Consider the following 144,179-nt stretch of genomic DNA (forward strand, 5'->3'; position numbering starts at 1 on the left):
CCCAGCTCCGAGAAACAACACTGTGGTGGGCAGGCCTCATTCCCCTACTGTAACGATTCGCTAAGTAGAGCGTGACTGAATGCTGAGGCTGTGACCGAGACCAATGAAGGAAGGTGCCATTTGCGCGACTCTGTGAAAGCACACTTTGCGGAAAAGCGGGAGGCGGTAACCATCTTGTTTCTCTGAGGTGGTAAGGTGCGTTGAAATCAGAGGCATCTGGAAGTCCGTGTGGACGTGTTCTCTACTCAGCTCTGGGAAAGAACGCAGTGGTAGAACCCATCATGCAACTTCCGTCATATTTCTTCTCTTTTTTTTTTCCTTTGGATATCTTTTATTACATTTAGTGTGGAAAGCAAAGTTTTTGCTTAAATATTTGGTAGGAAATTTATTGCTCATAACTCACCCTTGCAATTGCCCTCTGTTCATAGCCCATTTTCTTTTCTGCTAAAATACCTTGAGATTTCTGTTGAAAGTTTTCTTTTTGCTTTTATAACTTTACCATGTATATAAATACTCATAACCAATGCAATGTTTCTTTCCTTTTTTTTTTAAACATTAAAGAAATTTAAAAAAATTTACATTTAATTAAAGATTATTTTTTTTTACAAAGAGTTTATCGTCAAATTATTTTCCAGCTAAGACTCAGTGCTCATCCCTACAAGTGTCCTCCACCATGCCTATCCTCTCCTTCCCCCCACATCCTTCAGTCTTCAGTTTTTGTCAGCATTCAAGAGTCTCTCATGGTTTGCCTCTCTCCCTTTCCCCCACCATTTCCCCCATTTTTCTCCCCCTTGTTCCTCCGTCAATTTCCTCCTAATCCTCCTTTACGTGCAAACATATATTTGTCCTTCTCTGCCTGACTTATTTCGCTCAGGATAACACCCTCAAGGTCCATCCATGTTGCTACACATGGCCAGATTTCATTATTTCTCATTGCCATGTAGTATTCCATGGTATAGATAAACCGCATCTTCTTGATCCATTCATTTGTTAATGGACACTTAGGTTCTTTCCATGTTTTAGCTATTGTGGAGAGTGCTGCTATGAACATAGGGTTACATGTGCTCCTATGTATCAACATTTCTGTATCCCTTGGGTGAATTCCTGGCAGTGCTATTGCTGGGTCATAGGGGAGTTCTACTATTAGTTTCCTTAGGAACCTCCACACTGTTTTCCAGAGGGGCTGTACCAGTTTACATTCCCGCCAACAGTGTAGGAGGGTGCCCGTTTCTCCACATCCTCGCCAGCATCTAGCGTTCTCTGATTTGCTCATTTTAGCCACTCTGACTGGCATGAGGTGGTATCTCAGTGTGGTTTTGATTTGTATTTCCCTGATGAGGAGGGATGCAGAGCATCGTTTCATGTGTCTGTTGGCCATTTGGATGTCCTCTTTGGAGAAATGTCTGCTCATATCTTCTGCCCATTTCTTCACTGGGTTGTTCGTTTTTGGGCGTGTAGTTTGGTGAGTTCCTTATAGATTCTGGATATTAACCCTTTATCTGATATGTCATTTGCAACTATCTTTTCCCATTCCGTTGGTTGCCTATTAGTTTTCTTGGTTGTTTCCTTTGCTGTGCAGAAGCTTTTAATCTTGATGAGGTCCCAATCATTTATTTTTGCTCTTGATTCCCTTGCTTTTGGGGATGTGTCAAGTAAGAAGTTGCTGCGGTGGAGGTCAAGGAGGTTGTTTCTTGCTTTCTCCTCTAGGGTGCTGATGGTTTCCTGTCTCACGTTCAGGTCCTTTATCCATTTTGAGTTTATTTTTGTGCATGGTGTGAGAAAATGATCTAGTTTCATTCTTCTGCATGTTGCTGTCCAATTCTCCCAATACCCTCTGTCTTTTTTCCTTTGGATATTCTTTCCTGCTTTGTCAAAGATCAGTTGGTTGTATACTTTTGGGTCCACTTCTGAGTTCTCAATTCTGTTCCATTGGTCTATGTGTCTGTTTTTGTGCCAATACCATAATGTCTTGATGATGATAGCTTTGTAGTAGTGGCTAAAGTCTGGGATGGTGATACCTCCCGTTTTGGTTTTATTTTTCAGTATTCCTTTGGCTATTCGGGGTCTTTTGTGTTTCCATAAAAATTTTAGGATAGTTGTTCCAGTTTTGAGAAGTATGCTGGTGCAATTTTGATTGGAATTGCATTGAATGTGTAAAGTGCTTTAGGTAGTAATGACATCTTTTTATTTATTCTTCCTATCCATGAGCATGGGATAACTTCCGTCATATTTCACTAGGTAGAGAGTGACTGGAAAACAGATGCTGTAAGCAATCTGGTGGAAGTTGTGCCACCCTGTGAAAAAGCACTGTGTGCAATGCAGCGTTCAGTTACCGTACGGTTTCACTAAGTTGGTAGTGTTTGAAAACAGAGGCATGGGAGTATAAAGCAAGTGTCATATACTCAACTCTTGGAAAGAACACTGTAGGGAATCCATCATTCAACTGCCTCCCTCTTTGGCTACAATGAAGGAAGTGCCGTGTCCTCGACTCTGTGAAAACACACTTTGCGGAATGCAACATTTAGTTACCACGCTTTTACCTAAGTTAATCATGTTAGAAAACACACGCATGGATGCATAAGCTCAGTGGGGTATACTCACCTCCTAGAAACAACACTGTGGGGAACTCCTCATTCAACTACCTTCATTTTTCTCTAGGTAGATGGTGACTGAATACAGACGCTTACACCAAGCAAGGAGGTGCAGGGTTCTCGACTCTGTGGAAACAACACTGCACAAGAAAGTAGCATTCTGTTACCACGTTGTTGCACGGAGTTGGTAATGTTTGAAAAAAGAGGCATGGGAGTATAAAGCAAGTGCTACTTACTTAACTCTGTAAGGAACACTGTGGGGCTCCCTTAGAGAGATGGTGACTTAAAAAAGATGCTGAAACCAATGATGTAGTGCAGGGTGCTCGACCCTGTGAAACAACACTGTGCAACGCATCATTGAAGAGTTGGTCACCGTACTGTTTCAAGACGTTAGTAATGTTTTTAAATAGAGGCTTGGAAGTAAGTATACCTTCATTGTGTTAGCTTCAACTCTGAGAAACAACATGGCAGGGAACGCCTCTTTCCGCTACCATCCCTTTCCACTAGAGGAGTGTGACTGGGATACAGATGCTGAGACCAACGAAGGAGGTGCTGTTTTGCTCGACCCTGTGAAACCACCATTTATGAAATGGGTGCTTATGCATGCATGCATAAGCTCATTGTGATATACTCACATCCGACAAACAACACTGGGTACGCCTTATTCAACTACCTTTATTTCTCACCGTCTGTTGGCTCAGTAGGTCAAGCATCTGACTCTTTAGGCTCAGGTCATGATATCATAAAGCCGTCAGATGGAGCCCTGTGTCGGGCTCAGTCTTGGCAGTGTGGATCCTGATTGGGATTTTCTTTATCCCACTCTCTCTGCCTCTCCCCTGCTCGCACACTTTCTCTCAAAGCAAATAATCTTAAAAAATTGTAAGTACATTTATTTTGGGAGTGCATTATCTAGATTGAAGCCTTTGGTACCCATGAAGCAAGCAGCTTAGTACACATGAACTCTCTGAAGGAAGGGAATCAGAGAGAGTGAAAATAGTCAGTCTTCAGGCCTTGTAGCAGAGGGATTCAGATTTTGGTCCCTTATGCAAAAATACTGTCCAAGTGGACACGGTAAATGTGGATGGGAGTATGTTGTTCATGTCCATGGCTGTGGAAGAACCAGAATATTTTCTGGGCTGTTTCTTAAGTGGAAGAAAGAGGGTCTTAACTCTTCCAGTTACTCGTCTGACACTAAGTAAATCTCGGCCTCTGGGCCTCTATTTCTGCATCTTAAAACAATGGCAATGTTGGCATCTCCATTGTAAGAGCCAACATTGTGTAGTAGTTAAAATATGGATCTCTGACAGCCCAAGTTCAAGGCTTGGTTCTTCCATGTCTGAGTTGTGTAACCCGGAGCATGTTCACTTCTCTGCTATCGGTTTTCTCATTTGTAAAATTGAGCTAATAGCCGGTCTTCCATTAGGCAGTTGTTACACCCATGAAACAAACTCTGGCATGTAGTATGTACGTCATATGAGTATTTGTTAAGTAGAAATAGAATCTTCATTAGGGTTGTGTTGTTGGACATTTTGCACATATTCAACAACAAATGTATTATTACTGTTCTGTAGATACAGATTGATGTAATTGCCACACGTCTTTGTGAATAATGTCAGGTAGGTGAGCAAACAGATAAGCCTCGGGTCTTAGTGACAAGGGGTCTCCGTCAACACGATTATGGTGCCATGTGATATAGTCATATGATGAGGCAGAGCAGGAGTGGGGTCATTATTTTGTCATGTGGGACTCTTAAGCCTTCTAGAAGCCAAGCTCAGAAGTATGGATGCTGGAGCGAGCCTGTTGGAGCATCTAGATTTTAAAAAAAAGCCAATGTAACAAGGAACACAGTTTGCAGACAAGAACACAGGTTAGAGGGGTGGATATACTTTGCCCAAGGTGGAAAGGTGATTTCGTTTTACGCATCTTGATCGTTATGTTCTCCCACTGGATCCATGCTATGTGGGCAGTTTGCTCGGAGGTTTACACATATGAGGAAAACGGCAGACGTGCTGGGACCCCTCAGCACCACACAGGCCCACCCTCTATGTTGCTTTGTGTGTCTGTGCAGAGGAGAACGAGTTCATCTTGTACACCATGCGCAAGTCCATCCACCACTATGACCTGGCCTTGGGATCCACTGTGCAGCTGCCTCTCACTGGCTTGTGGGAAGCCATGGCCCTGGACTTTGATTATGAGCAAACGGCTTGTATTGGTCTGACCTGGCCTTGAACAGCATCCAGTTGCGTCAACCCTTGGTGTGCTCATGGGGGCTGTGCCTCGTGATCAGCCAAACCTGATAAGCCTCTTTCCCAATGGCCCATGTATACAAAACAGGTATTAGAGGGTTTAAGTGGTCACTCCTTTCAGGGCTGACTGATGAAAAATTTCAGTCTTCTCTTCGAGTATTTTCTCACCCTGCTTACCTCTGTCTTCATAGGAAGGACAGAGGGAGCCCAAGTATGCAGTCTTGCTTATAACAGAGGCCTCATTTTTCCAAGAAGATTTCAGGACCAGGAGTGTAGGATTATTAGCCACTTTCACACCAGCTGCCTCTTAAGTGTCCTTCTCCTGAAGCTATGATTCAGTACCACTTGACTTTTCCAAGGTCCACGTAGTTATCCACTTCAACTACTCTGAACACAGTCCAGAACCGGAAGTGTGCTGCAAAGATCTCTACACAGGCCAGATTGATAACCATACCCTCAGACCCATACATTTTAAAGGACAGCTATTTGATCTTTATTCATTGCCTATTTAATCTTTTTTATTTATTATTATTATTTTTTAATTTATTTTTGAGAGACAGAGACTGTGAGCAGGGGAGATGCAGAGAGAAAGAGGGAGACACAGAATCTGAAACAGGCTCCAAGCTCTGAGCTAGCTGTCAGCACAGAGCCCAACGTGGGGCTTAAACCCACCAACTAGGAGATCAAACCCTGAGCCGAAGTCGGACGCTTAAGCAACTGAGCCACCCAGGCGCCCCTGAATCCTTTTTTAGAAAAACAATTTTAACAGGTTTTATCAGGACTTCCAACCCAATTTTACAGTGCCCGGGTTTTTGAGGGGGTGGGCATAGGGGATGGGCACTGGCCGTGACTGGTGAGTGTAGCCATCCCAACAAGAACACCTTATGGCCAAGAGCCTCCCAAGGGTTGAGGAAAACCTCTGAAAGCTGACACAAGAACTCAAAACTAACAGCAATCTGGTTTCATTTATTTTAAAAGCTAACAGAATCTTGCTTCTCATTAATCTCCAACCTCGTTATTGTGATACCCGCACAGTTCAGTAACCAGCGTTCATAAGGATAATACAGGGTGATACAAATGATTACGCTGTGTTTAGCTATTCTGTTTGAAAGAGGAAGCTGTAATATATTTTAGAAAACTTTTATTGAAAACTGGCTTTGCTCACGTGGAAAGTTTACTCATTTAAAACATCGCATCCCTCGCCAGTCAAGTCGGTTACTACCCATGGGACCGAGTTGGCGCGAGGCCATCTGAGAATTTCACAGCCTTTGTTTGTTCTATCTTCAGCACCTCTGCTTGAATGGGAGGACAGGGAAAAAGATGATCATCAATTCCTGTCTGGAGACGGTAAAAGCCTTGGCTTTTGAACCCCTCAGCCAGTTACTGTACTGGGTAGATTTTGGCTTTAAGAAAATTGACGTATGTGTGTCCCATGTTGTCCATAATTAAGTGAGCAGGGACAATACCCGAGGCTGGAGCCATGTTTGACACTGAGGTGGGAGCCAGTGTGTCCGACTTGTCTGGAAATTCCTTGAGAATTCCAGAGAATGGATCAGCTGAGCCTCTGGAAAGGGAAGAACAGGGGGGATTGTTTCACAATTCTTGCTCTTTGCCATGAAGGTTCCCACGTGGAAATGCCTAAACCCATCAGACAGAGATTTCATTAAGCTGCCCTGAATGGTTCTGTTTTGGCTAGCAGCAGCCTATGGTAGTAACTGTAATGATAATCATAATAACACCATAGCATTATTATAGTGCTGTATTACCAATATTCTAGTATGATTGCAGTCGACTAGGGAAATAAAGATGGTGTCTCAATCACGATCACCACTGTTATTATTAAAGACAATGAGGACTTCCCATGTGCCAAGCCCCACTGAAGCCATTTTGCATGAATTATGTGATTTACTTCTCACAACAACCCTGTTAACAGCGAGTACTTTTTAAAAATGTTTTATTTATATTTGAGAGAGAGACAGACAGAGTATGAGTAGGGAGGGGCATAGAGAGAGAGAGAGACGAATCAGAAGCTGGTTCCAGGCTCCAGGTTCCAGGGTGCAAGCTATCAACAGAGTCCGATGCAAGGCTCGAACTTATGAGCAGTGAGATCATGACCTGAGCGGAAATCAGACACTTAACCCACGGAGCCACCCAGGCGCCCCAACAATGGGTACTCATCCCATTTTACCTGTCTGCCCCTTAGCTACCCAAGGCAATGCGAAGATCAGAAATGGCCTCTACAATACCAAAGTCACAATCAACTCCTGGACGTCCCTGCTGAGACCCGTCGTCCCCACCCCTTTTGGTACTGATGACATGGAGGCCTGGCGTGCTGGTGGCATGGGAAGTGCAGGAGAGGCAGGGAGGCCCAGAGAGTCGGGAGAAGTTGTGAGACGAAAGCCACAAAGCCGAGAGCCAGACCCGGGTTCAGTCTTTATTCTGGAAGCTGAGTGACTCAGGCGAGTTTCTTATCCACCAAAGTTTCAGTTTCTTCTTTGTAAGACAAAGTTTCATTTATCTACTCAGTGGTTTGACGAGTGCTGTTTCTCATGTGCTCATGTGTCAGGGATGGTTTGAAGTGGTGAAGAGACAGCAGTAGGTGAAATGCATGCATTACTGTCATGACAGAGATTAGATTTGAGTGGAGGCGGTGAACTAATTGAAGAAAGAAGTCTGTCAGTTTCGTCAGCGATGTGTCCTTCAGAGAAGGTCCGGGGGTGGGGAGCATGGCAGGATCGTGTGACTGCACGGTCAGGCAGCATGACACGAGGTGGAAGGGAAGGCCTTGAGGATGTGACACCTGAGCCAAGACCTGAGGACACGGTGATTGATGTCCACCCCACAGTGTGGCTGGGGAAAGTAAAGGAGAAGCTGCCCGGTGCCTGGTCCATAATGAGTAGTGTGTTGCTATTGCTGTTTCCCTCCTTTAATTGTGTGTGGTCAGCACTTTGCCAGGTGCTGGAAGGACACAGTGCAGCGTAAGCGCCCACACTCTCACAGTGTACAGCCCAGGTTCCTTTTGTGCAGAATGGTAAGGTGAGTTCCTGACAAGAAGTGCTCATGTTCATTGATCAAGGCAGGTCAGAGGAGTTAAGCCGAGGAGCTAGGCCTGGAGGTGAGATGTGAAGGAAGACACGTTTTGATTATGGACCAAAGGAGAGGCCAGAAGGGGATATGATGAGAGCAGATGAGGAGGAGGAGTATGTCAGGCTTGGAGACCCATGAGAAGGCCAGTCTCATCAAAGTTGTAGGAGCTGAAGTGGAAGAGAGAGAATATGAAAGAGAGAATGAACAGTCTGTGGAGACTCGTTTTTTTTTTGTTTGTTTGTTTTTCTTTTTTAACAGTATTTCAGGTACTTCTGTAACAGTTATTCAGTTTTTGAGAGGCAGAGAACAGGAGCTGGGGAGGGGCAGAGAAAGAGGGAGATGCAGACTCGAAAGCAGACTCCAGGCTTTGAGTTGTCAGCACAGAGCCCAATGAAGGGCTTGAATTCAGGAACCTCGAGATCATGACCTGAGCAGAAGTCAGATGCTTAACTGATTGGGCCACCCAGATGCCACTGTGGAGACTCTTAATTGTGAGGCGGGGATGTTGACAATTTGTTTTGTAGACAGTGTAGGAGCTACTGGTGGCTTTTGAGCCTGGAGGGACAGAGGTGGGTTACTTTGTGCAGATCGTCATGCCCCAGACCTGGGGCACAGACGACAGTGTGGGTCTTCTGTCAGACCACGTGAGAATTGTCCCGTGAGCCAGAGGAGTGAACAGCTCTTTCCCACCGGACATCAGGGTGGGTTTCCCAGAGGCACCTGCAGGGGAATCAGGCAGCAGAGGGTGTGTGTGTCTGTAGGTTGGTGGCTCGACAGGAAACTGACATAACCTTTCAAGGAACTCACGTCCACCTTGGACTTCCACCCACGGCTCCCACCCCCCTTTTCTTTGTCAGGTAGCTAATCCAGATGGTGACTTCTGACTCATGATTGTCAATTCTTCTGTGCTCGATTGGCTCAGGGCCCTGGTCCTCCTGCTCCAAGACAGGTAAGTGTGACCCCAGAGGAAGTTCGCATGTGTTGGTGCCTCAGCAGACAGATTCTCATGGAAATGCAAACTGCTGGACGCAAACTTGTGTCTGATGATGGTACTTGAAACAGTCTACTGAATTCTGAGTTTTGAAACCAGAGCTCAGTCATCCGGTCAGATAACTTCCCTCCATTTTAGTTCACAAGCATCAGCATCCCTGCACCCAGATGTCTCACATCTGTGGGGTATTTCTCCAACAAAAAGTATTATTGGAAGAAAGTCTGTCCATCAGACATAGTCAGGCCTGGTTGGATATCGTGAGGTTCGTTACCTGGAGTTTGAGGCATGATGCAAACATTTGATCCCTTTCATCTCTTTCCTGTGCCCCCGCACTCCCCAGCTTGGGTGGGTTTTCTTACTAACAATCATAAGCACCTGGGAAAAGCAAAGGTGCTTTTTGTTAATCTCTTAAGGAACATAGATAAAAGGAAATCTGGATTATTTTTTCAACCCTTCTGGTACTTACGATGGAGAATTAGATCTGCTTTTTAAGAAAATACATATATATAGGTGCTTGATTAAAAACATTACGAGAATGGAGTTTTATGAAATGAAAAATATTTGTTTCCTCCATTCTCACTCTTAACCTTTCTCGTTCACACTTCCTGGGGGTAACCATTATTAGTGGTTTCTTGTGTATCTTTCAGATTTATTTTTTACCCCTAAACAAGCATATGTCCTTAAAGCACATGTACACACTCACACGTCGAACAAAATCATAGGATATTTGCTGTTCTGGACGTTTTCAAAACACTTAATGTAGTTTGAAGGTGATGTTTTCATGTGAGCACTCGTAGATTTTTCAGGCTTCATAATACTCTTTTGTGTATACCACAATCTGTAACTTTCTCTGTAGATTAACATTTTGGTGTGTAGACACATATACCCACCTAAAATTGTGTGTGTATCTATACGCATATAATACACATATGTGTACATCTACATATATATACTTGCTGGTAAGAACAGTGTCATGATGAATATCTTTGTACGTTGTCGTGACATAATGTGATTATATCTGTAGATAAATTCCAGTAAAGGAATTGCTGGCTCAAGAAGTTAAGTGGTCTTAAGTAACACAATTACAGATTATAACAATAATATTGAGCTCACTGGCCTTCTGGTTGTCGATTAGCTCCTTGCATCTTTGGGGTAGAATCTGACCCCTCCTCTCTATCCCCAGGTCCTATTTGATGTGCGTTCTTTCCTGGTTTTTACTAGGGTGATATTCTGGACTGGCTGGGGGGAGCTGAAGCCTGGAATTTATCAAAGCAACACGGATGGTTCCGCCGTGCCGCATCTTGTGTCCAAAGATGTGAAGTGGCCTAATAGCATCTCTGTGGATGACCAGTGGATCTACTGGACAGATGTCTACCTGGACTGCATCTAGTGGATCATCTTTGATGACCATCAGCGTTCTGTCATCCTGGACAACCTCCCCCACCTCTTCGCCATCGCAGTCTTTAAGGTGGGGTTTCCTTTGCTCCCTGCTTGGGCCATCTGTTAGAGCTGGTGAAGAGTTGCTCTTGCTTTTGCAGAGATGCTGGTCTGACTTCTAGAAGACGGGCTCAGTCCCGAATTTGAGACCGTTTTCTTGAGCGGATGCGGAAGGATGCCAGAGTTGACAGGGGTCCAGGCTGCTCACTATTCTCATTTCAAAAGATTAAAGGTTGAGGTTGTTTCATGGAAAGATCCCCCATTTGCTGGTAGTTGGGGGTCAGTGTCCTCATCTCTTGAGAGGCTTGTCCCCCTTAAGCCCCAGTGGCTTCACATGAGCTCTGTACCACTTGTGTTGCCCATCGCTTGTGCTTTGAGTCTAGAAAACAGAAAAGGCAGCTCTTCCTGACATTGGGAAGCAGATTGTGAAATGAAAGCCTGGGCTGCACTCACCCCTGAAGACTTATCAGATAGTCTCCTTAGGGCTGCACCATCTGTGTGGCTCATTGGTGGTGAGGTTTGGATAAAACCACTGCCTGGCATTTCAATGGAATCTTGGTGAGGCTGGTCGTCCACCAGTGAATGTTAGGCATCCTCTGCCTGGGCAAACCTCTGTTCTCACGGAGGGTCCAGAATGGGAGACCCAAGGAGCTGCACTAATGAAGAGACTTTTCTCTTCCCGAATGAAATCTACTGGGACGATTGGTCACAGCTCAGCATCTACCAAACCTCCAAATACATCGGCTTTCAGATGGCCATTCGGGCGAACCAGCTCACGGGGCTGATGGACGTGAAGAATGTCTACAAAGGGAAGACAACTGATAAGGCCATATCCCCTGCTCCATCTCTCTCTCTCTTTTTTTTTTAAATATTTTTTATTTATTTCTAGGAGAGAGAGAGAGAGACCGCGTGAGCAGGGGAGGGTCAGAGACAGAGGGAGACACAGACTCTGAAACTGGCTCCAGGCTCTGAGCTGGCAGTCAGCACAGAGCCTGACGCAGGACTCGAACCCACGAACCTCGAGATCATGACCCAAGCGAAAGTCGGACGCTTAACCGACTAAGCCACCCAGGCGCCTCTCTCTCTCTGTCTTTCGTGGAGCTCTAGAAAGAGACTAAGCATGGGAAGTCTCTGCTCAGACAGGATCTGGCAGCCTGTGTCTTCATTGTCACGACAACATGCACATTATTTAATTTCTTCCTAATGACATCTTAATTTTTCTGCTAATGGTACACACACAGCTGGAAGACGGCATGTGTTTGCCAGCCTTGAGTGTGATCCTTGGTGGGTAATTAGACCCTCCTCCCCTGTCTGAGGCCCCTGACTGATGGGTGGTGTGGCTTCTGTTGTGGCTAGAGAGTCCCAGGCGTGCACTGAATTCCCGCCTGGCAGCCTTACAGGGCGCAGTGCTGGGGTGGGGGTGCAGACGCTTGCTGCCTCCTGACGGGAGTCCCATCTTGTTCTCTGGTTGTCCAGATGACCTGTTGTTCACTGAGAACCCTGTCTCCCTTGTGATGCTATAGGCATTATTATGTGATGTATTAATAAATGTGTCCTGCCAGCAACTCTTAAGCCCCATGAAGGAGGCATCGTGTCTCTCTTTTTTTTCCCTTCTGGCCTCCAAACTCTTGCACTGCATAGCACTTCATAGGGCTGAGTGTTTGTTGAAAGAGGCAGTAGCTGTCTTAAAGATTGTCCTTGGAGGCTTCAAGAGCTGCTCAGTGCCTGGGACCCGCTGGTCCTGGAGACAGAGGCTCTTCAACAGAAAGCTTCCTTCCTTCTTTCCTGCCCTTCCCTTCTGCCTGCCATCCCACACTGTTGGCTCTCCAGGAAAGAGAGCAGGGTACTTGGGGAAGAATAGTCCCTTTAAGAAGCACCCTATCTATCTCCGCGGAATTAAATAGCATCTCGGGTCTGCTGACTCTCTTTTATTGACAAACTGCTAGGTTTCCTCGTTTGAACTAGAATGTTGACATTGTGTGGTGGGTTCTGGCTGGCCCCGTGCTAAGAGAAGATTGTCAAGGGGAAATAATATGGTGACAGATAGAGCATTGTTATTTGGGGGAGACCAGTGGAGATAACATTGAGCACACCCTCAGAAAACTGAAAGAATGTTGGAAACATAAGTCTGTATTCTTTTTCTGTCTTTGCAACTGACCTGTGATGTGGGCGCGGGTGGTACTGTGATTCATGGATCACAGATTAGTGAACGGCATCTCAGATGTGAATTCGCTCTCTTGGAGGTCCCTGGCTGGCTTAGGAGCTGGGATTTCATTCCAGTTATGCCATAGAACAAAGGGGTCACTCTCTTCTTGGAGGCGGTGCCTGCCTGTTTTGAAACCGGGAGGGATGAGGGACTCAGGTTCTCAGCTCCAGGGGCTGAAACTTGGGGCCTTGGTCTGATGGAGGACCCCTACCCTTACTGATGGGCACTGCTGGCCAGCTGAGTGAGTTGTCTGTACCCTTCTGGATTAGCACTCGGTCCAGAAAGCAAGTCTTCCTTTCGACAAGCACTTGTAAGCGCATGTTGTAAGGACACGGCAGTGCTCAGACAAACCAGTGACCCTTGGGCTCCTCCCTCCCCGGTCTGGGTCGCTGGTCACTTGTTTCGTTCCATTTGATATCAGTCTCAACCAGGTCTTGAGGGGGAGGTGTTTGGTTAGGGGGTTGTGGTCCAAGCACATGTACAGGTGGTGTCCTGGGGCTGTGCACATACATCTGCGAGCCTTGCCTTAGGTGTGATATCCCCTTTGTGCCTCAACAAACCCCCTTCATTTAAACTGTCTAGGGTAATTCTGGGAATCTGGCTGGGGTCTGAGTGGAGGAGATGTATGCCAGTGGGCAGCACACAGACTGAGGCCTCAGGACCAGTTACTGCCTTCTCTTTGCTCCTTCCTCCGTTTGCCTTCGGGATTCCCTTTTCCTCCTTTGAGTGAGAAGGGTCCTTGCAGCCGACCTCCTGCCCACAGACACAGGGCCAGAGAAGCAAGTCCACGATCTCTCAGATGGGCTGGTTTAGGTTAAATGAGCCCTTTTGAAATGGTACCTGGCTGCCAGCACTGCCTGTATGCTGCAGGTGTCTCTTGGCCTTGAACTTGCTTGCTCTCACCTCTCTGCTTTTTGGGACCCTGTTTTGCACATTCGTGACCCCTGGTGCTAGTCAATCTTTATTATTTTTGCTGTTGGCTCCTAACACATGTAGGACTGTTTGTTAGCCGAGGATAAAATAATAAAGGAGATAATAACCTACATTTATTAAGGGTTTCCTGTATCAGCCCCACACTAATGTGCTTTGTGCTTTTTGAATGGCTTCAGTTAACCTTCCCCAAATCCTTGCGTACTAGTAACATTTTCAGTTTGTAGATAAGACTGTGAAAGTCAGATTCATGTTTCTATGTCATAAATATAGTTAAGTGGTAAGAATTTGCACTGTGGCCTAATTTGCTCCCAAGCTTGACTTCAACAAAACTGTTAGGCTCTGTTCCTTCTATCATCTGTTGCTGGAATAGCAGTGCCCTGGTATATGACAGTGATATGGAGGTACTAGATGTGTATTTTTTAATTTTTAAAATATTTATTTATTTTTGAGAGAGAGACAGAGTGTGAGTGGGGGAGTGTCAGAGAGAGAGGGAGACACAGATTCTGAAGCAGGCTCCAGGTTCTGAGATGTCAGGAAAGAGCCTGTTGTGGGGCTCAAACTCAAGAACTATGAGATCATGACCTGAGCTGAGGTCAGATACTTAACCAATTGAACCACCCAACTCCCCTGGAAGTACTAGATGTTGATTGATTCTTGTTTGTGATAAAAATTTTGTTGACTCACTTAGAACATTTGTCCATTTGAGTTATTTGGTTATAAACAAATACCTTTCTTGATGTATACCTGATAGATTTTTATGTAGTGGTACTGAAATTTATTCTTCATAAAGAGTGCTTTTTCCTTAAAGAGCTCACTTTACAAGGCTGTTGATTTTTCTGTTGATTTTGCAATGGATTAAAATACTTTGGGGTTAGTGGAATGCTCCTTCAGAGTCTCAATAAACTAAGGCTTTTAAATATCTGTAGGGAAGGCAAATACTCTCTGGGCTGGATTTGATTTTGAAAATTTTCAAACGTATAGAGATTTAAGCAAGATAATAGCATTTCAGTCTCCTAAACTGATTCTGGAAGAATTTTCTAAAGAGGAAATCTGATTATGTTCTGAATCTGCCCAATGAAGACATCATAGGGCTGTTTAGTCTTCAAAGAGGACATCTTTGGAGATGATGACTGCCTTTTGTCCACTTTTTACATCAGATCAAGAGTCTTCATACTGTCTACCTTGCCCCGGCAAGACTGTGGCCTCCTATGTAAAGAGTCCTTGGCTATGTTCTTGTAGAAATCTACTGAATACTCCTTTGATGGTGTCTGGGGTTGGCTCTGTAACACCCCATATGCTCTTGTCCAACTTACCTCTTGGGGTCAGTGACTCTGTCTGCTTGGTTTGGGGTTTGCCTCTGGAAACTGCCTCTCAGACTCTGTACATCTCTGTCTATAACCTCATTTTGGGGACACCTGAGTGGCTTAGTCGGTTAAGCGTCCGACTTTGGATCAGGTCATGATCTTGCGATTCATGAGTTCGAGCCCTGCCTCGGGCTCTGTGCTGACAGCTCAGAGCCTGAAGCCTGCTTCAGATCTGTGTCTTCTCTTTCTCTGCCCCTCCCCTGCTCACGCTCTTTCTCAAAAATGAATAAACGTTAAAAAAAATTTAGGGCCCAGTTTTGAGTTTGGTGCCTCTGGCTCTTACTTCCTTGGGTAGGAACGTGAGAAAATATTAGTCATGTTATTTTACAGACACAGCACATGTGACAACATCATCCTAACCTTGAGTATTTTTTAAATATTCTGTTACCGTTCCATTTCCTGCAACACTGAATGCTGTGTTGTCCTTTGAATACAAAGAGCATGTTCCAGATCCTTATGGAATTGTTTTTCATTAGCAGCAGCTCTGTGCTCCTCCCTGGAGCCTAGAACATTCACAGTTCAAAAAAGGAAGAGTCTCTGTTCACGGAACAGATCAGGGTGAAGGGGTCTCTGGCATTTGTGCTCTGGTTACCTGGTTTTTCTGTGGTGGAAACTCTACCTTCAGAGTTGGTTAAATGTTTGTAGAACTCTGTTAGGTGTTTTATCATATGGATTTTCCTCTGTGCACGTGTGTATTTCATGTATTTGACAATGCTCCATACTCTCTGGTCCTTAGCATCTAAACAGCACCGTTGATGTATGATTGTAACTTTTATTTTCATGTGCATGCCAGTTAAACATTGCTGGAGTGCCAGCACTTCCAAAGCTACTGAGCGTATCACCACCTGTATCAATACCAGTCATCATTAACAAAACTGTTTTCCAACCTACAGGTCAGTATAGACAATAACATAGCTTAAATCTTCCTGCATGGGAACAGATTACCTGGATGTGATTGTGCTGGGTTTCTCTGTTCATGAGATGGCACAACTGAAGTACTGTCATTAACTGAGTTTTATCAGAGCATTTATGTTTATTTTCCCCAAGTTCAGTGCTGAATAGTCACAGTCAAATGAATGCACTTGCATTTTGTAATTTATGTGACTTTTAAGGTTATCCAAGGTTTTTTCACGTTTCCAGCTTTTACCAAGTGGTGTATGCATCCTCTCCCCTCCTCCTAGAAGGATGTGGAAGGTAGAAAAATCCCTCTTCCATTACTGTTCATCCACAAAGTTTCTTTTTCCAGAATGCAGTGAAGGGTTTTATGGACTTTTATCTGGCACTCCCTGGGGGAAAGCTGAACCAGATATAAGACTGGAAATAAGGATAGGTCAACATTAACTAGTCCTTGTGTGGATTTGTTGCATGACAGGAAACACTGAGGCTAATGGGCACTATGGTTGGCTCTTCATTCAGTGTGCCGCTGCACTGGGGCACAGGGAAATTGAGAAGCAGAGACCCGGATGTTTGTCTGGGCCCTGTCATTCCTCAGGTGTATGTTCTCATTAAGGGTTTTGGGTCAGAGAAGGAGAAACCTACTCAAGCTAACTCAAGTAAAAAGCCCTAATGAAAGCATAAAGGGAGGTTGTAAGTAACCCAAAGGGAGGAAATAGAGGTGAGCCTCGTGGGGACAGGTGTGGGGAATGGTAAAGCTACCGCTTCTGTCTCTCTCTTTCCTTCTCCCCATGGGGCCCGGGTGTGGTCATTCCCCTCCCCTTTGTGACGGGGACAACGACTGCAGAGACTGGTCCGATGAAGCCAACTATACTGGTCAGTATCCCCTGCTCTCGCGGAAGGGCACTTGTCAGTAAGGGCGCTGGTTAGCCTCACAGTCTTCTGTGATTGTAGGCTCTAGGCTCTGAGAAATGAATGAACCTTAGACATCAGCCGGTTGGGTGCTTCTCAGAGAGCTGGGCTGTGAGCTTGTGTCGCCTGGCAGACCAACAGCCTGCTTTCTTCCCGGAGGAGGTCTAGCTGTGAAAAAAGTGTTAACTAAACAAGTATCCTGAGTGATAGTCCATTTACATTCTAGCTTACGCGTATTTCTTCTTGACCAGTAATACATAGGTGACAGACTGGCCCTTTGTCTGGGGACCATACGTTGGGTAACACTGAACTAGCTTGTGTTTTTGAATTTTTTAAAAATGTTTATTTTTGAGAGAGAGAGAGAGACAGACAGAGACAGAGCACAAGTAGGGGATGAACAGAGAGAGAGGGAGACACAGAATCTGAAGCAGGCTCCAGGCTCTGAGCTGTCAGCATAGAGCCCGACAGAGGGCTCAACCCCATGAACTGTGAGATCATGACCTGAGTCGAAGTCAGACAGTTAACCAACTGAGCCCCCAGACTCTCCCAGCTCAGGTTTTTGAACGGGGTGCATCAGAGAGCTTCCCAACAGTGAAAGCCTAAACTTTCACTTGCACCTGTTTTGGGTAAGATTTCATGAAAAAGAAAGTTGGAAACAGCGTGAGACTATGAGAAAAAGGCTAGGTGATATGAGATGGAGGTAGTGTTTTAATTCTTCTGTTGAGTAATGGGTTCTATCCTGGTCGTTACTTAATTTTTTATGAATGAATGAATGAATGTAAGGGGCCCATTTATGTTATGGTGGAGTGGAGGAAAGGAAAGAATTGGGGACATTGTGGAAGGGGAAAAGAAAAAACTGAGCTCACTACCTGATGAGTACATTTTCTCTGCAACTTCTGGAAATCATCACTCAGTTCTACCTTTAAATCCCTCCAGTGATGGGGCTAAGGTCGTTTCGTGTAACCATTTCGTGGTGAGGGTAGATCCGCTTCTAGGCTTTATTTTGCAATTCACTGTTACTGCGTTAACTTCTCATTCACGTGTGGTGGATCATTTCTTTTGTGGCAGGACTTCCAAGTCCCCTGTCTTAATCTCCCTCACCCCCACCCCCCATTCCCCACCAGTTCCTACACTGCTCGAGCATTCCTACCAATGTGTAAAAGCAAACAAAAAGAAGGCTATGTTAGCAGATTCCAAACGTAAATAGAAATGACTCTAGATGCTGGCGAGGATGTGGAGAAACGGGCACCCTCCTACACTGTTGGCGGGAATGTAAACTGGTGCAGCCCCCTGGAAAAGAATGTGGAGATTCCCTCAAAAATTAACAATAGAACTCCCCTATAACCCAGCAATAGCACTGCAAGGAATTTACCCAAGGGATACAGGAGTGCTGATGCATAGGAGCACATGTACCCCAATGTTCATAGCAGCACTCTCAACAATAGCCAAAATATGGAAAGAGCCTAAGTGTCCATCAACAGACGAATGGATCAAGAAGATGTGGTTTATCTATACAATGGAATACTACATGGCAATGAGAAAAAATGAAATCTGGCCATGTGTAGCAACATGGATGGACCTTGAAGGTGTTATGCTGAGCGAAATAAGTCAGGCAGAGAAGGACAAATACTATATGTTTGCACGTATAGGAGGATTAGGAGGAACTTCATGGAGGGCCATGCAGGATAAGAAGGGGAAAAATAGTGCGGGAGAGGGAGGGAGGCAAACCATGAGAGACTCCTGAATGCCTAGAGGGCAGATGGGGGAGGGGGAGGGAGGGGGGGGTGATGGGCATGGAGGAGGGCACTTGTGGGAATGAGCACTGGGTTTTATATGGAAACCAACTTGACAATAAACTATTTAAAAAAAAGAAAAAGAAATGACTGTGTCATTATGCTTTAGTTAGCTTTGGTTCCTGTAGGGCAGAAATGACCCTTGATGCCTTTGTATTCCCCCATTGCCCAGCACCTGGTAAGAGTACCTGTTCAGGGGACTTTTGTCAATTGGGTAATTTCCACAGCTGATTGTCTGCATTCATCTTAGTTTCGAGGTGACCTTATGTGGCCTTAAGGAGTACATGGCTCTCCCCAAATCCCCTATTATCTCACAGGATGATCTGTGATGGTATCAAATTCTGTCCCCTTGGAAACTTATCTTGAATTTGCCCTTTGTCCTTTCTTGTGTGATCTGTCAGTGTCTGAACCTCTGTTCTGGGTGGGGGTGGGAGGAGAACTTCAGGAAAATGCTTCTCTCCTTGGAAAACCAAGGTCCAGGAAGCAAGTGCCATGAACCTGGGAGCCACAAGAGCTGATTGGAAGCTTTGGGTTTGGGTGGGTGATTGTTTAATCAATTAGAAGGGTGAACTGGGGCCTTTTAGTTTGTAAATTGCAAAATGATTGAACATCTTGTTACCACAACCGAATTAGTCAATGTTGTGTTTCAGTGGCATATGCCGGTCCTCTGGGATGAGTTATCAACTCATTTCTCTGGATGGGCTCACCGTGGACTCCTGAGTTTTCTCTCTGATTTTTTTCTGGCAGGGCTATCTGGGGAAAATGTAGAGTGCTTGCACCTCACCTGCTTCCCTGTTCTCATGGCTCTTCTTCAAACCTATGTAAAGATGATTCTCCTTCCCTGTCATCTCCGAATCGATGGAAGTCAGCTGTGAGCTCATTAGGACATGTGGTATGTCACTTCACTTCCTGACCCAATAAATTAAGTCATCTGCAAAGCCAAGGAAAATAGAGCAGGGTCAACTGACTTCCTGTCGGCCTCAGCTTGCATGCAAGGTCTTTGCTTGTCTCCTCCTTGCTTTCTGCTTTCCATGGGGTTGAGTTTTCTTTATTCCCTTCTCCCTACCTCCATGAATGGAATTTTGAACTTAAACTTGATTTCTGTTCTTTTAGCTTTCATGCTTAGACGTCTTGTGTGTCTTCATAGTAACATCCACCTCTTCTGGATTCCAGTCTCTCCACACAGTCCCAAGACTAACAAGACTCAGTAAATACTTAGTATTCTAGTTTTAAATTTAAAAAAATCCTAATATCAGTCTTTGTTATTATCTGTTAATAACCATTTACCACTGCTGCTTGTATCTGATGCCACCCTTCCATAAACATCCTTCTCCATTTCTTGCAGCAGGAGTCTGTGAGTGGTAAACTGTTTTAAGCATTTGTTTATATAAACATGTCTTTATTTTGCTTTTCTCAATCCTGAATTCAGATGGATCTGGGTTTCTGGGTTTGTAGTAATTTTTCATAAGTATCTTGATGGAATCAGTCTGTTTCCTTCTGGTCTCTTCTGTATTGATTTGATTTCTCCTGTCAGGTAATCTGTTCAAACAGCAATCAGACACTCTTTTCTCTCTAGTTATCCATAGGTTCTTGTGGATTCATTTAATTTGTGGCTGGTATGCGACTTCCCCTGTCTAGGAAGGAATTATTTTTATTTGTCCTGCTCTTGAGATTTGTGTTTCTTCTAGGGTCTGAGGATTTGTTTTTCATCAATAATGGGGAATTACAGCAGTGATCTCAGCTCTATCTGCTACTTTCTCTGCTTTCATCTTCAGTGGTTACTATCAACCATTTGTTGGACTGTGCCCTTCTGTTGCTCGTGGTTCTTGTTTTTGTATCTGTTGTCTCTTTATGACTCTTTATGACTGTGCTACAGTCTCGGTAACTTCCTCAGATTTATCTTCCAGTTCATCAATTCTCTTTTCAGCTGAATCTAATGGTTGTTTCACACATTCACTGAGCTATCTTTATTTCTACAACCATATATTTACATTTTTAAAGTTTATTTATCTTTGAGAGAAAGTGAGCAAGGGAGGGGCAGAGAGAGAGAGGGAACAGAGGATCCAAATGGGGCTCTGCTGACACCAGAGAGCCTGATGTGGGGCTCAAACTCATGGTCCATGAGATCACGACCTGAGCCAAATTTGGATGCTTAACTGACTGAGCCACCCCTGGTCACCCCATGACTATATTTTTTATATCTAGAATTTCTATATGGTTATTTTCTTTATGCTTTATGTTATTACTTTTATGTCATTAATCATTGAAGTTACATTGATATTTGCATTTCTTTTCCTTCAGTCTCTTCCTAATAGTCGTACTGTATATTGACTCTGGTAGAGCATCTCTACCATATTAATCCATTCATCTCTTCTGCCCCACTTGTGTTTGGTTAATAATTTCAACCAGGCATTCCAGAGGATTCTGCTGAGTCACAGAACATCTGTCCAAGTCAGAGAGTAAGATGTAAGATAATGGCCTCTGTTAGAAACCAGAATCCTCTGATTTCATAGTCATTTACCCCATTACCCATCAATTCTTACAGTCACAGTAAATCCTGCCATGTAAAGGAATCCTGTTTTCCTCCCCCAATTCTTTCATCTGTATTGAAGTCCATATCTTCTATCCTTGTAATTAAAAAGGGGGGAGGGGATTAATTGACTATGTATTACGAGACACTCAGCATCAGAGAGCTAATCAGTCACTTAGAAGATGGGAAAATTCAGGGAAAGAGAATGTGTTAAGCATTCTATTCATACCTGACCACTTACATGAGACTGTACAAACTGATGAGTCTTCCTGAGCTCAGCTTCTGTGATAGATTTTGGAGATCTCAGACATATCTCCCTGAATGGTCATTCGGAAACCCCATTAGCACTCTGAAATTGCCTTCAATTAAAGTAAAATACATAAGCTGGATAAAATAACAATCAAAGCCGTATGGTAATGAGCTTAGGCAGCAGTATATCTTATGAAAGTGAGCAAGGCTTTGCTGAGGAGTATTTTCAAAGGCTGTCAGACTCGGAAAACCAATAGATCAAAAATATTCCAGGCAATGGCTGTTTACTGGGGCAAAAACTCACGTACCTTGTTACTCCTCTTACCAAATAAGTATATTTTAAAAAGATGTTTAATGGATGCTGAGTGCCAAAGTTTGGAAATACTCAAACTTCTGTCGATCTGTTTGCATGCTATCCTTGATCTTCAGAGAGGTAGGAAGACAGCAGATAATGAACCACCACTTGTTTTAAAGTGGTTTGAAAAATCGGGTTCTTCGTATTTCAGACTAATGCAAAAAATAGCCTCAAATTCAGGAGAAATCATAGAGAGAATCGGAAGCCAATTTTCCCAACCCGTGAGTAGCAATTGCTGACCACCTTGATTGAATAACTAACTATGTTATATACTCAGTAACCCACTTTTGTTTGTTTTGCCTCCTCTGTTGCAAAGACGCCCTGTCCACACAGGTAAACTAACAGAGAGCCCATCTATCTCGGCGGTATGATTTTGTCAGTGGTAAAAAGGGCCGGGCCTGGCTTTCATTCAGCAATGAGCAGGCACAATCAGCGCTCTAATTCAGTGGAGGAAGGAGAAATCTCATGGAAAAGGTGGTTAGTAGTGTTGGTTGGGTTCCAGACACTTATTCTGCATCTGAATTAGCCTTCGACCAGGGCTTTGAGAGGTTTCTAAAGGACTTTCAGAGGTTTCTAAAAGACTTTCAGGTGTCCTCCGCCCATGTATGCAACTAGGGTCATTCAGTTGTAACGATAGTTCTGTTTTACTTGCCTCTTTTTTAATCACTATCGTGGACACTATGTATTTTATTTTATTTTATTTTTTTTACAAATAGTTTATTGTCAAATTAGTTTCCACTGTATTTTATTTTTTTTTACAAAAAGTTTATTGTCAAATTAGTTTCCACATAACACTCAGTGCTCATCCCCACAAGTGTCCTCCTCCATGCCCATCCCTCCTCCCCCCCACATCCATCAGTCTTCAGTTTTTGTCAGCATTCAAGAGTCTCTCATGGTTTGCCTCTCTCCCTTTCCCGCACCATTTCCCCCCTTCTTCTGACCCACAGTCCTCCGTCAAGTTCCTCCTAATCCTCCTATACGTGCAAACATACGATATTTGTCCTCCTCTGCCTGACTTATTTCCCTCAGCATAACACCCTCAAGGTCCATCCATGTTGCTACACATGGCCAGATTTCATTGTTTCTCATTGCCATGTAGTATTCCATGGTATAGATAAACCACATCTTCTTGATCCATTTGTCTGTTGATGGGCACTGAGGCTCTTTCCATGTTTTAGCTATTGTGGAGAGTGCTGCTATGAACATTGGGGTACATGTGCTCTTATGCATCAGCATTTCTGTATCCCTTGGGTAAATTCCTAGCAGTGCTATTGCTGGGTCATAGGGGAGTTCTATTGTTAGTTTCCTGAGGAACCTCCACACTGTTTTCCAGAGGGGCTGTACCAGTTTACATTCCCACCAACAGTGTAGGAGGGTGCCCGTTTCTCCACATCCTCGCCAGCATCTAGAGTTCTCTGATTTGCTCATTTTAGCCACTCTGACTGGCGTGAGGTGGTATCTCAGTGTGGTTTTGATTTGTATTTCCCTGATGAGGAGGGATGCTGAGCATCGTTTCATGTGTCTGTTGGCCATCTGGATGTCCTCTTTGGAGAAGTGTCTGTTCATGTCTTCTGCCCATTTCTTCACTGGGTTGTTTGTTTTTCGGGCGTGTAGTTTGGTGAGTTCCTTATAGATTCTGGATATTAACCCTTTATCTGATATGTCATTTGCAACTATCTTTTCCCATTCCGTTGGTTGCCTATTAATTTTCTGGGTTGTTTCCTTGGCTGTGCAGAAGCTTTTAATCTTGATGAGGTCCCAACAGTTTATTTTTGCTCTTGATTCCCTTGCTTTTGGGGATGTGTCAAGTAAGAAGTTGCTGCGGTGGAGGTCAAGGAGGTTGTTTCCTGCTTTCTCCTCTAGGGTGTTGATAGTTTCCTGTCTCACGTTCAGGTCCTTTATCCATTTTGAGTTGATTTTTGTGCATGGTGTGAGAAAATGATCTAGTTTCATTCTTCTGCATGTTGCTGTCCAGTTCTCCCAACACCATCTGTTAAAAAGGCTGTCTTTTTTCCATTGGATATTCTTTCCTGCTTTGTCAAAGATCAGTTGGCTGTATACTTTTGGGTCCACTTCTGAGTTCTCAATTCTGTTCCATTGGTCTATGTGTCTGTTTTTGTGCCAATACCATACTGTCTTGAGGATGACAGCTTTGTAGTAGAGGCTGAAGTCTGGGATGGTGATACCTCCCGTTTTGGTTTTATTTTTCAGTATTACTTTGGCTATTCGGGGTCTTTTGTGGTTCCATACAAATTTTTGGATAGTTTGTTCTAGTTTTGAGAAGTATGCTGGTGCAATTTTGATTGGAATTGCATTGAATGTGTAGAGTGCTTTAGGTAGTAATGACATCTTAACTATATTTATTCTTCCTATCCATGAGCATGGAATGTTTTTCCATTTCTTTGTGTCTTCTTCAATTTCCTTCATAAGTTTTCTATAGTTTTCATCATACAGATCTCTTGTATCCTTGGTTAGGTTTATTCCGAGGTATTTTATGGTTTTTTGTGCAATTGTGAATGGGATCAGTTTCTTGATTTCTCTTTCTGTTGCTTCATTATTGGTGTATAAAAATGCAACCGATTTCTGTACGTTGATTTTGTACCCTGCAACTTGGCTGAATTCTTGGATCAGTTCTAGTAGGCTTCTGGTGGAGTCTGTCGGGTTTTCTATGTAGAGTATCATGTCATCTGCGAAGAGTGAAAGTTTGACTTCCTCTTTGCCAATTCTGATGCCTTTGATTTCCTTTTGTTGTCTGATGGCTGATGCTAGGACTTCCAGCACTATGTTAAACAACAGTGGTGAGAGTGGACATCCCTGTCGTGTTCCTGATCTCAGGGGGAAAGCTCTCAGTTTTTCCCCGTTGAGGATGATGTTAGCTGAAGGCTTCTCATAGATGGCTTTGATGATGTTTAAGTAGGTTCCTTCTATCCCAACTTTCTCGAGAGTCTTTATTAAGAAGGGATGCTGTATTTTGTCAAATGCTTTTTCTGCATCTATTGACAGGATCATATGGTTTTTATCTTTTCTTTTATTGATATGATGGATCACATTGATTGATTTGCGAATGTTGAACCAGCCCTGTAACCCAGGAATGAATCCCACTTGATCTTGGTGGATGATTCTTTTGATATGCTGCTGGATTCGATTTGCAAGGATCTTGTTGAGAATTTTTGCATCCGTATTCATCAAGGATATTGGCCTATAGTTCTCTTTTTTTGTTGGATCTCTGTCTGGCTTGGGAATCAGAGTGATGCTGGCTTCATAAAATGAGTCCGGGAGTTTTCCTTCGACTTCTATTTTTTGGAATAGCTTGAGAAGAATTGGGATTAATTCTGTTTTAAATGTCTGGTAGAATTCCCCAGGGAAACCATCAGGTCCAGGGCTCTTATTTGTTGGGAGATTTTTGATCACTGATTCGATTTCTTCACTCGTTATGGGTCTGTTCAGGTTTTCTATTTCTTCCCGTGTGAATTTTGGTAGTGAGTGTGTGTTTAGGAATTTGTCCATTTCTTCTAAGTTGTCCAATTTGTTGGCATATAATTTTTCATAGTATTCCCTGATAATTGCTTGTATTTCTGAGGGGTTGGTTGTAATAAGTCCATTTTCATTCATAATTTTGTCTATTTGGGTGCTCTCTCTTTTCTTTTTGATAAGCCTGGCTAGAGGTTTGTCAATTTTGTTTACTTTTTCAAAAAACCAACTCTTGGTTTCATTGATCTGTTCAATTGTTTCTTTGGTCTCTATGTTGTTTATTTCTGCTCTAATTTTTACTATTTCTCTTCTTCTACTGGGTTTAGGGCGTTCTTGTTGCTCTGCCTCTAGCTCCTTTAGGTGAGCTGTTAGATTTTGGACTTGTGCTTTTTCTAATCTCTTGAAATAGGCCTGGAGAGCAATGTACTTTCCTCTTAGGACTGCCTTGGCCGCATCCCATAGATTTTGAATTGTTGTGTTTTCATTTTCATTTGTTTCCATATATTTTTTAATTTCCTCTCTAATTGCCTGATTGGCCCATTCATTCTTTAGAAGGGTGTTCTTTAACCTCCATGTTTTTGGCGGTTTTCCAGACTTCTTCCTGTAATTGATTTCAAGTTTCAAAGCATTGTGATCTGACAGTGTGCATGGTATGATCTCTATTCTTTTATATTTATTGAGGGCTGCTTTATGTCCCAGTATGTGATCTATCTTGGAGAATGTGCCATGCGCACTTGAGAAGAAAGTAAATTCCCTGGCCTCAGGATGTAAAGTTCTAAATATATCCGTCAGATCCATCTGGTCCAATGTGTCTTTCAAGTCCATTATTTCTTTAGTGATTTTCTGTCTGGTTGACCTATCCATTGCTGTAAGCGGAGTATTAAAGTCCCCTGCTATTAGCACATTCTTATCTATAAGCTTGTTTCTGTTTGTGATTAATTGTTTTAGATATTTAGGTGCTCCCATATTCGGTGCGTAGACATTTATGATTGTTAGTTCTTCCTGATGGATGGACCCTGTAATTATTATGTAGTGCCCTTCTTCATCTCTTGTGATTGTCTTTAATTTAAAGTCCAGTTTGTCTGATATAAGTATCGCTACTCCGGCTTTCTTTTGATTTCCTGTAGCATGATATATATTTCTCCATCCCCTTACTTTTAATCTGAAGGTATCTTCCCGTCTAAAATGAGTTTCTTGTAGACAGCATATTGATGGATTTTGTTTTTTAATCCATTCTGCTACCCTATGTCTTTTGATTGGAGCATTCAGCCCATTTACATTCAGTGTTATTATTGAAATATGTGGGTTTAGAGTCTTTGTATCTTTTGTAGGGTTCATGTTTGTGGTGGTGTCTCTGGTATCTTTGTTCCTTGCAACCTTTCCTTCAGAGCATCCCCCTCAGGATTTCTTGTAGGGCTGGCTTCGTGGTGACAAATTCTTTCAATTTCTGTTTATTTGGAAAGGTTTTTATCTCTCCTTCTATTTTGAATGACAGGCTTGCTGGATAGAGGATTCTTGGCTGCATATTTTTACTGTTCATCACATTGAAGATTTCCTGCCATTCCTTTCTAGCCTGCCAAGTTTCAGTAGATAGGTCTGTCACCACTCTGATAGGTTTCCCTTTGTATGTTAGGGCCCTTTTCTCCCTAGCTGCTTTCAAAATTCTCTCTTTGTCCTTGTATTTGGCCATTTTCACTATGATATGTCGTGCAGAAGATCGATTCAGGTTACGTCTGAGGGGAGTCCTCTGAGCCTCTTGTACTTCCACATTTACTTCCTTCCCCAGGTCGGGGAAGTTCTCTGCTATAATTTGTTCCAGGACTCCTTCAGCACCTTTCCCTCTCTCTTCCTCTTCTGGGATTCCTATGATACGGATATTGTTGCGTTTGACCGTATCGCTGAGCTCTCGAATTCTTCTTTCCTGTTCCTGGATCAGTTTGTCTCTTTTTTGTCAGCTTCTTGTTTTTCTATAATGGTGTCTTCTAAATCACTTATTCTCCTTTCTGCCTCTTCAATCCGTGCGTTGGAGGCCTCTAATTTATTATGTATCTCATTTATCGCATTTTTTAATTCTTCATGTCTGTTTTTATTTTCCATTCTGTCTGTAACCATACTTTCTTTGATGTCCTGTATGTTTTTTTGAAGCTCAGCTATTAATTTTACCATTATTATTCTAAAATCTTGTTCAGTGATGCTGCTGATATCTGTTTTGAGCAGTTCATTAGCTGTTATTTCTTCTTGGAGTTTCTTCGGAGGAGAGCTCTTTCGTTTCATCATTTTTGTTAGCTTTCCAGCTCTTGTTGGTTTTAAAGACCTGTTATGCTCTCTGTATCTATGAGCGCTGCTGTATCCAAGAAGACTCTTTGATTGTCCAGGGCCTATCCTTTCAGAGAGTGTTTTTTGAATGGTATCTCTTGGTCTCTTGTTGGGACCTTGGTTATTTTATTTTCCTATTCGTAGTGATATTTGGGACTCTCCACCTTGTGTACTATGGCTTATTTCTTGAGGTAGCCCTAGAAAAAAAACCAGACAGGCAAACACACAGGGAGCAGCAGCACACAAACGCACAGGTTAATTCAACTAACATGCAAAGCAAGTGGGAAAACAAAAAAGTTAATAGAAAAGGTGGAGGAGGGAGGGCGAATAATAGGAAGTATAAAATACATAAAATGGTCAAAAAGGAGAAAAGAAAGGAAAAAAGAAGAAAACTGAGGGACAAAGAACGGTTTAAAGCATATAACCGGATTTCCCAGGTACATTTAAATAGCCGTGTGTATGCAGTGCTGGTTGAAGAGCAGAGAGGGAGAGAGAGAGAAGACAGAGCGGGGATGAGGCAAGATTGGAAATAAAATGAACAGGCAGAAGGGATAAGAAGCTTTTTTCAAGGAGGTAAAAGGTAAAATATGGTTGGATAAGTGAGAGAAGGACGCTGGTGTTATCCAGAGAAACTATATAGTCTAATCACTCCTGAGAGAAAGAGATGAAAATGTCGGTAGGTGTAGAATTTACATCTACAGAATGGACTCGTTGTGATTGTTTAAGCAAGCCAGCAACCAGAGTTAATCAGGTCAGTGTTCTGGGGAAAAAAGAAAGAAAAGAGAAAAGAAAAAAAAAGGGAGGAAGGCAGCTCTCAAGCAGGGATGGGAGTGGCGGGATCCCATGCCTCAGGCGGGAGTTCTGCCTCGGCGGTTGTGGGGAGGAGAGTGACGGTGCTCCAGTCCCTTCTTGAACCAAGCGCTGCACCTCGCTTTTTTGGGCGTATAAACTCCCCGTACCGGGGGTGCAGCCAAAGTTGGTTGCGCTCTTCAACCCAGGCCAGTCCCAATCTCCAAATCCCAGTCCGCGTGCCCCGCTGAAATTGCTTTATACACGTTTCCCAGGCAGTCCCCTCGGGGCAATTCCAGGCCTCCTGCCTGTCTCTGGGGATGGAGTCAGAATTGCTGCTTCCTTCTCTGGGTCGGGCTGGCGAGAATGGGCGGGGGCTTGCCTGCCAGGCTTACCAAGCCCGCTGGAGTGAGGAAAAACCAAGTCCCTCTATGGCTCGTCACCCGAAACACGAACTCACAGGCAAATTTCCCAGTTTTTAGCTCTTTGCCTTCCCTCTAGATTTTCAGCCAGCCAGGAGCGCGGACGCCCGGTGTCCGCGCGGCTCTTTCAGGGGCTCCAGCCGCCCGGGAGCTACAATGGTGGCAGGCGCGCTGCCACTCTGAAGTCCAGCCACCAGCAGCCAGCACAAAGAAGCAGTCTGTGCACTCAGCCCCCACTGGGACCAGTTGGCGCGAGGGGACCTGGAGTGCAGGTATTTGGCAAGTACGGTCTTTCTATGCCCCGAGTGGAGGTTTTCACCCCGAGCGGAGGTTTTTCTGTTTCGGATTCTCTCTTTTTCCCCTTAATCCCCACAGAAGGAGACTGCCTCCGACCCTGGAGTCTCCGATACCCGCCCGATTTTATCTTCCCCAGTTCGCACTCACGTTAGAAGGCTTTCTCAGTGGATTCTGCGTCCTTTTTCTCCCAATCTCTCAGGTTTTGTAAGGTTTCCAGTGGCTTCAGATCTTTTCTGTGTGATGTATGGGCGCGAGTGCAAGTACAGAGCTCCTTACTTCTCCGCCATCTTGCCCACCGACACTACGTATTATTGGCTGGTAGATGTTGCTCCTGACTGTCCAGAAAGCAAGACAGGTCTGGGAGGTCCTGGGACCTTTTCTTTGTAAGTCTGGATACATCTTTTGTGCTCTTTGGATCTGAGATTTCCCACATTTGAAATTAAGTGGTTGACTTAAAATTATAAAATGGCAGCCTTTCAGAGCTTACAGGGGTCCTTATGTGTCAGTGTAGATGAGGGGATTGAGGCCCCTGATACAGTGGCTGGACCAGGTCTAGGGCCAGTCTTCTGAGCACCTGCCACTTCTTGTCCCACAGAATTTGCATGAGTGAGTGGGTTTCTGTTAGAAGATGAAGTAGCAAGACAGAGCAGGGGCAGCAGAGGCTTTGGGCTCCTATAGCCCTGGCACCATTACTGAATTTTCTTTGTGAACGTGTTCGAGTTTCTTTATCTCTCGCAGGTTGTTTCTCACCTGTAGATGGGGAATAATCCTTATATCGTGGGTGGTCGTGAAAAAATGAATGATTTTTTTTGACGTGTACAACATTTACAAACCCACAGAGCCAAGCGGTCGCTTCATCAGGAGGCTGCCCTCCACCTTCAGGGTGGCCCCAGGTGCCTAGCTCCTGGCCAGGGAGGAACTCAGGCACTCCAATCCACACCTTATGACCCAGGATGGTGTCTCTTCAGTCTGACCCTTGGTGATTGGTTGGGGAGCAGCGGTGAGGGCGGCATTGACATTTTCTCTCTCCTCTTTTGCCGGCAGCCAGCTAACACACCTGAGAGGCTTCCAACTTCCAGTGTCACAACGGGCACTGTATCCCCCAGCAGTGGGCGTGTGATGACATGGATTGCCAGGACGTTCTGATGAGGACCCAGTGAAGTGCAGTAAATGTATTCCCTTGTTGTTTCCCCAGTGTCTGCTGTTCAGGAAAAGAGGCAACAGATGGGCCAGGGACCGCTGTGCCCACTCTGACAACCAAAGAAGCCTTCCAGGTTCTGTATGGTGTTGTGCAGGATGTGTAGGGGTGTGTGGTATGGTCTTCATTGTCAGGGAAGCCATTTTGCTTCATTGCTTTTCCATCACAACCTTGAAGGAAAGAAATGGAAACCAGTGAACCTACCCAGAGTGCTAACTACATAACTACAGTCACTAAAGACAGAAATGACAGTGTTCTGCCAGGACTCAGCCCACAGTTTCTCTGTAAATAGAGTGTTTGATGGCTAAGAGTTCTCTATTATGGTCCTCTGGTAAAATGGCTTACCATCCCTGAAGGTAGCATACACATAATTGATTTAGAAAAGAATTCTGAGGTTGTCAGTTACCTTCACAAAATAGCTAGCACACAAACACAATATAAAACATCCACTTTTCAACCAAATATTTTTAAGGTCCTCTTTCCTTATCCTTTCTCTTTAATGTCTGTCAGAAACAAATCCCCGTGTCTCTCCTTTGCTTGCAACTTTCTGCTCACAGAAGACTTCAACACTCCTTGGCCCCCATGTGTGTGTTTTTCACACCAAGCAATTCTTCCATACCAGCTGGTGTCCGTCAGTTGACTCATTCCTTACACTGTCTTCCTTGGGATCAAGTGAGATTTCACAGGGGAAGAGTGTGGTCCCCAGCACTGCCCCTGACTTCAGAGGTCAGTCACAAGCCTCAAACTGTCACCTGAACTTCTGTCTGACAGGCTGTAAATCCACGTTCACACGTCCACTTCCTTGGTTTCACTGATTTGCTAGAATGGCTCACAGAATTCAGGGAAGCGCATTTTTCCAGTTTATTTGAAAAAGATAGAATGAACGTCTTGATGGAAGGCATGTGTAGGGCAAGGTATTGGAAACGGATGTGGAGCTTTGGTGCCCTGTCCGAACCTGTCACTCCTCTAGCCTCTCTGTGCTCAGCAACCTGGTAGCTCTCTGAACCTGATACTTTCGGGATGTTGATGGAGGCTTTGTGGCATAGACCTATGTCTCTATCCCTTGGCCCTTCCTGGAGGATGGGGGATGGTGTTCAAAGTTACAAGCCTCTAATCATGGCATGGTTTTTCTGGTGACTAGCCCTCATCCTAAAGCTATACTGAGTCCATCCAGAGTTGCTCCATTAGAACAAAGAACACTCCTATCACCTAGAAAATTATAAGGGTTTAAGAGCTCTGTGCCACTAATTAGGGTCAGAGACCAATATACATATATATTATATATCTTGTTATTTTGCACTGTACATTCCAGATATTCATGGGATGGTCATTGTCTACACATCACATACTCTGTTCCTCTCATATCTCAATATTAAACAGAGGTGTTTGCTACTATCTGTATTTTTCTCCAGTTAGGGTTTTCATGGCAGATGCATATTCCCTTTGGATTTCTCAGACATAGTTTACTTAGTTGCTTCCTGGTTGGGCATGACTGTGCTTTTAATTTTACACGATCCTCCATAGTGAAATTATACCTTTCTTTGGAAATGAAGGTTTCATTCTTCTTGAAGGTACTTCTCAGGGTATGTTTTCTTGGTATGGAATTGTGGGGTCAAAAGTTCTGATGTATTTTCATGATTCTCATTAAGTGTTGCCATATTGCATTTCTGAGTGATTATGCCCAAAGCATCTTTATCAGGAACAGAGTGTAAGTTTCCCCAAGTCTCCCTTGACCTTACATTTTATCTCTTCTGTTGTTTCCACTAATGCAATGAATGGGAGTTTGTCTTGTGTAATTTTAATTTTATACTTAAAAAAAAGACTTTAATATAGGAGTGTGCCCGTTTCTCCACATTAAAGCCTTTTTTAAAAGTATAAAATTAAAATTACACAAAACAAACTCCCATTCATTGCATTAGTGAAAACAACTGAAGAGATAAAATGTAAGGTCAAGGGAGACTTGGGGAAACTTACACTCTGTTCCTGATAGAGATGGAAAACGGTGTAGAGGTTCCTCAAAAAATTAACAATACAACTCCCCTATGACCCAGAAATAACACTGCTAGGAATTTACCCAAGGGATACAGGAGTGTTGATGTGTAGGAACACATGTACCCCAATGTTCATAGCAGCACTCTCAACAGTAGCCAAAACATGGAAAGAGCCTAAGTGTCCATCAAAGGACGAATGGATCAAGAAGATGTGGTTTATCTATATGATGGAATACTACATGGCAATGAGAAAAGATGAAATATGGCCATGTGTGGCAACATGGATGGAACTTGAGGGTGTTATGCTGAACGAAATGAGTCAGGCAGAGAAGGACAAATACCATATGTTTGCATGTATAGGAGGATTAGGAGGAACTTAACGGAGGACCGTGGTGGAGAAGAAGGAGGGAAATAGTGAGGGAGAGGGAGAGAGGCAAACCATGAGAGACTCTTGCATACTGAGAACAAACTGAGGGCTGATGGGTGTGGGGGGGAGGGCAGTTGTGGGGATGAGCACTGGGTGTTATATGGAAACCAACTTGACAATAAAGTATTTGTAAAAAAAAAAAAAAGGCTTTAATAGTTAGTGACATTAAATATTTCCCTGACTCACGGTACTCACTCACTGTTTCTGTCTTTGATGTCCTTAGAATAACTTCCTAGGCAGAATGACTTTTAAGGGGATTAAAACACATTTTTCTTGCCTCACACACAACCCTCCCAGAGCTGTTCTTCTCAGAGCTGGGTTTGCAGTGGCCAGTGACTCATGTGCTAGAAGTTACGTTTAAGCCTAACGTCCAGCGGCACCCCTGTTTTCAGGAGAAAGGGTTACCTCATAACTCATACCTCATACCTCATACCTCATACCTCATAACTAATTCCAGTTAGTTAACATGCAATGTGGTCTTGTCTTCAGGAACAGAACCCAGCGATTCATCTCTTACATGTGACACCCAGTGCTCATCCCAACAAGTGCCCTCCTCAATGCCCATCCCCCTTTTAGCCCATCTCCCTGCCCACCTCCCCTCCAGCAACCCTCAGTTTGTTCTCTGGATTTAAGAATCTCTTATGGTTTGCCTTCCTCTCTGTTTCTTATTTTTCCTTATCTTCCCCTGTGTTCATCTGTCATGTTTCTTAAGTTCTACATATGAGTGAACAGATTCCACAACTTAATAGAGTCATTGTCCCTGTCAGGGTATCATCAGTAGTTAGGTCATTCTTTTTGTAAAGTGTCAGAAAGTCGGGTATTATTTGTAAGATAAAGAAGCCTGGATCAGAGAAGCAGGAGTTGGCATCCAGGAAGATGGGCTTCTCTTTGTGGAAATAGATCTTCTTTGCCGCCCACCGAATCTTGGTAGGGTTGTGCAGGCTGCACACTGGTGTAGGACCAGTGAATAACGGTGTGGCCCATCTCCCCAGAAAATCACACGGATTCCCCAAACTACTCCTGCTAATTCCAGTTCCAGTGTGAGAATGGCCACTGCATCCCCAACAGGTGGAAGTGTGACAGGGAGAATGACTCTGAGAACTGGTCTGATGAGGACTGTGGAGGAAAGTGTCTTGGGGCAGTGCCCTGACCAGGAATAGCCAGCACACCACCACCTTTCTGTATTTGGGGTGGGGGTGGGTAATAACTCTCCGAATTCTTTTCTATCCCCTCACTCTTTGAAATCCAGCGTGGCTGGCTTCTCCTGCTTCTGGGTATTTTGTAGGCCACAGAAAGCGCTCTGCAGCCAGGCCACTGCAGGTGTGGTCTGCAGACCAGCAGCGTCTCCATCTGCTTGGGGTTTATAAGAGGTGCAGTGTCTGACCCCACCCCAGGCTTCCTTTCTGAGTCAGCATCTGCATTTTATTTATTTATTTATTTATTTATTTATTTATTTATTTAAATAGTTTATTGTCAAGTTGGTTTCCATATAAAACCAGGTACTCATCCCCACAAGTGCCCTCCTACATGCCCATCACCGCCCTTTCCCTCCCCCCCCCCCCCTCTGCCCTCAGTTTGTTCTCAGCATTCAAGAGAGACTCAGCATTCAAGAGTCTCTCATGGTTTGCCTCCCTCCTTCTCCCCCACTATTTTTCCCCTTTCTTCTCCCCCAAGGTCCTCTGTTAAGTTCCTCCTAATCCTCCTATACATGCAAACATATGGTAGCTGTCCTTCTCTGCCTGACTTATTTTGCTCAGCATAACACCATCAAGATCCATCCATGTTGCTACACATAGCCAGATTTCATTCTTTCTCATTGCCATGTAGTATTCCATGGTATAGATAAACCACATCTTCTTGATCCATTCGTCCTTTGATGGACACTTAGGCTCTTTCCATGTTTTGGCTATTGCTGAGAGTGCTGTTATGAACATTGGGGTACATGTGTTTCTATGCATCAGCACTCCTGTATCCCTTGGGTAAATTCCTAGCAGTGCTATTGCTGGGTCATAGGGGAGTTCTATTGTTAATTTTTGGAGGCACCTCCACACTGTTTTCCAGAACGGCTGCACCAGTTTACATTCCCACCAACAGTGTAGGAGGGTGTCCATTTCTCCACATCTTCGCCAGCATCTAGAGTCCTCCGATTTGCTCATTTTAGCCACTCTGACTGGCATGAGGTGGTATCTCAGTGTGGTTTTGATTTGTATTTTCCTGATGAGGAGGGAAGCTGACGCACTGGATCAAACCACACCCATCCCAGCATCTGCATTTTAACAAGACCTCCAGATGACATGTGTGCCTCACCACCTCTGAGAGGCCTGGTGTACAACACATGCCTGATACCCTCCTCTCTGGTACTCTCAAATTCGAAAAAGATCTCGGGAGGTGCTGTAGTTGAGCGTTCACCAGAACAGTGTTTAGCCTCAGTGTGATGAGTTCTCTCAGCCTCCCTGTGAGGCCTGAGTCCCCTTCCCTCCATCTGCCTGCAAAAGCACTGAGTCTCTATTGAGCAAGAGCAAACTAATTAGAATATTAGCCCAGAGCAAACACAATAGGAGCTATGAATCTGCCCCAAAAAGGGAAATAGATTGCATCCTGTTCTGATGCCTCATTATAAATGATATTTAGGTCAGCTGCTCTTCAGAACTATCCCTGACGCTGGCCCCTCCCTAGGCCAGTGCAGAGAAAACTGAGACAGCCATACTAAGTGTGGGGCACATTGTGTTCTGAGACCACAGCTTCCTGTGACCCTCTGAGGTTCCTTGCTTGTGTTTTGCTGAGATTCACCCATTCTTCCCTCCCTGACTCCCGGGGCCCCCCACGTGTCTGCCCAGTTACTTCCGCTGAATCAGCGGGGCGTTCCGGATGGAAGCTGGATGTGCGACGTTATTGGGACTGTGCAGACGCCTCCGACGAGGAAGGCTGTCTTTCGCTAGGTGAGTGTAGGCCCCGCCCTCTCCCTGAGCACCTGTTTCTGCGGGGCAGACCCTGAGAGGGACGTCCTGGGCGCAGCGTCTCCTACTTTCCGGACCCTGTGCTTGGTGGCAGGCTGCTGCTCACCTCCAGAGCAGGGCGACCAGTGTAACTCTACCTGGAGTGTCTGTCTCCTCTCCTATAACAGCCTTTAGATTTTCCTGCGCAGAGGCCACCTCCCTTGCTCCCCATCCTGGTTGCGGGTGGGCCACCTTTGGGTCCTTTTCCATAGGAAATCACAACGGGAATTATAGGGGAAGTGTGTGTGTGTGTGTGTGTGTGTGTGTGTTACACTCCCAGAGGGGAGAGTCCGATTTTCCTGCCTGCGAGCTGGAGGCTCACCTCCTAAAGGAGGGTAAGCACTGCCATCTAGTGGCCGAACACAGAGAGGCACCTAAAGGTGTGGACAGTACCCATATTGCTGGAGGCAGGGTGGGGGGTAAACCCTGAGACCCCTGTCTAGTACATGCCCTTAACTGCAGGCGTGACAGAGGTGAGGGTGATGTGTTCTTCCCTCAACATGATGCTGTATCAAACTCGGTTTATGATGAGAGAAGAGACGGTTGTTGGCTGAAAGAGACCTTGATATGTCCTCAGTTCTTATCAAAGTATGGAAAGAAGACCACCTGTAAGGGACATCACTTGGGACATTTGTTTTAAAAAATACAGTATTAGATATTAGCCCTTTATCTGATATGTCATTTGCAATGAGAAAGAATGAAAGCTGGCCATGTTTAGCAACATGGATGGACCTTGAGGGTGTTATGCTGAGGGAAATAAGTCAGGCAGAGAAGGACAGCTACCATATGTTTGCACGTATAGGAGGATTAGGAGGAACTTAACGGAAGACCGCGGGGGAGAAGAAGGGGGGAAATAGTGGGCAACGGGGAGAGAGGCAAACCATGAGAGACTCTTGAATGCTGAGAACAAACCGAGGACTGATGGGTGTGGGGGTGGAGGAGGGAGATGGGCGTGGAGGAGGGCACTTGTGGGGATGAGTACTGGCTGTTACATGGAAACCAACTTGACAGTAAACTATTTGTAAAAAAAAATACAGAATTAGGATTTCTCTATGGAGCTCAGGAGCTCCCCAGGTAACCTTAGGGTCACTAAAGTTTGATATTCCTGCTTGGAACAAGTACACTGTTATTTTCGGTCTCAGGCTGAGCACCGTGGGGCTTTCACCGAGGACTGTGGTTGATATAATTAATCTCTTTTCCAGTCTCACGTTTGCCACTGTCCTTTTGATCCCTCACTACGATCTGTCATGTGCTGCTTCCAGGTCATTTCACGTGTGGCCGTCTTTCCTCTCCAAGTGACTCTGCGACCCTTGTGTTTTGAGATCGTGCTGTGTACCCCTTGGAATCCCCACAGACAAATGTGTCCTAAAAACGTTTCTCAAAACAAGCTGTAAAAAAAAAAATTCTTTTTTAAAAATCTCTGTCCTTGTCCCCCAAGACCCAGCCATCTGGTTAGTGTCTCGATTCTCCTTCTCTCAAAATTGTCTTTTGGTTATTGAAATTTGGATCAGGGTATTATCCGACTCTAGAAATTTCTGCTGAGTTCAGTGAGGAGATTCCCATTTGGATTTTCCATTCAGCTTCTGTGATTCTTTTTGTAGGTAAGTCATAGGTGCAGATTTAATTCAGGTTCTCTCAGGCTCTCAGATCTGGTTTCTTCATTGCGAGTCTCCTAACAGGTGTCTGGGTCTTGTATCTCTCCCCTTGTCAGTTTACTTTCAGAGAGGCCGCACAGTGATGCGTGATCTTGTCCTCCCAGCTTGGAACCTTCTGGCGGCCCCCTCATTGTCCAGGCAATAGTGCTGTGATGTGCGTTGACCTCACTTTCTAGCCTCATTTTTTACAGCTTTTCCTCATGCACACTGTTTTCACAGAGTGATTCTGGGGACAGGAGAGGCCCTTTGAAAGTCCAGTTAAAACCATGGAATAAACACAATATCTCAAAGTTAGTCATTGGTTTTTGTTGTTGTGTTGATTAGCTCAGGTTACGTGTGACGTTGGCTGATGCTTTTTTCCTCTCCATCACCGCTGAGGGTAACTCTCCCCAAGGTCCCCATTATTAGTGATTTCTGATATTTTGCTTGGAATAGTCCAGATCTCCCACTCCGGGCCCAGGGTCCTCCAGGCCCACTGCGTCCCTTCCTCCTGGTTCAGATCCACTGCTTCCTGGGTCTCGCATTTTGCTTTTCTCAGTTTTCTCCCTTGTGTTGTTGGAGCACACCCTCTGGTAGCTTTGCCAGGTGCGTAGGGTGGCACAGCGGCCAAGGACAGAGAGAGGATTGCCTTCAATGTGTATGTCTCCTGGGCTTGCTGCTTGGATTTGTGCCTGTTGCTCTTGATGCCTGGGCCACAGGTGTCTTGTGGGACATGGTTTCTCCATCCTAAAGACTTGTTTTACTTCTTTCATGTTGGGGCTCCTATTTTCTATATCCCAGATTTCTCCTCTCTCCTCCCTTTTCCAGTTTAATCCCACATTTTGGTAGAGCACATTTTCCAGAAGGTTCTCGAGAACGGGGGATGTATCACTGAGGTCTTGCTTATCTGAAAGTGTTTTTCTTCTGTCTTCAGATGTGGTGGACAGTTGTTGGTCTAGGTTTGGAATTTTAGGTTGTCGGTAATTCTCCTTAAGAATTTGGGAGGCAGTGTTCCATTGCCGTTGAGCCACTCTTGGGAAATCCAAAGCCATTTTGATTTTGAGCTGATTTATGTCACTTTTTAAAAAAATATTAATGTTGATTTATTTTTGAGAGACAGAGCATGAGCATGTAGGGGGGGTGGGGAGAGAGAGAATCCAAAGCAGGCTCTGGGCTCTGAGCTGTCAGTACAGAGTCTGACCCGGGGCTCGAACCCATGAGCTACGGATGATGGCCTAGGCCGAAGTCATACGCTCAACCGACTGAGCCACCCAGGAGCCCTGTATATATATTTTTAACATTCTGGAAGCTTGTAGGATATTCCCTTTGGCTCCAGTGTTTTGAGATTTCACAATGATGTGCATTGACGCAGGTCCCTTTCCATCCAGTGTGGTGGATGGACACTGATAGGCTCTTTAATTCTGGAAGTTGATGTATTTGCGTTCGGGGAGTTTTCCTTGAAATATTCCATTAATGGTATTTTCTTTTCTGTTTTCTCTTTCTTCTGGGATCTCGTGTCATTTATGCATTGGATCTACTAACATGGTCCTCTTTTCTATTTTTTTAAATTTCTTTCTCTCTCTCTCTCTCTCTCTCTCTCTCTCTCTCTCTCCTATTTTGTGGAAAATTCACTCTCTTGTTCAGCTCTCCTACTGAGTTTTCCATTTCAGTTACCATGATTTTAATTTTAAAAGATTTAAAATTTCTAGTACTATTCCTTTTTCATGACATCTTGCCCGTTTTCATGCAGACACCTGTATTCTTTCATTCTGAGCATATTAAGGATATTTATTTTTTGAAGTTTTCTTCTTATGAAACTTCTGTTTCCAAACTATCCTTAAAATTCGTATGGAACCACAAAAGATCCCGAATAGCCAAAGTAATACTGAAGAAGAAAACCAAAACGGGAGGCATCACCATCTCAGACTTTAGGCTCTTCTACAAAGCTGTGATCATCAAGACAGTACGGTATTGGCACAAAAACAGACATATAGATCAATGGAATAGAATTGAGAACTCAGAATTGGACCCAGAAGTATACAACCAACTACTCTTTGACAAAGCAGGAAAGAGTATCCAATGGAAAAAAGACAGCCTCTTTAACAGATGGTGCTGGGAGAACTGGACAGCAACATGCAGAAGAATGAAACTAGATCATTTTCTCACACCATGCACAAAAATAAACTCAAAATGGATAAAGGACCTGAATATGAGACAGGAAAGTATCAACACCTTAGAGGAGAAGGCAGGAAACAACCTCCTTGACCTCCACCGCAGCAACTTCTTACTTGACACATCCCCAAAAGCAAGGGAATCAAGAGCAAAAATAAATGATTGGGACCTCATCAAGATTAAAAGCTTCTGCACGGCAAAGGAAACAACCCACAAAACTAATAGGCAACCAACGGAATGGGAAAAGATAGTTGCAAATGACCTATCAGATAAAGGGTTAATATCCAAAATCTGTAAGGAACTCACCAAACTCCACGCCCGAAAAACAAACAACCCAGTGAAGAAATGGGCAGAAGATATGAACAGACACTTCTCCAAAGAGGACATCCAGATGGCCAACAGACACATGAGACGATGCTCAGCATCCGTCCTCATCAGGGAAATACAAATCAAAACCACACTGAGATACCACCTCACGCCAGTCAGAGTGGCTAAAATGAGCAAATCAGAGAACTCTAGATGCTGGCGAAGATGTGGAGAAATGGACACCCTCCTACACTGTTGGTGGGAATGTAAACTGGTGCAACCCCTCTGGAAAACAGTATGGAGGTTCCTCAAAAAATTAAAAATAGAACTCCCCTATGACTCATCAGTAGCACTGCTAGGAATTTACCCAAGGGATATAGGGTTGCTGATGCATAGGAGCACATGTACCCCAATGTTCATAACAGCACTCTCAACAATAGCCAAAACATGGAAAGAGCCTAAGTGTCCATCAAAGGACGAATGGATCAAGAAGATGTGGTTTATCTATACGACGGAATGCTACATGGCAATGAGGAAGAATGACATCTGGCCATGTGTAGCAACATGGATGGACCTTGAAGGTGTTATGCTGAGCAAAATAAGTCAGGCAGAGCAGGACAGCTACCATATGTTTGCACGTATAGGAGGATTAGGAGGAATTTCATGGAGGACCATGGGGGAGAAGAAGGGGAAAAATAGTTGGGGAGAAGGAGGGAGGCAAACCATGAGAGGCTCTTGAATGCCTAGAACAAACTGCAGGCAGATGATGTGGGGGGGAGGGAATGGGCGGTGATGGGCATGTAGGAGGGCACTTGTGGGGATAAGTACCTGGTTTTATATGGAAACCAACTTGACAATAAACTATTTTTAAAAACTCCAAATCCCTGTTTCCTCCAAATTTTCTTTTTCCTGGGGAGGAAGGAAGGGGATCTATATTGATTTCAGTCTTTCATGTCAGAGGTTTACACCAGATAATCCTGAGTTGTTTGCTTGTTTTAAGGCTGTGGATGAAAACACCGCTAGGAGACTCCCGGCACACAGGTAGACTCATAGCTTTGAGTTTCATGGTTCGGCTGTTTGTTTCTTGATCCGGGTTCCTTAAGGATTTGTCCCTGAGTCTGGTCAATTTCCCTAGAGAAGATTTTTACATTAATCTACTGCCTAGAGAATAAAGGTGTCACTGGCAGGGTTTATGAAGAAGGGGACCAGGGTCTTCGCATTCAGCAAGCTGTGGGTGTAACCCCTTTTCTTCAGTACAATATTCTTGCCCTTAGCTGGGCCTGTCTAACTAGCCCTTTTTACCCTTCACATTATAATGCTCCGGTCTTCCGTGAGACTGACGTATGGGATGATAGGTTAATGATGGGGCTAGTGGGAGCATGGGACATAGGGAATCTTCAGCCTCTTCCCTTATCATCTTTCTCCCTCTTCTCTCCCAGTTCAGAGATAAGACTTTCCAACATTTTGAAGATTTTGTGATGTTGATCTTCCAGGTAATTTGCTTCCTCCTCTAACAGTTCAGGGTGGCATTCAGCCTCCTCTGGTCTGTTGAGTCACTTACCACTATCTGTCGACACCCAGCTTCCAAAATTAGATGTCCACATCTGGTCCATCCGCCTTCCTTATTCAGAGCTCACCTTTGTCTCCAGGCCCCCATCATCATTTCTAAAGCACAGTCCTTTCCTTAATTTCCTACTACATCAAATTGGTTGCTCTTGCCGACTGGGTCCCTGAGTACTGAAAAGTGAATTAAAAAAAAACAAACCCTCTTCTTCCAGCAAATGTCGCTGCTGCCTCTACTCCCACTTAGCACGGGCACTGTGACCAGTTTGAATTCGAGTGCCGCGAACCAAAGAAGTGTATCCTCAACTGGAGGCTCTGTGATGGCCACCAGGATTGCCAGGACGGCCAGGACGAGGCCAACTGCCGTGAGTAGTCTCAGAGGGATTTGGTGCTGGGGAGGATTTCTGCAGAGCAGGAGACCCCGTTACTCGTGCGTCCTTTCTCATGATAACCTCGCGATTTGGGTATTGTCTCCCTTTTAGAAATGGCAAAATTAGCTTCAGAAAAGATCCCCCTGTCAGTACCAGGTGTTTATTTAAGTTTCTTCATTATTTGCGTATTTATGTATTTATTTAATTTTTTAAATGTTTATTTATTTTTGAGAGAGGGAGGACAGAGTGCAAGTGGGGGAGGAGCAGAGAGAGAGGAAGACACAGAATCCAAAGCTGGCTCTGCACTCTGAGCTGTCAGCACAGAGCCCGATGCAGGGCTCAAACCTGTGAACCGTGAGATCATGACCTGAGCTGAAGTCGGATGCTTAACATACTGAGCCACCCAGGCACCCCATTTATTTATTTATTTTTGGACAAAGCTGACCTTTTCATCATGCCACATTCGAAGCTCCTATAGGATGGAATATTCTGAAACAACAGAGGGATGCTAAATAGGGAATAGTGTAAAAATCAGATAGACCTCTGGGACAGTAAAAGAACAAGGCAGATTAATCCCACACTCCCCACAGATGATAGCATGCCGGGAGCCGAACCAGCCTCTCTGGATGGCAATCACGGCAAGGAAGTGACAATATTTGCAGCTGCTCCCATGAGAAATGAAAACTGGTATCTCCTTCTGCTACTATTGGCTCACGTTGGATATAAGCCTACTGGTATTGACCAGGCCTCACAATATTCCATATTAGACCCATATTCTGAATACGGATACCTCATAAGGAAAAACATATTCCTGCCTTTACAAAAGAGATTTTAGATGAAAGCTCTATGGGCGATTGTCAAAAGGCTCTTCCTATGGGCTTTGCAGATCCAAGACTTAGGGGGTTAAGAACACAAGAGTTACAATTGAGCCTAGCCCCGAGACAAAGAGCCCATTTTGGGGTTAAGAGCACTGCTAGGAATTTACCCAAGGGATACAGAAATGCTGAGGCATAGGAGCACATGTACCCCAATGTTCATAGCAGCACTCTCCACAATAGCTAAAACATGGAAAGAGCCTAAGTGTACATCAACAGATGAATGGATCAAGAAGATGTGGTTTATCTATACCATGGAATACTACATGGCAATGAGAAACAATGAAATCTGGCCATGTGTAGCAACATGGATGGACCTTGAGGGTGTTATGCTGAGCGAAATAAGTCAGGCAGAGAAGGACAAATATCATATGTGTGCACGTATAGGAGGACTAGGAGGAACTTAACAGAGGACCAACCGGGAGAAGAAGGGGGGAAATGGTGGGGGAAAGGGAGAGAGGCAAACCATGAGAGACTCTTGAATGCTGACAAAAACTGAGGACTGATGGATGTGGGGGGGAGGAGGGATGGGCATGGAGGAGGGCACTTGTGGGGATGAGCACTGGGTGTTATGTGGAAACTAATTTGACAATAAACTATTTGTAAAAAAAAATAAATAAAAATAAAATAAAATAAAATAAAATAAAATAAAATGTCAAAAAAAAAAGAGCAAAACACAGCTACTACATATATCTTTGCTAATCAGTGAAGCATGCAGTCCCTTCCTCAAGGCCTGCATTCCACAAACACCCTCCCTTACACTGGCAGCTGAGATGAGGGTAGATAAAATAGCTAAAACATAAACCCAGGTGCAAAGACTGACACATTTAGAGCCCCCATGTTAGTTTCCACAAATAGACCAACTCAGAAACATTTATCTTCTTGAGAGCCAGACAGAATAACTCCTAGCTTATCTATATACAATTTAACTTGTATGTTATGCTGTTTTTCACCATGAACATTCTGTTAATTGATCACAAAAGGCCTCCCATTGTAAGAAATTCCTTTCTATGACTTCATCTTGTTGCTGAACCTTTAAATAAAAATACAAAAACCGACAGGACAGAGATGCCTGCCTGGTGATCAGAAAGAATCTCGGGGCTCACTCTCTCTCTCTCTCACCGACACCGTCCATCCTTCAGGGACCTCTGGACCTGCTGGAGCCGGCGTGGCCTCCGGCAATAGCAGGACTGTTTCAGCCCAATAAACAACCACACAGTAAGGTGAACACTGAAAATAATTAACAGAGAAATGCGTGAGGACCTTCTTCCTGGGTAAGATTAATTCACTTATTGGTAATTTTTTAAAAGTTTATTTATTTTGAGATAAAGAGAGTGCTGGTGCATGTTGGGGAGTGGGGATGGGAGGGCATAGAGAGAGGGAGATAGAGAATTCCAAGCAGACTCTGAACTGTCGCACAGAGCCCAACACAGGACTCGATCCCATGAACGGTGAGATCATGACTGGAGCCAAAATTAAGAGTTGGACACTCAACCAGCTGAGCCACCCAGGCACCCCTAATCAGTATTCTTTAAATAAGTTTCTTTAACCTGTTCCAAATCAGGATTGTTCATAAGGATGGTGACTATTTAAGGCAAATACAAATGTGCTTCTTCTTCAATTTTCCTCAATCCATTAATCTGAGAACCCTATCAAAAAAGGAAATGAAGGGTGCTTGGGTGGCTCAGTCAGTTAAGCGTCTGACACTTGGTTTCAGCTCAGGTCATGATCTCATGGTGTGTGAGTTCGAGCCCCACATTAGGCTCTGCACTGGTGGTGAGGAAGCTGCTTGGGATTCTCTCTCTTTCCCTCTGTCTCTCCCCCTCCCCTGCTCATGCTCTCTGTCTCTCTCTCTCAAAATAAATAAACTTAAAAAAAAAAAAGGAAATGAGATTAGCACCGATGATTCTTCTCAGAATAGCTGGCCTCTGATGGCCACTGCATTCTGCTCTAAGTGCTTATTAATCATTTATTTAATTAACAATTGAGGAATCTTCAGAGATTAGTAACAACTGTATTCTCAGTTTCTAAAACCTACATTTTGCCACTTTAAAAATGTTGAGACCTGTTTCATAAAGAAACCTCAGACATCCACCAGCTTTACAATCAACTGTAGTTTGATTATATTTTACCACGTAGAATAATTCTGTGATGGGGATCTTCACATTTTCTAAAACCACGCCTTTCACGGGGTTTCTCCCTGACTTTTCTATATGAAATGACCCCTGCCCATCATTCTGTTATTATTCCTCTCTTTATGTTTCTTTGTAGTTTTTAATCAAGGTCTAAGATACCAGAGTTGTTGGCTGTTTTTCTTAATAGAAAGGACGCTCTACGAGACTAGGTCCTTTGTGTTACACATCATCAAAGTCTTAGCATCTTGAATAGTACCTGATTCATGGTAGGCCCTCCATGAATATTCACTGGATGGGTAGATGGTTGGGTGGATGGGTGGATGGATAGGTGGACAGATGGGTGGATGGATAGATGGATGGGTAGAGAGATGAATGAAGGGGTAGATGGTTGGGTGGGTAGATGGATAGATGGGTGTCTGGATGGGTGGGTGGGTGGCTGGCTGGCTGGATGATGAGTAGATGGTTGGTGAGTGGGTATGTGGATAATGGGTTGCTGGCTTCCTGGATGAGTAAATGGGTAAGTGGGTGGTTAGGTGGATGGATAGATGGGAGGATGAATTCCATCTGAGTTTCTTATATTGGTGGGTCTCAAACATTTTCTAGATGCTCTAATGCAGTTTTATTTGTAACCAGGCTCTCCTTACAACTTCCCCAAATCAAACCAGTTTCTGCTCAGCATATAACAGAGCTTGATAATACAATGATTTTCCAGGAGATGGAGGATTATGGTTTGTAAGAAGCCTCACATTTCCTTTCTCTCATTGCGAATTACTCTAGTAGAGAGCTCTTTTAAAAGTATAATTGCAGTCTATACTTCCACACCAGAGACAAGCAAAGTCTTTAATTCTTCCTTCACATGAGCACTCGCCATTGAGGATGGTTGTTACAACATTACACCCTGCCTCCACCCCTGGGTCTCTTCATCTCTAGCAACATTATCTCTCGATCCCGTATCCATTCCTATTGCCGTCCTTGTTCTCTGGTGGGAACATTATCCGGTTTTTTCTTCCTGCATCTCCAAGTGTGGTTTTCAGAGATGGATGCGGTGTTTCAGATAGAAAATGGCCTAGTTCTTGTCCTAGAACAGAAGCATCCAACTGTGGCCAGTTCTGGTGAATCATTGTGGAGCTTGTAAATACCTGCATACACGCTACATCATTTGACTTCAAAGCTCTTGCCCTTTCTGAAGACAGAGTCCAATTGTTACTGTCAAAGAGGCATTGTGTTGCCTGTGTGGGTGTTACCGCTCCTCATCCTGGAGGCGTAATTTTTAATTAAATTTTTTAGTGTTAATTAATTTATTTTTTTAACGTTTTATTTATTTCTAGGAGAGAGAGAGAGACAGCGTGAGCAGGGGAAGGTCAGAGAGAGAGGGAGTCACATACTGAAACAGGCTCCAGGCTCTGAGCTGGCAGTCAGCACAGAGCCCGACGCGGGGCTCGAACCCACGAACCGCGAGATCATGACCTAAGAGAAAGTCGGACGCTTAACCGACTAAGCCACCCAGGCGCCCCTTTGTGTTCATTTATTTTTGAGAGAGAGGGAGGAAGGGAGTGAGCCGGAGAAGAAACAGGGAGGGAGACACAGAATACGAAGCAGGCTGCAAGCTCTGAGCTGTCAGCACAAAGCCCAACGTGGAGCTCAAACCCACATACCATGTGATCGTGACCTGAGCCGAAGTTGGACAAATAACCTAATGAGCTGCCCAGGCGCCCCCAGAAGCATGTTTTGAATCAGAAGTTGACTTGTTCGGAGAATGCAGACCCCTTTTCCTAAACACGACAAACCATTACCACAACGTGGCCCTCCCTGTGTTGTTGCCACACATAGAACCTTGACTTACATGAGCATGGAGTTTATGTGTGAGGATGGCGAGGCCTGCATAGTGCTCTTGGAGCACTGCGATGGCTTCCTGGACTGCTCAGAGAAGAGTGACAAGAGGTGCTGTAGTGGTGAGTGCCACCACCCCTGGGGCCTTGGGCGGGACCTCAGCTCTCCCCTGCTCCACTCCAGCAGTCCTCCTTGGGAGCCTCTCCTCAGTCTGAAGAGGAGACTGCTTTTTGCCCAGTGTTGGAGCACCCAGTGAAGTGAGGCTTGTCCTGCCTCTGTTGGAGCTTGAACTCATCCCTATGAAGGATTTGTTTTCCATGTATGTCCCACCTCGTGTAGATGCACCATGCCTCCAGAGCCCGAGGCTTTGTGGTGGGGCGAACTCAGTCTTTGTGTGTGGAATGTTTTGGGAGAGTGTCCTGGTCCTTTTGGGCTGTCGTAACAGGACACCAAAGACCAAATGGCTTATAAACAATAGAAACTTCTCACAGCCCTGGAGGCGGGAAGCCAAGGTCAAAGCACCAGCAGATTCCATGTCTGGTGAGGGCTCATTTCCTGGATCACAGATGGTGGTCTTCTCTGTGTCCTCACACTGTGGGAGGGGTGAGGGAGCCTCTGGGGTGGCTTTGATGAGGACACTAATCTCATTCACGAGGACTCCATCCTTATGGACTAAACACCCCCCAAACATTTAACACCATAATGTTGGGGTTTCAACATATGAATTTTGAGGTCCCACAAACATTCAGTCTGTAGCAGTAATGGATCCTGCTATGACACTGTTCCCTGGACCTGTAGTTTTTTTTGTTGTTGTTGTTGAGAAACAGCTGATCTCACTGTAGACAAGGAGGTGAAATATCATGAAAATTTCATGACTGGATATTTAGAAGACTCTGGGGGAGGTTGTACAGGAAGGTTTAAACTCTTTTTCTGGAATGTCTTAAGATGATGACAGCGGTTTGTCCATCTAGATCATGGTAGGTGGGCCTAAAAATCAAAGGAACTCTTTGTTCCTTTGAAGTCCAAGGATTCCACATTCCATCCCCTTTTCTCCATCTCTCTAGATGATGAACTCACTGTATACGAAGTACAGAACCTTCAGTGGACAGCTGACTTCTCTGGGAATGTAACTTTGACCTGGATACAGCCCAAGAAAATGCCCTCTGCCTCTTGTGTCTATAATGTCTACTACAGGTGAGTCCCATCTTGGCTGTGGGAGAAGAAAACAGTGTCCTTAACTACCACCGGATCTTCTGTAAACTCATGTGGCATGCGCACCGTGGTTCCCCACTCGTTGGGGCAGGCACCCCACATCCCTACACTGTTCTCACGTGACGGCATCTTTATTACTTTGGCCAGAGTAATTGGAGAGGGCATATGGAAGACTGTGGAGACCCACAGCAATAAAACAAGCACGATATTGAAAGTCTTCAAGCCAGACACCACATATCAGGTTAAAGTCCAGGTCCAGTGTCTGAGCAAGGTGCACAACACCAATGACTTCATGACTCTGAGGACACCGGAAGAATGTGAATATTACAATTTATTTTTATGGCATGCACAAGAACTTAAATGGGGTTTTCAGAGTCCCTCAAGGATGCTCACCAGTGTGGGAACATAATTACATGTGCCTTTGTGGTGAAGGTTTATGGTCCCACCTGAGTGGTTGACTGTGTAGTCTCATTATGTTCTGTAACGTTTTTCTCCCTTAAGTTAATTTCAGATTGTGCCCAACATTGCCTCCTTTTGCATTTCTTATCTTGTTACTGTCCTTACCTTCCATCTCAGGTATTTACCAGTATTTGGGATTGTGATATCATCATTGCGAAAACATGAGGCATGTCAAAAGTATTGAGACTAAGTTTTAGAGAAATTTTACCGAAACTCACGTATCCTAGAGAATTCCCTGCACCTTCTCCTTCGACAGCAGCTGACACTGGGTGACTATGCACTTCTTCTTCATTTACCAATGCTAGTGCTTACACTTGGATTGTGGTTAGAGACATTGCTATGAACTCACGTTGATCTTAATGTCCGTGCAGATGGTCACACATGAAATAGATAGGTGTATCTGGGCCGGTTGGTGTACATGTGCTTATTTCCACGCTTTGTCAGCTAAGAAGGCCAAGACAGAGAGAGGAGTCTGCAGTAGCAGCAAGCGCACCTGTCACTAAGACCTAGGTTTCCGTGCCATTCTTCAAAAAAAGAAGACCAGGGCTCCTTAAAGAAATGGGTGATTCCAGCACTAGGGTTGGATGGCTATCAGATGAGCCTGCAGAAAGCAGGAAAGTGCATGTGTATATGACTTTGTTAGATCAACGTGTGTTCAGCAGAGCCCCGGGGTGCCAGATGGTCAGCAGAAGACGACAAAGAAGAATGGATCAGAGAGGTTTATCATTTGTAGGTTACTGAGGAAGAACACGTGGGCAGGAGGAATGCAGGGTGCAGGCAGAGAGAGTGGCAGGTCCTGGGCACATACCCTTTTTAGGATTTATGGGTGCAGTACATTGGGGTTCCTATGCTAAGGCCACATTGGTCAATTCAAGACAAAAAGGGGAGCAAAGTTTTGTGGAGCGCCTAAGGGGGAGGTCCAGGGAGGCGAGGGGGGACCATTGATCACACGGGCTGCTGGGAAGTCGTATCAGGAACTCAGATTTGATTGTGTCTCTGTAGGCTGCTTTCTGGGGCATGTGCTTGTGTGAGGGGCTAGCTTTGGTTTAAGATGCTGTCAGACTGCTTGGCCTAACAAAATGGAAGCTCAGGTAGCGGGATGGTGCCATGAAGGAAGACTTTTGCTAAATTTTTGACACCACAGAGCTATCTTTGAAATACCCCACTCATTCATTTTCTTCCCACAGATAATTAGCTGAGCACCTAGTACTGCTCAGGCGTTATGTTAGATATGGGAACTTCAGGAGAATGAGGCATAGTCCTGCCCTTGGAAGGCTTGCCGACCACTGGTAGTTGATGAATATTCATTGTATTGGCTTTCCGGGACTGCTGTAACAAAGTGATGTGGACTGGGTGGCTTACATGACGGAAATCTATCTTCCCACAGTTCTGGAGGCTGGGAGTCCAAGATCATGGTGCTTGCAGGGATTTTTCTTCTGAGGCCTCTCTCTCCTTGGTTTGTAGATAGTATTTTCTGCCTCTGTGTGTGTGTATGTACATGTGCGTGCATGTGTGTGTGTGTGTGTGTGTGTGTGTGTGTGTGTGAGGAATGGAGGGGCACCAGTTCAGCCCATAATATTCATTGTTTGTGGCTTATCCACATGGATAAGTTTGCCCAGAATGAAGTTTGCCCAGAAAGCTTTTTAAAAAATATTTTATCTACTTTTGAGAGAGAGATAGAGACAGCATGAGCAGGGGAGGGTCAGAGAGAGAGGGAGACACAGAATCTGAAGCAGGCTCCGGGCTATGAGCTAACTGTCAGCACAGAGCCCGATGTGGGGCTCGAACCCACAAACGTGAGATCATGACGTGAGCTGAAGTTGGACGCTTAACTGACTGAGCCACCCAGGTGCCCCTGCCCAGAAAGTTTTGTAGCCGGTTTTCCTGAATGGCTTCTCACTCGGCTCTTGAAGGCAGTCACAAAAGGGAAGATCCAGAAATGTCTTGGCGGTGCCCATGCTAAAGTAATGCAGAAGCCTGCTTTGAAAGTGATCCTATTCATTTGGGTACAGAATGTTAGAAAGTCTTGCTCCTCTGTGGCCAGGCCCATGGTGCTAGGGTTGTGTGAGAGAGGACTCAAGGCAGCAGGTGCTGTGCTTGGCAATTAGGATCTCAGTTTTGGATGTCTAACGCCTGCAGGTGACTCATTCCTGCAGCCCTGGTGAGCCGCACACCTACATCACACACGACGAAGCTGCAATCTGGTTTGTGCACAGCACACCTCGCATTCTGGAAGAGAGGAAAGGTCTGTCGATGAGAAGGCCAAGCTCACAGCCTTTGCCAGTGGCTTCTTCCCAACGCTGGCTCTAGATTCTTTCTAGTCTTTGTTTTCAATCTCAGGAAAGTTCCTCCCATTTACCAACATGCAGATGGGCTCTAACCCTGCGTTGCCTCTCTTCTAGTGCCAGACGCCCCTTGAAACCTGCAGCTGTCTCTCCACAGGGAAGAAGAAGGCGTGATTGTGGCCCACTGGATTCCTCCAGTCCACACGCATGGCCTCATTCAAGGGTACATTGTAAGCATCTGCACTTGCAACCATGTGACCAAGAGACTGTGAGTGCAGAAGCATGTTCTGTGCGACTAACGCTTGGATTAGGGATAGCCTGGTAAATAGCGGTCCGCCCATTAGAGCATTTTACCCCCCAACCCCCTCTCTCCTCCTGTCTCCTTGTCAGGTATCAGGAAGTCCCTGACCATCGGGTACCTAATAATTTTTTCTTCTCGCTTCAGGTGGAATACAGCAGGAGTGCTTCCAAGGTGTGGGCATCCCAGAGGGCTACTAGTAACTTCAGCGAAATAGAGAATTTACTGGTCAATGCCCTGTGCACCATCAGAGTGAGTGTTAGCACCCATTTCAGCCATCCAGGCAGCCTTAGAGTGTGAGAGCTACATGCTCACCTTTATGGACTTAGTACTTACTCTGCTAAATACCCAACCCCTTGCTCTGGGAGGCCATCATTTCTTTCAGCATCTTAAACTGGTGCCACAGAGAACTTGAAATCAGACTTCCCTCAGATAACCGAGAGTTTATGGTAAATGTAGCTTTCCTACTTCTCATCCAGATTTTCTGCTAGCATTCCAGTTCCCACACTTCTGCACTTAACCACCTTTCTGCTGATTCTCAGGTGCATGCTGCAGAGCTATGGTCTTGGAATTTATAAGCTGATGCTGCAGGGATCTTAAGCAATATATTACTAATACCTTTAGCAGAGAAGAGAGAGATTCTGTGCAGAACATGTTTGTTGGGACCCTTACGTGCACACACAGACTCCATGACCCTGATCGTTTTCTCATTATTGTTTTCCATATGTGTGTCTGTAAGGACCCATGCCTCCACACGCACACGTACCCCATTGTCCTTTAGAAGAACCTTGACATCCATCAGTCTACACAAATGCCATCAAGTCCTCACTGTCACAGCCCCCTTTGCCCAGGTTCCTCTCATTAGCCCTTGTTTCAGTTGCTGGGGCCTCTGAGTGTCGTGGGTCCCTCTGTGTAGAATGTTTGCCACCCTCGATGCCGCAGTCTCAGCCCCGTAGCTCACTTGGGACCCTTGCTGTATGGTGCGTTGCCTTTATTTTCTACTAATTCATGCTCTGATTTGAAAAGGTGGCTGCGGTGACTAGCTGTGGAGTTGGAAACTGGTGCGATTCTAAACCCATAACCACTGTCAAAGGAAAAGGTGAATGAGTCCAGGGTTTGCAGATATAGAGAAGAGAGAATCCCTTTGGAAATAACTTTCAGTATGACTGGGCAATGGAGATGCTAGATGGGAAATCTTCACACAACCTCCTTCTCCCCCATGAGCACCCATGTCCAGGTGTTTCCATACTACCTTAGATACAAAGTTTCTTCGGGTGACCGCTGAATGCCTTCCTCCTCCTCCTCTTGACCTGAGGGTTTGTAACCATGCAAACATACAAAGGGATTTCTGAATCCCTCATGTGCAGCTCTTATCCTCATACACCGTATCCAAAACCAAAAGACTTCTTCCTTCTCACGAAAGGTACAGGTGATTTTGTCTATTCCATTGATGGTGTCTTTAAGAACACCAGGCTGAACTTTGCGACTTCCCCAGTGGCGCTGACAAATGGTGTGGAAGTGGTGGTTCCTAGCACCAGAGCGGAGCCTAGAGATAGCTGACTGCCTGCCAAGGGCTGGTCACTCCAAGCACTCGCTGCCTTTACCCATTAGCCCATCTCACAGAACCCTTAGCACCCTCACAGCACCCATAGGAACAGATCAAGAACCAGAAAGTGAAGTCACTTCCCACACTGTCAGTAAAGGGTAGAGGGCTGGGATCCAACTCCAAAGCCTATGCCTTTCTCCACTGGGCTGCCCTGCCTCCCCTGGGCCGAGACACATACCCCTGCCATGCTGTCCCGGCTTGCACGTGTCCCTGCGAGCACAGCGCCCCAGCCTGGTTTCCTCCACCCTCATGTCCCTGGCGTTGGGGGCGAACCGATGAAAGTCGATGAAAGAATGAATTAAAGCAGTTAAACGGAGGCTCCTGGCATACCTAGGGAGACGGACTGTGGCTCGTGCTTCCCAGTAGGTTCCTGATCTTAGCCTTGGCACTCGCAGCTTTTGTTTCTGGACAGAAGTGTCTCATGGAATGCAATTGGGGGGTTTTACTTTAACCCAAGCCTGTGAGAAATAGGTTACGGGTTATGGAGACTTACTGTTTGGTTACCTTTAAAATTTGGGCTCATTGAGATCTGAGCAAGAGGAAGCCACACATACTGAAGCCAGCCACTTTGTAACAGGGTGCTTATGGGTAATTAGAAAAAGTGGACTGAGTTCACACCCCCCTGGGGTTTTTATTGTGTTGTCGTTTCCCTCTGCAAAACCGATTAGAGTATGTTGGCCGTACCTATTGAAAAGTAGGGACCCTGAAAGGTCAGCAATAGAACATGTACCTAGAATTCCCTAAACACAAATCACACCTGCTTTGGAAGGTGTCTTAAACTTCTTCTGTATGATTTTGATGGTGAGCCTTAGCTCATACAGGTTTTGTTTAGTTCAGGCACATGCAAGAGGCCACGGTGCACCGAGTCACAAAGCATATGTTGTGTTCTGACTGTGATACTGTGTTGTTGTGATGTAACCCACAGGACAGACACGGCAATGGCATCAGCCAGAAGCACCACCTTTATCTCTTGATGTCATAGATTAATAACATAATGTGTCTCATTGAGTGCATGAGATCGAGTATATTGTATACTACTTGGATACTAAGCACCATGTTTGTTTTACATGAATTGATCTGCCTTAAAACTTACCATTCCTTTAAGTATTCCTACGCTCATTTGGTAGCTAAGGAAACTGCGCTTCAGAAAGGATTGTGACCTATCCCCAGTCACTGAGATTATAATTCAGGTTGACTTTATAGCAGCACCCACACTATTTTGCTCCGAGTCGGCGGCCTGAAACCCCTAATATCCTTTCTTCTTCTTGCCCTTAATATCCTTTTTCCTTCTGCATGCCCACTGTCATTACATGATTGATCATCTGGAGGGACTCCTCCAGAATTTGGTACATCTTTTATCTTTTACTATGATATCTTATCCTCTCTGTCAAGTGTCTCTTGCCTTGCCTGTATAAGAGGCACACATCCTAAAAAGTCAAGTATATGAGTCCATGTATACGAGTCCAATATTAAAATATTGTCTTTTGATCATAGCGATCCCATTAAGCCCTTTGGATTATGGCTGGCAGAGCATGGTCCGCCATCTTGTGGACAGACCTTCTGAATGATAAGTGCCATATTCATCACTTGCACTGAGATGGGTCTTTTCTCTCTACCACTTTCTTTTCATGCCCTCTCCTTCCCTGCACCCAGTGCTCAGCTTGGGCTCTGTTTTTTTTTTGTTGTTGTTGTTGTTGTTGTTTTTTTTTGAGAATGCCCGTGATTTACTATCTCCTTCTTCTGTCCTAGGTGGGACTTTACTGGAAATGGAAAGAAAAGGCACATTGGTTGAGTTAACATTAGTATGAAGAGAAGTAAGTTGCCTCCAGTTATAGTTGTTAAGTGTCCAAAATGGGAATTTGAACTCAGGGTTGCCAGACTCCAGAGGCCACGTGGTTTCCATTTTGACACACATGCATTTACAACTAATGCCTTATGATCTGGCCTGCCCTCAACTTTTGAAGAGAACTTGAGGCCTCTAGGACTCCCTTAGTGCCAATAAATGTGGCGCTTTCTCTGATCCCAGCAGGTTTCAGAACCAGGCTGTGGCTAGGCTTTCAGGGGCATTTACATACTGGAACTTTTCTGCTGGACCTAACTGCCAGGAGGGCTGCCTTAGCCAAGAGAGTTATGTGTTTGCCAGGCAACTGTGGACCCAACCTCAGCTTCAGGACAACAGTGGTAAAAGAGACGAGTGGAAGCAGCCCAAGAACTGCTCTTTCTTTCCCAACTACAAAGATCTCTATATCTGTCGAGTTGAAAACTATTGAGTCCTGTGCCTTCCTCACTTTTCATCATGTGCTTTCTCTTTTTTAATTCCTCTTTGTTTTCAGTGATTCCACCACCAGAGATCAGCATTGACAGCTACAGTGAGAATTCTCTCAGCTTCACCCTGACCTTGGATGGTGACATCAACCTAACATTGGAATTTCAAAAGAGCAGTAGGTGGGGCTCTACTTTGTATGGAGCCGGTGATGCATGGGGCAGCAAGATGAAGGAAAACGAATGATTCGATCCAGTACAACCAAAATACCACCACTAGGTTGGTTCCTTCTCCCATGAAGAGCAATGTGAGTCTTCACACGTAATTGTTCTGCCTCAGCCCTGTGTCTTTCCCCCCACCTTTTTTTTTTTAAAAACATATAATTAAATGGTTCACAGCTATAGTGCAAATAAAGAGTTGGTGTTAACAGAATATCTATGCCCTGTAATTTTCAGCTTTACTGGATTTCCTAGTGCGAAGCACTAACGCAGAGGTTTCCACAGGGGAAGACAGAGTCGGATACCTTAGAAACATGCCCCTCATAGCCACCACCATGCGCCCTCCCCTTCTGGTGCCCCCCCTCTTGGTAGCTCTGCGAGGCCTGCCTGGGAAGCTGGCCCTGCCAAGCTTCTCTGCGTGCCTGTGGTTTTCCAAGTCATAGTGTTCTTTCTTGTCTGCTTTGCCTCATTTCCCTCCCTGTCCGTGAAGCCATGGTGGGACAGACAGCCTTCAGAGCCCCTTGTGCCATTTACTGGGCTACAGTTTGGTGGCACCTGCCCTTGGCTTCAGAGACCATTGATGTAAGAAATGGCCTTGACATAAATACGGTCTATGTTCCAGTTTTTGGTCATGAAAGCATTTTTATATTTTGCTGTTGTCCTGTGTTTAAAGATCTTTAGATCGAATCCCTTTATGAGCTCGGGACTTCAAAAAGGTAGGCTTTCCTGACATATGGGTAAATTTGCTCCTGTTAGACAATAAGAGCTCAAAGGGAGCCCCTTTTGTATCAACCTCTTGGCCTTGACCACAAGGATGGCCTGAGCTAAGAGTTATCCTTAATTACCATAACGTAATTATCTTTAAAGATTTTCCTTTTCTGCCTTTATGAGTTGGTTCTTGTCCTTTTATTCTGCATCAGTGTTCTTGATTTCATCAAGCCCATATTTTATATTCTACATAGTCTCATGTTTGTTTAAAAAAATTTTTTAACATTCATTTTTGAGAGACAGAGACAGAGCATGAGTGGGGGGAAGCAGAGAGAGAGGGAGACACAGGCTCTGAGCTGTCATCACAGAGCCGGACATGGGGCTCAAACTCACGAGCCAAGAGATCATGATCTGAGTCGAAGTTGTACACTTACTGACTGAGGCACCCAGGCACACCTGTTTTTAGAAGTAGGCACTGTATAACTATTCAGCGATTGCACACATGGAAGCAGCCTAAAGATCATAAGAACAACCTGTAAGAAAGGAGATACTGAAAGCAACAGTGGCCAAGTGGTGCATTTTGTGTTTGCTGTGCTCCCGGACCATGTACCGTTCTTGTAACCTGTTTCTTGGTTCTTGGCAGGTGAATAGCTATGTGGTGAACCTCTTCTGGGAATTTGATGCCCACAAACAAGAGAAGATCACTTTGAACTTCTGGGGGAGCATCTTATCACACAAAGGTAACACCTTGGAGCTAGTTGGTGTGTGAGCAGGGAGGAAGAAGGAGATTGATACTTCGTGGCAGCAGAGTTTGTGTGTGGGCCACCTGGAAAGTGGATTGCCATTGTGGGAGGGCCAAGGGAAGAGACTGTAAATGATCCCTGCCTCCGGGGAGGGGTGGGTCCACTTGGTGGCTTCTCAGCCCCCTTCTCTAGCTTATTGGCTCTTATGGAAGTTGGAGACTTCAAAGAGGAAAAACTGGAAAGAAGCTAGATTAACCATCTACTTATGATTCTTTAGCTACAAGAGAAAGTTCTGAGAGTGAGTTACCTGCCTTTCTTTTCTGGCATTGGTTCCCTATTGCTTTGCTAATGCGAGGTCCAGACGGCGTGGTGTATAGTTGGTATTCACGGCACGTTTATTGAATGAATGGACAAGGAAACTGGGCTAAGGGAGGAGGGAAGAAGTTACACCAGTCCCTCTTATATCTGTGCATCTACCATGTATAGGCATTTACCTAGGCATTCTTTATAACCTAGGCACTTTATGTAACTCCAGTAATAATTCTGTGGGATGTGCTCATTTTGTGGCTGAGAACCCAAGTTTCATAGTAATTCCCTCAGAAAGCTTCTGCTTCAGAACCTGCATCTTTCTAATCTCTGGGGCTGTGATCTCATTGTCTCAGTGTCACACCCATAGAAATCGGCAGGATCAGAAACAGTCATCGTCTTGTCCCTTGCCCGAAATATATTAGGGCTAGCTAGATGCAAGACACTGTGCCAAGTGCTCTTTTGTTTTTTTTAAGCACTTTTTTTTTTCTTTTTAATGTTTTTATCTATTTCTGAGAAAGAAAGAGAGACAGCATGAGCAGGGTAGGGTCAGAGAGAGAGAGGGAGACACAGAATCTGAAACAGGTTCCAGGCTCTGAGCTGGCTGTCAGCACAGAGACTGACGCGGGGCTCGAACCCACAAACTGTGAGATCATGGCCTGAACTGAAGTCAGACGCCTAACTGACTGAGCCACCCAGGCGCCCCAAGCACTTTCTTCTTTAATCCTTGCAATAGCAGCCACTCTAAGTGCAGTTGTTCTTTTCTGAAATAGACTTCATTTGAACACAGCTGACCTTGAACAGTCAGGGGTTAGAGGACACTGATCCAGTTGAAAATCTGCATATAAGTTTGGACTCCCCTAAAACTTAACTACTAACAGCCTGCTGTCTACCAGGAGTCTTGCCAATAACATGAACAGTCAATTAACACATATTTTGTTATGTGGCATGTATTATATACTGTGTTCTTACAATAGAGTAAGCTAGAAAAAAGTGTTCTTAAGAAAATCATAAGGAAAGGCCAGCATACACTTACAGTATCAGATTATAAAAACCGCATGTACATGTGGGCCCACGCAGGTTCAAACCTGTGTCCTAGACACAACTGTAGTTTTATATCCTGCCTTTTTCACTTAATATCAAGTTTTAAGAATTTTTAGTCACTTTAAATATTCTTGGACACAACTTAAAAAAAAATTTTAAATGTTTATTTATTTTTGAGAGAGAGAGAGAGAGAGTGAGCAGGGGAGGGGCAGAGAGAGAGGGAGACACAGAATCCGAAGCAGGCTACAGGCTCTGAGCCGTCAGCACAGAGCCCAATGTGGGGCTCGAACCCATGAACTGTGAGATCATGACCTGAGCTAAAGTCAGACCTCAATTGAATGAGCCACCCAGGGGCCCCTCAGATGGTCAGCTTTAAAGAGACTACCCAGAAGCTTTTAATCTTGTCCCAATACTTTATTTTTGCTTTTGATTCCCTTGCTTTTGGGGATGTGTCAAATAAGAAATTGCTGTGGTGGAGGTCAAGGAGGTTGTTTCCTGCTTTCTCCTCTAGGGTGTTGATGGTTTCCTGTCTCACGTTCGGGTCCTTTATCCATTTTGAGTTTATTTTTGTGTATGGTGTGAGAAAATGATCTAGTTTCATTCTTCTGCATGTTGCTGTCCAGTTCTCCCAGCACCATCTGTTTTTTTTTAATTGTTTCTTAATCTCTTTTGTTTATTAGAGATTTAGAACATGAAATGATAAAAAGACATTTAAATTGACAAGCAAAATTTTTAAAACTTTAAAACTTGGAATATTCATCACCAAGATAAAGTTTTTTCTATATAATTATTTTTTTTTAAAATTTTTAGCATTTTTAAAATTTATTTATTTATGTTTTTACAAATACTTTATTGTCAAGTTAGTTTCCATATAACACCCAGTGCTCATCCCCACAAGTGCCCTCCTCCATTCCCATCTCCCCCCTCTCCCCCACATCCATCAGCCCTCAGTTTGTTTCTCAGCATTCAAGAGTCTCTCATGGTTTGCCTCTCTCCCCCTCCCCCACTATTTCCCCCCTTCTTCTCCCTCATGGTCCTCCGTTAAGTTCCTCCTTATCCTCCTATACGTGCAAACATATGGTAACTGTCCTCTGCTTGACTTATTTTACTCAGCATAACACCCTCAAGGTCCATCCATGTTGCTACACATGGCCAGATATCATTGTTTCTCATTGCCATGTAGTATTCCATCGTATAGATAAACCACATCTTCTTGATCCATTCATCCGTGGATGGACACTTAGGCTCTTTCCATGTTTTAGCTATTGTGGAGAGTGTTGCTATGAACATTGGGGTACATGTGCTCCTATGCATCAGCACTCCTGTATCCCTTGGGTAAATTCCTAGCAGCAGCACCATCTGTTAAAGAGGCTGTCTTTTTTCCACTGGACTCTTACCTGCTTTGCCAAAGATTAGTTGGCTGTATACTTTTCAGTCCAATTCTGAGTTCTCAATTCTATTCCATTGGTTTATGTGTCCGTTTCTGTGCCAATACCATACTATCTTGATGATCACAGCTTTGTAGTAGAGGCTAAAGTCTGGGATGGTGATGCCTCCCATTTTGGTTTTCTTTTTCAATATTACTTTGGCTATTTGGGGTCTTTTGTGGTTCCATACAAATTTTAAGATAGTGAAATAAGTCAGGCAGAGAAGGACACCTACCATATTTTGCATTTATAGGAGGATTAGGAGGAACTTAACGGAGGACTGTGGGGGAGAAGAAGGGGGGAATAGTGGGGGAGAGGGAGAGACTCTTGAATGCTGAGAACAAACTGAGGACTGATGGGTGTGGGGGGGAGGGAGAGGTGATGGGCACTTGTGGGGTTGAGCACTGGGTGTTGTTGGAAACCAACTTGACAATAAACTATTTATGAAAAAAAAATAAAAGTAAAAAAATAAAGAGAGTACCCAGCGCCCCGTGCAAGTGTGTTATTTGTAGGAGTCATCAGTAAATAACTCTGGGATGAATTCGTAAAACAATGAAAATCCTATAGCAATTGAGTCTCACTTGAATTGAGAGATTACCATAAAAAAAAAATCGGGTATCAGGGCGTCTGGCTGGCTCAGTCCGAACAGCCTGTGACTGTTGATCTAAGGGTCATGAGTTAAAGCCCTACACTGGGTAGAGATTAAAAAAAAAAGACAACACCTTAAAAAATAGGGTGTTGTATTGCAAGGTAAAAATTCTTTTTTCAATTAAATTTTTAATTTTAATTCCAGTATTGTTAACATCCAGTGTTATATTAGTTTCAGGTGTACCACTTAGTGATTCATCAATTCTATACATTACTCAGTGCTCATCATGATGAGTGTGTTCTTTAATTCCCATCATCTAGTTCACCCAGCACCCCCACCCCCACCCCGCCTCTCCTCTGATGTCAGTGTGTTCTCTGTAGTTAAGAGTCTATTTCTTGGCTTGTCAAGACACAAATTCTTGACTGACGCCTCCAGCTCCCTCCCAACATCTTCCTGTCCCTGATTTTAGTTACCAATTTGACTGCTCATATGTCTTATGAGATTTCTGCCTGGGCCAAGACTGATTTAGGGGATAGTCCTCTGGCATTCGAGCATGTCATGACCAAAGGACTCCACCCACCTACTCCTAGCCTCAAAGCCAAGGCCATCAATCAGACTGGCCCCAAGAAAGTGGTAAGTTAGCCAGATTGACCATTGCAGAGTCAGTATGGACTGTTCCCTGATGCTAGGCTATCAGGTAGCCCGAGCGAGGGCTTTCTCCTCTGTTATTGCTTCCTCCTTTCTCATCCAGATAGAAACTGCCCTCTTGGTCAGTTCTGGATTACCTTCTAGAGGCACCCATCATCCCAACCCCAGCACTTGAGAAAAAATGTGCATGCTCTTTCCTGTGGAAGAGACTGTGAGTTTGAAGAAGGGGCCATGTTCCTGTAATGGCTGACTCATCTTGGCTCATGGGTGTGGTGACGTCAGCAGGACTAACAGACCCCTCCAAATCTTCCCCACCTATGTGACCCCCCACCCATAGGTTGCCTTCTTGGGCTGCTTCTGCCACATGTGCCTGCCCTCCCCCCTTCATCCCACTGTCCCTACTGCACGTTGTATAGGTCTTTTTTTGGTCATTATTTATATATTTTGACTCACTATGATCAGATTTGTGCTTCCTTTTTGAAGCTGGTTTTTATTTCCTGTAACACCTCAATGTGCTTTTCCTTTGCTTTTAGATGGGCCTTCCCAAGGTTCTTGTCACATTTTCACTCCCTCTTGGCTCTGCACCTTGGCTTATGCTCTTTCTCCTCCTGGAGTCCTTCTGTCCTTCTGGTCTGCAATCGTCCCAATGGCTTCTACCTGATCTCTTTCTCTTATTAACTCCCAAGAAATTTATAGTTGGTGCCATTCAGACTACTGTTTCATTAGATACTTCTTTATCTTCGTTATGTTTTCCATGTGTTATTTATCTCCCTAGTTTGTAGGTTCCTTGAAGAGAAGGGTTTCTGAGTTTTCCAAATGGAGAAGCGCATAGAACTAAATGAATAAGCGAGACTTAGCGAGTCCTCACAGTGACTGGTGAGGATGAAAGCCTGTGTCTTGTCTTCTGATACCATCTCCAGTGTGCATTTGGAGCGGGACTGAGCAATGGGGAACGAACCAAGGTTTGCACGTAATCGTAATCATAAGGTCAGCCTTGAAGAAAGAAGTAAGGCATCCCAAGAACATTTTATTCTTCTTCTATCACATAATCCTTTCATCAGCCCCTGGGGTCAGTGTTCTCAGTTTACCAGTGAAGACACTAAGGCCCAGAGGGGTCAAGTGGCTCACCAGAATTGAAACTGGAGGAAACCGTAAACCAGGTTGAGCTCAGGGCTGGCTCATGTGACAGCCTCTGCCCTTTTGTTGCTCCAGATCCTGATTCTGAGGCAAGACAGAGATGAGATGCCCAGAGCCAGGCCCAGAACCCCCGTTTCCTTCGAAGTAGACCCTTCTCACAAAGGGCCTTTCTTGCTTATATGCCCAGCCAGGGGCATGGTCACCTTGTCACACCCAAGCATGTTTGCAGAGTAGGGCCTAGTGCACGGCACCCTGGAACATTCCTTGACCTCAGGGTCTCTAATTACATGTGGATTCAGAGAAGTAGCCTGTTCTGCTGGTCCTTGCTCGTCATAGCCTGCAGAGGGTGAGGGGACCCATGAAATCACCTGTAGGAAGCTCTCTGCTTCTTCCCGACTTCAGTCCACTGAGGACTGGAGTTCATCACTCACCGTTGTTCTCTCCACCATGGGAACTGCCACAACTGCTGTCCGTCTCTGGGGTCCTCTTGCACCCTGGCCTCCTTGGCTCCTGGGGCCCTCTCTTGGCCCTTGGCCAGAGCCACTCCACCTCACCCCACTCCCAGCAGCCCCTGGGCCTCTCCATGGAAACCAGGCCAGCTTCTGAGCCTGGAGGCCCCCAACCCTGCCCCATCTTGTGCTTTGAGCACCCTCATTTTCCTATTCCTACTCCATTTGCTTTGCCTCTGACACCCTCGAGCCCCCTAATTCTTTCTTTCCTCACCTCCTGCCAGTTTATCATCTCCTTATGGCTTCCCGTCCCCTTCCCTATATGGTTTCCCCTCTCTGGCTGTGACTACTGAGCAGTTGGAGAAAATGCATAGCTGTGGGGTCCTTGGAAGACCCCATGCACGTTCCTGAGCCGTGCCCTCCGGTTCCCCCACCTCTTTGTACTTGTAGAGCCTTCTTCAAGTTCCTGTCCTACCTGCCCAGGCAGGCTTTCATGCCACCTGAGAGAGAAAGCCTCCTCAGCACTCTACTGCCCCTTCCCTGCTATAAACCTGCCAGCAGCCCTCCCCTCCCCCGCAAGCCCATCAAATCCCCCATCCCTGCTTTAAACTCCCAGTTTTCCACCCATATCAGCAGGGTTTCAGAATGGCCACATATCACAGGGCAGAAAGTGAAGGTGGAATCCTTCTGCTGCCCTGGGTTTGAACAGCAGCAGCAAGGTTTGATCTGGGACCCAAGGTGCCCGTGGCATCCATCTTCAAGGTCACCTCAAGGTCTGGGAGGTCTGGAGCCACACCATCATGTGTTCCAGGCAGGAGGAGGGCTGGAGGGAGAGCTCCTCCCCCTATTTTAATGAGCCGTCACTCGGGTCCCACGTGACACCCCTGCTTAAAGCTCATTGGCCAGAACTTTGCCACGTGGCTTCCCAGCTTCCGGGGAGGTGGGAAGTGTAAATTTTCTCCGAGGTGGCAATTCTCACCAAGAACCAGGATCCTAAGGAGGAAAGGAAGAGTTGGTGGGTTCTGGGCACCTCCCCATGTCCTCCCTGCTGCCTCCCCTCCTCCCCTTCTCTCCACAAATGCCCTCGCTTCCTTCCCATCCTTACTTCTGCTCAGCTCCCCTTCTCTGTCAGTGCTTTTCAGGTGCCCCCTGCTCTCTGAGACCCATCCCCCTTCTCCGTGGCTTCTCGTGGAGTCTTTCCCTGTAGCATCCCCTGTTGTGTACGTGAACTTGTCATTTATAATTGTGCCTGTTTTTCTTCTTTGCTCTCCCTTCCTCCAAAAACGAGGAGGACAGAGAGCATATGCCGTGTGGGTTCCATATGTGTCCCAGCGCACCTTCTTTGTACATGCTGATGAAATACATGCTGAATGAAGACCTCTCTCTTCTGAGCTCCCCTGAAGCGGTTCCCAGGTGCATAGATGAGGGATTTCAAGAGAATGAAGTCCCCGGCTGCTCAGCTGATGCCCTCTTCATCCTGTTTACAGGTTTACGGCATTTTCTATTCTACGTCCTTCCTTGACCTCTATAGCAATCTGAAGAGCTTGAGTACTTCACTCCACAACAAAACAGTCATTGTCAGTAGGGACGAGCAGTATCTGTTTCTGGTAAGTTTTCCCATACCAGGGAGTCCAGAGAACATCCCTTTTTTTCATGGATGGCTTAAAGCCTGGGTGCCTAGCTCAGACCTGGACCTTGGGAGCTGGTCGCATGACTCTGGGATCTGAGTGTGTGAGGACAGTGTACTGCGGAAGCATCAAGTTCCTGCTTGACCAGAATGAATGACCCCTTAACCAGTTTCCCTGGCATGGGATGGCTAATTTGGCAAATGGTTCACAGGAATAGATACACACCGCTTTTGTCAGATTCCACTTCTAAGAACATAGCCCACACATACATGTGCTACATGTGTGCCAAGATCTGTGGACAAAGGTGTTTGGTACACTATTGCTTGTGATAACAGAAGATTTGAAACAACTGGCTGGCAAGATTGGGTAAGAATATTGTGGCTGATCTTTGCAATGAAATACAAGGCAGCCCTTCAAAAGAAACAGAGCTCTGTACAGAGGGGGAAACATCTCTATGCTATATAATTAAGGGAAAGAAGTGAAGAGCCTAACAATATGTGTAATATTTTCTCATTTCTGTAAAAAAATAATTGAGAAAAACAGGCTACGTACATGTACATGCACATAGAAGTGTGTATCTGTAGGCACACACATGAAGATCTGTGTTTATGTATGCACAGGACACTTCTGGAAGGAAGCACAGAAAACTGTTACCAGTGATACTTCTAGGGAAATGGATTAGAGATCTGGGTTAGGTGGGAGTTATTTTACATTTTGTATCTTCTTTTGCAATGATTGAATCTTCATTGCATACATGTATCACTGTTTTGTTGCGGGGGGGGATGGCTTAGCACAGACTGCCTGCGTCCACGTGGTATTGTTTCAGGTGTGTATGGTGGTGCCCTACTTACAGTCGGCCTCTGACTACTTCATGGTAAGGATGATTCCTGACAATAGGCTCCCACCTCGTTACCTGCATGTGGTTCACACCGGCAAAACCTCAGCCATCATCAAGTGGGAGTCCTCATATGATTCTCTGGACCAGGACTTGGTGAGTGGGCCGGGCATCCGACCAGCTATGCATACTCTTGGCACGGTGTGGGAGCACAGAAGGGGTCCTGTAGTGGGGCAGGAAATAGACCTGGTGGTGGGAGCTCAGCAGGGTGTCTCACCCCCATTTCTGTCTGGCCACAGCTGGGGTCCTTGTAGGTGCCTCCATGTATGCATGATTTCCAGCTGCCACATTGGTTTGTCCCTCTTTCTTCTCTGACTTCTCCCCTTCCTTTCCTTGACCCTCTGAAGCAGGGTTGGCAAACAAATGCCTGTAGGCCAAATCTAGGCCATCGCCTTCTTTTGTATATGCAGTTTATTAGAGGTGAACTGTCACCATTCGTGTACATCTCACCTATGTTACACGTGGCAAAATTGAATGGTTATGGTAGAGTCCTGTTTGGCCTTCAAACCCTAAAGGTTTTGTATCTGAGTCTTTACCAAAAAGGTTTGATGGCCCCTGGTCTAAAAGAAGAGGCATTAATGCTGGAAAACAACTTCTGTTTTCCTTTGCTCCAAGCTGCCCTCTTCTTCCTAGGGGTAGGTGGTGTTATTTTATTTTTAAATGTTTTCTTAAATGCTGTGTTTAAAATATTTTAAATGTTTATTATTTTTGGCAGAGACAGAGAGAAAGAGACAGAACACGAATGGGGGAGGGGCAGAGAGAAAGGGAACCACAGAATCCGAAGCAAGCTCCAAGGCTCCGAGCTGTCAGCACAGAGACTGATGTGGGGCTCCAACTCACAAACTGTGAGATCATGAACCAAGTCGAAGTTGGACACTCAACTGACCGAGCGCCCTGAGGTGGGTGGTTTTAGATCCTTGGTAGCTAAGGCTCTCCTTGACTTGCAGCCTCTTCTTGGTGATAGTGTCTCCTGCGCCTACCACTTGCCCCCGTATTTTCCTCTTGCATTCATATGTGTGAGAAGCACGCTAGGGGCGAGAACAAGCAGAGCTTTCTGTCCTTTCATTATCTCCTCTGACAATGTCTTGAAACTATCATAGCTAGGGAGACACACTGAACACTGAGTTTGGATTTTTCTTGCCTGTTCCAACTTCTTGGCTGATGCCACAATAAATGTGGCAGCCCTAGGACTGTGTTTTGGGTCAGGTTGATAATTCTGTGCACAGTTCTGGGAATGAATACTTGTTCCAGATTTGGACCTGGCCACCCCAAAGGCTTTCCAAAGATCTGAGTCAGACTGTGGAGCTCAAAACATTGTTGCTATGGGTCGCAGCCACTGATGCACTTAGGTGATGTCATTCACCGACGAATTACAAAAAGCCAAAAATGCCAAGTTTCTGATTACCATTAAGGTCTGTTCTTGTTCTAGTTATATGCTGTTGCAGTTAAAGATCTAATAAGGAAGAGCGACAGAAGCTACAAAATAAAATCCCGCAACTGTGGAATCACCTTTAACAAGTTGGAACCTGGAGGAAAATACCACGTCATTGTCCAGCTGGGGAACATGAGCAAAGATTCCAGCATAAAAATCACCACAGGTAAACAGGAGAGAGATCAGGAGGCTTCTCGCACAGCGAGGTAGTCATAGGGCTGCCAGGAAGCCTGTAGGTGCAGAATGTCTGTCAGGAACTGCGTGCACAGATGCTCCCTTCAGTGTCCACACCTGGTGGGCAGGGCAGTGTTCCAGTGCCGGGACTACAGTGGGGTGGGCTGGTGGGGCAGCTGTCATTCTCCACATCCTGGGTCTCTTTCACACTCCTTCACAGACTGAAACCAGAGCGGAAGTCCAGGAAGGCTCTGAGACTGTAGTCTGTCCCACCCCTTCCCTTTCTCCCCCACCTCATTTGTTTTTGGCCATCTGAGGGCCACTCAGCAGGTGCTACCCAAATTCCTTGGCTCAAGGTATTATAACAGCAACAAAAGAGATGCCACTTAAAGAGTGTCTGCCGTGTGCTAGGCTCTGTGTGTTTCCTGTCTTCCTTAACCTCACCTTTCAAGTTAGCATTATTTCACCTCCCTCCAACAGATGAGAGAGAACAATGGTTCCAATATATAGCCACCAACCGCATCGTGTTATATCTTTAATTTTCAGTTTCATTATCCACATCTGATGCCTTAAAAACCATAACAGAAAATGACCATGTTCTCCTGTTTTGCAAAAGTCTAGCTTTGAAGGAAAAGCATTTCAGTGAAAGCAAGGTGAGTTCCTCCCTCCTTCTCAATGACTTTGGGGGTCTAACTGTGATGCAGCTTTAGAGCTGAGGTCATTACCAGCATACTGGCATCAATGGGAGGGAGAGAAGGAATAGGGCAAGGGGGTGAACTTGAGAACGGAATGGCCATGTTCTGTGGGCTTGCTAATTACTGAGAGATTTATACTGCCCATTAAAGAAGAGACACCCTACACTAAGCACCTTTCATTCCTGAACTCGTTTCTTCCTGCAAGTCGGGGGAAGTGGCTGGAGCCTCCCTGGGCCTTCTGACAGTCTGAGAGCATGGCCATGGCCTCAGTGCCTGGGACTGAGCTACATCCGCACCCTGGCATTGCGATTTCTTTCCCGTGATGTCAGAGGGACCAAGAAGTACCTGCAGATAGTCCATTGATCTATGGAAAAGACTTCTTTGGTTTTGTTTTGTCATTGGCAGACCCATGACTATATTTGCAACAGGAAATGGGAGGGCAGAGGAGGGCCCAAAGATGGACAGGTTCTTAAGTGGACCTGATTTGTCCCCATTGTCAGCAAAGCATGAACTACAGAGACACACGATAAATCCACCGTGGCTCTTTTGGGCACTGGGGTTATAAATGGTCACTCCCTAATGCCAGTAGCAAAGCTAGATTAAAATTTAAAAATCCGTGCAACTCTACCAGACCTGAAGTATAAATGGTTAATATACTCAGATATAAAGACAGCTTTCAAAGCTGTTCAAAATAGTAATATTCTGATTTTTGAAAAGGTACCAGTAACAGAGTAAAAATTCCAGCAGTAAGAGGCACGTGACAAAAAGAATCAACCTCACTAGTGATCTGAACACCAAATATCAGACACTTTCACATTAAATTGGCTAAGTTTTGGGGGGAAGGGCATTACCAGATGAAGCCATAGATGGGGAGATTAGCATGCTGGGAATATGAATTGGTTCAGCCTTTCTGTAAGGCACTTTGGTAATAATGTGTCAGAAATAAAAGCATCCGCAGCCTTTGACCCAGCAGTTCTTTCAGTATTTTATTCTCAGGCAACAATGTGCATAAAGAATTTATGTACAAGGCTGTTCAGGGCACTTTTATTTCTGGTAGCAAGAAAGAGGAAACAACTTTAACGTCAAAAAGAAGAGGATGTGTAATAGTTAATTAAATTAAAGACTGATATGTGTATCATTTACATGTTTTCCTTGATACCTTTATGTATGTTGCAAACGTTCTATAGCAAATGCATATTAGATAGAAGTAATCAATTCCGGTTTCTAAAGAAGAATGGAGGGACAGGATTCCAGGTGGGTGGTATTGGGAAGCCTAGTTTGGCAGCCAATTGTCCACCTCGTGGTGGAAGCCCAGCTTTTAGGTTGAGGTCAGTACTTGGCTCCCAGTGAGGGCTCTGGCACAAGCACATAGCACATCCTTCTTCTCTCCCTCATGCTTAGAGTTAAGAGAACAGGCAGGTCAATGGATTGGGACCAAGTGAGTATGCAGTGGGGCCTAATATGTGGATAGAGCTAAGAGAGTAGGGCTTTTTTTGGTGCTGGTGGGGTGGGAGTTGGTAGCTTTCATACTGGAATATTTGGAGATTATCAGAGAAGTCTGGGGGTCATTTCTGACCCCAGCTCAACATTGAGGTGCTTTCTAGTCAAGGCCAAGTTGGTCTGCAGCCACCATCAGCCCAGAGGAGAGGAGCTAGAAAGTAAGGAGCTGGGGAGTGAGCTGTGAGCTGACAGTGGAGAGTTCCCACCCACCGTTCTCCCTAGAAATGTCCTGACTTTTCCAGCCCCACTTCTGGGGGCCACCACAACCTGGATTTATTATTAGTCCAATCCCATTGCAGCAAACTATTGCTGAATTGTCTGGATCCTTTGTTGCCATTCATATTGCTTGAGATGAGTGGACTCTTGACCAGAACTTTGAATGTGTACCAAAATATTTATTAAAATGGGCTTTTATTAGAGCTGTACTTTTCACCTCCACTTTGTAGCATATAAGTGAGTATGGTAGTTATGTGAGACATTTGGGACAGGAAAATTACCATTTTCTGAATCCAGTATCTCAGTGGTAATGTAAAAAGATCTAGTAAGAAACCCAAAGTGCTTTAGCATCTATAAAAACCTGCAATAAGGAGCTCACATAAAGTTGGAACCGGTAATAGGAGCTGTCAGATTCCTTATTCAACTTCCCAAACAATCTCTTGTGTCTTTGTTTTCATGGTTATGAGATACACATGTTTGATAGTGCCATGAATATCTCAGCTTACCTTGGGAATACCACTGACAATTTCTTTAAAATTTCCAACCTGAAATTGAGTCATAATTACACTTTCACTGTGCAAGCAAGATGCCTTTTTGGCAGTCAGATCTGTGGGGAGCCTGCTGTCCTGCTGTATGATGAATTGGGGTCTGGTAAGTCACTCCTGTAGGAGTTTCATCTTCAGTTCTGGGGAAATAGACAAAGGATGTGGTACAGTCTGATGAATGTGTGTGTCTTTCTCAAGTACATTTAAAACATTCCTTCAGTTCAAAAGAGTCATTTCTGCATCTGTGGAATCACGCACTGATTTATTTAACAAATACCTCCTGAGCCAGGCATGGCGTAAGGAGCTGGGGTTACTGAGTGACTAAATTCTGAGTGTAGAGCCTACAAGAGGGAATAAGATAGCAGTAGGTTGTGTTTAAAAAGGAGATTCTGTTCAGGAAATTCTAGGTTAGTATGAGTTTTGTTACTCATTGTTTGCAGGACTTCTCAGAGCCTCCAGTATGCTAACGTTCCCTGTGATTCCTCAAAGTCAGTAGATAATCTCCTTCCCATAGAGTAACAGATTGTATAGCCTTGCCCTTCATCGTAGCCATCAGTCCAGATCAGAACCTGAATTTGGCCAGTATCTTGTATTATAAACACTCCCAGATATCAGTGCTGGGTCATGCTGAGGGTGGGGGGCAGGAGAGGAGCCCTTCACTTACCCAGAAATTCTGCTTGTGTCATAGTAGCCTGGCCAGCACGTCAACGCACGTTTTGCCACTGGTCTTATTAGTACCATTTACTCCCAGCTGGGAGCTCACCAATGAGCAAGACAAAATCCTGTGTTGGAGTCATTGTGTGTTCTGTCACGTTGTGTGTCCTAGGCACCTCCCTGAAAGAGGAAGACCTTGCAGCCCGTGTCCCTTTGGAGAATCCAAGCACATGAGAGGTTCTGAGAAGGTCTCACAGGAAACAAACAACAGAAGTCTTGTTAACTTAGTGTTTCCGAAATAGTGTTTCCTTTTTAAGCAAAACCAATTAGCAACTGTGAAATAGACTTGGGGGGAGAATTGCTGCCTTTATAAAACCAGAATTGTCCAGCAGAATCTCTCAGGGAGGCCTCGGTGAGTCTCCGTCTTACCCCACAGAAGCCGGATGGGCAGCTAGGGGCTCGTACATTCCTCTTTCCTCTGCCACTGGTTCCTCTTACATGTTCCAGGCATGAGCAGCCCCCTAATTTACCACGTCACAGGTGGGGTGACGTTGGGCCGTGTGAAGGAAGATTTTGCTGCAGCTTTTCCCAGTAGGTCAATAATGAAAGAATTTGAAGACCTGGATATTGAGTTCTTATTTTAAGCTTGCAAGAAGTGGCTGTTCTCTGGCCCATCTCATTGGGATGAATGCCTGAGTGGCTTCAGAGCCTTCCCTGTGAGGCATAGGCCTGTCCCCCAGCACCTTGCCCCCAAGCAGGGAGCAGCCTCAATCCTGATGAGGCTCCTAGAGGACGGGGAAGGTCCACTTTGCTTCCTTAGCTAAAACTGGCTCCCAAGTTCCATTTTCCTGCCTCAGGCTCCGACTTTCCCTGGGAATTAAAGAAAAAAAATTTTTAATGTTTATTTATTTTTGAGAGACAGAGAAAGAGAATGAGCAGGGGAGGGGCAGAGAGAGAGGGAGACATAGAATCCGAAGCAGGCTCCAGGCTCCGAGCTATCAGCACAGAACCCGACTTGGGGCTTGAACCCACAAAATCTCAGGTGAGATCATGACCTGAGACAAAGTTGGACGCTTAGCCAACTGAGCCACCCAAGCGCCCCTCCCCAGGGATTTTTAAGACCGGCCCTAACCCAGCAGGGGGATGGCTTTGCCCTACGGCCCTATTGGTACAAATATCTCCATGCATCAGCACAAAGCGAGAATTTGTTTAAGGCAGTGGGAAGTGGGCATCATTGTTAGCTCACAGACACCTGAATGGCTTTGCAGAGTACATTTTTAAAATGTTAAATGTATATGGAAGGGTTCTCTCTCTCTCTTTTATTTAAGTAAGCAAAAAACCTCATAAAACTTCATGAGCTGTTAAGTTAGTGTTGCAGTAAAGGGATCTCATTTGTATCACTCAATGGAGTTTCAGGTAATTGCAGTTCAAAATGGGTTTGGTGCCAAGTAGGGGGAAATAATTACAATCTCATTAATTAGTGGTCTGATTTCACATCCTCTTATGGAAAGCAAACAAGCAGTCTTAAGTAATAATGCTAATGAAATCAACGTCGATACCCCAACAGAGGTCTCCCTTCCAAGAGATTATCTAAATAAACAACAAGGCAGTGATTAGAAGTCTCATGTAATTGACGTATTTGCCTGCATGAGGCCCGTGGTCTCTATGCTTGTGGCAAGGCTGGGGACGCAACTGGGTGTCCTGTGCAGGAGCAGGCCACATCAGGCCGGTGTTTTGGGTGGCCATTGGCAAGCTCCTCATTTTTCGTCGGGGGTGGGGTGGGGTGATGAGGTGCCCGGCCAGCTCCGCTGCCTTTACAGAGGAGGGTCACGTGCGGCTGTCTTCCGCCAGCCGGGGTACGGATGCATCCGCGGCTCGGGCTGCTAGGTCTCTGGACGTGGCCGCTGTCGTGATGCCCATCCTGTTCCTGATACTGCTGAGCCTGGCCGTTGGCTTTGCCATCCTGTACATGAAGTATTGGAGGCTGCAGAGCAGCCAACAGCCACTACAGCTCCCGGCTGGGCTTGGCCATCTTCTCCGGGGAAGACCTGGGTAAGTGGGGTGGGGTGCCTTGGCTCTTCCTCTGGTGCAGACCCCCTCAACTTGACACCTGAGTGATTCTTCATCAGCCAGTGATCCTATGGCTCTAGGTTAAACCAGCCAGAGCCCTTTGCTTTGGACTTGCTCCTGAACTAAAATGCTAGCCTTCTCTTCAGTGGAGAGGTTGTGTGGAACACTGGGGTGGGGGTGGGGGGCGCTGGCCTTGTACAGGAAGGATGGATGGGCCCTGGGCTTTCAAAACCCCCAGAGTATCAGCAGATTTTCAGGAATTTCCAACCACTCTCATCCTTCACGGGCCCAGAGGTCTGACATCTTTGAAGAGCCTAGTAAAGATAAGAAGTCACACCTTCCCAACTGACTTCTGTCCAGAGAAGCCTTTTCCGTCTGACTATGTCTCTTTCTGATCGCTAGGGACACTTCACCAGTCATTCTGCTTTTATGCATCCATAAACACGGTATGGAGAAAAGAAAGAAAATCCGCTTTAATAATGTCTACATGCTTGGGGCGCCTGGGTGGCTCAGTCGGTTAAGTGTCCAACTCTTCAGCTCAGGTCATGATCTCAAGGTTCATGGGTTCGAGCCCCGAGTGGGTTCGAGCCCCACGTCAGGCTCTGTGCTGATGGCTGGCTCAGAGCCTGGAGCCTGTCTTCGGATTCTGTATCTCCCATTCTCTGACCCTCCCCTGCTCACACTGTCTCTCTCTGACTCTCAAAAATAAATAAAAAACATAAAAAACATAAAAACATAAAATGTCTACATGCTCTAATTACAAAATGCTAGTAGAACTAGTAGACCACTTAATATAATAAGTTAGGTGTCTTTTGGGGTCTTCCCCAAACTCAGACTATGGACTGATTTTTCATACCTATTTTTCCCCCCTGTAAACCAGTTGTATTTTTTTGTTGTTGTTGTTTATGAAAGTATTCGTATATTCCCTAATCACTGATCATTTGAGGTTAGCTTTGTGCCCTCCTCAGTTTCCTGCCTTGCTTAGTACAAGTATTTGGTCTGCTTTCCATGAATGGGGTGGGTTCTTTGCTTCTGTTATAGGCAGAAAAAAGAGTTAATGGTACCACACATTTATCACTGAAAGTGGATCGCAAGGTAGTTGTACAGGATTGTACTGGGGGCCACAAGGCCCAGTAGTCTGGGAAGCTGTCCTCAAGTAGCTTCAACCCCTCTGACATCCCTTTCCTTGGAGCAGTGTGGGTTCAGAGAAGAAAACAGATAAAGTTCACTGTGTTATTGTAGGATGTGGATACTTCAAATTAGGGAACGTACATCACCCATTGGACTTTTGGGTAGGTACTAAGAGTCTCCTCCCTGAAAGATATACTTTCTTTACTTGGTTAAGTTCAAGGTACCACTAAAATAAGCTTGGTCACCATGGATGGGGAGAAGGTGACCCAAGAGCATCAGGGGCTCTGAGTTGGGTTTTGGCTTTGACCACTGTGCTTGGAGGGTTGTGGCACCAATTTCTCAGGCTGGGGGCCCGCAATGGTGTTGGGGGCGGTTGGGACGGAGGGGCGGGTGCTGAGGCTGGAGCTGGGAGCAAGTGCTCAGAGACTCAAGGACCGACTTGGTTTTGCCTTTTGGGGAAGACGATGAAGATGCTCCTATGATAACTGGCTTTTCAGACGACATCCCCATGGTGATAGCCTGAAAGGGCTTTCCCTCACTAGAAACCAAATGGTGTAAATATTTTATTTGATAAAGATAGTCGATGGCTTATTTTAAAAAGATTCACTTTGAGTTACAATATGTTATTTTTATATAGGCCAAAAACAAAAACAAAAAAAAAAGGAAAGAAAGGAATGGATACACTTTGTAGTAATCAACTGTGAACTTCCAACCAGGTTGATTTTATATTTTATTTTACTTTATTTTATTTTATTTTATTTTATTTTATTTTATTTTATCTTTTATAAATAGTTTATTGTCAAGTTGGTTTCCATACAACACCCAGTGCTTATCCCCACAAGTGCCCTCCTCCATGCCCATCAACCCCCTCCCCCCGACACCCATCAGTCCTCAGTTTGTTCTCAGCATTCAAGAGTCTCTCATGGTTTGCCTCCCTCCCTCTCCCCCATTATTCCCCCCTTCTTCTCCCCCACAATCTTCCATTAAGTTCCTCCTAATCCTCCTATACGTGCAAACATATGGTAGCTGTCCTTCTCTGCCTGACTTATTTCACTCAGCATAACACCCTCAAGGTCCATCCATGTTTGTACACATGGCCAGAGTTCATTCTTTCTCATTGTCATGTAGTATTCCATCGTATAGATAAACCACATCTTCTTGATCCATTCGTCTGTTGATGGACACTTAGGCCCTTTCCATGTTTTTGCTATTGTTGAAAGTGCTGCTATGAACATTGGGGTACATGTGCTCCTATGCATCAGCACTCCCATATACCTTTGGGTAAATTCCTAGCAGTGCTATTGCTGGGTCATAGGGGAGTCGTATTTTTAATTTTTTGAGGAATCTCCACACTGTTTTACAGAGGGGCTGCACCAGTTTATATTCCCACCAACAGTGTAGGAGGGTGCCCATTTCTCCACATCCTTGCCAGCATCTAGAGTCCTCTGATTTGCTCATTTTAGCCACTCTGACTGGCAGGATTCCCGCGGGACACACTGGATCAAACCATGCCCATCCCTGCTAGAGAGCTGCTCTCTTCATTTTTTTAAAATTTATTTTATTTTATGTATTTATTTATTTACCGGAGCCAGGGCAAGACCAACATGGATGCACTGCCGTGATTAATTCTGGTCACTAGCTTGCTTAAACAGTCACATTTAATCCATTCTCTAGATGTCAATTCTACACCTACCTCCATTTTCATCTCTTTCTCTCTGAAGTACTCAGACTATACAGTTTCTTTGGATAACACCATCATCATTTCTTTCGCCTCTTCTCCAACCATATTCCACTCTTTTGCTCTTTGAAAAAAGCTTCTTATTCCTTCTGCCTGCTCATTTCATTTCCAATTTTGCCTCATCCCCGCCCTGTCATTTCTCTCTTTCTCTATGCTCTTCAACCAGCACTGCACACGGCTGGCTATTTATTTGTAGCTGGGAAATCTGGTTATATGCTTTAAACTGTTCTTTGTCTATTGGGTTTCTTCTTTTTTCCTTTTCTTTTCTTCTTTTTTCCTTTTTTATGTATTTTAATTTTTTATTATTCACTTTCCCTCCTCCCTCTTTTCTCTTTTGTTTTCCCTTTCTGTCTGCATGTTTGCTGGATTTGTCTGTGCGTTTGTATGCCTTTGTTCCTTGTGTGTTTGTCTGTTTTCTTTTCCAAGGCTACCTCAAGAAACAAGCCAAAGTACACATTGTGGAGAGTCCCAAATACCCAAATAAAATAACCAAGGTCTCAACAAGAGAGACCAAGAGATACCATTCAAAGAACACTTTCTGAATGGATAGGCCCTGGACAGTCAAAGAGCCTTCTTGGTACAGCAGTGCTCACAGGTGCAGAGTGCATAACAAGCTTTTAAAACTAACAAGAGTTAGAAAGCTAACCAAAATGATGAAACGAAAGAGCTCTCCTCCAAAGAAATTCCAAGAAGAATGTCAAGAAGAATTGACAGCTAAAGAACTACTCAAAACAGATATAAGCAACATAACAAAAATTTAGAACAATAATCATAAAATTAATCGCTGGGCCCAACCAGGTTGATTTTAGTAACCAAATTGCTTTACTTTCACATTCATGTAGTCTTATGGGGCCGTGCTTGCTGGGCATGCTTTTAAGTCTGTGGGATCATTTTGATTCCATAAACTGGCCATTCTTTTTCTTTTTCTAAGACACAGAAACGTATTTAATAATAACTTCAAGAGAGGGCAACGGGTGGGACCCTTCCCTCCTCCTTGAACGTGTGCTCAAATTTTAAACTTCATTCAGATTTAGTTTACATGAAAGTGTGTATATTATAGCTGTGGGTTCTTTCCTGTTATTTTGTTAATTTATTGGGACTCCATATAAGGCAAGGCTTTAGCGGTCATCTGATGGCACTGCACATTAGGAACCCCTTGGCCATAGGGTCGAGGGGTGGGAAACAGCATCTGTTTTGTCGCCATTCGGGAAACAATCCATTTTTAGTCCATTGTGTGTCACATGGTGGTATTTGGCAGGAGACCACACCGAGTCACTGCTACATTTCAGTTACACAGACAGCGGTCTCTTCTCGCACGTTACTTGGGAGAATCTCACTGTATGTGCCCCGGGACACAGTGTAGCCTTCACCACCACAAAATGGTGACACTGCTTTATTGCACACCGATGTCATGGTCCTTGCAAAAAATTAACTCGGGTCATGGGAGAACACTGAGGTCTGTGCCATGATAGATACACTGGCAGATAGAGCACCTGCTTTGTTCTCTTTGGCTTGTTGTTTTATTTCACCACTGAAGAATCTCGAATGTAAAAATTTGTATTTGTGTTGAGGTGGCCATTTACTGTCTTTAAAAATCTACATTGATATATGCAGTTATTTTGAATTGGGTCAGTGCCTTCTCTCTCTCTCTTTTTCTTTTTTTCCTTTCCTTCCACCTCCTGCCCCATACCTCTGCCCAGTTTAAAGAGTGCTGTTCGCTCTTACAGAGATACAAGAGACCCATGAATCAGAGACTGTTCTATCCAGTTTATAGCTGGAACAACACTAGAGTTTATTCTCTCTGTAAAACAAACTGAGCTTTTTCCTTCCTTCCTTCCTTCTACCTTTAAATGCCACCCTAGTATTCAGCTCATGGCCACTTGATAGGTACGTGTTATCCATTGTGGACTGATGCCACCCTTTAGACCTAGCATCATAGGCACCAATGTCCAATGTTGCTGTGTATGGACCTAAATGCAGAACTTCTCAGCCGAGAAGCAGTGAGCTCTGGGGATAGTCCAAAGTCATGTTTCTGGATGTGTGTCCTTAATATGTGAACTTTGTAAAAAACCTCATTGCTTCTGAGATGCTGCCCACCACCTTCTCACAAGTACTTGCTTTCTTTTCACCCAAAGTATCATTCTTGGGTGATACGATAGCTTTCTTCTAGCTAGTGACTGGAAAACGAAGAGGCAATTCCATTTTTTAGTGTAAAAAATTTTAATTTATATATGTATATACCTAATTTATATATGTATAAAAACTGTAGACAGGTAGTATGCCATGTGGTTAAGGCTCCATTTTATTTTAGCAAGTGGTGGTCATGATGAACCTCCTTCCATATTTTCCCCTTTCTTTCTCTCTCCTTTTGTTACCTTTTTAAAGAATGGAATTTCTTTGGCTTTACCTTGTGTCGTCTTCAGGTTTTGTTCAGAACTCCAAGCCCTCCCCCCACCTCTTTAGTAAAGCTCTTTACATAGCTGAAAGATGAACAGTCTGGTGGAAGGCAAGTCATTTAACTGAACCACTAGAAAGTATTTTCTTCTCTTTTGGCCAACTTTTGGACGCCATTTGTGAAAGCTGACCTGAAAGGTGCTGAGACTTTATTTTCAGTCTTTCTGGACGCAAACCTTTTACAGAGCCTGGGTCTTCACTTGGCAACTTGAGATACTTCTGAGCATTCATTTCTTGTTCCCAGTGCCTCCCAATGCTTAGTGCACAGTACTGTATAGACTGGCCAATACCTCTCTCCTCGGAAAATGCCACTGTGCTGTTTGAGAAAAAACAGCCTTTTAGGGCTGGTGTGTTTTATATAAACAGAAGAGCTAAGTTTCTGAAGACTAAGCCAGGTAGATGCAGTTATGTGCAAATTGTATATTTTTATGGGCTTTTGAAGTACCCAGTCTTCCTTCCCTCTGTGGAGCTTCGTGGGGTTTTGGTATATGTCTGCTGCATGCAGGAGTCCAGAGGTTGGAGTGACCATAGGAGGTGAGAACGGAAACTGTGTGTAGCCTTTGAATGTGACCAGATAATCTTCACTGTGACCAGTTGGAGCCCCTGGTTGGTTGTGCAGAAGGGGCTTTGGACCTTGTTGGAGATGCCATCTCAAAAGTTCACACTGCACAGGGAAAAAGTATGGTTCTTTCCCAGCACACGTTTAGAATGTCAGCAGCCCACCTCCACGTGGACCACAATGCACCATTGGGAAACCACTGAAATTTGGCGGCAAGGGCACTGTGTACAGAGTTTTCTCTGGAAGCCGGTTTTGCCCCTATGTGTATTGAATGCCTCTTGTGCCTGCTGAGACACAGGTCTGTGCAGATGAAATGACAAAGAGTAGAATTCTGCAGAGGAGTCTGGGGAGAAGCCATGTCTATGCAGACATTTCCAGAGGTGAAGAGTTCCAGTGACTCCTGGTGGCTCCAGCATACTGGATACGAGGTTATGATGCTGGGTAATGGGTTGAAACTTTGGACCTTGGGAACAGAGGTTCCTGGGTTCCGTTCTGGTAGACTCTCTAGGGATATTTGGGTGGGACAAGTGTGGGACAGAGCTGGATGCCTCCTCCTATCCATCCTCCTGGCCTACTAGATGAAGCCATGCTTCAGCCCTTTAAGGAATGTCACCCTTCTCAAATAATAGCCATTTGGGGGGAGCCGGGGAGAGCACTGGTATGGCGAGGCTCTTCTAGATAGACACCCACTTCCCCTGGAGAATCTTATCTTCAGACATCCACCCAGTGGTCACTCCGTCTTGTAAGATGATAGTCCCAGTACTTCCTTAAGGGCATCAGCCTCATCTTCGTAGGTTTGGGTGGTTGCTTTCCTACTAAGGGGGTCATGGTGAATCCCTGAGAAGATTCTTCTCTTCCTTCGGCGAGTTGGGAGATCCCCTTGCTCAAGGAGTCTGGGAGATGAGTCACTCAAATACCATCTTCATACTAATTTTCAGAATTGACCCTCAGGCCCTGTGCAGAATCTTCACTTCGTTGGGATCGTATCTTGACACTCTTAGTGTGTTATTTTTATTAACTGGAGTGTGTGCTACCTGCCTTTCAGGTACAACTTTTATGTAACAAAAGCCAGTGCATTAAGTTTATATAGACTATTTTCTATGCAAGACTGAGATACGGAATAGATAGCAAAAGGTATGTGTAGTCGGGTACACAGACAATGAGCACTTTCTCAGGGTGGGAACCACCATCAAACGTGGGTTGAGGGAGGATAGATTGTGTATGTGTTTCTGCTCACTAATTTTGAGCAGCCATATTAGGAATTAAGTCCTCAGAGCCAAGTAACCCAAGAATGGTATTCGTTTCATGTATAATAATGAAAATGGAATAAGCACAAGTGCTAAAGGACCATTGTTCTCAGACAGTCCATGTCATTTCTCCTTTAAAGACTCTTGTGATGAATTATTAGAAACTTTAGGCAAAATTGAAAGTATAGGCAGCAAAATAAAGGCCTCCTCTACCCTTATTTAAAGTGAAACACTGTATACTTATTTCTCTCCAGAGTGAAATTAGGCATTTATGATTTCCATTGCCTTGATACGTTTCCAAATCACCAATTCATGCTGAAGATTTTACTATATTGTTGCACAGTTTTACGATAATTTTTTATCTCTATGTCAACTTTTTTCACTGAATAAAAATTTAACTGGGTCAAAGAGACACCTATATGAAAATTCACTCTCTACACGTGTCTTAAGTCATTCTTTTGAGGGCAATAAAGATGGTCTGTACAGTGTCCGAACACCTTTTGATTTGCCTGGTTTAGAAGGATGTGTATTTCATAGATGAGAGAACACTAAGGCCTAGAATAATTTTGGTGTTAACGAGGTGGTTTCACGTGGTGGATCCTTGAAGAACACCATGCCTTTGTGTTGGCCGAGGAGAGGGGAGATGTCAAGGCAGCTGTTTTTGCAGTAAATAGAATTATTCCTCAGGGTCAGTGGCTCCATTAAAGATGTCACTGCATTTGCTGAGACACCATTGGAAGAAAGCACAGCAGTGTGATGGGCTGTGTGTCCAAGAGCACTTTGAGGAGGTTCCCATGGTCAGTGGGGTCAAGTGAAGGATGCTGCCCGCCCCTCTGATGGGTAAATGAATGGCAGATGGACCCACCAGTCAGGACTGGAGAATGTGGAATGGGAGAGGAGGAGAGCCAGTTTCTAATTCAACAGATCTGCTAGTTTGCTGTTTTTGTTTAAATATTGAACCAGAATAGAACCTCGAAGGACTATCCCCCTGTTTTGTAGAAGAGGAAGAAGAGGCTCAGAGAGGTTAAGTGATTGGCTTATGGGAAACCTGAGCATGAATGGCAAAACTAGCCTCAGTGCCAGGAAATGCCTATTAGGTGTTGTTATTTTGGAGTCTGAAGGGCCACCTCAGTGTAGCCCCCAGATTCCAACTTCATCTGTCAACTATGTCCCATTCTGCAGTTCCCAGCAAATTAAAAATGGAAAGACCCTGATAAGACAGATAGCCTGACTATAAAAGAAAAACTAAGAAAGAACCTTACAGTTAGACTACCCTAACATCTCTACCAAGGAACTCTCAACAACTTGAGTCCATTTGCCAAAAAGCCCTATAGACCCTATCGGGACAGTACTATACATTAAATAGCTCTCTGGATTAGCATTATAATAGTGCCTTTCCACTGAGCCCCTGTGCTTTGCCCATCACTGTGCTAAACTCTAGAAACAGCTTTTTGCAATTTTAAAAGTGATCCTGTGATTTAGATACGAATTTTTGTTTTAAAAGATGAGTTAAATTAGTTTTCAGAGAGGGGAAGTAACTTCGAGATCTCCTAGGTAGTAAGTGGTGACAGAGTCAAGATTTGAATCTAGATTTCTTCCATTCTTAAATTTGTCTTTTTACTCACATGCTACTTTATCCTTTTGGTTTCAGTATCAGAAGTCTAGAATAGTAATACTATGTGGTTAGGGAATTTAAGGGCACAGATAATACACTTTTAAAGGATTTCCCCCCCCGAAAGATTATGAATGACATTTGGCGACATGAAGAAAAATACTTAAATTTTTTTGCAAAATCATGTATATGGAATACAATATTCCTTAAGATGCTAGATCAGTGAAACCTTTTTTTTTTTAAAAAAAATTGGAAAATGTTTTTGTAAAAATCCTGCACTTAGGAACACAGAGAATTCTTTTCCTTTGTGACAACCCAGTTAGATATTATCAGATTCTCATGCATCTTTGGAAGAGAATGTTTAATGCACTTCTTATTCACTGTTATTTACGGACACAGCGAGGCACCCCATTGCAACACCTTCCAGTGCGGTGATAATCGGGCTAGCACAAGACCATTGTGGCCCCAGCAAAAAGAGGTAGCTGCTATTCTTTTCATCCAGTCCTAACTGGCTTTGATAACAGTGCCCCATTAAATTTTTTTTTAAAGATTCTGTGTAGGGTAATTGGAGCCTGCAATAATTTACAGAAGAACAATGATGTTAATGATTTAAAAAATGCTAATGTTACCATTGTTAAAACTGCAACCTTATTTAATGCCAAAATGACAACTGGTAATGTTTACGAATACTTGTATGAAAACAATGACATTTCATACTTAAAACTTGGCATCAGCAAACTTTGGGGGAGGAAAAAAAGGCTGGGATTTAAATGTAAATCAGCCTTTTATGAAACTTGTCCATTGGTTGTAGGCCAGTTGGTAAAGCCATCGGCATCCATTGAATGAAGATATCTCATAATTAAAATTTATTTTCCAGTCTCACACTAGCAGAAGCAGAACTATTACCCAGGGATTGAACAGTCTGGATGTGTGTGCGTGTGGGTTTTATGGAATTCTTCATAGACAGGAGATGAAAAGTGCAGGAACGTTAAGTTCTTGATTTCATAAACACACCTTATTCTGAATCCCAAAGAGCTTGATTGCTCCCAAGAATTAGCACTAGTCAAAGAAGAAATTGTATCCCAGTTTGCACATTGCAGTGATTCAGGTGAATGTGCTTAAGACCTTGAATTCAATGCTCCCAAAGGTGGTTCCAAATACATTGTAGCAACAGTGGGGCTTGACAACGAGTGTTAGTAGCAAATATGGAATTGCTCTCTAGTGAGCATTGTTCTGGGTGGGGGTGGCGGGGGGGATTCTTATACATTAACTCATTTAAACCTCACATTAACCTTTTAAGGAGGTTATTATTCTCATGTTCTAAATACGGAAACTGATGCACAGAAAGATGGAATTTGCCCAAGTTCACAACAGCTAGTCAGGAGCAGAAATGGATTTGAACCCAAGTAGCCTGGCTCCAGATTCTGTGCTTTTACTTATTTCACACAGCCACTCCAAGTGACCCTTGGATAGCCCCGTTTGGATGTTTACAGTTGAATTTATTTCAACCAGCTAGTTTACGTTTTTAAGTAACACTCTGGGGATTATAATTTTTTAATGTTTATTTTTTATTTTTTAGTGTTTTTTTTTTATTTCTAGGAGAGAGAGACAGCGTGAGCAGGGGAGGGTCAGAGAGAGAGGGAGTCACAGACTCCGAAATAGCCTCCAGGCTCTGAGCTGGCAGTCAGCACAGAGCCCGACGCGGGGCTCGAACCCACGAACCGCGAGATCATGACCTAAGCGAAAGTCGGACGCTTAACCGACTAAGCCACCCAGGCACCCCTTTAGTGTTTATTTTTGAAAGAAAGAGAGACAGAGTGAAAGAGGGGGAGGGGCAGAGAGAGAAGGAGACAGAGAATCCAAAGCAGGCTCCAGGCTCTGAGCTGTCAGCACAGAGCCCCACCGGTCTCGGACTCACAGATTGTGAGATCATGACCTGAGCCGGAGTCAGATGCTTAACAGACTGAGCCACCCAGGCGCCCCTTTATTTCGAGATTATAAAAGGAATCTGTACCCACTATAAAAATTAGGGGAAAAAGGCATCCCTTGAGAAGAAAATGAAGTTTTCCAATAAGCCCAGCGATGACCACTGTTAGCAGTTGGTGTGTGTCCTTTTATCACTTTGTTCTACATGATCAATTGCATCTGGTTACAATTCTATTGTCATAAATGTGACCGAGTTTATGTAAGGGACTTTACCAAACTGCTGCTACTTCTATTAGGTCCTGCTTTGAACCACAAAGGCAAAAGTGAATTCGGATCTCAGAAGCAGAGTGATATCCTTTCCCCTTTTGTCCCTTTAGAATAACCAATTTTTCCTAAAACTATTTTTTAAAAACTTATTTATTTTGAGAGAAAGAGCAGTGGAGGGGCAGAGAGAGAGAGAGAGAGAGAGAGAGAGAGAATCCCAAGCAGCCTCCACACTGTCAACACAGAGCCCGATCTGGGCCTTGATCCCGCCAACCATGAGATCAAGACCTGAGCCAAGATCAAGCGTCCGATGCTTAATCGAAGCCACCCAGGTCCCCTGTCCCTGAACCAGTTTTGATATAGACTCACTCCGAAGACATGTGGAACAAGACAATTGTTACTTCATTATCTCTGGCTCACTAAGGTTTCCCCATTCACTGTTTAGCTTCCAAACAGCCATCCATGCCTCCCACCAAGGAAACTAGCATAAACTGACACAGGAGGGCATAAGACAGAGGCAGAAGCAGAAGATGGTTTGCAAACATGGTTGTAACACTAAGCATGTTTGGTACAGAATGATCTGGCTAGCCGTGAGGGATGTGTCTCGATTCTAAGAAAGAGAAGGGAGTGCTCTAAAGATTGCTAGAGCCTAAGTGATTTGCCCGCGTCTGCATGACCAGTACAGGGAAGGAAAAGAGGGAATTGGGAAGAGCCTTGGAGGTATTTAGTGTTGGATAGTGAACTTTTTCTCTAAGGGAAGGTGTCAAATGGCAATACGGTTTTTCTAAGTGTTAAACTGCAGCATACAGAGATGGCAAAGCTAGATGGAAAAAAAAAAAAAAAGGTGGATCATATGTGAAGAGATGCAAACGTCCCCTACTGGGATCCCCTAGTGGGATCTGCCGTCTCTAGAATAGAGAGGTCTTGAGCAGGAGGAAGAGAGAATTCTGATCATTGGGACAGTTCCTGAAGAAATTAAAGGCTAATGTCAGATCTCAGTCTCCAGGCTGGCAAGATTCAAACCCTCCTGGTTAGTGAGACACCTACTTGATTCATGGATCCCAGAGCAATGTTCGTTCCAGAAGTACTTATTGAGCCCATCCTCTGTCTGAGGTCTGGTATTAGCCATTGGAAGAACAGATAGGATTCTTGCCCTCTGGCACCACATACAATAGACCCTCCATGTGGCGAGGCCATCCTGAGTCTTGTGCAGATGATCTCAGTGTTTTAGATGAGAGGACACTGAAGCGGAGAATGTCATGTGACTTGCTTAAGCATTGGGTTCATCAGTGGGCTAATCAGCCTTACCTAAAAGTCTGAAGTCAAGCCTGTGCTTGAGCATCTCACAATTACACAGGGGCAGGCAAGAGGCTCCATTTTGATCCTGAACCTAAGTCTGAGGCTCCAATTTAGCTTCCAAAAGAAACTTTACTGGTGGTAGAAGAGTGGGTTATGGGATGCTTACCTGGATTGTATTAATAATGTGGTATGTTGTTTCCTTTTGGCTATCACTTTTCACATGTGGTCTTCCTTAAGTGGAAGATGGTATGAATGAAAGAATCCAGAACCCAAATACCATTCTATAACATAGCACTGTTCTTTTCTTCTTCTATACTCAAGAAATGAAGGCTGGGGCACCTGGGTGGCTCAATCAGTTGAGCGTCTGACTTTGGCTCAGGTCACAATCTCACGGTTTTTGGGCTCTGTGCTGACAGCTTGGAGCCTGGAGCTTGCTTCCAATTCTGTGTCTTCCCTCTCAGTCTGCCCCTCCCCCACTTGCGTTCTGTTTCTCTCTCTAAAAAACAAACATTAAAAATTAAAAAAAAAGAAGCAGCAAAGGCTGATTGTAATAGTGTCAGCAAAAACGTATGAAAAGTAGTCAATCTTTTTATTTATGAAACACACAAAGAATAAAGTTTTGAATAGCCCACCTTTTAAAAGTTTCCCAGGGCTTCTTAACTCCCTTCTGTTAGCACAGATAATGGAGTGCAGATCCATCTATCCTCACCACTTTGTCCTGAAATCTGCAATTCATACAAATTGATCCTGAAAATTAGCCTCTAAAACATAAATGAACAAGTTGCGCTTTCCTCTTTGGTTTGATCTTACCCTGGCCTCATCTTTTAGCCCTGGAAACGTTGGTGAAATCAGCTGCATCCTAACACCCAGGTGGCCTGTTGTGAACATAGCATAATTCCCCACAGGACCCCTGGAGAGTCGTGATAGAGTCCTTACCGAAATGTTTGTGTTTATCAACTTCAGGAACTGGGGGCCCAGCAGGATAGAGAGTGAGAAATAGATCCTTGGGTCCAGGCTAGCCACTTGCCATGTGCCATTCTTAATGTACAGGGTAGATGTTTTCTGTTGATCTTCAGGTAGGGCTATGTGAGGAAATGATAGGTACACATGATATGGCTTATTGCTAAGATGAATCACATTACAGGATTCATTAGAGAATTAATTTTCTGTTTGCAGAGATCTGTAGCCATTGGAACGCTTAGAAAAGAAATCTATTTTCCCTTCTTAACTTGGTAAAAAGTCCTATAACTTCTATCATGGATGACAAAATTAAGTTCTCTAAAATTAAAAGCCATATCGTCTACTTTTCTGTCACTCACATTCACAACACTGCTATGATTATTTTGGAAAAGGTTATTCGGTGGGCAGATGGATAAGTGGATAATGTCTCTCATTTACTGAGGACCAATTATGTACGAGACACTACTGTTTTGTTTAATATTAAAACTCCTTGAAGCAAATATAATCTCCTCTCATTTTACATAGAAGAAAATAAAGCCCATTTTTTTAGCAGAGGTCTGTTTGACCCAGTTAGCCACTGGTTGATGGATGGTCCGATGTGTGAAATCAATGCTGAGGTTTTTTTTTAATTTTAATTTTTGGTTTATTTTTAATATATAGAGAGACAGCATGAGCAGGGGAGGGGCAGAGCGGGGAGCAGAATCTGAAGCAGGCTCTAGACTCCGAGCTGTCAGCACAGAGCCCGATATGGGGCTCAAACCCACAAACTGTGAGATCATGATCTGAGCTGAAGTCGGACACTTAACCTACTGTGCCACTCAGGCGCCCCCAATGCTGGGTTTTTGAGCACTTCCTGTATTCAGATTCCCAGTGTTTCCAGCTGGGAGGGAAACTGGAAGGAAAAGACAAAACAACTGTGTCTTAGGGGAGACCCCCAGACATGGATGAAAGAGTGGGTCCAGAGATTTATGTGACTTCCCTATATCCTCACTGAAAATGAGAGAGAGAGAGAGAGAGAGAGAGAGAAATTGATTGGCTATATGTTGCCCATGTGACCTTTAATATTCCTTGGAGCTAAACAAGTTGATGATACATTGAACACATTAGAGTATGGATGTATTCCCAAGATGTAGCAAACTTTCTGAATAAGGATTGGACTGAAGCACTCTTTTGGAGTCTCTTTCTTCAAAGGCATTCTAAGTTCAAGTGGGTTTACTCTTCACACAAAGGTATATTCAGGCCGGAAGTGGCTGTGGGATTCCCCCCACGGGCGAGGATGCACAGAACATGAACTCTGCATTTCGGGGACACAAGTCAACCTCTTCCTGGAAGAGGGAGGCCTGGAGCGGGGAGCTCCAGAGTGAGGCCTGGTGATCTCACTGTAAAGCAGGTGGACTGTTGTGAAGTAAAACCTTCATCATTCATCATCCTGGATCCTGGTGACACTTGGGGCAGCTGGGGTCGGGGGAGAAGGGGCAGAAAATACAGAATCTTCAAGATCGGGACTCCTCATTCGTTGTATTTCCACAGAACCTTGAACATTCCTTGACACTTAGTAAATCTGTTGGGGGAGTGAAGGCATGAGTTAACCTGTTCTTGAAGAATGAATCTGCAAGTATGACGTGCAGCGGTGAATGGCCTGAATCCCACATGGCCGTGGTTTGAAAGTTCGTTTGCTCTCGGGGCGCCTGGGTGGCTTAGTCGGTTAAGCGCCCGACTTTCGCTTAGGTCATGATCTCGCAGTTCGTGGGTTCGAGCCCCGCGTCGGGCTCTGTGTTGACTGCCAGCTCAGAGCCTGGAGCCTGTTTCAGTCTGTGACTCCCTCTCTCTCTGACCCTCCCCTGCTCACGCTGTCTCTCTCTCTCTCCTAGAAATAAATAAAATATTAAAAAAAAAAGAAAGTTCGTTTGCTCTCATGCAGAAGTCCCATTGAAGCTTCAGCCATGAAAGATCTGAGGTTTTCCTGTCTTTCTGCTCTGCCATCCTTTCCCTGTTTTTCTCCCTTTGGGCCTCCTCATGGCCCGCAGTCTACACTGGCTTCTCTTCTCACCATCATATCCAAGGTTCGGGCATCAAGAAAGAGGAAGAGGGGAGGGCATGAAAGAACCTCACAGGTGCACTGGCTCCTTTAAAAACTTTTTTTTAAAACACTTGTTTATATTTGAGAGACAGAGCATGAGCCGGGGAGGGGCAGAGAGAGAGGGAGACAGAATCCAAAGCAGGATCCAGGCTCTGAGCTGTCATCACAAAGCCGGATGCACTCAAGCCCACGAACCATGAGATCATGATCTGAGCTGAATGAAGTAAGATGCTCAACGGACTGAGCCACCCAGATGTCCCTGCATTGGCTCCTTTTAAAGAGCTTTCTCAGAATCTCCACCTAACAAGTATGGTCATGGTTCCTTTCTGCAAAGGGAAAGGTAGTTTATTTGTCCTTGGCTTGTCGCCATTCCAATGACAGAGGGCTTTTGTTGGAAGGAAGAAGGCGAGAATGGATATTGGCCACACAGGGGCCTTTGCCACACAGAGTCTTTGGTACATAAAAGCAAAACAAATGACAAATTAGAAAGCAACACCAGTCTGCTGGGGGGTGGGGTGTGGGTGGAGGGGCAGGTCATATAGGTCCTGCCTCTGAGGGAGAGCCCGTGGGCTGAGGTAGCTTCCTACTTCTGCAATTCTGGCTATGGGACCATGGACACAAAAATCTCTCCAGTGCCTTAGTTTCCTTATCCATAAAATGGAATCATGCCAGGGCACCTGGGTGGCTCAGTCAGTTAAGCACTGACTCCTGGTTTGGGCTCAGGTCATGATCTCACAGTTTGTGGGTTCGAGCCCCACATCAAACTCTGCACTGATGGCACAGAGTCTGCTTGGGATCCTCTCTCTCCCCCTCTCTGCTCCTCCCCATCTTTCTCTTTCTCTCTTTCTAAAAAAATAAATATATAAACATGATTTTAAAAACTTTATTTAAAAAAATGGAGTAATTCTAAAGCTGATACCACACAGTGTTGGGAGGCCCGAGGGAAAAAGATAATGTACGTGCTTTTGAATTGGAAGGTATGTACGAATATACCTTCCATAGGCATTCAGAGAAAGGAGACTGTGCTCAGAGAATGGTCACTGTAGTCCAGACTCACTTCCCTGTGCCTGATTTCACTCCCTCAACACTGCTTGTGCCACACATTTCATTATTGAGTCTTCCTTCTTTCCTCAGTTGTCTCCTCTAGGAAAGTTGTCCTCCTCAGTAAGGTTGTAAGGGATTTCCCTGAGCTTAGAGATCACTGGGTCGCACTATTCACAGAGAACTCAATGCCACCTTGTGAAAAGAGGGGCCTGGGGAGGAGAGCGAAGTTCCGAATGACATCGTCATTTTCAGCCTGTAAAAACCTCATGGCTGCCTGGCTCTTAACCACGATAGGAAAGTCAGGGTACAAAACAGTGGTGGGAAGGATTGGTGAATTCTCTTTTGGACATGTTGAGTTTGAAGGGTTAGTGGCACATGCAAGTGGAGACGGCCAGTTGATAGCTCGCTTCTTTTTTATTTAGCAAACATTTATTGAGTGACCACTGTGTTCCAGGCAGACTCTAGGTGCTGGGGATATTGGAGTGCAGAAATCAAACAAAACCCATCTTCGGAGAGCTACACAAGTAGAAGAGGAATAAAATAAACAATGAATACAAGAGATTACTAAATGACACAGTATATTTGAAGGTAATAGCGCCGGAGTGGGAGGAATGGAACTTGGAAAGAAGCATTGGACATTTGGAAGGGAAGTTTGGGCAACTTTTGGAGCTTGGAGACAGTGGGGCTGGAGATTTTTGCTGAAGGTTTACATCTAGAATGATAGTAGTTAGAGAGATGGATGGAGGTCTCTGCAAAAAAATACGTCAGGAGTGAGAAGAGATCTCAAAGTAATTCCCATATTTCAGGAATCCCCCAAAGTCGGGGAGCCTGGGACAGGCCACGAGGCTGGGTGGAAACAAGAAGCACACACATTCCAAGGAGCACAGAGGTTGGAGGAGGAAGCCTTTGGTCCAGCCAAAAAACCACAAGGGGGAACCTACGACCGATGTCAGCCAAGCACTTCCTGGTCACCAGGAAGCCTTTCATGCAGAATTTCAGCTCTTTCTTTGTACAGAATCACATGGAGTCAAGGCTTTGGGCTCTGGGATCACAGCCTGAGTTCAAGTCTGGACTGGGGAACTGGCGATCCAGGGTGTATCTTAACCTCTTTTTGCACCGGAAGTTCCTCTCCTGTAAATAAGGATCCTTTAGCACCTACCTCATAGGGATGCTATGAGGTTTAAATTAGGTAATTGGGGGCATTAGATAATGCATGTCAAATGCCATGACTAAGAACATTACCTAGGAGACCATCCCCTTCTGGCCTTCCCACAACTGCTGTAGAAGAGACCTCATTCTGCTCCTTCCAGCATCTGGCTATGGCATGCTATGGTCTCTGGTTAGGGTGGGTCTGGGGAAGGGATCGCTGGCCCCATTGGCAGGGATGGAGAGCAGCCCTCCTTACTCCACATGTACTCAGCAGCCCCCACACTAAGCACGGGTAACCTGAGACAAAGGAAGCACCAGCCTACTCACGATATGCAGGCTAGAGGGCACCGGCTCTGCCAGGACCTGTGACCAGGGTGGATGCGCATAAAACATAGAAGTGTTGAAACAAGCCTTATGTTCGGGGAAGTCCAGTAAGGCATCAGGGCAGAGTTGGCATTAGACCTGGGCCACGTGGAATGGGTAGCAGTATGCCTAGTGGGGAAAAGAGGGAGGGCAGGTGTATGGACCGTGGTCTGTGGCAGGATGTATCTTTGGTGTGGTTGCTGTTGGTCATATGCTGGGGGTGTTGGGGAGAGGGTCAGAAAGACTGAAGGGTTCCTGATCTCAGTGGGAAAGCTCTCAGTTTTTCCCCGTTGAGTATGATGTTAGCTGAGGGCTTCTCATAGATGGCTTTTATGTCCACTCTCACCTCTGTTGTTTAACATAGTGCTGGAAGTCCTAGCATCAGCCATCAGACAACAAAAGGAAATAAAAGGCATCTGAATTGGTAAAGAAGAAGTCAAAGTTTCACCTTTCGCAGACGACATGATACTCTACATAGAAAACCCGACAGACTCCACCAGAAGCCTACTAGAACTGATCCAAGAATTCAGCAAAGTTGCATTGATTACAAAATCAATGTACAGAAATCGGTTGCATTTTTATACACCAATAATGAAGCAACAGAAAGAGAAATCAAGAAACTGATCCCATTCACAATTGCACAAAAAACCATAAAGTACCTAGGGATAAACCTAACCAAGGATACAAGAGATCTGTATGATGAAAACTATAGAAAACTTATGAAGGAAATTGAAGAAGACACAAAGAAATAGAAAAACATTCCATGCTCATGGACTGGAAGAATAAATACAGTTAAAATTTCATTACTACCCAAAGCAATCTACACATTCAATGCAATTCCAATCAAAATTGCACCAGCATACGTCTCAAAATTAGAACAAACTATCCTAAATTTGCATGGGACCACAAAAGACACTGAATAGCCAAAGTAATACTGAAGAATAAAACCAAAACAGGAGGTATCACCATCCCAGACTTTAGCCTCTACTACAAAGCTGTGATCATCAAGACAGTACAGTATTGGCACAAAAACAGACACACAGACCAATGGAATAGAATTGAGAACTCAGAAGTGGACCCAAAAGTATACAGCCAACTAATCTTTGACAAAGCAGGAAAGAATATCCAATGGAAAAAAGACAGCCTCTTTAACAGATGGTGCTGGGAGAACTGGACAGCAACATGCAGAAGAATGAAGCTAGATCATTTTCTCACACCATACACAAAAATAAACTCAAAATGGATAAAGGACCTGAACGTGAGACAGGAAACCATCCAAATCCTAGAGGAGAAAGCAACAACCTCCTTGACCTCCACTGCAGCAACTTCTTACTTGACACATCCCCAAAAGCAAGGGAATCAAAAGCAAAAATAAACCATTGGAACCTCATAAAGATTAAAAGCATCTGCACAGCAAAGGAAACAATCCATAAAGCTAATAGGCAACCGACGGAATGGGAAAAGATAGTTGCAAATGACATATCAGATAAAGAGTTAATATCCAGAATCTATAAGGAACTCACCAAACTTCACACCCGAAAAACAAACAGCCCAGTGAAGAAATGGGCAGAAGATATGAACAGACACTTCTCCAAAGAGGACATCCAGATGGCCAATAGACACACGAAACGATGCTCAGCATCCCTCCTCATCAGGGAAATACAAATGAAAACCACACTGAGATACCACCTCATGCCAGTCAGAGTGGCTAAAATGAGCAAATCAGAGGACTCTAGATGCTGGCGAGGATGTGGAGAAATGGACACCCTCCTACACTGTTGGCGGGAATGTAAACTGGTGCAACCCCTCTGGAAAACAGTATGGAGGTTCCTCAAAAAATTAACAATAGAACTCCCCTATGATCCAGCACTGCTAGAAATTTACCCAAGGGATACAGGAGTGCTGATGCATAGGGGCACATGTACCCCAATGTTCATAGCAGCACTCTCAACAATAGCCAAAACATGGAAAGAGCCTAAGTGTCCATCAACGGACGAATGGATCAAGAAGATGTGGTTTATCTATACGATGGAATACTACATGGCAATGAGAAAGAGTGAAATCTGGCCGTGTGTAGCAACATGGACAGACCTTGAGGATGTTATTCTGAGTGAAATAAGTCAGGCAGAGAAGGACAGCTACCATATGTTTGCACGTATAGGAGGATTAGGAGGAACTTAACAGAGGACTGAGGGGGAGAAGAGGGGAAATAGTGGGGGAGGGGGAGAGAGACAAACCATGAGAGACTCTTGAATGCTGAGAACAAACTGAAGGCTGATGGGTGTGTGGGGGGGAGGGGGGTGATGGGCATAGAGGAAGGCACTTGTGGGGATGAGCACTGGGTGTTATATGGAAACCAACTTGACAATAAACTATTTGTGAAAACACATGCATGAAAGAAAAAAAAGAAAGAAAGACTAAAGGGGCTTGTGGGAGAAGGTGTCCCTTCCCTCTTCTTTATGCTCTTTCCCCAGTGCTTCTGGGGAACAAAGAACATTCCAATGGCTGAGAACTCTGTATCTGGTTCCTTTATCAGAAGAAACTGAGGCACATCTGCCAGACATGACATGCTAACGTGTGGCACACAGCTTCTTTGGGAAAACCTTTTTGTGGCATCTTCTAGAACACCAGCAGCATCCTCCAAGTCCAGAGGGAAGCATGTCATGCTCACTGAGTTCTAGAAGCAGCGCTGAGCTCAGAGTCTCTTGACCTTGAACGGAGCCTTCAGATCTCACCGCCGCGTGTTCTGACCTCCATTGGCCTTCTCTGCATCTTATGGTCCAAATACTTATGAGCTTTTCTGAGATGGAAATGTGGGAGGGGTGGGCTGAGCAGTGCAGATCAAGTACAAATATACCATGTTTTATGCACAGACACATTCTGGAAATTTGTGTGTCAATCTGTTTTTTTTTGTTGTTGTTGTTTTTTTACAAATTCAATAAAACCTTGAAGACATGAGAGGGAATTTTCATTTAATGGAGTTCAAACCTGCCCCTTTTTATCAATCAGGGGTCCTTTTGTGATGCAAATAACGTCCCCCTTCCATGAGCAGAGATTTGCTCTTGGCTTTCTTTAAACAAGACACACCCCTGGGGGGCAAAACGTGGGGCTCATGGGCAGCATTTTAGATGTAGCCCAGCGTCCTCCCCTGCGTTTATATTGTTTGTTGTTTGGTCTTTGTTTACATCAGGTCTTATTTTGGCCACTGGAGGGCCCTCCAGATAGAGAATAACTGGAAAATCCCAAATGTGCTCCCAGAGCCCAGACTTCAGCTCACACCCAGATTTTTGAGCATGCAGCATTTTTTTTTTTGCAAATCGGATTTAACTGGGGAGAGTAGCAATAGCATTGATGTCCCTTTTATTTAGGAATTTAAGCATAAAAGAAACCTCTATTTAAAAGAGCAGCTTTTGGATTATAGTCTATTTAGAGCTGAAAAGGAGGTGCTAATCTTGTGTGTGGAGAGTGATCTTGCAGAATTCAGCACAGCTCAGAAGAGCAGTGCTTTGGACAAAGGTTACTTCTCTGCTTGGAGAGAATCACACTAACATATACAGAGTGGAGTGGGGCAAGGGAATTTCTTCTTACAATGAGGGAAAGTGAGTGGGGATAAGACTGGAAGAACAGAGTGGAAGATTGACATCTTACACCTACTAGAGCACAAAGTCACTACTGTTGATGTCCACGCCACCTCTTTTCTCATGCAGTTAGGGTTTTTTTCCCTACCTTATTGTTTGAGTCCAGTTCAGAGATTTTATTTTGCTGAATGTTGACAAGTGACTCTAACTTCTGAGTTCAACGATGTCGACGCAGCATGAAAAATTCTACATCCAGCCCCCAGTGGATCAAAACACGGACCTGTTGTAAAAAAAGAAAAAACAGGTAGAAATGAGAAAAAGGCCCAGGGAAAGAGTCCAGAAAAGACATATGGGTCAGTGACCAGATTTCCTCAGTTTATAAAATAAAGAAAATTCATCAAACTCTCCAGGGCAGATCAATATCAGGCTGGAGTAAAATGAAGTCTCCTGTTCTAATCTGTTAGGACTTGAACAAGACCTGAGATTGATTGTATTGGTTTGCATGATTCCCCTGACCTAGTAATCTTCCAGCACCTTGAGCAGGACAGTGCAGGTGACCTGCGGACTTGGAGGCAGCTTTGAAGATAACATCCTAACAATGGAAGAACTTGAGTCTTGTCAAAACCGATGTGGGCACTGGGGGGACAGCTAGTCTATGACAAAACCCATAAGGTCTGAGCTGGGTCTCATATTATTTGTCCAACTGTAGAATGGGAATACATCTTTTCTCTACTGACTCATCCTTCAGATGATAGTCGGATTCTCAGACCCACCCAGAGGACAACTCTTGCTATACTTATTTGGGGGTAAAACAAAACAACAGAAAGGACTGGGCTCTCATAAAGAACCCCAGTTTCCCTTTGAACTTGGGAGTTTCTGGGTTAGGTGGGCAAAACTGAGTGGACAGATTGACTACAGTTCAAATTAGACTTCTCCAAGAACCTCAAAAATGGGCACAGAGAGCTGAGGTTGTGCTCCGCAGATAAGCGTAAAGGGAGGTAAAGGGACTCGAGGAAATCTGCCAGCTTGGACCTTTTCATGTGACCAAAGTTCTTTCTCCTTTAGATCAACCCCTCCCAGCCTCTGAGTTTGGGGAAGCACTGTTCCTGAGGGTCTATCTCAAAATTTTGCTTCTGACCAGGGAGTCAAGTACAGGACCCACCCAATTCTGACTGTGGCTAACAGGATGCAGTTTGGATGGCCCCTTAGTGGTGGTCTCTGGCAATGAGCTCCCTGAAAACTACAGAGAAGGACTGAATTGGAAGGCCTTGGGAGACGGGGACTAAGGCTGAAGCGGGCTGACTGAAAGCAGCTATTTAGGGGACTAGACTATAGAAGGGGTAGCTGGGAGAATCATAATTGCCCCCAAACACCGAGCAAGGGCCACAGCAGTGTCTGGAATCCTTTCTCTGTCTCTGAGCTCACAGCTGTCATTGTGCCCAGAACTCACTTGACATTCAACATACATTTTCCTCTGACATATTTGTATTGGTTTTTCTCTTTTTAACTGTATGACAAATAGTTGCGCTGGGCACCTAGCAGGCAGGCAGTAAATATTTGCTGAGCATTGCAAGAATGCCGTGGCTTGGCTGTCAGTATAGCTCTTCTATTCAGAATCCATCCCCAGCGCGCCATTCATAGGAGGCTGGGTGGATCTCATGTTAAAGGGTTGGCCAAGCCCTGTCTGACCAGAGTGGTCTCTGTGAATATTGGAACATTCTCAGACATACTGAGTAAAAAGCCATCGGAGCAGGAAAGAGGGACGGCTGGGGGAAGTGCAGCTGGGAGTTTTCTTAGAGACGAGGTGCGGTTTCTTTGTTCCGGTAGATTTCAGCCAGAAGGAACGGCAAATTTTACTGTCTGCAAACCACCAACAAGCTACTCCCTCCGCCTTTACCTCGTCCTTCCCAACCTGGGAATTCATTTGCTGCTTCTCTCTCCCCCTCCTCTATCCCAGAGCAGTCCCCAGGGACGAAGCTCTTTGTCGTGAGTACCCGAGACAATAGGGAACTGCACAAGCCCCAGGGCAAAATCAGGACCGTCCTCCGTCGAGAGTGATCGCGGGGGCAGAGACACCCCCCAACACCTGTTGCTCTCCCCCTTTCCCAGGGTGAGGGGCAACCTGCATTGTGCTCGGGATGCACGCGTTTCTGCACCAGGCTCAGCAGGTGGCGCCAGTGAGCAGAGCCGGTCCCTTCCCTCCACCGCCCCTCCCCGGGGCCAGAGTCTCGCTGGTCTAAAGCGAAAACAGATGTTTTCATCATTTCTGGATCAGGCATGTGACTTGCAGTTCAGCAGTGTGCCGACATAACCCAGCGTCGTGCGTTCTCTCCGTTGCCCGCAAAATCAAAATTCTTACTTCAACGAGCCTTCCTCCTAAGTGAGCCACTGACACATGATCTGTTTCCTCCAAGGGGCACATGTTTAATGAAGCCGCAACTGCAACCGGCTTTGTAGCCGGCTCTGTAATTGGGAGATTGTCTTTTTTTTTTTTTTCCCTTCCAGAGAAAAGCCAAGGCAGACAGACTTAGCTATCTTAACACCGAGGGCTGCGGAGAGGCGCTGGCTTTTTAAAATAGCCCTGGTCTGGCGTCTGTGTGGGAGCCCCTTCATCCTGAACAAAACAGGAAGGCCTAGCCGGCTCATCCTATTCCCTGCGCCCACAGCAGGTGGCAGCATTGGCCCGGGCTGGCCTCTGCTGCTGGCCAGCCCCAAAGCAGGGCCCTTTTACTTTAGGTGGCCTCAAAATTATTAGTTCCAGATGAGTTCTTGCAATTGTAATATTTGGTTTAACCCAATCTGCCCAATTGCGTCAGCACAAGTTCAAATACAGCCGTCTGAAGTCTAACCAGACATCGGAGGCATGTTTCAGGGAGGTGTCAACATTCCATACCCTTTGAAAGAATTAAAAAAAAAAAAAAAAAGAGTTGGATTTATAAAAAAAAAAAAAAAAAAAGGAGAAAACGAAACGAAAGAAGGGTGAACCTGCATGGGGTTGGGGTGCCCGAGAGGGAGCAAACAGGGGAAATTCAGGGAAGGTGTAACAATAGAACTTTGTGGTCTGGAGCCCTGCTAGAGTGGAACTGGATTTATTTGTTGAACTAGGAAGGGACCTCTGAGCTCTTTGAACGTTAGAGCAAATAAGCAAAACTGATGGGCATTTGGTTTTCTAAGAGAAGAGCCCCTCAAGTCACGTAGCTGCTATTGTCAGACACAACACACACACTATCTCTTGGCTGTTGGGCCTGGCTGCTCAGGAAGAGGGCAGGCCTATTTTAACACAGCTTTGAGGGGGTACTCCCGAGGAGTCTCTATGCTTAGGATGCACACCAGGTTTCCTAAAGACACCAGCCTAAGGCCCCCGGGGACCCAGTTAGAATACAGAGGCTCTCCTTAAGGCTCCTGGCCAGTGGACCTGCTGGAATCCTCAAGTGCCTTATAAAGGGCCCCGCTGCAGTGAGGCACTGCCACACCCTGCTGCTCACACTGGGGAGGCTGGGGACCCACTCTCGTGGTCTCAGGCTTTTCAGATGTGTCACTTGGGGCTAAAGACTCTCTGAGCTCTGTGGCAGGGTAGCAAAATAAGCAGAGGCAGTCCAGGAATCCGCTCCAATGACCAGATGAGAAAGGACATCTTGCCTCCTCTAGCCGAGATGGAAGAATCTGGTGTGAGAAGACAGTGTCTGCGATGCAGGACTCCCTCTCCCTGCTTGCACCCCACTTTGGAACCTGTGCTCAAATTCTTCCAGCTCCTCTCTCAAGGTTGCAGGAGGCTGCTTGCCTGCCAGCAACAGGGAACCTGGCCATTTCCCTGCAGGTCCCTGGTTCGACACGGTACTGATCAAAAGCCGGCACCCGCCTGGCAGATGCTTCTACTCCTGTGTGTGGGGAGCTAGTAGCTGGCGCTGGCCACAGGCAGGCAGGCAGCCTGGCCTGATGGGCCATTTTGTGGGATGTGGTTGGGTCCTCTTGCCCCTCCTTCTCCCTCCAGCGGCCACCCCACTGCCTGGATTACACATGGGAAGGGTGGTGGGGCCTCTACACACCTGGCTAGGCACCTCCAGAATGTTTAGGGATCCAGGCCTCCTGATGTTCTCCTTTCAGCTACATGTGTAGCTGAAAAATACACATGTCCCCACAGATTGCTGGGGGAGATGCTGAGCGTCTGTGGTAGGAGGGCACCTGGATCATAGGTGACGCTCACTTTGGAGAGATAAGCAGATAAGCGCGCACAATACTTACCATGGGCTCCTTGTGCCAGGAATAGTTAAGTGGTTCCAATATTCCTTCTCACCACCACACTAACTTCATTCGCTTTCCAGGATCAGCTTTTCAGATCCTGTTATCTAGATAGGCTACTTAAGAATCTCCTGGCCCCTACTCCAGAGCTGTTGAAATCAGAATGGAAATGAGGTGAGGTCTGGGCATTATAATTTTATACCACCATTTCCCCCAACCAGATGATTATAATGGACGTCCAGAAGTTAAAAAAAACTCACTGCAATTCTATTCCAACTTCCCTTGTTTTACAGATGAGGGTCCTAAGAGTTAAGGGAGTTCAGCCAACATCACACAAGTTCAAGTCCAAGCCTGGGGTTTCTGTATAAGATCTCTGGCTCCTCAGTGATGATTGAGCTTTTCCTCAGTCTTCAAACCATCAATGATTGAGCCAAGCCACGTCTTTTAGGCACTCTTCCTTGTTCAGTGTGGCGTCCCCAGCAACCACACACCTGTGTTGTTATTGCCTCTGAGAAATCTGGAAAGAACAAATACTTCCTGAGGAATTTTCAGGTTTTCTTTTTTTCTGGTTTAAGTAAATGCTTATACTCCATTAGAAATGAGAGCCAGCCCTCACCGATCTCCCTCATTCATCATGTCCGTTTCCAAAGGGATTCACACCTGTAAGTGCCTCTTGTGGTGATAACTGGCCCGAAATGATCTGGTTTTATGGGTGAGGCAAGCGGGTCCTATTAATGTTCAATGACACATCTGGATAAAATGGTAGTGGCAAGGTAAGCATGGGCATCCTGCCTCTTAGCCCCAGGGTCCATGCCTTCCTCTTGCCACCCTTTCTGGGACTACACAAAGTACTGTTTGCTTTTCGGTCTTTCCTCACTGGAGGGAACAAGCACCCTCCAAAGGAACTCCATCCTGCCCAGACAAGAAACAGTCACTGGCTCCTCCCTGTGAGATAGGGTTTCTGAGAATAGGTTTGCCTTGAGTACTTTGAGATCTTCAATGCTTGAAGGTTGAGAGAATTGCCGTAACGTCATTGGGAACAAGAGAGACAAAGAATCCAGACATTGTCATGGTGACCAAGTAAGGTTGAAAGGAAGCTTCAGCTTCTCTTCCAGCTCTGACATTCCACGAGGCAACCAGTCCCTCCTCCCTGGGACCTTCCCATCATCCATCAGATATGAGAGACCAGATCCTCTTCTCTCTCTAGGTCAGTTATCCTTGAACCATTTCCCTAGTGGCCTAAGGACAAGCATCCATTATTAAAGTGGAACTCTGGAGATGGGGAGTTGCAGAAAAATAGTGCCTCAGGTCCCTTACCCAGGGCCTGATGATTTCACAAAGGACACTTGCCATGAGTCCCTCCAGTAGAATTCTGTCCCTTCCTGGAGGAACTGCCTAGGGATCTTCCATCACTAGGGTCTGTTTGTCCCTCTACCCATTTCTTTCATCACTCAACATTTATTAAGTACAAACTATGTAAAAAAAAAAGATGAGTAAGAAGTGCTCATATTCAGGAGTAGCTCTTTCAGATGAAGAGAGACTAAAGAAGCATTATAATTACTGTGTGTGAATCTTGACTGGATCCTAGATCCAAGGGGAAAAAAAGCTATAAAAGACACTTTGAGACAATTAGTGAAATCTACATGTAGACCACATAATGGGACTACTGATAATTTTTTAGATGTGATCATGATATTGTGGTTTTATAGAGAAAGTCCAATTCACTAGAGGCATGCTGAAGTATTTGAGGATGATCGTCACGTTGCAACTTACCTTGAAATGATTCGGGAAAAACAACAACATCATCGCCAGTATGTTAAAATGTTCACAATCAATGAATTGAGGCTGGAGTGTATTGGTGTTCATTGATTAGTTATTCAACTTTTCTGTAGATAGAACATTTCCAAGATAAGAAAGCAAGACAAAAAAGAAGTTTCTCTGTCCTCAAGGGGTTTACCCTTTACTTATCACTTCCTGTTTGCCAAAGTGTGAACACATGTGAATCAGTGTGTTCAGTTAAAGGCAGAGCAGAAAAGATGGCCAGTGGAGGTATAAGTAATACATTTTGGAAGCTCAGAATAAATACTGGCTCATTTTCCCTAGGGTGTTGGTGGTGGTGAGGGATGTCTTCCCAGGTGGAGCAATGTTTGACGTAGGTATACAGATGTGTACAGTGTCCAGGGAAAGGGCAAGGCAGAGGATTTCAGGCTGAGGAGACAATAGAAGCAAAGTACAAGCCTGAGGTTGTTTGGGGAGCAAGGATTAGTCCAGTATGACTGGAAGATAGTAGGCAGGTGAAGGGATATACTAGAATTTAAATGTTGGTTGATGTCTGATGATGGGTAGCCTTGAATGTCCCTGCTCCCAATCCTCCTACCCACTCCTACCCTCTCCCTCTGAAAGATAGAAGATGAGTCTCCAGTTACTTTCATACTGCAAGACCAGGCTCCTACAAGAGATTCTTGTAGGAAAGCAAAGTTTCATGCTGAATCAAATAGCAGCTTAAATCCCAGGTAGGGAAACTAACATCCCATGTAGGAAACAAATTCAAACTATGGCTTTCTTGAAGTGAGATAAACCAAATATATACTTGATTCTATGTCCACAGCTGTCTTCTGTAAAACCATCACCACTCAGCTATCTCATGATTTTTCTATTTCATGGATGCGAGACATAAAAGAAACTTCCATGCTGTTCCACCATTTTGGCTCCTCTCCTAATTTATGATTTTTCTATAGCAAAGGCCGGATTCTTTAAAACCAGCATACATGATTCCTCTCTAAAATTTTCCCCAACCTCTGCAGATAGAGTTAGGTGCTCTGGACTTTTCCATTCCCATTCTTGAAACTCACTCACACTCATTGCCCATGTTGTGAGGAGCATGTAAGGCCAATCTTGACAATAGCCAGTTCTGACTACTTTCTCTAGAATTAACCCAATGCCCCTTCTTCTTACCCTTTTTGGATTTTCAGTCCTTGGGCTCCATAGTTCAGTTCTCTGTACTTGCCTCAGGCTCTACTTGCTAGGGTATCAACCAATGTTCTCAGAGTTCTTTGGTTTTTTCATATTGGCTTGATTTGCTGGCTCCTGGAGTCTGGGGTGCAAGAAAGTGGACTGGCTTCTGGCCAGGTCATTCCAGAGACCTACCTCAGCTGGACTGGTATCAGCAAGGCTTCACCAGCACAGAAAATAAAAGCAAACCTCCTCCGTGTTCTCAGAGCAAATCTGCATACCTCTGCTGTGTATAGTACTTATCATAGTGTGCTGCGAGCATTTTCTTTGTCCATTTCCCCTCTAGATCATGAGTTCCTGAAGGGCAAGTACTTTGTCTGAGTTGGCTTTGAGTCTACATGACTTAGCACGCTCCCTGGTACTTAGCAGGTGCTCCATAAATGCTTATTGAAAAATGAGTGGGCAGAAAGAAAAGTATCTTTCATTATTCAGGTGTCTGCACCATTAGTTCCTTATTTCAGTGCCTAATTGAGAATTGACTATTTGTGGAGAAACCAACAGCTGTAAACAGGTCACAGAAAGTCTACCTTATTGAAGCTTCATCTCTGTGTTTATTTGTATTAGTGTGAATTTTAAATGGGGCTCCCTAAGACAGTGAGAGTCTCTGGTGGGAAGCTGTTTATTGGATGCTTATAAAAGAGATCAACTCTGCCTTTGAAATCACAGTGGGATTTCAAAATGTATCAACACAGAGCTTGGGAATGGAGTTGAGTCATAAACCATAATAATCAGACTTCGCTCCTATGTGTGGCCCTTTTCACTAGCAAATCCAGCAAATACACAGCAAATGCTAATTAAATTGCAAGATTGCTAGAGTGGTGTTCCTGTCCAGTCGGTACTGGGAAGTGCATTCTTATCACATCCATAGGGGCAAGGCCATGTCACCATCACCACAGTCTCACATGTCAGCAAACTGTGTGCAGAGAGGCAACGGCACCAACTTCAGAACACAGTGCAGTTTCCACGAAGAGTCCAGGCCAGGAACCATGGGGTCTGTTCTGATCACTAAATAACTATCCTTAGTCCATATAACAGATGGTGGGTAATTGTGTTGGCTTGTGTGTTTTGTCCTGGCAGTGTTTCCTTGATTACTGTTTGCAAAATATTCTCTCCATCCCTGTCCCCACCCCCACCCCTTTACCCCTTCTCTCTGAAGGAAAGGAGATGAGTTTCCAGTTATTTTCATATTGCAGGACCAAGCTGGCCAAGAATCTCTTGTAGGCAATAAAAGTTTCATGCTGAATCAAATAGCAGCTTAATCCCATTTAGGGAAACTTGGAGTGGCTTTGGTGACTGATTCCACTGATGATGAAAGGACACCAGGGAATCTGGCTGGGCTCAGGGACTCGGCCCTATGATAGAGAGGGATTCTCACCTCTGGGTTCCATCTCCTTAAACCAGAAGCACAAGAATCCTCCCCTGACAAATGACTAAGCCTATGACCAAAGAATCACATGTCACACCCTCTTCTGAGTGCTATTCATAGAACCATTTTGGCTCATCTGAATTCAGTGAAATACAGTGATTATTTATTGAGCAACTCTCATGAATAAGACACTGTACCAGGTGCCACAGGGGCATGGTATCGTATGTTAGACACAGATCCTTCTACTCAAGGTTTTCTGGGTCTACATCCCATCTCTCCTCTAATTCTTGTAGGACCACAGACCTGCTTTCATCCACAGATTCTATTAGATAAATTGGCATAGGGGAGGGAGATCCCGGAAAGTAGGAGCGTGGGTAGGGTGAGAGAGATTATATTCAGTGGAGTGTCTTTAATGAAAGTTATGCAAAAGAAAAATAGTCTGGTTGTAAATTCAATTCACCAAAATGCATTCCCTTTGAAACCTTATGTCTAAATTCTCTGGCTTCAGACAGAGCCATCCTTCCGTCTACCATTGAGAGGACAGATAACAAGAAGGCTATAAATGGTCCATTTTCATTATTTTGGTACATTTCTCTTCCCTCAACTCTGGTGCCACAGGTCCACAGCCATCAGAATGGAGAGTTGAAACTGTGGGCAGTGGGTAAAGTGTGAAACTGGGTAAAGCCCCACTGAAAGAGAGCCGGGCAAGGAGAGTTTTCAAAGTTGCTGAAAGAAATTCTAGCTAAGTTTTATCTATGAGCTCTTAGGCACCCTTAGCTGACAGGAAGTGCTAAGTCTGAAATTAATTTTGCTTAAGTTTTCCAGGGTTCTTTCCTTCAGGAGCCTTTGCTTGCGTCACTGTGACTCTAGAAGTTCCTGTGTTTTGTGTTGTAATGTAGAGGCTTCGCAAAAGCCACTTTTCCCACTATTAACTCTGCCATCCATTATCCCCCCAATTTAAGTTGTATTTATTAAATATCTATTAGGGGTCTAAGCACTGCAGTCTTTGCTAGTGGTAAGAGGGATCAACTCCATCCTCAAAATACTGGTTGCATCACTTACTTTTCATCTGTAGAAAGAATAACAGCTGTTTCAATGGGAGGTTTTAAGAATTAAGTAAGATAATGCATTTGAGAGTGTTACCTAAGCTCTTCACTACTGCAATGATGATAGCCATTACTGTTATAGGCACCCTCAAAAAGCTTACAGTCGTGCTAGAAGGCCATGACACACACCTGTGAAACACACTTAGCACATGACTTAAAACCTCTAAATCTCAGTGCTTTCTGTCAGGACCCCAATGCTCCAGTGTGTCCCCTATAAGCACCCCAATGCTTTAGTACCCCAATAAGTTTCCCAGTGCCCCAGTGTTCTCTGTAAGTATGCAATACCCCGGTACCCTGGGAAAGCACCCAATGCCCTCTGTAAGTACCCCAATGCCCAGTGTCCCCTACAAGCACCCAAATGTACAGTGCCCCCTGTGAGTACCCTCATGTCCCAGTGCCCTCTGTAAATACCCCAGTGCCCAGTGCCCTCTATAAGTACCCTAATTCCCAGTGTCCCGAGTACCCCATTGCTCCAATGTGCCATGTAAGTTCCCCAATGTCCCAGGGTCTTCTGCAGTACCCCAATGCCCAGTGCTAAGTGGTTTGACCTAACTCATATTCCTTCTCCCAAAATAAAAATGGGGCAATAAAGAAGGCTGCCTGGCACCTTTCAATGATTTAATAGTTTTTGAATAGTGCCAAATGATCTTTCCTGCCAACGCAGCCATACAAAGGTATTGCTTGAGTACTGTTTCCACCACTTTTCACCTCCCAACGGCGGCTCCATCGAACCTCTGGGCAATCAATCCTTCTGCTCTAGCTGGGCTGGGTTGCTTTGTTTTTCAACAAACCTTTCTTGCCCTACTTCACCTCTGTATCTTTGCTAATGATGGACCCCAAAGCTACAACTGGCTTCTCCTTTCACTGTGTTATTGACTCACTTTCTCTGTACGTTTTGTCTAAATCTTTGTGTCCCCATGGCAACCAGCACAGGGCCTACACATGGTATGTGTTCAATAAATATTTATTGGATGAGTGGTTAATTTTGTTCTCCACACTATATTCGAAAAGATTTAATAAAGGGATTAGCTGCAGGAGGCACTGTGCCAGGTGTCCTACTGAGATAATTACATGAAGGATTCCTGTCCCTAAGTAGCTTAACATCTAAAACTGTTAAACAGTTATAAACACTAATTTATAGCAGCCAATGACTTGGTTCCTTAACCTGGAACTTATTGACAACTGCCTCTCTTTATGGAACTTCTGCAATTATATGGGGAAAGGTTGCCTATGTGCATATTGTGAGGACAGGGTTCCTCAGCCACTACGAGAGTCAGAGCAGAAGCTGTGGTAAGAAGCAGAAAATTCTTGATTTTATTCTGGATTTGTTGATGCACTAGATGAAGAAGATTAGAGTCAGGGCAGAAGCCAAAATACTCGTGGGTTTTCTATTTGAACAATTGGGTGGATGCCCTGTCATGTACTGAGGGAGCGATTTTGGTGTGGGAGGCGGGGGCACAATTGGGAAGAGGAAAATAAGTAAACAGGAAATAGGCTGGAGAGAGCTATTCAGCATCCATGCTCAGATCCCACCAAGTGGTGGTATATATGAAATGGAGCTCAAGGAAGAAGTCTGGGCTGGAGATATCAATGTGGGAACTGTCAGTATGTAGATGGTACTAAAGTCAAAAGGTTAGATGTCACTCAAGCAGGGAGAGAACCACAAAAGAATCCTGGGACTTCTTGAAGTGTAGAGAGATGGAGGAGGAGGACCCACAAAGGAAACTTAGATGGACAAACCACTGACTTTTGGAGGAAAAGCAGGTGAGTGTGGATCCTTGAAGTTTAGAGAAGATGGCGTTCGGAGAAAATCAGTGGCCAGCCGTGTGAAGTTGTGTCTCTCTCAGAAACTGTATCACCTTAATGTACTTATTTACCTGTCTGTCTCTCTGATTAGACTGAACTTCTTGAGTGCAGTAATCATGCATTAGTAATTTAAAAGTTTATTTATTTATTTTGAAAGAGAGAGAGAGAGAGAGTGAGAGAGAGAATGAGTGGGGAGAGGGAGAGAGAGAATCCCAAGCAGGCTCTGTGCTGCCAGCACAGAGCCCGATGCAGCCCTCCAACCCATGAACCCTGAGATCGTGACCTGAACCAAAATCAAGAGGCAGATGCTGAACTGACTGAACCACCCAGGCGCCCTATTGTCTTAGTTATTTCAGAACCACCAGGAGATATGTGGCACAAGGCTGGGCACATAACTGGTACTTGCTCATTATGGAATGAATGGGAAAAAAATCCCAAAGGCCAAGCAGGAGAATAAAATGCCCTGGAAGCAGAGACTGCTATGGTTGAGATTGGCGTTGTTTCTAAACGCTCTTGGGTGACATGTAGGAGAGGGTGTGGTAGACCACCACTCCATGCAGCAGGACGCAGGGCTGTTGCACGTGCATGTCAGGAAACTGGAGACTTTGCAGGACACTTAAGCAGCAATGTCATCTGTGCACAAGGGCACTTGGCTGGGAAAGCAACTGCACGTCCACCCCCACCATCTGCTTAGCTGATTCCCAGACCACCGGCTCCAGCGTCACTTACCTCTTAATTACCAGCCTTGGCTCCCACCTGGCTTGAGACACCAGCTTTGCTTTTCTGTTGCATTTTAAGCAGTGACTCAGTGAACCCATCTCTCCTGGCTGAGATTTCCTTTGGTTGCCTTTAGCCAGCCCTTCTGCTCCGAGATATCCCAAATTTGCCCATTTAGGGGTTCAGAGCAGTCTGAGATCCTGGTGAGCCTGGCACCTCTTAGCTGGTAGTTCTGTTCACTCACAAGCAGTGCCTCACAGGACAAACTGGCAGTTAGAGGCTTTAAGAGTAACTGGCACAAGATAAAACCAATTAAGAGGGCAGTTGAGAGATGCCTGGGACTGGTGGCATAATCTACCACAGGTGGATTTTCCAAATCAGGATGAGAGTAATTACCTGACTCCTGGATGCTCTGTATAATGTTCTTATATTCTGGGAGGGATCCCACTCTACCTGATTTATCTCCCCAAGGATGTCTATTCTTCAGCTATCCTCCCTCTAAAGAAGTACAGCTTCCTTTTTTCCTTTTTCAAGTGGGAGAGGTGGCTAATGGATTTATGGCATCTTGGTTTTATGGCAAGACCCCAGAGTAGAGGGCTTTCCCCAGCTGAGTTGACCTAATTTGCCTCCTCTTAACTAACTCTTTTTTCTTAAGCCCCAGTTAATAGAGAAACTCCCAGATTTACCCTTGTCTTTGTGAACTGAGTTGCTTCTATTCTATGGGTATGTTAGTCTTGCCCTATGTGACAGCTCTGAAAGGTACATTTATCTAGCACATTTGTGTGAATGTGCTAGGGAACAGGAAGAAACCAGCAAGAAAATGCATTTTCTCATTGTATCCCTTACTATCCTAAGGGGGGAAGGGAAGAAAGAGGAGTCTTGTTTTCTCTCCCCTTTTTGCAGATGGCAATTCAGACATAGAAATGATGAGTCACCCACAAGGTGGATCCGGGACTTGAACTTGGCTCTTCACATTCCCACCACAGGGTGGGAAGAGTCACATGTGATTCCTGGTTCATCCTTCTGGGGTGAAGGTGGCAGAAAACGGCACTCAGCTAGATCTCTGCCAATCTGGTGCATATCAGAATCTTTGGAGTGGGCAAAGGAGAGGCAAAAAGGGTGCTTTACAGAAATGTATTCATTGTACTTTCATTTTTAGGAATTGAATGCTCACACTACAAATCACTTAGCAAAAGCCCTAATGAAAGCTTGACTAATGAGGTTTGGGTTAACAGACATTGAAAACCAGTTTTATTTCTTTTGTCCTCGATCTCCACTGGAGAGCTATGGTCTTGGGAGCTGAGACAGACACTGCCCAGCTTAGCCATAATCTCACTGTCCCCCGACCAGTCACAGAGTCAGATATAGCTCTGAGGGAGTCAGCCATCATTGGAAGTCTTACTACCAAACTGTGGTCTCAGATGGAGTGCATTCTGGTGAATTGGTAAACTGAGGCTGACCCTTTGTGATTAACAAAGTCTTCTGAAGCATACCTCTAGTGCTCTGTTAGGTTCTTTGTCCAAAAGAGAAAGCCCACAAAGAGTTTGCCTTCAAGGTAAGGAGACCAGATAAACGGCTTGAGGCTGGATTGAGCCGCATGAAACTATTAGACATGTTTATAAAAAAGAAGAATCCATACATTATTCATTCAGCATTTGAATACTAAATATCTCCTGGGTGTTAAATCTCTTACATTTAGTGTTGAAACGGTGGGGAGGTATAATAGTCAGGATAAGCTAGGCTATACTGAAGTAACAGCAGTCCCCAAATTCCAGATCTTTAACACAACATAGGTTCCCATTGGTTGCTCAGGTAACAAACACACCCCACAAGGGTGGTCAGGGGTTGTGTGTTGTGGGACCCACACTGATAGAAGCTTTCCATATTGTGGTTGTGCTTTCTGGGGACATGTGAGCTCTGAGGTTTCCAAAGAAAGGAAGAGAAGGGTGGATGGGCACGATGGATGGGCACACTGGCTTTTAGCCCTCAGCCCTGAAGTGACATCTGCCACTGCAGCTCATAATTTGTCAACTAGAACTAATCATATGACCTTAAGGTCATGAAAGGGAAGATCGAAAATATAGGATCCATGGAATATTTGGTGAACACTAAGAGCTTCTGCCATAAGTGGGGATAGGAGGGAAAAATAGAGCCCCCACCCTCAATCACTGTGCAAAACTGTGATACAAAGCAGATGGTGCTAGGTGGCATCAGAAAGATGCAGACAAAGTGCTGATGAAGTTTAGGGGCTGAGTAGATGTTCAGGGCTGAATCCGGGACAGGATTCTGGAGAACGTGGCATTGGAGCAGAGACCCAGGGTTGATGGACTTTACGAACAACGGATATTCATGGAAAAGCAGAGTAGTGACCAGGAGGGCAGGATTTGTGATGAAGAAAAATAATATTAATGACAATGTTAATAAGAAATCCTTACTGAGCACAAAGTAGATAGCAGGGCCAGTTCTAAGTGCTTCTCAGCCATTAACTCTTTTAATCATCTCAATAATCCTTTGTTGAAACTGAAGCTTAAAGCGTGAAGGAATTGACCAAGGCCGCACCAGCATATGGCGAAACTGGGGTTCCCCTCTGGGATCTCTGGCTCCAGAGTGGGCACCGCTGACCACTGGGTGGAGGAACAGGCCAGGGCCAGATCCCAGAGGGCAATGGACACCAGGCTAATGGGCCTGAATGGTTATTTTGAAGGCAGAGGGTGCAATGGAAGGCTTTCAAGCATGGCAGCAACCTAATCATGTTTGCAATGAAATCATGAATGTCCTATGGCCCAAGTGTGGAGATGGTGGAGAAGAGGGTGGAAGGCTTTGTGGAGAAGGCACCCAAAGCTGAGTTCTGGGAGATGAGGGGACGAGGGCACAGCAGAGAGGAATGAAGAGCATTTGGACTAGCAGCTCCTGCTGATGAATAAGAGAGAATACATAGGGTGTGGAACATTCAGTGGGATTTACCTGACTGACCCCGGGTAGGTTTCCTGAGGTCAGAACTGATGGGGAGATATTTGAAAGTCAGGCCAAGGAGTTCCATTCAGTAGGAAGGAAAGAGACACCGACTGCTTTGAAGACACAGCCAAAGAATGTGTCACGAGGAGCCTCATTGCCCTTCACCATCTCCAGTCTGATTCAAGCATAGGCCCTCACACACCTGGCATTTCAAAGCCTGGGGGCATTTTCAAAGTCAACCCGAAAGTCTCCTTTTCATTCTTCCAAAAGATTTCTGCACTACAAGCCATAAAATAATTGAAGTCAGGTTGTTGCTTTTTTTCTTTCTTTTTTCTTTTCTTTTTTAAAAATTTTTTACAAGAGCCATTACAAAGGTGTGAAATATTAGACACTTACGCATCTGTGAATAAGATTGTAAGCTAAAACGTGTGAGTTCCCATCTCAGTTAATGAACTGGAATATGGTTTTAATTTTTGAACTGCAAAAGTGTTCTGCCTTTTTTTTTTTGATGGTCCCTACAGAAGACTCTGTATTTTAATAATTCAGTGCAGCCTAATTACTTTAATTAATCACCTTCTTTTTAGAGATGTCAGTGGGCTTCCTTATTTTCTTGCTACTGTAGGTACTGCCAGGAGTTTTAAGAAATTTTAAAACCAGTGTAATAGCACCTGTTAACACTTTCGTGAGGTCTGGGATGTGTATCCTTCCCCTTAGAGCACCCTGTCATTCTCATACAATGGGTGAGATTATATCCCAAACTCCTGTCTCTTTTGTCATATCCCCTGCCTATAACCGGTTAACTAAACCATCTCTGGTCATTCTGTACCTTAAAAACTGCTGTCTGGAGACAAAACTAAAGTGCTATTTAGAGCAAGTCAATATTTTTGCATCTTTCTGAGTCATGATGAATATACTGGAAATGACAATAGCTTTTATTATACAATCAATATAATTTGCTTTCCTTGCAGGAAAACATAATTAGCTATAGTTCACACACTGGCAATGAAAATGTGCTCATTTCTGAAGTTTGTTTGTGGGCAGAGAGTCCTTTCTGGGTCAGAGTGGGGGATGTCCCCTCTTGGCTCCTGCCCCAGGCTGACTGGGGTTAACTGAACACAGACCACTTAACTTTGAGGACTTTCATTAGTTCTTTGCATCAAGGAGTGACGATGCTTTTCTACAGAGTTAATAATACATAAGTTGCATATTTTAGAGGTTCAAATATAGAGCCTGGACTTGAATACAATCTGTATCACTTAAATGACAGCACTGTAATATTGATTTTTCAGCTCGACTCATAATTCTCTCTCTCTTTCCCTCTCTCCCTCCCTCCGTCCCTCCCTCCCCTCCTCTCCCCTAAGGAATGGACAGCTTATGATTTTTATCTATTTCCGCAGTAAACGGAGAAGGGCCCTTAACTGGTTCATATATATTAAAATATAGGGAGAGAAGCCACCATGTAACCGTCCTTCTATCCTGGGACCAATATGTCCCCCTTGGTGGTTGCTCGCCACCCCCCACCCCCCACTCCCCAGTGTGGGTTGGCTGCAACATCATTACCATGCATTTTACACTCCCTGGCACTATTCTCTGGAGCCTCCCCTCAGTTCAGGCGGGGCAGCTTTGTAAGCAGTCTGAGGTTTTATGAGAACTGAGGACAAAGTGAGGTTTGAGTGGAGACCTTGTGTGAAGTATATCTCTCAGGATTCCTGGTAAAAGGCTGCTAGGAGACCTCCTGTTTGGGGCTCGAGGTTAAATGCTTTTATTTTATTTTTTATTTTTATTTTATTTTTTTACAAATAGTTTATTGTCAAATTAGTTTCCACATAACACTCAGTGCTCATCCCCACAAGTGTCCTCCTCCATGCCCATCCCCCCCCCCCCCCCCCCATCCATCAGTCCTCAGTTTTTGTCAGCATTCAAGAGTCTCTCATGGTTTGCCTCTCTCCCTCTCCCCTACCATTTCCCCCCTTCTCCCCTTGGTCCTCCGTCAAGTTCCTCCTAATCCTCCTATACGTGCAAACATATGATATTTGTCCTTCTCTGCCTGACTTATTTCGCTCATGAATGCTTTTATTTTGAAATGCTGCCTGCAATCAGATTCACTCAACCCCGACATTGGCTTTGAACTGAAGTATACACATGCTACCTGTCACCTAAAAGGTGCAATTAGGGTCTGCACTTGGAGCTGAGGGGTGGATGTGAGCAGAACCTGGCATTTATTTGGCTGTAGGAGAAAGAAAGGAAGATTAAAAAGTCTCCCTTTTTATCTTATCTCCTCCCATTTTCTGCTCATGCCCCACCCTTCATCCCTCTAAGTCTCCAACAAGCTCAGGAGTCACAGAAATCGGTAAGAAAGAAATTGATAATCAGGTCAATTCTTGCCATGGATCCAATAAAGGCTTGTGGTTGAAAACCCTCTCAGTCCTTCTGAGTCTCCTAAAATCTTCTACTGCAATCAGAGATGTTAATTGGTTGAAACTGCCTGTGGTCTTAGGAAGTACTCCGATTACAAGGAGAAATCCTTTTATGTTTCTGGATTCCAGCCACAGAATCTCTGAAGTAGGAATCTGGCAGAGTTTGAGTCCCCTCCAGGGTGTAAATAAACTGGCCAGGTCTATAACCCAATAAGAAGTCAATTTATTGCATGTGTGTTTCAAGTCACCCTGCCCAAACCCTGCACATTTATTAAAGAAAAGGTGTGGGTTACAGCCAGAGCCCAGACAATGGAATATGGCAAGGGAGGTGGATGATTGTCAAGTCTACACAGTTAACGGAGGGAAAGGGCGGGGGGGCTGCAAGGATCAAAGCTACTCTTCCTGCCCAAGTTTGCAAGGAACTTTCTAGAATCAAGCAGCTGAACATGACTGGCACACAAAACTGCTCACTTTCCTAGCCTGTAGGCTGAGACTCAAACAGCTTAAGTGGGTGAGCGTTTTATTGCCCGAGTCTGGAAACCCGGGGGTGACATTCTTTGCCTCTCTGCGCCCGCACGTGGTTATCAGAACGGGAGGTTTTGCTGGGCCAGATCTCACCGTGACCCGCTGAGATGCCAGGGCAGCATGTTGGGGGAGGCATCTCCCAAGTCTTGGGCAGGGAACACGCTGAGCCCCTGGGTTATGCACACAGCGCCGTTTCACTCACATTGCTAAAGGTTGTTTGGGGTTCAACTGATTGTGATCAGGACTAGACGAAGCATCAAAACCTCCCCCCCTCCCCGAAGCTCTGGCATAATTATGTTCCCAGAACGGTGTGTGGCAGCAGGGTGAGGGTGTGAAATGTGCCTGGTCTCGTTTGCAATACTGCTCCAGACTGCTGGTGACAGTGAGCTATTCGGGAAACCCAGGACAGTGTGAACAAAGCTGCCTCTTAATGGCTCAGTCTTCAGCATGAGTCCCTCGGACAAGACTACCCACCTACAACTTAAAAAAAATAGACCAAAAAACCCCTCCCATAAATTTACAGTACCCCACTTTAACATAGCAAATGCAATAATAGTCCCTCCAGTCTTTTTCCCCATCCCCTTCATTCTCATTGGCTCCTCTGGAGTCCCAGATAACCAATGGGATTACTCTTCTTCATTCATGTCCTAGCAACAAGCTCTGTTCCAGTCTTTCTCTGCCAAACTAACACCTGAAAAATTACATCATGAATAATGGCAAAAGCAGCAAGGGCCAGAGAAGGGACTTTTTTCCCCCCTCTTTCTTTCTTTCTTTCTTTCTTTCTTTCTTTCTTTCTTTCTTTCTTTCTTTCTTTCTTTCTTTCTTTCTTTCTTCCTTCCTTCCTTCCTTCCTTCCTTCCTTCCTTCCTTCCTTCCTTCCTTCCTTCCTTCCTTCCTTCCTGTCTTTCTTTCTTTCTTCTTTCTGTCTTTCTTTCTGTCTTTCTGTCTGCTGCAGAGTTCATTTAAGGTGTTTCAGTCTAGTTTCTTAAAGCGACAATGTTCTAGATTTTCTCTGTGTGTGTGTGTGTGTGTTTCCAGCACATCGGTGAACATACAAAATATAAAATGAACAGTAATTAAACGTCGTGAAAGGCCTTCAGGTGAAGTGAGGGGAAAACATTTTATTAGTTGTGTTCCCTGAGCATTCCCTTTGACAGTCCTCTTTCAGGGAAGTCCTCGGAGTGGAGAAATAGATTGTTCATATAGTATATTCTTTTGGAAATGACTAAAATATCCCAAACCACAGAAATTGCCCACCCACTCTCCCGTACGAAAATACAGTCCTTCCTGGTGGCTTCTCTTGCTGTGGTTAACTATACCCAAGGCTCTTTCTATTCCGACGCTGGAATAAAGGGCTTATTCTGTGAATGGGGTCTTGGAGCCAGGGAAGGAACAGCCTTATGAATCTTTGAAAGGTGTTGGGTTGTCGCGGTGAGGGGCTACAGGGTGGGAGTGCCGTGAGCACGTGTGTCAGTGCACGTGCAGGGCTGCAAATACAGACAGGCAGCTGGGGAAAATGCAAGAACAACGAGAACCAGATGACCAGGGAGGAAGGAGGTTGGTAGAGGAGGAATCAGGAGGGGGAGGTGAGGCGCCGGGAGAGTGGGGTCGTCGGGGGAGGGCGGGGGCCTCGGAGGAAAAGGCTGCTGCACACTCAGGCTCGTTCTCTCAAAGTGTGCAGGGGTTTCTAATGAAACTGTCCACCCTTCTAGGCATTTTTCAAGACCCAGACGTTGATTTGCTGCTTCCGGCTTCCCCCACCCCACCCAGTCTAGCGCAGACAGTGAGCGGAGAGGCGCAGACACAAAGAACTTGAGCCTAGCGTGCCTGGGGAGAGTGAGAGGGCGGTGGTTAGCACCTGCTAAGTGTCCGCGCGTGCAGAGCACAGCCAGCCCCCTACCCCGGACTCACTGGGCCCCAGGCACTGAGGCCCGCCCACCCTGGCACTCCAGACTCCTTGTAAGCCTCTGTGGAGTGCCTGCGGCGCTGGTGGGAAGGGACCCAGGGCCCTGGAGGCCGTCCGGGTGCCTTAATCGAGAAGCAGAAAATAGATATATTTAGTGTCTGGCGCAGACACGGAGTTTGCAGCTCGCTTCAGCCATTGCCTTGGCAGCAGAGTGGTTAGAGGTGCTGGCAGACAGTCTGCCTTGGTACTTGTGAAACCGCATGACTATATAAGGCCTGGGAAGCAAAGAGAAGGGTGCCAACCCAAGGGCTTGGATGGCAAGGGAGGGGAGAGAATTGCAAGGGAGAGCTGGGAGATGTTCCCTTATCCAGCCCCCCCCCCACCCCACAGTTGAAGCAGGGATAATAACTCCTGCAGAAGTTCTGTGACCAACTGTGGAATAATCAAGAAATAATAAAAGGCGGGGAGGGGTAGGAGGACAGCTGTACGAGGCATCTGCAGGAATAGATGCTCTTCTCCTGGAGGCGTGCTTGGCAGCTGTCTCCTCCTCTGGCCTGAGACTTAGCTGGCTTCATGGCAGGCGGGGAGGAAACCCAGAAGTCCAAAGTCTGAAATAGGTTAAAATATACCACATTTCATGGTAGAGAGAATTTGGGTCTCCTAGCTCCAGGGGAAATTTTGGAGAAATAGCTAGGCAAGTCAGGCCAGTGAAAAGGCAGTAGGGGGAAGGAATGCTGGGGTGGCAGTTGGGTGTCTCCTGTGAGTTCTGGCTTTGGTAGGGCGATCTGTCCAGAGCAGAGCTCCCCTTCTCTGACCCATTATTGCTGTTGGAGCATCAGATCAGATGATTCACCCGTTTAGTGCTTAGAACAGTGTCTAGGACGGGTGGAGAGTACTCAATCACATTAGATATTATTATCACCACTGCCCACTATCCTTATGAATAGGTTTAGAACCTTGAGTTAGAAGGGATGCCATCCCCAACTGCATTCACCTTGAAGTGCTCTCTATCCCTCCTTTGCTTTTGAGGTTTGACACTTTTCTGCTTTTCTTCCCCCCTGTCAGGCCCTCCTTGTCATTGTTCTTTGTGGCAACTGTGTCCTCTGGGTGGGCCTCCATTGTTGGTTCTCCTCTAGGCTATGTCTTGGGCCCCTACTCTTCTGCCCTCTCACCTATGCATATGCGATCTCATCCTCCCCAAGGTTTGGAAGATTTGTCCCACCCTGAAGGCTGTGGTACCACAAATCCAGCCTGCGTTTTCCACATTTCACGACTTTTCCAGAGGAGTGTCCTCCAGGTACATTAGATTGGGTATGTCTCTCATGTCCTCCTCCTCTCACCCCCCATTGATTTGCAGTCTGACCTCATCACTCCTGCTCAGGATCCATTGAGTTGCCCCCAGGACATGGCTTTGACCTTTCTCCCTGTCCTTTGGGCTTCATCTTTTGTTTTGCTCTCTCCATTGTACTTAGGGCCCCTGTCACACTGATCTTCCTTCAAAATGCTTTCCTCTCCCACACTGGGGCTTTATAATGCAAAATGCACCCCTCAACTAGATAAGTAAGTCCTACCCACTTGTCCTTAAGCTCTCAACTGGATGGGAGCCTCGAAGAGAAGAGTCTTACCCTGCCTCCTTTATTTATTTAAAAATATTTTATTATTTATTTTGGAGAGAGCACATGTTGGGGAGGGGCTGGTAGAGGGGACAGAGGATCCAAAGCAGGCTCTTTACTGACAGGCTGATAGCAGTGAGCCGGACGCGGGTTCAAACTCACAAACTGTGAGATCATGACTGGAGCCAAAGTTGGATGCTCAACCGACTGAGCCACCCACGCACCCCTGCCCCTGCCCCCTTTAGACTCAGCTATGTTCCTTTTTTCTGTGGTCGCATAGAGCTGTACAGCTTGCTGTGGCTTAGAATTGCATATTCTGCTTATTTGATTAGTGTCTACCTCACCCAAGGACTGTAATGCCCCAAGAATAAAGACTTCATTTTTTTTTCACCATTATAACTTGAACTCCCTAGCATATGGTGCCTAAAGAATACTTGTTGGAAAAATAAATAAAAGAAACTCTCCCAACTATGTGTGACCTGTAAACTTGATATATATAATTTCTTGCTATACATGAAGGTAGAATCCAGTGAGGTTGAGAACAAAGCCCTGTACTTGTAGTTCAATTTATATAATCTTTTTTGATTATTTAAAATCAACATTACTGAAGCATGCAAACAGACCTTGTTTTATTTCATTTTGCTTTATTTCACTTTAGAGATATTGCATTCTTTAAAAATTTTTTTTAATGTTTTATTTATTTCTGAGAGAGAGAGAGAGAGCATGAACAGGGGAGGGACGGAGAGAGAGGGAGATGCAAAATCCAAAACAGCCTCCAAGCTCTAAGGTGTCTGTCAGCACAGAGCCTGAAGCGGGGCTCGAACCCACGAACCGCGAGATCATGACCTAAGCGAAAGTCGGACGCTTAACCGACTAAGCCACCCAGGCGCCCCAACTGTTCATTTATTCTTGAGAGTGAGACAAAGTATGAGTCGGGGAGAAGCAGAGAGAGGGGGAGACACAGGATCCGAAGCAGGCTCCAGGCTCTGAGCTATCAGCACAGAGCCTGACATGGGACTCAAACTCACAAACTGCAAGATCATGACCTGAGCTGAAGTCAGATGCTTAACTAACTGAGCCACTCGGGTGCCCTAGATAAAATATTTTTAAATTAAGGTGTGTACATTGTCTTAGACATAATGCTATTGTACACTTTATAGACTACAGTATAGAGTAAACATAACTTTTATATGCACTAGGAAACCAACATACTCCTTTGACTCACTTTATTGCTATATGCACTATATGGCAGTGGTCTGGCCCCTAAGGGCAGTATCTTTGGGACTTGCCTATAATTTACATTTCAATTACATGCATTAAGATATACCACCACATCAAGATATAGAACATTTCCATTGTTTATCATGCTTCTTTGCAGGCGATCTTCAACCTTGTCTGGACCCAGGCAACCATAAATCTGTTTCTGTCATTATTGATTAGTACGGTATTGCCTATTCTAGAATTTCATATAAAGAAATCATACAGAATGTATTATTTGTGTCTGGCTATGTTTACTCAGTAGATTTTTTTAAATTTATTTTTAATGTTTATTTATTTATTTTTCAAAGGGAGAGAGACAAAGTGTGAGCAAGGGAGGAGCAGAGAGAGAGGGAGACAAAGAATCCAAAGCAGGCTCCAGGCTCCGAGCTGTCAGCACAGAACCGGACACGGGACTCAAACCTACAAACCAGGAGATCATGACCTGAGCTGAAGGTAGACACTCAACCGACTGAGCCACCCAGGCGCCCCTACTCAGTATGTTTTTAAGATTCTTTCATGGTAGCACATGTTAGTACTTTGGTAGTTTGATCTTTTTATTCTTGAGGTGTATTTCATTATAAGGATAAATCACAATTTCTTTATATATTCATTTGTTGGTGGACATTGGGTTATCTCCAGTTTGAGCTATTATGCTTAAACCAGTCTCAAACATTTCTCTACAAGTCTTTGTATAGACATATATTTCAGTCCTCTTGGGTAAATGCCTAACAGTAGAATTATCAAGCCTTAGGGTGAATGTATGCTTAACTTCATTAGAGACTGTTAGTTTTCTAAAGAGTGGTCTCATTTTGTTCCCTTACCCGCAATGTATGAGCATTCTAGTTGTTTTTTGTACTTGCTGACACCTGTTACTGTGCATAATAGTAGCTCATTGTGTCATTAATTTTAATTTCCATGATGACTAATGATATTGAGCTTTTTAATCATATGCTTGGCTATTCATATATCTTTATTTGTGAAGCTTTTATTCCAATCTTTTGTGTCTTATTATTCATTCATTCATTCATTCATTCATTCATTCATTTATGTTTCTTTATTTACTTAAGTAATCTATACACCCAACATAGGGCTTGAACTTATGACCCTGAGATCAAGAATCACATGCTCTTTCATCTGAGTCAGCCACGTGCCCCCTTTTGTGTCCATTTTTACTTTTGTTTTTTGAAAGAGAGACAGAGAAAGACAGGGCATGAGCGGGGGAGGGGCAGAGAGAGAGGGAGACACAGAATTCGAGGCAGGCTTCAGGCTCTGAGTTGTCGGCACAGAGCCCGACGCGGGGCTCAAACCCACAAACCGCGAGATCATGACCTAAGCGAAAGTCGGACGCTTAACCGACTAAGCCACTCAGGCGCCCCATTTTTCTTTTATTTTCTTAACCACATCTTTCAAGGAACAGAACAGAAATACTAACTTTTCATGGAGTTTCACTTACTGTGTTTTTCTTTTAATGCTTTATTTGCCCTAAGGAATCACTGCTATCCTAAAATCTTAAGATTTTTCTCCTGCTTCCTCTTAGAAGTTTTGCCGTTGTAACTTTCAGGTTTTGTTTCATGATCCATTTGAGTTACTTTGTGTGTGTGTGTGTGTGAGTGAAAAAGTCAAAATGCATGGTTTTCTCCCAACATTCTAGTTTTCTGACATCGTTTTTTGAAAAGATTGGTTTTCCCCCAATTGAATTACCTTGGTCAATCAACTGTGTGAATTACTTGACTAAACCGTCAAAACTGACCAAAAATCAACTGACCAAATTTTATGTGGATCTATTTCTGGAGGCTTGATGCTCTCCACTGACTTGTATGCCTTTCTCGTGCCAACAGCAGCCTGTGTTGTTTAGAGTAGCTTTATAGTTAATCTGAAATCAGATAATATGAATCCTCCAAACTTGTTCTTTATCTAAAATTATGTTATATATATTATAGGTCTTTTGCAGTTCCATATAAATTTAAAAATCAATGTGTGAAATTCTACAAAGTATGTGGATGATCGTGCGGTTTTCTTCTTTTTTTTTGTTGTTATGGGTGAATGTCAGAGGTTGAATTTCAAATATTATCCTAATTTGCATTCTTGGTATGAATCCCATTTGGTCATAATGCATCATCATTTTTATACGTGGTTGAATTTAATTTGAGAATATTTTGTTAAGACTTTTGTGTTAGGATATTTGTTTGAAATTTCCTTTTCTTATAATTTTGTTATTTAGTTTTGGCATCATGGTATTGCTCTCCTACAAAAGGAGTCAGCAAATATTCCCCTTTTTTCCGTTCGCTGAAAAGTTTTGTGAGATGGGTATTACTCTTCCTTGTAGGTTGGCTAGAACTCACCTGTGAAGCCATATGAAGTTAAAGTTTATTTGGGGGGAGGTTTTAATTTATTAATTCAATATATTTAAATGTATGCTATAGTTACTCATACATTTACTATTTCAGTTACTCATACTTTTTTTTTTTAAATGTTTTATTTATTTCTAGGAGACAGAGAGAGAGACAGCGTGAGCAGGGGAGGGTCAGAGAGAGAGGGAGTCACAGACTGAAACAGCCTCCAGGCTCTGAGCTGGCAGTCAGCACAGAGCCCGACGAGGGGCTCAAACCCACGAACCGCGAGATCATGACCTAAGCGAAAGTCGGATGCTTAACCGACTAAGCCACCCAGGCGCCCCACTCATACATTTTTTATTAAAAAATTTTTTACATTTATTTATTTATTATTGAGAGACAGACAGAGCATGAATGGGGGAGGGGCAGAGAGAAAAGGAGACAGAGAATGTGAAGCAGGCTCCAGGCTCTGAGCAAGCTGTCAGCACAGAGCCCGACGCAGAGCACAAACCCACAAAAAATGAGATCATGACCTGAGCTGAAGTCAGATGTTCAACCTACTGAGCCACTCAGGCGCCCCCAGTTACTCATACATTTACTCTTGCACTGAAATAGTTCAGGTAGAGGTGTCCTGGCTTGCATTATTTCAGAGGGAAGAACATTAGGCATTATTACTTTGTTTCTTGGTTTTTAATTTGTCATTTTTCCTCTGGATGCTTATCTAATAATCTCTTTATCTTTGACTTACAGCAATTTCGTTATCATGTGTCTAGTTTCCTTTCTTTATTCTTGCTCTTTGTTGAGTGTCTTGGATCTGTGAATTTATAATTTCCATCGAATTTGGTAATTTTTCAACTATTATTTTTTTAATATTCTTTTATGCTTCCTCTCTGGGACTCCAATTACACATATGTTAGATTGCTTTATATTGCCTTATAAGTTACTTATGTTATGAGCATTTTTTCTCAATGCTTTTCTTTCTCTGCTTCAATTTGGATCATTTCTAATGCTCAACCAAGAATTCACTGGTCTCTTTTTCTACAGTGTTTAGTATCCTATTAAGGAAGTCCATTTAGTGAATTTTTCATTTCAGATATAATTTTTCAGTTCTGGAGGTTTCATTTTGCTTTTCCCTCCTTATCTTTAATTTATCTCATTACTTTTATGTTTTCCTTTAAATCCTCAAATATTTGTATATTTGCCTTTTAAAAAGCCTCTGTCCACTATCTCAACTCTTTCTATATGTTCTGTTATTGTTTTTACTGTTTTTTGTTTTGTTTTGTTTTGTTTTGTTTACTGGTTAGGGGTTACATATCCAGCAATTTTTGGTGTTGAGTGTCCCAGTGGTGTTGGAGATTAGGATTGTAACATTGTTTAGTGTCTAGATTTTGTTGTCTTCCTTTAAAGAGTGGTCAATTTTGTTTCAGCAGCCACTAAGTTGCTTGTGAATCAGTCTGATCCTTTAGAGACTTTAAATAATTTTAAAAGATGAACCTAGAATAGCCTTTACCCTTAAGGTGGTTTTTCCATATTTCTAAAGTATGACCCAGAAGAGGTCTCTACAAAATGCCCCAAGGTTCAACAAACTCTCTCCATGTTGGCTGTTTGGAACTTGGCTATTTCCCAGACCCATGTGAGCTCCAGAAAAGGTTCATTTCAGATTCTCAGTATTTGTTATTTGCCTGGCCTCATAGAGTTTCTTCCCGAGCATGTGAAGTTTAGTACTTGATGGAAGACTCAAGGGGATCACTGCAGATTTCTGAATCCCTTTTCCTGTATAGATTCCTTCTGTGTGGTATTCTAGTCCACAAATTCCAGCTGCTTCTACCTACTCAAATTTTGATCTCTGCCTCCTCAATTCAGCATGACTACTATGCTGTGCTTTGACTGATTCTCCCTGTATTATAGCTTTGGAAATACTTTCAGACCAAATACTGAGCCTATCACAAGGCTCATCTAGTTTGCAGCTCTGTTTTTGGGGATCACATTCAAGCACTGCCTGTTTTCAAATGTCTAAAAATGATAGTTTCATTGCTCATGTCTTGTTTTCTAGTTATTTACCACAGGAAGGCAGGGCTGATATCAGTTACTCCATCATGGCCATTGATATGTTTTTAACTTGCTTACCTAACAGAATTCTCATTTTGATTATATTTCTCCTAGAGAAATCACCAAAGAGAGATAAAACATTACAAAAAGTTAAGATATACTACCTCTGTATAATAACATTAATTCACCTGTCTAATAATTCTTTCCATACAGGAAATAAGATTAATGGATTTGACTTAATCACAATGAACCCATGCTAACCTAAAGATACCCCTCTTTCGGGGTGCCTGGATGGCTCAGTTGGTTGAGTGTCCGAATTTGGCTCAGGTCATGATCTCACAGTTCATGGGTTCAAGCCCTGCATTGGACTCATGCTGACAGCTCATAGCCTGGAGCCTGATTCTGATTCTGTGTGTCCCTCTCTCTCTGCCCCTCCCCTGCTCATGATCTGTCTCTCTCTGTCTCAAAAATAAATAAATGTTGTATTCCATTGTATAGATAAGCCACTCCTTCTTGATCCATTTGTCAGTTGATGGACATTTAGGCTCTTTCCATGTATTGGCTATTGTTGAGAGTGCTGCTATGAACATTGGGAGTACATGTGCCCCTATGCATCAGCATTCCTATATCCCTTGGGTAAATTCCTAGCAGTGCTATTGCTGGGTCATAGGGGAGTTCTATGGTTAATTTTTTGAGGAACCTCCACACTGTTTTCCAGAATGGCTGCACCAGTTTATATTCCCACCAACAGTGTAGGAGGGTGCCCATTTCTCCACAACCTTGCCAGCATCTATAGTCTCCTGATTTGTTCACTTTAGGCACTCTGACTGGTGTGAGGTGGCAATGAGAAAGAATGAAATCTGACCATTTGTAGCAACATGGATGGAAGTTGAAGGTGTTATGCTGAGCAAAATGTCAGGCAGAGATGGACAGATACCATATATTTGCACGTATAGGTGGATTAGGAGGAACTTAACAGAGGACGATGCGAGAGAAGAAGGGGAAACTAGAGGCAAACCATGAGAGACTCTTGAATGCTGAGTACAAACTGAGGGCTGATGGGGGTGAGGGAGAAAGAAGGTGGGTGATGGGCATGGAGGAGGGCACTTGTGCGGATGAGCACTGGGTGTTATATGGAAACCAACTTGACAATAAACTACTAAAAAAATAAATGTTAAAAAATTTTTAAAAAGATACCCCCCTTTTTCTTCATAAGTCATTTGTTCAATAGTATTTTCTAGGATTCTGCAAGAGTATATTATGTTCAGTATTAAGCTGTTTCCATATTTTTTTTAAAGTATGAAAGCATGTATCTATTTCTGGTCTTTGGACACAACAATGTTTATAAATAATATCTACTTTCTTATAGAGTACTTACTGCATGCCTGGCAACATGCTAAGTATTTTATATACATCATCTTTTTGAAGCATCACAATATTATCTGTTAGTTCTTCTATTATCTTCATTTAGTAGATGAAGAAACTGAGAATAGAAGATGTAAAATAGCGTGCCCAAGGACACACAACTAGAAAGAGGTGGGGCTGAAATTTGTTTTTTTTTCCCCTTAAATAGTTTATTGTCAAGTTAGTTTCCATATAACACCCATTGGTCATTCCAACAAGTGCCCTCCTCCATGCCCATCACCCCCCTTTCCTTCTCCCTGACCCTTATCAGCCCTGTTCTCAGCATTCAAGAGTCTCTCATGGTTTGCCTCCCTCCCTCTCCTTAACTATTTTTTCCCCAACCAAGTTTCATTTAGAAAATGCCAGTTTAGGGGTGCCTGGGTGGCTCAGTCGGTTAAACATCTGACTTCGGCGCAGATCATGATCTTGTGGTTGGGGAGTTGGAGTCCCGCATCGAGCTCTGTACTGACAGCTCAGAGCCTGGAGCCCACTTCTGATTTTGTGTCTCCCTTTCTCTCTCTGCCCCTCCCCTGCTCGCATTCTTTCTCTCAAAAATAAACAAACATTTAAAAATTAAAAAAAAAAGAAAATGCCAGTTTATCCACCAGACTATTTTTACTATCACCTTTCTCAATCTTCATGATTTTCAGAATTTGTAGTATGATAAAGCTTCTTTATCCTTCTTTTTTTTCTTTCTTTTTTAAATGTTTATTTATTTTTGAGACAGAGAGATACAGACCACCAGCAGGGGAGGGAGATACAGAGGCCAAAGCAGGCTCCAGGCTCCGAGCTGTCAGCACAGAGCCCAGTGCGGGGCTTGAGCTCACAAGCTGAGAGATTATGACCTAATCTGAGGTCAGACACTTAACTGACTGAGCCACCCAGGTGCCCCAATCTTTCTTTGTTTAATATCACTTGTGAGGCCCGAGGAATGGCAAATACAAGCAATAATATGGGGACCTTCAGTGTATATCAATTGTGCTTTATTGATTAATTTGCTGAATCTCTTTCTACTCTTAAGGTATTGCAGGCAAACAGAGCAATATGTGGAACAACAGAAGTGTGGAATTGCAGAATTCATTAATTCAAATGCAACATGGGGTGGTTCCATAGCAACTCACGTGGATGTGGTGGGGTAAAAAAGGAAGAAATTACATTTTAGATGCATAAGATACTACTCATAAGAATATGCATCTAAAGTTCATAGATATATGCCAATATACAATACCTGCATGTATTTAATTACTGCTTTTCCCTGTGAAAAGTGTAAAATGATTAAATATATCATAAAATATTATTGGCAGTGGCTTTAGGAGAGGAAATGATTCACCTAACTAAACAGACAAGAGAACCATGAAACCTGACAGGCGCAGTGTGTTGGAGATAGAGGATCCCCAAAGAAGGGGAGAGTTTGCCTGACAGATGGGAATCAAAAGAGTGGGGATGGAGAGAGCTCATTCTACACAAATGGAATGACACATTTAACTGTGCAGGGATCTGAAACAGGCCACATTCTCTTTGATCAGTAATTACACACACATATATATATATATAATCACATCGACCATTTGAGTAAGTTTGAGATCTTAGTTTTCTTTCTCAAAGAGTTTATAACATCACTGAATAGATCAGGTGCAAGCATGGAAAGAAAATATTGATGATATACGATGAGAGCCTGATAACATGAATATTTGCTGGATGAATGAATGATGACTATCAGGATGTGCTAAATGCCAAGTTGCTGATGCCAGCCGTGAGATCTTCAAGGGGAACAGGGCTTAGGAGGTTCATTTTTGGGTGAGTGCTAGGACCTGACTTATTCTACCACTGTCATTCTGCTGATGGGTGGAAAAGAAAATATAAGAGGGAGGTGGGGATCTTGTTGGAAGTTGTTACACTGATGTGTGGAGAGGGTGGTTGCTTAGATGAGGGTGATAAATGGCAGAAATGGTGAAAATTACGTTCTGGATATTACGAAAAAAATTATTAAGTTATTTATTTATTTTGAGAGAGAGCGCACATAGAGGAGGGGCAGAGAGAGAGAGAGAGAGAGAGAGAACCCCAAGCAGTCTCCACACCACCATTATAGGGCCTGATGCAGGGCTGGAACTCACAAACTGTGGGATCATAACCTGAGCTGAAATCAAAACTTGGATGCTTAACTCCCTGAGCCACCCAGGCACCCCAGATCTTGGATATTTTTTGATGGTAGAACCGATGAGCTGGTTTCAAAGTGTGAGGAATGAAGAGTGTGTCAAGGTCGTCTCTAAAATTTTTGGCCTGGCAAACCAGTTTTTGGCATTTACTGAGATGGAGATATCTCAGGGTAAAGCAGCCTCTGTGTGTGTGTGTGTGTGTGTGTGTGTTGGGGGTTGTATCTAAAATGGACGTGTTACATTTGAGATTGTAAGAGGAAATATCAAGTAGGCAGTTGTATTAATGAATCTGATGTTTAGAGAAGAAAATCTGGCCTGGAGATGTAATATCTGGAGTCATCAGTATATAGATTATCTTTAAACCCATGAGACTGGGTGAGATCACCATGGGGGTGAGAAGAGAAAAAGCAAGAGGAATAGATGTTCCAAGATTTGGAGGTTGGGAAGATGATAAAGAACCAGCCAAGGAGATTGTATGAGAGTAAGCAGTGAGCTAGGAAGAGATGGAAGGGAGAGTAACGTGTTAGAGGCCAGACGAAAAATGTGTTTTAAGAAGGAGTCATTAGCTATGTCAAATGCTGATCATCAGTTGAGTAATCTGATAACTGGAAGTAGCTATTGGATTTGCCAATACAGAGGTCACTGGTGACAAGAACAATAGGACACTAAGAGCTTGGATGATAGTGACCGGAAATCTTAGCAGAAGATGGTTCTGGAAAAAATGAGAGAAGAGTAGAGACAACAAGTATCAATACTTATTTTGAGGACTCCCCTTGTAAAAGGAAGCAGAGGAATGGGGTGATGTGTGGTCAAGGGAGGTTTTTAATGGCGGGGGAGATGTTACAATTTATTAATAAGTTTGTAGGTTGATGGGAATGGCCCACTTAAAAGGGGCTTTTAAGGAGACAAAGGGCAGGTTTAGTTGAGTGAGGATGAGAAGGAGTGAGGTTGGTATTGGAGGCAGGCACAGGGACAGCTCATTATGGTAACAGGAATGAAGGCCTGATATGGTTACAGGTACAGCAAGGTGGGTAGATTTCAATGTGGTATTGTAGAACTTCTCTTTAGATTGCTGCCACAGCAGTAAAATAAGAAGCAAATCACCAGTGGCTAGAGGAGGGGGGAGGCGATGATGCAGGTTTTGGAAGGAGGGTGGTCATTTTGGTTTAGCTCATCTTGAATTTAATGAGTGGACTGATCTCTCTAATGAAACTATTTGGCAGGCGGTCAGAGCAATGTGACTACAACTTGTGGCAGGGTGGGGGGTATTTCAGTCTAGAGAAAGCTGGGTGCCATATGCAAATATGTGGGGGTCGTAGCTCAGTAGTGGTTGAATTCTCCAACAGGCAAATACAAAGGAGCAAGCCTCTCACCTGTCCACAGTTGGAGGTGAGGATAGGAGTTGAGATTTCAGTAAAGGAGGCTGGTCAGGGAAATCAGCGTGATGCTCAGGGACCCCCTCCTTGGCTGCTTTCTTCCCTCAGCAAGTGGGAAGGTCACTCAGAATTGCTGTGGGTCTGCCACGGGCCCACCACTGTGCTGTGCACCCTACATTAATTCTCACAGGAGTCCTGTTACTGTTCCTGTTCATAAATGAGAAACTGAGGCCCAACAGGCACAAATGAATGGGGTGAACCAGAATATCGTCCCTGTCTGTCACCTCCTTTCTGTTACCTTAGAGAGGGAGAGAAAGTTCCATGGACATAGAACATATTTCATTAGCCCCTAGACTGCAGCATCCTGAAAGAGTCACTTCTGACCATGTACGCTGTGTATTACCTACCGCAGTGAGTCTTCACAAGGAAAAGGCTCCCCATCTGGGTAGACTTGACCTTTCAGGCGCTGGCTGGGTATGCAGTTAGTATCTCTGAATGGTTTAGAGAATGGTGACCCTCTTTTCTAGCTGACCCTGCCCAGCCTGGTATATGGCCTGGAGATAGGAGTACAAGCTACATTGGAGCCCCATCTCACCTCCTTGGCCCTAGGGATCAATTCCAATCACCATTATTATCTTCATTTTAAAAATGTGTCAACATAGCTCAGAAAGGTTATGCAGTTTGCTCCAGGTCACACACATCCTGAGGGGCTGAATCAGAAACTTAACTCAAGGTTTCCATCTAGCTTTTGAACTCACACACTTAGCATTAGGCAACAGGGCCTCTCTTAACCTCGCTGGAGCCAGGAGGCCTTCTTGGATTTATATTAGGAAGAAGGTGCTGACTTCACTCTTGTCCCACTGTCTAAGCAGACCTTTATGAAGCATGTCTTCTGTGCAAGGGGTTATTCAGAGGGTGCCATGGGAAGCAAAGAGCTGAGCTAGCAATCAGAGCTTCTGGGGAAAGTTAGGAAGATGGGTTGCATCTGAGCGGGCCTGGGGTAAGTAGCCAATTTATGTAGAGAAGGCATACATTTTGCCAGTGGTTTCCTGGAGTCTGGAGGTAGTTGCTTTCACAGCCTGTTGGAGCCAAGCAGCCTGCTCCCAAATGCTCCCTGGAGTAGGAAAAGGAGATGGACATGCTCCTGGATCAGTACCCACAGATATAAGCTTCTGGGTATAGTATTCCTTTTTTGAGCAGTTTTGCTGCATGAGGCGGCCTCTGGATTTGCCAGTGTGAGTGATGGGGACAAGTGTGTGTTTGAGGCAGCCTCTGGCCAAGGAAGGATGGGAGACTGAAGCTGAAAAAGTGGCTGAAGCCTCCTCTGTCCCTCACTAGAAATGGGATTAGCTAGTCTTGGTGTCCTGCTCTGGAAAATGGGATACTTATCCCTGCTCTATCTCACTTACCATAAAGAAGATGTAGGAGCTTACATAGTACATGTGAAGGTGCTTTGCAAAGTGTACGGTCTAGATAAAAGCATTACAGATGATTCTACAAAGGCAACCAAATAAAATCATTTGGAATGTGGTTTAATTCTTTTTTTTTTAATGTTTGTTTAATTTTGAGAGAAAGACAGAGCATGAGTGGGAAAGGGGCAAAGACAGGAAGACTCAGAGCTCTAGGCTCTGAGCTGTCAGCACAGAGCCTGACATGGGGCCTAACCCCATGAGCCATGAGATCATGATCTGAGCTGAAGTTGCATGCTTAACCAACAGACCCACCCAGGCTTCCCCTTAATTCTTAGTTCAAAGAAACATTAGCTCAGGCTAACACTAAAAAATAATTTTAAAAAAGGCTTGTGACATCTTTTACTGATGCCCAGGGTTTTGAAGCTCTGTACCACCACTGACCACTGAAATATAATGAGAATCATGCTTGTAATTAAAATTTTTCTAGTAGATACATTAGAAATGTAAAAAGAAATAGCTGAGGGGCACCTGGGTGCCTCAGTCGGTTAAGTGTCTGACTTCGGCTCAGTTCATGATCTCACAGTCCATGGGTTCGAGCCCGATGTCAGGCTCTGTGCTGACAACTCAGAGCCTGGAACCTGCTTCAGATTCTGTGTCTCCATCTCTCTCTGCCCACCATCCACCCTGCTCTCTCTCTGTCTCTGTCTTTCAAAATAAAATAAACACATAAAAAAATTTTTTTAAAATGAAGAAATAGCTGAAACAATTTTATTGCTATACCTTATTTTTACCTGAATATACCTAAAATGTTAGCATTTTAACATTTAATCTCTATAAAAATTATTCATGAATTATTTTACAGTCCTTTTTCATACTAAAATGTTTGGATTTCTGTGTGTATTTTATGTTTATAACATATCTCAGTTGGGGAGTTGAATTTTCAGTGGTTAAAGTAAAATGTTGTCTTACCAAGCAGTAAGGTTGTGTTGAACAGAAGAAGCTTTCACTCTGTTTCAGTTCCTTAGTTATATGGAATATGTCTCAGTCAGTAGGCATATTGGCTTGTGGCTAACATATTGAACAGCACAGCTTGGTTTCTCTTTCTTCCTTCCTTCCTTCCTTCCTTCCTTCCTTCCTTCCTTCCTTCCTTCTTTCCTTCCTTCCTTCTTTCCTTCCTTCCTTCTTTCCTTCCTTCCTTGCTTCCTTTGTTAATGTTTATTTATTTTGGGGAGGGGGATTAGGAGCAGAGAAAGAGAGAGAATCTCAAGCAAGCTTTGGACTGTCAGTGCAGAGCCCAACATAGGGCTCGAACTCATGAACCGTAAGATCATGACTTTCCCCAAAACTGAGCCGGATGCTTAGCTGAATGAGCCACCCAGGCTCCCCAAGACAGCACAGACCCCTCTTTATGCTAATTTATGTTGCATTATGTCATCCTATAATCAGGGAGTTGCCTCCATTGTCCTATGAAAATAGCACAATGACTGGGGCTCAGTTTTCTCATCTGTCCGATGGGGATACTAAGAATGGCTCCTCACATAGGCTTGTAAGACATCAACAAGATTACTTAAGCAAAGTCCCTGCAGCAGTGCCTGTTGAGGAGTAGTACCAGCAAGCAGGAAGGAGCTCCTGGCCTTGTTTTTAACATCTTTGTGAATTTCTTCAGGGCAGGACCAGAGACCCCAGACCTCCCAAGCATTTCTCACAATGCCAAAGTCGCAGTTCAAAATAAACAAATACATTTACATTTTTTGATTGGTTGAGGTTGCCTCAGAAGTGTTCATAATGGCCAGGGGAGTTCCACTTGGATTTAAAAAATTGTGTGTAGACAAAACACTCTGTGAATTCAGTGGCACACAGGTAATTAAGAATCAACTGTGAGGGGCACCTGGGTGGCTCAGTCAGTTGAGCATCTGACTCTTGATTTTGTCTCGGGTCATGATCTCAGGGTTGTCAGATCGATTCCCTGTCAGACTTTGTGCTGAGTGTGAAGCCTACTTGAGATTCTTTCTGTCTCCCTCTGTCTTTCTCCCCTGCTCATCTGTGCTCTCTATTTTTCTCTAAAAAAAAAAAAAAAAAGGAAAAACAGAAAAAACTAAAGAATTGACTGTGATTTGCCCTCATATGGAGTTCATCAATTTATGTTAAATGTTATAATACGTTAAATTTATTTTCTTTAAATAATGCAATCAAATTTCAAAATTGTCAGAAAATAAAGGAAAGAAAAAAAATCCATACTCCCAATTGGAGTTAGTCCAATATTCTTTTTTGTTAAAAAAATTTTTTAATGATTATTTATTTTTGAGAGAGAGAAAGACAGAGACAGTGACAGAGTGTGAGTGGGGAAGGATCAGAGAGAGAGGGAAACACAGAATCCAAAGCAAGCTCCAGGCTGTCAGCACCAAGCCCAGTGCAGGGCTTGAATCTATGGACCGTGAGATCTTGACCTGAGCCAAAGTCGGATGCTTAACCAACTGAGCCGCCCAGGTGCCCCCTCTGAAATTCTTCATACAGGTTGCTAGGTAGAAAAGAAGCTGCATTTTCCTTTTTATAGGTAGTGATGCTGAGGCTCAGAGAGTTAAGAAGACTCCTCAGTTTTACACCAGAAATCAAGGTGAAGACACAAGAGAAAGGTAGGTGTGTTGACAGCCTTCCCAGTGTGGAACCAACAGGTTATGGTAGAGCAGCTTCTTCCCAGAACCACTGCCTTGAGTTTCCATGATGTATAATGAATTCGAGTGCAAGGCATTACTAAGAAATTGCATTGCCTTTATTTTCATCGCATGTTTATTTGTCTTCTAGAATTATGTCAGGGTTTCTTAACATCAATAGAAAAGGGAGAGTTTGTAAAAACCAAATGGCTATGGCGTTCAGTTGTGTCTTTGAAAGGAACCTGGATTCAGTTAGATCATGGAGGCTTTATTTGACCTTAAACAGCTTTGACAGTTTAAATTTCAGATTTTAACCCTGTAAGGCTTAAACCAGCCAGAAAATGTGGAGCACTTGATATATGCTGCAGATGGAGGGGACACAAATGGATTGAGAGGAACCCAAATGCTGGTGCTGGGCACACAGGTGCCCTTGGAAGGGGGAAGGGTGGCTTTGGGCAGCAAGTCCCTGGAGCTCCCTAAATGATGAGTACCTGGGTCTTAAGCCCTGCCCTTCCTCAATGTGCACTGGCCTGCCTGGCACTTCCTGTAGAATAGCTCTCTAGCACCTTGGCATTTTGAGCGAGAGTTGAGAGAAAATCCTAACAGAGCCACCTCGCTGTCCTGTGTGCAGTGTGCTGACCTGTCCATTTAGCATGGGCTTTACAGCCTGCAGTTCCTGCAAAACAAGCAGAGGGTTCAGAACCAGATTCCAATGACTTCCCTCGTGGGAGGCCTCTTGCCTTGTTTTGTGGATATGTGATGGGGGTCAGGGAGGTCCTCTGGCTGCTCCTGACTAACCAGTCTAGTGCAGCTCGAATAATCCCAGGTGCCCTGTACCAGCAGACTGATTTGACACCATCTTCTGTCTGAGTCTGGTTTGCGGATCGTAATTATCACATAGGAGCACAGGTTTCCTGGCTACAGAGGAGACAGCGAAATGGTGTCCACTCCAAATCCAAAGGCTGGTTCTTATCCATGTGGGCTGGGCTGGTAGCACCCAAACTCGTTTTCACACAAGGTCGCTTCCCCAGGCTTCATACTTTCATAGTATTTCCCCAGTGGCCTCTTCTGGGTCCCTCTGGCCTCCTTGCCAGGAACCAAGTCCCAAGGATTCCAAGGGCCACTTCATCCAAATGTAGCTTAAATAGTATGGCAATGAACAGTCTTTTGTTACCTGAGGAACTCAGCACCTGATGGGATGTGGTCCTAGGTGCGCAGGTATTATTATGATCACTTTCTGGTAGGACAATAGAGAGCTCAGAGAGGGGAACTGATGGGCTCAAAGGGGCATGCACGCAGGGCAGGATTGACTCCGACTCCCAAGTGCACTCCCTGCTTACTTGCTCTCACCCAGATGTGATCTTGACCTAGAACTTCAGGGCTTGTGGCTGGGGCTGTCAGAACACTCCTGGCCTCTCTGGGACCTTCCCTCTCTTACCCTCCAGTAAGCAAAGCAGAGGCTTGCCAAGAGTTCAAATTTCACTGGGAAATGGAGTGGTGGGCAGGCTGGCCTGGCTGAAGTGGTAATTTGTCTGGTTTACTAGGTCAGTTTCCTGTCATGGCTCACTGTGGCTTAAAATGATTGTGGAGCCAGTTTCTTATTGACAGAGTCTTTATAAGCCCCTGGTATGTCTGCTTCAGCTTCCATCCTGGAGGGAGCTGCTTGGCCACAACCTCTGCAGGCCTTGCTTCTGTCACTGGGGGCCAGATACGGTTTTCCAGGGTCACTAGTGACATGGAGCAGTGTTGGGGCCTCGATATGGGGCCCACACGGGCTGTCCTCACCTTTTATAGTAAAATACCACAACTGTTTTTTTGCAGAGAATTTCACTTGATTTATATATTTTTTAGAAATGTTTATTTATTTTTAAGAAAGAGTGCAAGTTGGGGAGGGACAGAGAGAGAGGGAGACACAGAATCCGAAGCACCCTCCAGGCTCTGAGCTGTCAGCCCAGAGCCCATGTGAGGCTGAACCCACAAAGTGCCGAGACCTGAGCTGAAGTCTGGTGCTCAACTGACTGAGTCACCCAGGTGCCGTGAATCTCACTTGATTTGTAAATATAATCTATTGTCTCGGCCTTCTCCCTTTTTCTCTGTCTGTGAGCTGTCCTATGCTGTAGTCACCAGCCTCATGCAGTTATTGCTTACTTGAAATGGAGCTAGTCCAGGGGCGCCTGGGTGGTTCAGTCGGTTAAGTGTCTGACTTCAGCTCAGGTCATGATCTCATGATCTCATGGTTTGTGGGTTCAAGCCTCTGTTTGCTCTGTGCTGAATGCTTGCTCAGAGCCTGGAGCCTGCTTCAGATTCTGTGTCTCCTCTCTCTGTCCCTCTCCACTCACACTCTATCTCACTCTATCTCTCAAAAATAAATAAATGTAAAAAAAAAAGTTTAAAAAAAAGAAATGGGGCTAGTCCAAATTTAGATGTCTTCCATGCATAAAATACACATTAGATTTCTTTTTTTTTTTTTAATGTTTTTTATTTATTTCTAGGAGAGAGAGACAGCGTGAGCAGGGGAGGGTCAGAGAGAGAGGGAGTCACAGACTGAAACAGGCTCCAGGCTCTGAGCTGGCAGTCAGCACAGAGCCCGACGCGGGGCTCGAACCCACGAACCGCGAGATCATGACTTAAGCGAAAGTCGGACGCTTAACCGACTAAGCCACCCAGGCGTCCCCACATTAGATTTCTAATACTTAATACAAAGAAGGTAAACTAGCTTGTCAAATTTTTTATATTAATTATGATGAAATGATAATATTTGAACTCTGTTGGGTTACCTAAAAAATTACCATTAATTTCAGCTGTTTCTTTTTACTTTGTTAATGTGGCTACTGGAAAAATGATAACCCGTGTGGCTGGCATTCTGTTTCCGTTGGGCAGTGCTCACCTACACAGATTTATTTTCTCTAAAATGCCGATTGCTTCTGTGCTCCTGCTCTTATTTGAAAGCTCTGGACCTAAACTTCTGGTTCCTGTGTGACTCGTTTCTTGCCTCTACCTCACTTCAGACTCTTCGCTTCATGCTAATAATACCTCCTGTACTTCCTGTGTCTCATAAAACTTTATACGGGGAAGGGAACGCTTTGAAATATGTGGCACTGGCTGTAAGGAGTTCTAATTTTTATCAGGTGGTAGCGGATGCCGCCAATAAGAGAGAAGCCAGAGTGTCTAGGATTATTTCTCCTCCTCCACCCTATGCAAGGAGAACCCTGAGACTCTCTTCCATCCTAAGAGTTAGCAGTTTGAGAGAATCAGACTATCTTTGGGTTAACAGTTCCCAGAGTAGAACTGGGGGAGTAAAAAACAAAAAGGTCATCGAACCAGGGAAGGAGATCAAAGGTTGCTGGCATTTCACTTCTTTAGTTCTTGTTCTTGGCTGTCGGAACAGAAACTGATGGGCAGTTGGTGGAGTGTGGCCACTGCAAAGTGGCCTGATCAGATTCCTGAGCTTCTAGGTCATTGAGCAGGATCACGACTGGCCGGAGCCATGCTACTCCCTCCTGACCTCGAAAGGTGTGACAGCAGACTGACATTCATTATCTCTGCAAGCCTATTGACTCTAGGATGTACTGAGCATCGATCTTATCTTTGTGAGAATTTGGTGAGCCAGCAAAGGAGTAAGTAGAGGAAACAAGGGGCAAAAAAAAAAAAAAAAAAAATCTGTGTTTGATATTAGTGAACAATAATAAAGAAGCCAGAAATAGAGAAGAATATAAAATACTCCCTCCCTTCCTGTCCTTTGCCTCCTTTTTATCCTCACAGTGAAGCCCAGTTCCTGGCACTTGTGGTTCTCTGCAAATAAATGAATGAATGGGTTGTTTGTGTCAAAATAGACACATTTGTAAAATAAAACAAATTGTGATTTATCTCTGCAGTTCCCAAGAAAGTTGCCAGAAGATGTTAGGCATTAGTTTGGACCAAAGCAAGATTCCAAAGATACTTGATGTATTGACAGAAACTGGCGAAGGTGAACTCGACCTACATGTATCTGATAGCAGAGATTTTTCTGAGGGGCTGGAAGGATTTACGTTTCTTGACCATACAAACATAATTTTATTTAAACACAGAAATGCAATCATATTATATGTATGTCTTGTTTTCCTTGGTAGTGTGGTCTTTCCTTTCTGTTTTTGCTTGGGTCCTTCCTCATCCAATCACTGTCTCCATCAATACTACCTTCTCCCACGTAACTCATATTGGTACCCTAATATATATCTTTCCTCACTTTTCACCATGCATATATAATCATAGACACATATCAGATGCATATTGCATTTCTTTTGTCAAGGTGTATTTAAAATTTTTTTAAATGTTTTGTTTATTTCTGAGAGACAGAGACAGCATGAGCAGGGGAGGGTCAGAGAGAGAGGGAGACACAGGATCTGAAGCAGGCTCCAGGCTCTGAGCTAACTGTCAGCACAGAGCCTGATGTGGGGTTTGAACCCACAAACCGTGAGATCATGACCTGAGCTGAAGTCGGACACCCAACCAACTGAGCCACCCAGGCGCACCTCAAGGTGTATTTTTATTAAGTGGAATAAAATAGTATCGCTTTCCTTATTCAATGATACTGCATGGAAATTCCATCAAGATATAGAGCTCCAAATCATTCTTTTTCCTGACTATATAATATTCCATCATGTGGATCTATCATAATTTCCTGACTTTCTCCTTAGTAATATGCCTATTTGTTCCCAAATTTGTTTGTTATTGACCTTTTGAACGATGTGTGTCCATATACCACCACGACCACCTTCTTTTTCTTCTCCTTCTCCTTCTCCTTCTCCTTCTCCTTCTCCTTTCTTCTTCTTCTTCTTTTTCTTCTTCTTCTTCTTCTTCTTCTTCTTCTTCTTCTTCTTCTTCTTCTTTCTCTTCTTCTTCTTCTTTTTTTGGTACAGGTGTTTTTATTTATATGAGCTAAGTTCCCAGGAGGAGAGTACAGAGTATATATGTACTTTTTAATTTTAATAGATATCATCATATTACTTTCTAAAAAGACTGTAACAATTCTCATTGTCATCAGCTCTGTAAGAAAGTACTCCTTTGCCACATCTTCCCTCTGCTCCAGAGGGTGTTTAAAGAAATTCCTTGCCAGTATGATAGATATAAATGAATAATTTATTGCTCTAGACCAGCAGTCATGCAGGGGGAAGGACAGAATACTGTTTTTTAACAGGCAAAATAAATTACGTGAGATCACAAAGAAAACTAATTATATTGAAATATAGTTATCAAATATCAAAAACACCCCAATTTACAATATAGACATATGTGTGTCTCTATCAACGTATTAAATAACAAAGTCTAGTTGTGGAGCTAATAGCTACAACAAATCCAAAGAAGTGATGAATATAGATGATACTTCAATGTATATGCCACAACAGTAATAGGATATGAAAAAATCTGTGATTTATAATGGAGACAAAATCATAGGTTCTGCTAATATGACTATATTTGTCACCTGCACTTGTGATTGAGAGTAACTACAATTCAGTTGGAAATTAATGAAACTAGAAATGTAATATTTTCCCATGTAAGCTCATAGACTGCTCAATACTATCCTTAAACTCCTTGGAGTTTCTCAGTACCATAGGTTAGGTAGGTGCTCCTGCTCTAGACCCTCAGAGAAGAGGCTCCAGAGACTATCTGAATTCTACTCTTGCATTTTGCAGAAGAGCAAGACAGTGTCCTGGATTTTGGCCCTGACCAAGATCTGAGTTCAGATCTCCCGCCCCACTTCCTGGTGTTCTTTAGTCCCAATTTTACCTTTCTAGGGAGGCCCACCACAGCAGATGAGGTTGTCTTAGCCTCCTCTGTTTGGCTCCAAGTCCCGGCTAGACCAGCAATTGGGAAACCATGGCTTGTGGGTCATATCCAGCCTCCTACTGTTTATTGTGAATAAAGTATTATTAAAACACAGTTGCATCCATCTGTTTTCATATTGTCATGTCTAGTTCCTGTTACAATGGCAGAGTGGTTGAGGCAGGCCACAGGGGCCACAGAGTCTACAATATTTGCTCTCTGGTCCTTTGCAGGAAAAGTCAGCCAGCCCCCAGCCTCGACCCACAGGTGATGTGTACTCTGGATGCAGCCTCTCCCAACTGTGGAGCGGGGGAGCACCATGGCATCCCTGTTTTAGGGACTTTGCATATAATGTTCCCTCTCTCAGGAATACTGAACCCCCAGCCCCCACTCCTGTGATTTCACCCCTTCGCTGATCAGCCCCCTTCCTCAAGTCTACTTTACATGCCCCTAATGCATGTCCCTTTAGTGCCCACCTTGACTAGCACTGGCCATGTTTAACTGGAATTGTCTAGTTGCCTGTCTGTCTCCCACACACAATACAATTCCACTGGTATGTTCCCAGTCTCTGGCTTTATGGAGATGCTTGAAACATATTTTTGGACTGGATGAATGAATGAATGAATGAATGAAGTAGGTGAAAGTTTATCCTCAACGGTGCTTACTTCACTACTTTTTTATCCTTCTGTCTTTCCATCCAAGGACAACCTGTCACCACCCTGCTCTCCTTTAAATGAGTTCACCATGGTCCCCTTCTACTATTGCAATATGTTTTTAGGAAATAATTGGATAAACTCATTCTTAAGTGAGTTAATGTAAGTGTCATGAGAGCAAAAATATATGTTATTTGCCCCATTTATCAAATGTCCAGCACATACACGGGTGTGTACAAAGAAGGTGCTCAATAGCTATTTTTCCAAATAAACTAATGTTTGTGGTAGCTCAATCTCGGCTTCAACCAAAGTAATATATCTATAATTGTGGAATTTTGAGTGTGAGAGGCCAGAGTGGGAAATATTTTTTGAAAATAAAATGTCTTCTCTTGTGTTTCTGAAATATTGCTTATTCAAAGACTTCCCCTTCTACTTAATTGTAAGAGGGAGGTTGGAATCTTAGGTGTCAGCAAAGGGGAAGGAAATGTATTAGGAGAGGTATGAAAATGCAGGGAAGGTGGGTTTTTGTGAGAAAGTCTGGTTTCTTTGTGGCTGCCCTATCTCAAAATTCTTTCCACCCCTAGTGTACAGAGGTTAACCTTTTTAATGTTTATGGGCAGTCTTGACAGCCCGCCTTCTTTTCATTTTAAGTGTTTGTTTTATTTTATTTTTGAGAGAGAGAGAGAGAGAGAAAGAGAAAACAAGTGGGGGAGGGGCAGAGAGAAAAGGAGACACAGAATCTGAAGGAGGCTCCAGGCTCTGAGCTCTCAGCACAGAGCCCGATGCAGGGTTTGTACCCATGAACTGTGAGACGGTGACCTGAGCTGAAGTCAGACACTCAACTGACCGAGCCACCCAGGCGCCTCAGTGACAGCCAAGCTTCTAATCCTCAGTTCTAGTTCTCCTTTGGGGCCACCCTTGCTAGCTCTGGAAGAGAGAGTACAGTCAGTGTCTCAGGTGCTATGTGACTAGAAGCCCAGGGCCAAGGAGACTCATGGTGCCTGGTCTTGGGGCTGCTCCTTGCCACTAGACTGCTGGGAGGTGCCACCTGTTATGGCCCAAGACCCTGTTTTTCCCATACTGGGCATCTGTCTTTCTCTAATGCCCTGTGTCTGTACTGGTAAAGTGCTCTCACTACCCCTTCAAAGTGCCAGAGAAGTTGGAAATCTCTCAGCAACTTTTCCAGATCTTTTGCAACCTTCAAGGGGGCTAGAGAGCTAATCAGGCCCCTGGTAGCCAGAAGCAGGAGAGTGAGAAATGGAGGGGAGTGAGGAAAGTGACAAACACAACCTTCCACGTCTCTACTCTCTCTGGACTGTGGCTGGGAAGGATATGGTAGATTTGCAAATAGTGACCCTTTCCCCACAACCACTGCTGATTCTCTAGTAGCTTTTCTTGGGTGGAGAGGATACAACAGATTCTGTGTAGACTTAAGGTCTCTGGGCCCCTAATACTGGGACGCTCTCTTTCCCGTCCCCTTCTCCCTTTAGCCAGCCTGCTTGATAAAATACTCTGGACTCCCCACATTTCTAGTCCCTTCCTCTGCTTGAGAATCATTGAGGATTATCTGAGGTCATTCGGTCTTGACCTTCTAATGCCTTACTGCCCTGAGCAGCCAGTCCACCCAGGCTTGGGTCCATAAAGCCTTCATGAAAGGCCGAGGCAGTCGGGCTGCCACGCGACGTAAATGGCGTGAGCCCAAGATGATACCTTGGCCCCAACAATGCCTGTGGCAAGTCAGGACAGGAAAATCACGCAAGAGCCACAAACTTCATAGTCCACAGGGTGATTGCAAATCCCTTCTTTTCTGGAACGTACCACCAGCCCAGGGACGGACTGTGACGAATATTTGGCCTCAGGCAATGCTGGAGCCTAGGGAATGCTTTAGATGCATGTGTTTTTTCTCACAGAATTATAAAGCCCAACAGCTCCCGGTGCCAGAGCCTGCAGAGAGTTTCTGTGTTTTTCGACTATTCATTAGTGATTACAACCCCCCTGAACACCTGCAAGACCGATTCATAAAGCGAGCATTCATGAACTTTGGCAAGGCCTTCATGGGAACTGCAGACCATGGGCCACGGTCATTGTATCTCCAGATAAAAACATTCTCTTACCAAGGAGGCCTCTGAAAATAGAAGCAGGCTGCAATTTCGGTCCGGCACCACGGGGTATTAAAAAGAAAAGTGTTACTTCACCTCGTCTCTTTATAAAGTCAGCACGCTGCGGGGCCGTGGCATTCCTGGACAAATTCTCTTTCAGGGACCCTTTGGGGAGTGAGAAGAGAGGGCGGGTGGGCACTGTATTGATTGGGACAGAGGATGGCCTGGCCATCGGCGCCTTGTGGCCTGCTCTCCCACACGTTATACTGATTTACAGCAGGATAACAGGAAACACGGAACCTGGGTGGCCTTCTGCATAATCCTGGGTAACAGATTGCCTCTGCCACTTATTAAAACGGGGCCATAATTAATCCAAAAAAAGCCAACAATAATAAATAACCATTTAAAAAATAACATCTTGATACAAAATATGGCGGGGACTTTTAGCATGACTCTTTCTCACCTTTATTTATTTATTTATTTATTTGCTTGCAAAGGTGTGCTCTTCAGTCCCAAAATGGCTGCAGCTGGCACAGGAAGGCTCTGGAAATTGGGGCTGGGGTACAGTGGTTAAGTCTGAGCTGGCTGAAGGGACAGGGTTGGGAGGGTCCTCAGAAGGACTTCAAGGACTATTTTACAGAGCAGGGTAGCTGAGATCTCTCCGGCATCTGAAAGCCCAGGCTCCTGAAAACATAAAAATATTTTGTCTACAGAGGCAAAAAGATGTTTATGTTGATTCACTGTCAGATGAAATTGGCCTGCCTGGATAATTTAACAGGGTTTTTCTTGAGTGTGAGTGGGTGGGTGGGGGCAGGGTTGGGGAGGGCTCTAGATCGCCCCTCTGCTCTGCTTGTGTAGACAGCCTCCAGTGGTCAATTATTCTCCTGAAATGCCTCATTCTCCAATAACAGCTTATCCACCAGGAGAAGCAATGCTCACAGTATGTTTTATCCTCACACATATAAACACACATCGTCACAAACTCATTTAGGTTAGAAAGGACTTTTAATGGGACATCTGGCTCCCTTCCACTACTTCTTGTCAAGGCAAAGTAGATTCTCTTGTTAATATCCTGTAGCAACCGCATGGAGGTCTAGAATCTGTGGATACATAGAAATATTCTGTGTCTCTTGTTATCAATTCAACTGGTACAGGGAGTAAAAATAAAATAGTTAATCCCAAGAAATGACAGCCAGAATTTCCATATATATCATCACCCTGGAAGGTAGAGGAAGCTTAAGTGCTGGGCAAATAAGGGAAGCCAGGATTCTTAACAGAGAGAGAACCATTGATCATGGTGGTGGAATTGACTTGTAGCTGTTGGTAAAAATCCTCTCTCCAGTTGGGTGAGCAGTGGAGCAAGCAGCTGACAGTATGGACTCTGGAGCAGGACTCCTCAGGTTTGAATCCCAGCTCGGTCACAAACTACCTGTGTGAACTTGGACCTGATTTTTGACCCCTCCCTTTCTCTGAGTTCAAGTGACTTCCTCATCTATAAAATGGCATAATAATAGTTGCTAACCCCAGAGGGTTATTGCAAGAATTAAACAAGTTAACATACACGCAACACTTTAAATGGTGCCCAGCTATCTTGATGTTAATGGTCATGAGTTAAATTATCCAGATCATTGGTTATTGCTAAAGAATTGTTTGTGTCATTTATTAGTATCCTAGGAACGATTGCTCTGCTCCATGTTTAAAAATAACAATTACGAAGCACTTACTATGTGCTAAATATCGTACATTCCTCAACTCTTTTATATGACAAACTTCCATTTCACAAAGGAGAACACTGAAATGAGAAAGAGTAATTAGTTTAAGACAACACAGCCAATAAATAGTAGGTCTAGAATTCAACCAGGTGGACTCCAGAACTGTGGGTTTAATTAACAAGCTATCCCACCTGTATTTGCCTCTGATGAGTCAAAAACCAACAGATTTTGTTTTTCCATCCTTTTTATAACTGTTCTTAGTGTCCTGGCCAATACTTTAGGAAGTGTGATTTAGGCAGTGGCTGAAAGTTAGCAAAGATTCATGTTCATATAACAGTACTCTACCTGGGTAGACCTGCCGTGGAGTACAGGGAACACCCATTCTGCAATTCATCCAGCCTGAGTTGAGAGCCTGCCACTGTCCATTAGATCTCAAATCTCAAGTGTCCTCATCTGTTAAATGGGGATAATAGAAATCTACCTCACGGTGCCTGGGTGGCTCAGTCAGTTAAGCATCAGACTCTTGATTTTAGCTCAGGTCCTGAACTCAGGGTTGTCAGATAGAGTCCCAAGTTGGTCTCCACACTTAGCCTGGAGCCTGCTTAAGATTCTCCTTCACCCTCTCTCTCTCTGCCCCTTCCCCACTCACATGTGTTCTCTTTCTCTCACATAAAATAAAATAAAATAAAATAAAATAGTAAAATAAAAATCCACCTCGAATGGACTTTTCTATATTTAAATGAAATCATAACTGTTAAAGACCTCACATATATTTGGCACTCAGTAACTGTTTTATTAGTATTAGCAGTGGCCAACTCATCAGATATCTCAGTGGATTATTTTGGGGAAGTAGAATAAATAAAGAATGATGATGAATAAAATGAGAAAATTTCATCAGGTGCGGTAACATCGGACACATTGAAGAGGATGCATCCACTTCTGTCTCCTGGTGTCAATGCATAAGCAAAGCGATAGGAAGCAAGCTATTATTTAAATAATTCAATGTGCACAAGCAGTCAGTAAAATCGGGTCTCCACCACATCTAGTTCTTTCTCACAGTAGGATTTCTTTTGTTTTGTTCTAGATAATCCCCTAAGCTTCCCAATGTACTTTGCATGGAGGTAGCCATGATCTACAATCTTAAAAAGAGAGCAGCTAAATTGTGTAAGATGATTTCTTATTATCCTGTTCATGTCAACTGCTAACTAGTGGCTTGATTCAGCTCTGCCCAAAGTGTAGACTCCGTGTTACAGTAAGCCAGGAAGGTTGTCAGTTATCTAATAATGACGAAGCTCTGGATAATTTAGGCAGGATAAAAAGCTTGCTCTTTTCGGGATATTCTGGTTGATTACCTGGTTAAATTAGGTTAAAACCTTTTTGTCAGGGGGTCTCTAATTACCTGGAAAACCAGGTAACTGTGTCCTTTTAAGAACATTTAGGCTTGAATTACTCATCGAGAAAACCCAGCATCCCAGGAAGATACCCAATTCTTTACCTGCCTTTTTGTGCCTGGATTTGGATGGAGACTCTTGAGCTGTTCTATTTATTGCTTCTCTTAGCAAAATATTCAAACCATCTCCATTTTTTTTTTCTTATACAAAAAAGAGATCCAACTTTGAGCTGTAAGGATGCTGGAGCTCAACTTGGAAGATCGGTAGCAAATTTTCCCAAGAGATACAAACAAACACATACATAACCAGAATATCAATGAGGTCTTTTTACAGGCGACACATTAAAATGCAAGGCAGGAGATAATGAGATAAGCAGCAAGTTACAGGTTTCTTAATTCTAGCGTGAAAGGAGGGGGGGGGAGAATAGAAAACCCCAGTAAAGTAGCTTAGCACAAGGTTTTCTTGGGCTTGATATTAAGCTTGTGTGAGGGAGGGTGCTAGGGCTGTTTTTGCCATCATCTCAGTGACATAAATGGAAATGGAAAGGATGGTCTTAGAGGTGACAGGAGAGATATTAAAATCATGCGGTTTTTTAGGTCCTGTTTTATGTCTGTGTCCCACCTCCACTAGCAAATTTTTTTAAATTTTTAAAAAACATTTATTCTTTTTTGAGAGACAGAGAGAGGCAGTGTGAGCGAGAGAGACACTATGAGCGGGAGAAGGACACAGAAAGGGGGAGACACAGAATCCAGAGCAGGCTCCAGGCTCTGAGCTGTCAGCACAAAGCCCCATATGGGACTTGAAGCCATGAACTGTGAGATCATGACCTGAGCTGAAGTTGGATGCTTAACTGACTGAGCCATCCAGACACCCTATCTACTGGCATATTTTTGAGTCAAATATAAGACATGTCTTCTGGTTATAGCTTGACTCTTTCCTGGCTATTCTGAGGAAAAATTGTTACCATTTCTTGAAGATAGACAATGTAGCAGGCATAGTGCTGGAAGCTTTGACCCCATTTATAGCATCCTTACAATCCAGCAGGATGTTGTCATTACTCCTCTCGTGATAGATAGATGGGGAGACAGGCTTGAGAGGTATTGCTCAAGGCTGGAAATCAGACCCAGGTTACCTGGAGTCAAAGCCAGGCTCTTAGCCATAGCTGCATTCAGAGCCACCAAAGCTCTGTCCAGACAAATGGCCTATTTTCCAGACTCCGGACTGGCCTAGAAAAGAAATAGAACAAGAATTAGTCTGCAGCTACTTAGTGGAGATGCAATAGAGAGAGCACTTGACTTCTAGTCAGAAAATCTGAGCATCAGACTACCTGGTGGCTTTGGGCAGGTTACTTACCTTCTCTGAGTTATTTTCCTCCCTGGTAAAACTGAGATATGAATATGTATTTTTCAGGGAGTGTTTTGAATCTTAATTGATGTAAATGAAAACACAGGAATATTTAATTCATGTTTAACAAATAAAAACAAAACCAAAGCAATAAGCAAAAAAAACAATTGTAAGTCCAGGAGGAAATCAAGCTAAATATCCACATAATTAAAAAAATTTTAATGTTTAGTTATTTTTGAGAGAGAGACTGACAGAGCACTAGCAGAGGAGAGGCTGAGAGAGAGGGAGACACAGGATCCGAAGCAGCCTCCAGGCTCTGAGTGGTCAGCACAGAGCCCAATGTGCTTGAACTCATGAACCGTGAGATCCTAACCTGAGCTGAAGTCGGATGCTTAACTGACTGAGCCACTGATGCACCCCTAAACATTAATATAAGTTAAAGTTACATCCTTTTTTCAGTAAATGGTGTTGAAGAAACTGGACAGCCACATGTAAAGGCATGAAACTGGACCGCTATCTTATACCATTCACGAAAATTAATGAGTATAAGTAAAAGCAAAGGCAACAAAAGCATAAGTAAGCAAGTGGGACCACATCACACTAAAAATCTGTACGGCAAAAGAAACGGTCAACAAAATGAAAATTTGCAAGTCATATATCTGATAAGAGGTTAATAGCCAAAACATATAAAGAACTCATACAACCCAATAGCAAAATACCAAACTATCTGATTGAAAGACAGGCGGAGGATCCAAAAAGACAATTTTCCAAAGAAGACATGCAGATGATGGCCAAGAGGTACATGAAAAGGTGCTCAACGTCACAAGTCATCAGGGAAATGCAAATCAAAACCACAGTGATGGAGTAGCTCACACCTGTCAGAATGGCTATTATGAAAAACAGAAGAAATGACAAATGTTGGCAAGGACGTGGATCAAAAGGAACCCTCGTGCGCTATTGACAAGAATGTAAGGTGGTGCAGCCATTATGGAAAACAGTATGGCAGTGCCTCAAAGAATTAAAATTAGAACTACCACGTGATCCAGCCATTCTTCTGGGTAGTTACCCAAAGAATACAAAAAACACTAACTCGAGAAGATTTCTGCATTCCCACAGCCACTGCAGCATTATTCATAACAGCTAAGATATGGAAACAACCTATGCGTTCATCAGTGGATAAATGGATAAAGAGAATGTGATATATGTAACATCCATAATATATACAGTATTACTCAGCCATGAAAAAGAAGAAACTTTTGTTATTTGCAACAAGGATTGGGCTTGATGGTATCATACTATGTGAAATAATTCAAAGACAAATACCATGAGTTCATATGTGGAATCTAAAAAAGATCCACTCCAAAAACTCCCCCCACAAAATCCAAGCTCATAGATACAGAGAACAGATTGGTGGTGGCTGAGAGGCATAGGGGGGAGGGGTGGATGAAATAAGTGAATGGGGTCAAAAGGTATAAATGTCCAGTTATAAAATAAATAGGTCCTGAGGGTACAATGTGCAGCATGAGGACTGTATTTAATAATATCGCATCACCTATTTGAAAGTTGCTAAGACACTATATGTTAAAATTTGTAAGTGTGTATGGTGACAGATGTCAACTAGACTTACTGTGGTAATCATTTTGCAATCTATACAAATGTTGAAACATTATGTTGCACCCCTGAAACAAATATGATGTTATATGTCAGTCATATTTTAATAGAAAACAGAAAGGTTTACTTCCTTCTCCGCCCACTGCTACCACTTCAGCCTAGGCCTCATAATACTATCAACTTCACCTGCCCATAAGCTTTCTCTCTCTCTCTCTCTCTTTCTTTTTAAATATTTATTTATTTTTGAGAGAGAGAGACAGAGTGCAAGTTGTGAAGGAG

At 44.2% G+C, this 144,179-nt stretch overlaps 1 pseudogene; it reads left to right on the plus strand.

Annotated features, from left to right (window-relative positions):
* Positions 1-3,055: 3,055 nt before the first annotated feature.
* On the plus strand, positions 3,056-73,236 carry LOC120226036 (annotated as a pseudogene).
* The last annotated feature ends 70,943 nt before the right edge of the window (positions 73,237-144,179 follow it).

Source organism: Hyaena hyaena, unplaced genomic scaffold (assembly GCF_003009895.1).
Source record: "Hyaena hyaena isolate Hyena2069 unplaced genomic scaffold, ASM300989v1 scaffold_1565, whole genome shotgun sequence".
NCBI classification, from domain to species: Eukaryota; Metazoa; Chordata; class Mammalia; order Carnivora; family Hyaenidae; genus Hyaena; species Hyaena hyaena.